Below are 144,179 nucleotides of genomic sequence, written 5' to 3'. Positions count from 1 at the left end.
GTAAATATCTCAATAAAGACTTCATTTCTTAAATATATAGAGAATTCAGTCAAATTTATAATACAACTTATTCCTCAATTGATAAATAGTCAAAGGATATGAACAGGCAGTTTTTAGATGATGAAATCAAAGCTCTGTAGTCATATGAAAAAATGCTCTAAATCACTATTAGAGAAATGCAAATTAAAGCAATTCTGAGGTACCACCTCACATTTATCAGATTGACTAACATGACAAAAAAGAAAAATGATAAATGTTGGAAGGAATATGGGAAAAGTGGGACACTATTACATTGCTGGTGGAATTGTAAAATGATCCAATCATTCTGGGGAACAATTAGAACCATACCCAAAAGATTATAAAGCTATACCTATCTTTTGATCCCAAAGTACCACTACTAGGTCTGTATCCCAACAAGATTTTTGTGTACTTATACAAAAATATTTATAGCATCTCTTTTTGTGGAGTCTAAGAACTGGACATAGAGGGGATGCCCACCAATTAGGGAATGGCTGAACAAGTTGTGCTATAAGATTGTAATGAAATATTACTGTGCTATAAGAAATGACAAGCAGAGTGCTTTCAGAAAAACCTGGAAAGACACATAAACTGATACAAAGCAAACAGAACCAGAACATTATACACAGTAACAGCAATATCAGAATGAAGAAATTGTGAATGACTTAGCTATTCTTAACAATAAAATGATCCAAGACACTTCCAAAGGACTCATGATGAAAAATGCTCTCTACATCAAGAGAAAGTACTGATATCTGAATACAAGCTGAACCATACTATTTTTCTTTTTCTTTGTTTCTTTTCTTCCTCCTTTCTTTTCAAGTCTTCTTGAACAAAATGACTAACATAGAAATGTTTTACATTTACATATACATATACATATGTATAACCTTCAACCTTCATCAGATTATTTACCATCTCAAGGAGCTGGAGGAGGAGTGAAGAAGGCATAGAATTTGGAATGTAAAACAAAAAAAAATGTCAAAATTGCTTTTACAGATAAGTGGGGAAAAATAAAATATTAAAAACAAAATTATATGAGAAGGAAAATCAAATATGATCCATTACATTAGCTTCAAAGATATGTAAATATCACACTAGAACATAACTGCATGATTGTGATGGGGAAGAAATTTTATTGCAAATAACTGTGACAAATGTTTAAATAGGGTTGAAATTGAGAACAATTAAATAGAGAATAAAGATGGAAAAAACTGGAGAACATATAGATTGTAATGGGCAAGTTTTACATCACTAGTATTAGATTGAATTTATTCATTCAGTAAATATTTGTGGATCACTTCATGTGCTGAGAAGACAGCATGATGCGCATTGTGTGAGAGGCATTAGACCAAGTAGATTGCTAGACATGGAGTCAGAAAGACATGAATTCAAGTCCTACCTCTAATCTGAATTTGCTCTCCATCAAGGACAAATCATTTAATCTCTCTGAGCCTCAGACTACCACCTAATACTAAAATACAGACTGGCTGCATCTAAGTAGAAGTAGTTTCCACAGTGATGAAACCACAGGTCTTGAACATACCAACATAGTAGAAAAGTGGGCAGCTAGGTGTTACAGTGGATAGAACATTAGTGCAGGAGTCAGGAGGACCTGAGTTCAAATCTCTCCTCAGACTTTTGACACTCACTAGCTGTGTGACCTTGGACAAGTCACGTAACCCCAATTGCCTCATCCTGGGTCATCTCCAGTCATCCTGATGAATATCTGGTCACTGAATTCAGATGGCTCTGGAGGAGAAGTGAGACTGGTGACCTGCACAGCCCTCCCTTACTCAAAACAAAGTCAAGTGCAAGTCATGTCATCATTTCTCTGATGGCATGATCTTCAGCAACCAAGGACGAACACACACTAGAGAAGCATACTTGGGATATTGCTGTGTAATTCCTATTAAAAATTATTGGAATATGACATCCAGAACTTGATTCAGATGAAATGTTTTCTCTACTCACCTTCTTCACTTTATGATAAGTCTTTCACCAATGTTCATCTAATTTTTCTTTCCAATGCTTTTTGTTATTTTCTAGGTAAATATTGCTCATAATTTCCCATCATCACCCTCTGTAACACATGAATTTGTATTCTAAATCATCATTGCTCTTGGCTACCATATGTTTCTGTTTGGAATGAGGATCATTCTCTTGGAGCAGGAATGTAGAAAAGGACAGGCCAATCATGACAAGGAACTGCCCCCCTTCTGCTTGATATGTTGTCCCCTTTGTTATGCCCATCACTCATCCTGAGTCTTCTAGTTGAAATGTCCAATAAATGATTTCTGCTTAAGTCATTTCCATTTACATACTTCTCTGTGGATTGAAGAAATGAGAGGGAAGTTGAACTTTCTTTAAAATCATCTACCAGACATATAGTCTACCAGAAATTCTAATACATAAATCTGACAAATCTGAGTTAATATTAAACTTACAGAAATGGACTGGGCAGCTAGATGATGCAGTGCTGGACCCAGAACTGAGTTCAAATCTGGCCTAGATACTTACTAGCTTTGTGACTCTGAACAAATCACTTAACCTTGTTTCCCTTAGTTTCTTCATCTGTAAAAGGAACTGAAGAAGGAAATGCCAAACCATTAGAGTATCCAGTGGAGTTAAGCTGGTTCACAAGAGGTCAAAATGAGGAAAGGAGAGTGTAAGTACTACAGAGGTGACCTGAGAGGATAAGAGATCACAGTGGAGATTAAGAGCAGGGTTTTGTATAGAAAATAAAAGGGAAAAAATAAAATTTTAGAGCTTGACTATGTCAATGAACAAAAATTTAAAAAAAATTTCTCAAAGAAAACTTTATTCAGTATATAATCTTTACTATAATCTACTGCTATTGAAATATTTCAATGGAATAATAGGATTATTTACCAAACACTCCCCCATACCTCTGTGACAAGCTTCTAGTACCCTCTGGAGGTGCTTCTACCACAGACTGGGAATATCTAATTTAGGTGACCTGGGAGATCTAGAAACAACAGGAGCCTTAGCCCCCTGGACCAGTCAAATACAGAAACGGTTTCCTTACCTTTACAGGGGAAAAAACCTAGCTTAACCTACATGGGAGGTGGGGAGCCTTGGTAAATAGAGCTCCTACAACAAATGTGTAGAATTGGTAGATAGATTGTTAGGAGTGCTTAAATTGGCCACAGTTTAGTGTCTTTAGACAAGTTGAGCTGTTTGCAGGGAGAAATTCAAACTCAAGTAATTCTCATGTATCACTGCATTTGCAGTCCTTGGGAAGTACCTTTGTTATGGTCCACTTTTAGTGTCTCACAGTTCCACTGTAGTACTTAGCACAGGGAAGTCTCTGTAATATCAAGTACATCCTAGGCATTTAAAACAGAATGAATGGTCAAGAGTCTTTCTGGAGGTTGTTATATAAAGCATATTATACACATTTTCCAATTAGATACAAGATACATGAAGTTGTTTATAGTTGGGGATACACAGTACCAACTGAGGGAAAGGGCTAGATCAAGGCCTTTTGCAAGGCATAGAAAAACAAACAAACAAATCTAATCTCTTTTGCCCTTCTTCACAGGGTGACATATGTAGTGTTTTTTTTCCTCTCTTAGGATGAAAAGATGGTCCCCAACACTTCTATTTAGGAACAAGAAACCAACACAAACAGACCTTATAATTTCAGGAGAATTTCTCCTAAGGTAAGTAGAGCAATATCATCACCTAGTGGCTATAGGAATTACTTGTGTGTGCTAACTACAAGGGAAAAAGAAAGAAAAAACTCTATTTGTTCTATGGATTATATATTTTTTTCCCTTTGGGGGATGGCAGGGAGTGATTTTGGGGAATAAGTGAGGATTTGTCAGAAAGGGAAAATGATGAAAGTTGGAAAAATAAAAAGGAGAAAAGAAATAAAATTATTAGAGCATCTTTTAAAATACATGAAGGAAGTTAAAAGGAAAACGTCAACAAATAGGACAACTTTGAAAATAATATGTTGAATTTATTATATAGTAATATTGTAGTTAATCAATATAATGTAATAAAGTTGTTAAAAGTTCAGCATATAGAATTTGTAGCTTTTTTAAAAAGTAAGCATTATGTCAGAGATTCATGGTTTCATATACAAATTTCTGTTTTACTTTATACATAGAAATGTGCTTTTTTTTTAGTGTTCCTTAATTTAGAGTTTTAAAACACTTCACAGGCTGGTGAAAAGAGAAATATGAAAACACTTGTAGTAGGGTTTGAAGCTTGCTTCAAATAGGCCTCTATCAGCCATCTCAGAGAACATGTACTAGGGCTTCCCCAGAAATTTCTAGAAGCTCAGGGGTGACAGAGTATTTTAGCCTGTACTGGTTGAGGACCAAGGCTAGATTTCTGTGGATCTTTGGTCATCTAGAATCAGGCCAAAAACAAAACAAAACAAACCCACAGCAGAAGAGGGTCAGCTTCAAACTTACCTAGCTAATCCACATGTCCTTTGCAGTACTTTTAAAACCCATGTAAAGGTTTTTAAAAAATCATCACTATGCTAGGTGCCAGGGACAACTTGTCTTATTTTATTTTAATCTTTAGCACCTAGCACAATACCTTACATATAAGAGATGTTTAAGAAATGGTTATTTGACAGAGGTGGCGAAGGTTCACCATCCTTTGTCCAGTGTTTCTTGAGTACTGGGGGTAGTTGGTAGTTCTGATCTCCAGCTAAGGAGAAAAAAAAATTAGCTAAGGCCTAGTCATTCCCTTGTGAAGAACAGTTGAATTTCTGCTCCTTCTCGCTCAGTGGCCAATGAGTGGATCACTTAGTCATATCAAAGTGGTGGCCCTTCAGGGTTGAGGCAAATGCGTCCTTGAAATTCCTAAAGTCTCTACAAAAACTCCCTTGGATGGCCCCCAGCAGGCCAATTCTCATGCATGCTGCAACACCCAAGACAAACTTATAGTGTTTCTTCTCAGATAGACATAATTTTACTATAGCCACCTTCTTGTAGAGGTCATTTGGCTCATTCATATGCTTTCATACTTCAAACTGAAATAACAAAGATTATGAAATTATGAAAGGGGAAATAAGCTATCCTAGTTCCTTCAATTGAAATTGTGCAAAGTATTTATGCTAAAGCAATTTTCTCCCCCAAATGCCTTTTATCAGCCTTCTTCTGAAATATTGTTGATTTCCCCTTGAAGGCTTGACCTGTTTAGAAATACATATCTACCAAGAAGAAATCAGAAAGTAAGCTTCTTGAGGGCAGGGGACATTTTGTTTTTATCTCTAACTCCAGTGACTAGAAACACAATAGGCATTAATAAATGCTTTGTCGAATATAATTGACTTGAACGAAGCAGATTAAACAAAGATTTTTGACTGGAATTAGCTACATTCTGTCCAGGAATGACAGCCACCTGTTCCTCATAGCTTCCTTGGCATTCAATTCGTTGTCTGGGAGAAAAGAATCTTAAAATTGTGCATCTTCTTGTAGATTTACAAAGATGTGAAAACATGCAGGTCTTTCAATTCTCAGGGAGCCATTTTTCCCCTTCCATTGGTAATAGAATTCTAAAATAGAGAACACTTCATAATTGTCAAATAGATGGCATATAGGATTTGCTAAAGGACCCCAGCTTCTTGGTACACACATGAGTTAATTGGTGGCTAAGCATGTGTGTTTTGGTGTGCTTTCTGTTGAAGGAACAATCTTCTAATTCCATGCCAAGGTCAGATGTTGTACCTAGACAAAAGATAATTCTATTATTACAGAGTCCTGTACAATGAAGTGTATCACAATATCACTTGTGTTTCCATAGCAACCTCAGATGACTTTAGGGAGAGTAAAAATAAGAGCTAAATGCATGGAAAGGAGAATGGTGAAAATAACAGGGCGAGAAGGTACCCTGGCACATATGGTAAGATAAAAGAAGATATGGCTTATACATGTTAACATATATTCTATTTTTAAAACCCAGACTGTATAATTTAAAATAAACACCAACAGGTGAGAGAAGAAAGAATAGGTAGCTTGTTTCAAAGTTGTTTTTTGTTGTGGCTGTTGTTGAAAGATAAGACCCTAATGACATGGGGAAATTTTCTAGCTTAGAGGTCAGACTTAAACTGAAAAAGAAGGGAAGGAACAAAATAGGTCAATTATTCATGAGACTTGCAGGGAAACATTGCTCAAGAATCAGAAAATATTGAACACAGAAGTTATCACATCATATTGGAAACCTTCCTAAACAAAATGAGTGAGAAGAGGTTCCCATACCCCTCAATTCGTTCTCTAGCAAAAGATGTTCAATTTGTGCTTCTAAATCATAAACATCCTGGGAGAAAAACCTTCAGGAACTACAAAATAAAAACTGAAAATGCCATTTTAAGCAGTGATATCCTTATATTAGGGATCGATATGCAGATACATGATTGGAAAACTGGAGGGTAGAGCATCAAATTCCTCACAAAGCCTTTATGGAGGGCAAAGAAAGTGCTTTGGAAAGGAACAAATGGTCACTTGTAGCCTACACTTTTAATTCAGCAAAAGAGCATAAAAAATATCACTACGAGTCAGAAGGATTTAGCTCCTTGCGGCCAGGGACAATCTGTCTTTTTTTTTTTTTTGATAATTACTTTAGCAGCTAGCATGATACCTTACACATAAGTGGTGTTTAGGAAATGTTTGTCAGTGAAATTGAATTATCAGTAGTTTCCTCCTCCCTCCTCTTCATAGAATATGTTGATGCCCAGCATCAGAATTTTATGCATGTATATATATATATATATATATATATATACATATATATACATATATAAGTATATAATATCCATATGATATATATGTGCTATGTATGTATACAGATGTGTATGGATATATGCACACATACAAAAGAAAAAGGGTCATAGGGCAACATGAAATTAAAACATTTTTGTTATTTTCTTAAAGTTAATATGCATGTTTATAACAAATGACATAAAATTGAAGATTTGGTTTTACATATTTTTATTTTGTTTATTTGAATGTGTTTGATATTTACTAAGTTTATTTTAAAAACCCCAACAAAACACGTTAGGCACCTTTTTTGAACTAGGATATTTATAGCATCTAGCCATTCCACATACTTACAGATTTTTAGCTGAAAGGAACTAGAAATTTAGTTCAACCTTATCAGCTTACCTATTAGAATGTAAGCCACCAAAAGCAGGGACTGACTTGCTTTTTATATTTGCCCAGTTCTGTGCCTGGCACGTAGTAAATATATAGTAAATGATTTTTCAATCATTCAAGTATGGCTCTTAAAGGTAGAGACATCTTGCTTCTGTTAATGATAATTTTGCAGAACAGCATATCTTTTAGAACTCAAGGAAATCTCAGAGGTCATCTAATTGAACTCTTTCATTTTGACAGTAAAGCTCAGAAAATTTAAGTAACTTATTCAAAGTCACTTAAAGTCCATCTAGTAAATAAGACACTTGAGATTCAAATTCAAACCCTGTGTCTCTCAAGTCCAGTTTTATTTCTACCAAATCATGCTACAAGTAAAACTTGATGGATAGGTGCAAGTATGTATGTTTGCATATGTGTCTTAGTGGTAGGAGATAGTTTGGGGAAGTTAACCATAGAGAGGTTAATATAGGAAGCTCAGGTAGAGGGGATCAATATGAAGAGTGAAAGAAAAAACTATTTCAAAGTACTGGAATTTTAACTTGGTTGAGGGTGGGCAGGGAAGTAGAGTATATACCAAACCTTTACTGGGTACCCATGAAGGCAGGATAGCGTAATAATAGTCTCCTTCAAAGATTTCAGACTATTAAACAATTTCAAACAGAGTAAGTTATTACTTGCTTTTTACTTACTTTACTTACTTTGATTTAAAATCTGGTATGACAAATTCAGCAGTTTAAAAATATACTTGTAAGTACTGGAAACTTATCTAGAAGTTTATTTTCTGGCAAATTCAGCATTCTAGGTTAGAATTGTGAAACTGAAATATAATTGGGACTCTGAAAAGCAAAAAAGTTCCCTGAATAGGTGAAGTTGCTGTCTTAGAGTCCATGAACTAAAGTTCAATCACATTATTTTATGTAAAGTGCTTTCTTACTCTTATTTATTTATATTTTAAAAACAATTAGTTGCTGTATTTCTAGCTCCATAGATTAGAAGCAAGATTGAGAGGTCCAAGGGGATGTAGAGGGGAGACAATGAAAGTTAAAAGTGGCAGTTGACAATAGATAGTGAGAGAGGAGGGAAAAAATTTAGAAAAAGTAGATACAAGAACTAAAAATATAGTCTGAGTTCATTCCTGTAGGGTAAACAACCTCACATAAGATATTTAGGTCTCATTCACACCTTACTCACACTTCTTGGTGATTAATTAAATGAAATATGTTACATTAAATAATTCATTACTCACAATGCTAGTTAAATTATGTGTTACTCTAACAGATTGCCTGATCACTATAACTCTTGTATTTACCCTGATGGCTTGAAAAACACTCCACTTTGTTGTGAACTGGTCCAACTATTCTGGAGAACAATTTGGAACTATGCCCAAAGAATTGCAAAACTGTATATGTCCTTTAACCCAGAAATACTACTACTAGGTCTGTATGCCAAAGAGAACAAAGGAAAAAGTAAGCAATAAAACAAACAAACAAAAAACCAAACCTATATGTACAAAAATATTTACAGTTACTCCCTTTTGTTTGTGGTAGCAACGAATTGGAAATTGAGGAGATGCCCATCAAGTGGGGAATGGCTGAACAAGTTGTGGTATGTGATGGAATACTATTGTGCTATGTGAAATGACAAGCAGGATGGTTTCAGAAAAACCTGGGAAGACTTATATGAACTGATGCAAAGTGAAGTGAGCAGAGGGAGGAGAACGTTAAGCATAGTAACAATGTTTAACAAATTTAGCTACTCTGATCAAGACAACAATCCAAGAGAATTCCAAAGGACTCATGAAACATGCTATACATTTCCAGAGAGAGCACTGATGAAGTCTGAGTACAGATTGAGATATAGTATTTTTTTTACTTTATTTTTCTTGCTTTTTTGCAACATGGATAATATAGAAATATATTTTGCATGACTTCACATGTCTAATTGATAGTACAATGTTTGCTTTCTCAATGGATGAGGGAGGGACTAGAGAGAGGAAGAGAATTCATTACTGAAAATTTTACAAAATGAATGTTAAAAAATATAAAATCCTCTATGGAAATGGGTAGAAGGGGGTAAGAAAAACACTGCTTTATTCTGCTATATCTAACTCCACACTGTATTTTGTAGACACAGAGACTGTCATTTTTCTTTGAGACTTACTTGACAGATGGCAGAATCTGAACACGGTCCATATATCTGATCTTCCTGTCTCACTTACAAAACAGTACAAAATTGGATCTGCCACACAATTTAAACTCGTCAGGGCAACAGTGATTCTATAAAGTTTAAATATCTGCTTGCCGATGTTTGTGCTATGTGTTCCAATACTTAGAATCAGCAACATAGTATGGAAAGGAGTAAAACACAAGAAAAAAGTGATTGTGATACTTAAAAGCAACTTGATGATCCTCTTCTTTTCATGGTTCTCTGTGGCTTGATTATGCTTTACTGCTTGATAGACTTTTTGGTTGCAAAATAAAATTATAACCAAGGGGACCACATAACCTGTGCATGTCCGAAAGATGTTGAAGTTAACTTGCCATTTCTCCAAGGGGTATTTGTCAAAACACAAAACATAAGACTTGTTGGTACCACAGCGTTCAATAGATGTTTCATCTTTCCAGATAATGATGGCATTGAACAATGTTTCTATGATCCAGATTGAGAGACTGATGGAAAAGGCAATTCTTCTTGTTCTTAGATAGGGAAATTTCAAAGGATAGACCACTGCCAAGTATCTATCAAGAGAGATGCAAGAGAGGAAGGCGGTGCTACTGTAGAAATTCACATACATCAGGAAAGCACTCACTTTGCACAGGGCGGGAGAGAATATCCAATTGTCTTCATTCCAAGTGTAATGTATCCAAAGGGGTAACGTTGATGAATAGAGAAGATCAGAGAGTGATAGACCAAAAAGGTAAACTCCTAATTCATTTTTCTTCTTCACTTGCAGACATGAGACACACAGAGATCCAACGTTGGCAGGAATGCTGATGACCATCACAAAGATATAAATGATGGGGAACAAATAGTGATCTACCTGGTGTTGTTCTTCAATACACTCAGTTTCATTCATGATTTGTTTTCGTGGCAATAGTGTCAGTTCTGCTGGGTGGTACACTGGTGGTGCCCCTCACTTGGAATCAGGAAGGCCTGAGGTCAAATCTAGCCTCAGATCCTTACTAGCTGCATGATCCCAGGCAAGTCATTGAATCTCTGTCTGACTCAGTTTCCTCATCTGTAAAATGAGGGCTAAGACTATTACCTAACTTCCAGGGTTGTTGTAAAAATAAAATGAGATAATATTTGTAAAGTACTTTACAAACCTTTAAGTGCTATATAAATGCTAGATACTATTGTTATTTTCTGAAAATCTATGAAAAAGTGGAACTGTGTTCATTATTAGCTTTATTTTTTAGCAGCTCACATATGAAGATCTCAACAGTTAGTATTATTTTGCAATGCCATTGAATACTTAGGACCTGAGATTTTTCCAGAGACTTTTCCACAAATGTCTATGGATTGGTGTCTGGCCATTAACTGAGACTGGCAGCTGGATTGAAGAAACTTGGTATTATGTAATCATAGTTCCAGAAAACTGACAAAAGAGATCAATAGTCCATCATATGGCCTTAAGGTAAGACCACACTTTGTTTTTCAATCTCCCTAAAAACTCGAGTTAGCTTGGTCATAATTGGAATAATCAGTATTTTGCTTCAGCAAAGGTTGAAGTTTCTTCTTAAATGCCTTTGATTCTGTAAGGAAAGATAAAACAGTTATGACCTATTTTATATTCAGGCTGTAGATTAAAAAGAAGTATTCCTCAATTGTTTTGTGGTTTTTAAAATATCCTTTTCATTAAATTTCCTGCAGATTTAAAAAATGCCTTGATATATAATCCTAAAGTTTTTAAAAAGCAAATCCTAAATCATAGACTTCAGGAGGTAAAAAACAAAACTAAATAGTTGTGTCTATCATAGAGAAACACATAAAAAAGAAGTTAGGTTTGTAATAATCATTTTCTACAAGCAGAATAAATTCCAGGACTTCTCCCCCCTGAAGATTAATAAAATATTAGAAAAGTGCTTCTGCCCCACATATACATACACACACAAACACACACAGGAAAGCAGTAATCAAATCATGTCCATTTATTGCACTCATCAGGACAGGAGAAACTCCTAGATTTGGGTTCTTTCCTGTTTGCTCTTGTATTGCCAAAAAGGAACCTGCCTTTTCAATCTGACTCAGGGAAATGACTAATGACAGGAATTTCAGGAGGGAGAGGGAAGGAATCCCCTCAATTTCCAATTCTTTGCTACCACAAAAAAAAAAAAGAAGTTGCTGTAAATATTTTTGTACATATAGGTTTGGTTTTCTGTTTGTTTGTTTTATCATTTACCTTTTCCTTTGTTCTCTTTGGCATACAGACCTAGTAGTGGTATTTCTGGGTTAAAGAGTACACACAGTTTTACAATTCTTTGGGCATAGTTCCAGATTGTTCTCCACAATAGTTGGACCAGTTCACAACAAAGTAGAGTATTTTTCAAGCCATCAAGGTAAATATGGGAGTTATGGTGATTAAATAATCTGTTAGAATAACAAAATTAAATTTTTATTTCTATTGAGTACTCTTATAATAAGCCCCACAGTTCTGAGTTGATTACAGTCACAGGTTATCAGAGACCAGTGGAAGAGAAAAGAGAGGATATTTAGGGCAGAAAATGCTTCTTCTATCACATTCTTTAAGAGGCTTCTTATGTTGTTTATGTAGTATTCTGGGCTGGGGGACATCTATCTGGCCACTGGACCCAGGTGGCTCTGGAGAAGAGAGTGAGGCTGGTGACTTTGCATAGCCCTGCCTCACTTAAATCCAATTCACTTACATGGCATGGCATCACTTCCCTGACGTCATGGTCCTCTTTGAGAACAAAGGAAAAACAACAACAGTGAGGACAGGAAAAAACATGGAGTCATAAGATTTCAAATGCGTAGTTTGTAGAACAATTTCCAGATCTACATATTGCCCAAGTAAAAATTGTCATCAGCACTGCTGAAAGGTCCGTAATTTAAAAAAAAACCAAACCAACCAAAAATCTTAGCAGTATGCTGAATGATTTAAATTATGTGAATTTAACACAATATATCAGATTCTTCAGCATACCATTAGTGTTCTTATTTTGCTGCTAAAATCCCCTTTTCACATACATATCACACACACACACACACACACACACACACACACACACACACACACACACACACACACACAGAAATTGCACTGATCAGAATACCAGCACAAAAGCTGGGTTTGTTTCTAGTACATAAACATAATAGGTAGAATTGTATACCAGAAGTTTTATTGATGAAAGCGTTGCCCTTTTCAGCTTAGTTTTTTCTTTCCTGTCCTTTGCAAACCAATCAGCTCCTTGGGCGCTTTCCCCCACCCCCAAGAATCTCTGAAATAAGTTTTGGAGAAAGAGAATCCTAATCAGAGATGTCACTGAATTTAAAAGCAATTTCTTAACCCTAAGTCAGATTATTATCTGGATCACCGACTTCAGATTGACCCAGATCTTGAAGGAAAAACCAAACCAAACTAGAATTAGTCTTAACCTTGGGGCTTTGTTAGTTAGTTCTTCCTGGCTGGCTACATGTATTAGTTCACAAAGAACCCTGATTCCCTGTCTCTTGCTGAACATTTCTTCCGACCTCAGAATAATTGAGTTTATTCTCTGACATTATCTCTTAATTTCAGCAATCTGCTCCCATCTACAGTTAGTTCTGCCATAACCAGACATATACAATCATAAAAATCATTACGCAATGCAAAATAGCACAGTAAAAGTCACAAGGTTTATGAGGAAAAATGGAGTTAGAAACACAATGCTAAAAAAATACCCTATCAGTGAAGATTTACACATACACACACACACACACACACACACACGCACATGCACAAAGATAGGAGTCTAATAAAAATGAAAGTATATTTTTAACATATTAAATGGTTAAGAAATGTTACAATAAACTAGCTACATCCAAAATCTGACTACTTTTCAACCTGCTCCCAGAATCCCATGGGGCCAAAGTTGGCAAAATTGATGGCTATAAGGGAAAGAGTGACCTTGGTGGGTGTAACCAGATGAGTAGCATAGAGAGGTGCCATGACCATGGCTGAAGTAGAGAATAGAGGGTGTGAATGGGGATCAGTATTCCTCTCTCCACAACTACTACTACATCAGAAGATGTACAGTAACTATGGCACTTTACTTTAAAAAAGATCTGAAAATCGATGTCAAAAAAGTAACAGCTTATGAGTTACTATGAAATGGTGGCTTTCTTCATTTTAGCTGTTTCTCTCAAAGGAAATTAACCATTAGCAAACCCCAAATTTTTATTATGCTCTAATTGTTTCCTAACATATCAATAGCTGGATATAGTTAGAATAAATTTGTGTCTTCAAAACAAGCATTATAGCAGAACCAACTTTACTACACTGTAGTGGCTATAAAACTTCTCCTTGACAGGGACAGGCCAACAACTCTTACTGACTAGAAGTCTTGGCTCACACGGCATTAGTTATCAAGATAAAAAAAAATTAGCTGTTCTAAAATGGAAAACAGGACAAATGAATTTGTAATTATAAAAAGGATCTTTTATTGTTGTTGTTCTGCTGTTTGCTAGTATTAAAGAAAATATATCTAATTTTTAGCCTTGTTCAGTTGTTAAAGTCTGGGATGTATTTTATTAGTTTATTCTCTACAACAACCTTAATATCAAGTATATGAACATATATCTGTATAACGAACCTTGCTAGGATGTAGGATTTTTAAAGATAAGATGACAAAGATTTTGTCTTTTGGCAAGATTTATAAAGTTCTGGTGGTGATAGATCTCACTATTCTCTGGCATGGATTACAGGGAAATGTAATCTTGATAAGACAAGATAAGATTTTATCAGGGGCCCACACAGTTGGGGTCCATGTACTCATAACGTCTATATTCTTTAGTAGGGGAGGAAATGTTTCCATGAGTCATCATCCCACAGCCTGGAAAAAACTGTAAGCAATAATAATAAGTGTAAATACATAATAAAAGTTGGCTTCTCTGTTAGGAAACTGTTAGAGATAATAGTTGTCCTAAGAATTGCTGTGGAATATATACTTCTCATAATTTATATATCTTTTCAGATAATTTCAGGGTAATTTTAACTGATGTGGTGGGAATTTTTTTTTAAGCAGTTTCAAATGAACATTTAAAAAATTTTCTACTTTACTTCCTTTTTACTAAAATTAAATGAGAATTTGAAAAATGAGAATCTGAATTTGGGTTAATCTGAGAATCTGAAATATGGGTTAGAATCTGAAAATGATGAGAATCTGGAAGTGTTAAAGAAATATTTTTTTTCGTAAATCAAAAAAATAAGAATCAGATCATAACTAGTTTTAAGATGATGGAATATGTGAAGGAACTGTGATTTCCCCAGGGAGAGAATTCCCATTGGTGGGAATGACTGAGTGGATAAATTTCAGGTACCTAAAGGTTAAATGACTTGCTCAGGATTGTACACTTATTATGAACTTCAAAATACAGGATATTCTCACAAAACATCACAGAAGTACTTGGTTCACTTTTCTTTATTTTAAAGTAAACTCCTCAACAATTACATACCTTCTAATCTTCAAAATATTTAGGCAAGGAATATAAAAAAGAATCATTACACAATTTTTCAAATGAAGAAAGAGTAAAAGTAGTAGATAGCTTAATCTAATATGCTTTTTTCTAGACTACATCATCTTAAACATAAACTTGCCAACAAATTACTAGAAAATATATCAAATGTAAAACATCAGGAAAAATACTATTTTTTTGGGATCTGGAGATTTCTTTCCTCACTACTTCTAAGGTGGAATTTTGATATCTGCTCACCACTACACAGAGTAAAGAAAACTCCTATTATTCCTCATCTGTGCCTTGCTATAACAGTGACTTGTTAGACTGTATGAGTATATAAATAACACAAAATCCTCTTTCTAAATGCTAGTCTTTTTTATATAGTCATATTAACAGAAACAGTTTTAATTATAATCTTTTTTTTAAAAACTGTCTTCTCTCTACTTACCGGAGTGTCTCGGGGTAGTAGCTCTTTCTACTGAGATACTTGATAAATCTGCTTACTTTAAAGAAGGGGGAAAAAGCAGCACTGTCTAACAGAAACAGGAAATTGCAGACATTTCACAATAAACCAATGAGGAAGCGGCATCTTGATATTTAAAAAAATTATCATAACTCAAGTTTGGGGGACAAAATACTTTCCCAGATAGGTTATAGGTTGATTTGATTTATTTATTATTCTGAAGGAAATTAAAGAAAATTCTCATTCTATCTTAAGAATTATTGTATGAAACAAAATTAAATTTTTATTTCTATTGAGTACTCCTATAATAAGAAGACCCACAGTTCTGAGCTGATCAAAACTGGCCCCTAAAGGATTGAATCATACACTGGCCTCATTAAATATCATGATCTGAACAAATCAACTATTTCAAATGAAAACTAGAAAATACAATGAGGCAGGAAAAAAAATGAATTTGAGGAAGGCATTTACCATTAATATGATGGCAATCCAAAGTGTCAGTCAGTCTATCAATAAACATTGATTAATCACCTCATGTGCAAGGCACTGTGCTACAGACACAAAGAAAGGCAGATGACAAACTCTGACCTCAAGAAGTTCATAGTCCATGAAAACAACTTTGTCCAAATTATATATGTGTGGTGTGTGCACATATATGTATAGATATGTGTGTATACACATATATGTAATGAACTGAAAATAACCAACAGAAGAAGACATTAGACAAAGTTTCTTGTGGGATTTTAGCTGAGTCTTGAAGGAAGCTATGGAAAATGAAAGTAAAATGAGAAAGGAGAGAATTCTAGGCATGGGAGACTTACCAGAGAATTTTTACAGTTACAAAATTCTGAGGCTGAAAGGAGATTAGAAAAGAGGTAAATCAGTTGTAAAAACTTTTGAAAAAATATGTTTAAGTCAGAGAAGTTGCTTTCAATCTCATTTTTAACTCTTATATGTGGCTTGTATCTGAATTGATGCACCAATGAGGAAGAAAACATGATTGTTTGAGGAATGGAATTCCCTTGGATGATTTTTATTTAAAAATTCAACTCAATAAGCATTTATTAAACAATTAGAAGTAATCACAACAATTATCAAACAAGTTCAAGGTATTGTACAAGATGCTAGGGATACAAAGATGAAAAACAACAGTTCCATTCCTCCAGAAATTCATGGCCTATTATAGGGGATAATGCAAATGCAAAAATAAGTATTATACAAGAAAGAAAGTGATAAGGATACCCAAGGGATATAAGAATTATGATGAAGGAGTGCTGCTCAGAGCAGCTTGAGTTTCTCTTTTGTGAAAGGGCACTGGATATTTTAAAAACCAAATGAGGAAGTATTGCCCCACCCCCAATATATCCAAGACTTTTCACCTTAATTATGTTGTTAGTAGGGAGATATGAGGTGAAAGAAAACTTTGCTACATCATAGGAGTTGATCTGTATTTTAACAACTATGACATGTGGGAGCATAGAGCTAGTGCTATATACCATTAGTGCAAACCTCTCATATTTGTGATTGTGGAACAGAATCCCAGAGAAGTCAGATGATTTACCCCAGGTCACCAAGGTAACATGTTTTGTAACTAAGGTATGAATCAATACCTCTAACTCAAAATGGAATGATTTTTCCATTGCACCATAATGCCTTCCAAGAGTTTACCTCTTTAATAGCATAAATGTTTAGACCTATGCATTATTTACATACCCAGTCCTACTGCCAAGGATCAGTAGAATACAAGTGATCATTTACTTGTTCATGATTCTTTTCCAAGAAATTTATTTTTGCTGTTTGTACATCCTCTTTTTTTCTCTGTGGTTTTAAACAAGGTTTATTTCATGATGACAACTCAATCTCTTACATTATTTAAATGTATTATGCTTCTGCTTTCAGGGAGAAGAAAATTTTGCATTCACCTCAGATATTTATGTATCTGTTCTAAAAAATAAGGATGTAGGTGGCATTCTGTTAAAACTCAAAAATCACACATTTCCCTTATTCAACAAGAGAAAAACAAAAGGAAGATAACCTAACTAAAAGTTTACCAGCTTTTTAGAACATATGATTTATTAGTGGGACAAGTCAACTGGGGCCCAGTCTGTTGAGAATGTGGAATCTGCTTTTTCACCTGGTGCCAACTCAGAAGGTGGGAAATTCATGAGAGGTAGTGTAATGTTTGTTTTTGTTTGTTTTTTGAGACAGTCTTGCCTAATCTAGAAGTGCTTTTGCTATACACAGGCCCATTCCCACTCCTAACTGCCATGGAAGCTTGACTCCCCCTCTTTAGGCAGCCTTGTGGCTCCACATTTCCATGGGCTTACTGCAGTGGTGCCTAACTTAGTGTGGACAGTCAATTGGTTTTTGGCATACTATAGCTAAGAGCTCTTGAACTGAAGGGATCCACAAGGCTCACTCTTCTGGGAGCAGGAATCACAGGTGTAAGCTGCCACACCTAGAATGATGGTGTATTATGGTGGTCTTGCCCTCCCCTTCAAAGTATGAAGACATAATCTGTTACTATTTCTTGCCTCCTCCCTATGGGCTGAAGAAAAGCCTTTTCATTGACTTCTGAACTGGCAGTAAGAGTGCATAGAAAATTACAGTAGAAGAATTAGATCTTTGTGGAAGAGTTAGATCTTTGTCTTGCTAGAAATGACTGTGGGACTCTGTGAGAGAGAAGCCTTCAATTCTCTCTTACCTCGTATCATAGAGTCATACATGCATGCTGCTACTGGTTGTCTTTGATGTGGCTCATTATTTTCTCTTAGGTGAATGAGTGTAGAAGAAGGGAAGCACTAGGTTATGACGTTAGTTTCAAAAGATTGAAAGAGCCACTAGAGGTCCAGAAATTGCAATCTTTACCAGAGTTGACTGGAAATGTAGGCTAGTGAGGAAAAGTCTGCTTGGTCCACTGTCCAACAGTAGATTAATTTGACAGCTGAGGCACCCTATCCTTGAGAGCAAGGGAGTGGCTTACCCTTCTACTATGTCACACTAGCTCTAGGTATCAAGGTCTATGGGGTAGAGTGTGCTACTGTTAGATGTGAGAGATGTTTTGTATGTTAGCATCATTTCTGGTAAAAAAAAATCTTTTGAAAAAGCTAATGGATATTAACTGGCTACCAGTGATGAGTGACTGAGGCAACATTAATGGATAAATTGATATTTGGGGAATACACCTGATGGAGGCTTAAAAGTAAGATTATTAGAGAAAAAACACCCTCACCCCTTTGAGTTATTAGTACTTCCCCTAAAAGCTAGATTCCCCTTTCTCTGGGAACCCCAACTGCTAGAGAGAGTCGTCATTGTTGTTCTTCCTTCCTCCTTGAAGAGGACCAGTGACATCAGAGGCTGATATTTTGACTTGTGCATGAATTGGATCCAAGTAAGGAAGAGCAAAGCAAAGTCTTCAGCCTCACTCTTTTCTCCAGAGTCATCAAAGTCTGCGGCAAAACAGGGATCAAGATGACTGGCGATGGCCTGGGTTGGGACAGCATTCCTCACAGCTCCTAAGTACTATATTAACTTTTAAAAATATTGCTTTCTTTTTCTTTATCTTGAATATATACCACATAAATGTGGCAGCATGTTTTCAACAACACAAACCACTACTAGCATTTTGACCACCATCTTTCCTTGGATGTGTTGGAAACAACCCAGGCCTATGAACCTAAAGAACCTTTGGGACATCAATGATTCCATCTCATTGCCCACAGCCATCATCCTGGAAAGCAACCTCTGTGATAATACAGCCTGGCAATTCCTGCTGCAGGGGAATAGCCACAGCTATAAAAGACCCAGAAAAGAACCTTCTTATTAACAAAGTCCTTAACACTGTCAAATGGCTCAACATCAGAAACTACTATGATTTTTATCAGTGGAGACAATATTAAAGAGGAAGCATTACCATCTGCTTTCTCAATACATCCTAAGGACACCGAGATTTTTTCTGTCTGACTTGCAACTAAAACTTTTCATATGTGTTGTGTGCTCCTTGAGAACAGGGACTATCTTTTCTATTTGTATTCTCAGTGCTTAGAACAGTGCTTTGCACTTAGTAAGTGCTTTATTTATTCATTGACATATTATTCCAGTGAGGTTTGGTGGTATTAGAATATTGAACACAGAAGACACTGAAAAGATGGAAAATGGGGAAAAAGTCAAACCAGAGGGATCCTGTGTCAGCTCAACTGGCCAGAGAACTGTGCTAATTGTACTTAGGTCTATGGTCAAATTATCCAGCTAGATCAGTTATTTATAATCATTCTAATGTGATAGACTGTACCTTTCACACTGGAATTGTCCTGTAAATAAAAAGGGAAAAGGGGAGGGAATAAGTGAATTAGCACAAATCTGTCTTTATTGTAAAAACAACTTCAAATTGTAACTCTATTATAGGTAAATTAGTTTAGAAGATCTATCTTAACAGTAGGAGAGCGCCACCTATACGTGTTGGTTAGTATTGTCTAGAGTACAGTACTGTTATGGCCATTCTGGGATTTGATTCCAGTGGTGTGAGATTTGAAGGGTACCAGGTAGGAGCTCTGATTAAAATAGCTCCCTAATAACCATCACAATACATGAAATTCCCTATTAGAAATTTGTTCCTTGGAGTTGCATAAGATTTCCGTTTTTAAGAGTGTTCTAATATTCTTGGCAAGGGTCACATCAGATAATATCTTAGGGGCGATTAATCAACAACCAGCTGTGAATAAACCTGGTGGGAACAGGATCAGGATAGGGGAGGGAATGGAGGTGGGGAAGGAAGAGGCCACCTCCACATATAAATACACACACAAATCAGGAAAGAGAAGAAGTAGGTGCAAATATTAACTTTGACTACAGGACAATTATGTCCAGAGGTTACCCTGGCCAGTACTGTTACCTTCTTAATAGAAGAAAAGCACCAATATTGTGGCAGCATGGTGGATACAAATCAACTGCCTTTGCTGCTGCCTTTGCTGCTTCCTTTGATGCTGTCTGTCCTTCGTTCTCAAAGAGGACCATGACAACAGGAAGATGATGACATGACTTGCAAGTGAGTTGTATTTAAGTGAGGGAGGGCTGTGCAAAGTCACCAGTCTCACTTTCTCCTCCAGAGCCATCTGGGTCCAGTGGTCAGAAATGAAACGAAACAACTAGAGATGGCCTAGAGTGCAGTGGGGGACTTGGCATTTTCAAGCTAAGGTCTTTAACAGATCTCAGTTTGACTGAGGTAATGCCCATTCGTGATTAAGGTTTAATAAAAAATGAGGCAAAGAATGACTTCTTTAAAAAGAGAAAAAAATAGATTTGGGAGGGGAAGACCTTCAGGGTTTCTGGCCAAAACACAAATTAAAACCTTTTCAGAAAATCATGATGCAACAACACTCCCTCCACTTTGGTCTTGGCTTGTAACCTTTTCAAATTGAAGAACTCACCATCAGTATGGTAGCTAACCTTAATGCCTTGTTCATCTTCATTGAAAGCATTTGACAACATGACTGAAAACATCATGCTAAAAAGCATGGGAGCAAGCACACACCTCTGTTTCACTCCTTTGGTGACTGGGAAGGCACAAGAGCATTCTCCACTATCCAGAACCCAGGCAAACATGCCATCATGAAATTGACATACGATCCTGATGAACTTCTCTGGGCAACCAATTTTGACATAATTTTCCATAAGCCCTCATGACTAACAGTGTCAAAGGCCTTGGTCAGATCTACAAATGTTGTGTACAGACCTCTGTTCTGTTCTTGGCATTTCTCCTGGAGTTATTGGGCAGCAAACACCATATCGACTGTTCTGTTTGCAGATGACTGTACACTCACTGGAGCCTCTGAAGCTGAGATACAACAATGTATGAATCAATTCTCTGTTTCCTGGGCTAATTCTGGCCTAATAATCAACACCAAGAAAATACGGGTGCTCCATCAGCCACCACACACCATCCATACATGGAACCATTGGTTATAGCAAATAGAGAAGTTTTGAATGCTGTGGATAAGTTCACTTGTCTTGGTAATGTACTTTCCAGGGATTGACATTGACAATGAGGTTGACACACGTATTGCCAGAGCTAGCTTAGTGTTTGGGAGGCTCTGAAGAAAAGTTTGGGAGAGAAGAGGTAGACTGACTACCAAACTGAAGATCTACAGAGCTGTTGTGCTGACCTCACTGTTGTATGCCTGGGAAACATGGACAGTCTACCAGCACCGTGCCAGGAAACTGAATCACTTCCATTTGAGCTGTGTTAGGAAGATTCTGAGGATCACCTGGCAGGATAAGGTACCAGACACTAGAGTTCTTGCTCAAGCTGAAATGCCAAGCATTCAAACTACGCTTCAGAGAGAGCAACTCCAATGGGTTGGTCACGTTGTTCAAATGCAAAAAGTACCCTTGTCAAAAGGCGATTTTATGGAGAACTCACATGGACCAGGCAATAACATGGTGGTCAGAAGTGATACAAGGATACTCTCAAGATCTCTGTCAAGAACTTTGGATTTGATTGTGTGACATGGGAGACACTGGTGCAGGAGCACTCAGCATGGCGTGCCCACATCAGAAAATGTACTGTGCTCTATGAGCAAAATAGAATTGAGATAGCACAAAGTAAAAGTAGGATGTACAAATTTGGAGTACTCAAACTTGTATCAGCCACAGTTGGACACATTGAAACTTCACTTTATCATGGTGATGTCATTTTGGTCCCCTTTGAGAAAGAAGGACTACAATCAACCAGCACTCTTCAGAGCTGGAGGGCATCATTAATTAACAAAAGGTGTGAGCCTTCCTACAAAACAAGCCTTCCCTAATTCTGTTAATGGGTGGGGGAAGATCTTTAATTCACATGACAACATATTAGGCCTAGGGCATGTTGGTCCAGAGGATCTTATTGCTAGGACTGTAACAATTTCCTGGGGAAGGGGAAACAGATGGCAGCAGCAGTGGTGGAAACTGGCATTGGCAGGACAGTACAGTGATGGAGCCTCTAAGTCTCAATGGAAGCAAGATAGTAGGGGTAAGTACCGAGTCATACACAATCTGATAATAGAGAACAAACAAATACCACCCAGACCTGGAGATGGTGGCTACAAAATAGTAGTATTGAAAGGCAGAGAGACAGTATCGTGGCTGAAGAACCCAGACCCAAAAGCTGGATGAAGGATGAGAACCCTGAAGCATAGGCATGGAGTCATGATGTGAAGGAGAAAATCTAGACTTAGACCCATGTGCTGTCAGCAATGTGGACTTTTAGGTTCTAGAGAAAGAGGTGGGGGTTGCCTCTCTAGTAACAAATACTTTTCTTGCTTCTTGTTGACCTATTTCAGTTGTGTTAGATTCTTTATGACTCCATTTGGGGTTTTCTTGGCAAAGATAGTGCAGTAATTTGCCATTTCCTTCTCTAGCTTATTTTACTGATGAGAAAACTGAAGCAAACAGGGTGAAATGACTTGACTAGGGTCACATAGCCAATAAATACCTGAGGGCACATTTGAACTCAGGAAGGTGAGTCTTCCTGACTTTAGGAAGCACTCTATCCACTGAGCCACCTAGCTATCTTTGCTTGAGATGGGCCTTAATCCTAGAGTAACTACATAAATCCTTACATAAGTTGGGCCTAACCAGAGGAACTGGTTGCTTGACCCCTTTGATTCTTTCTCCACTTATGATGGGATGGGGAAGACTCAGTCCCAAAGTAGTGATAAAAGCTTTAAAGTGACCATTTAGATCCTTAGGCAAGGGGAGACTCACTAAAGAAGAAATTATTCTTGATTTTTGTGGGTCAGGCTTGAATTAAGTAAGTCCTATAGTTTAGGCTGAGGATTGGGATGAAATGAGTCAGAAGGACTAGATTTTTTTTTTTTTTTTAGGTCTCAGGTAACTAGAAAGTAGTGTTAATATTTTGAGGCCTAGTACCTTAGAGCAGTCCAATCTCAGGAATATCTTTGCTGACTTTTAAGGCAGAATCTAGTCTGGCCCATGTGCTAGGGACCCTAGTGGATATGAAAAGATTTGGGATTTCTGGGAACCCTGAAAAAGTAAAGGTACAAGATGGAATTGCCTGGAAGTAATTCACAGACTCAAACCTTTTTCCAGTCAAGTGGCAAAGTTTATTTAGGGAACCCCACAATTAATGAGGATGAGACTGATGCTGAAAGGATCTGGGTGGAAAGTGGTAAGTAGGTAAGGAGTGGTAAGTAGTCTGGGGTACAACAGTGAATGAAAGGAATGCCAAGTAAACTGATTAGGTAATTTAGGTGGGATTAAGGAGTGGTAGACATATGCAAGTAATCTGGGGTAGGCCAGGTGTCTTGGGTGGATCAGTGAATTTGGACTGCTGGAATGTAGAGGAAAATTCAGGGACTGGGTTACTTCCAGAGATATGGTTTTTTTTTTCCTTTCAGGGTCCAGGTCCCATCACCCCATCAGATATTAATGTCATGCAACTGTCTATAGTCTTGGTTAGGGCATGTTATACTTTGTCATGTATAAGAAACTTGTTCTATGTTCTACTGTGGTTTAAGGCTTGCAAGAGGACTGAAGATCCCTGGAGACAGCAAGAAAAACCAAATTCAGATGTTTCCAGGAACTGAGTACTGGATGGGAGCAAACACAAATCATTTAGATGATTATAATACTCCAAGACAAAACTTGTGTTTTTATGAAGAAAACAGTATATAAATTAGAGCTAATATTAGAATACCATAATCTTACTCAGTGATTGCCTCCTCTTCTGCATGATTAAACCATTGTTCCCTGCTTTCTTTTCTATAATTTTTCTTGTACCTAGCAATATTTTACTTGAGCTAATTTTACAATATTAAGACTCTCAAGATTCAGAGTTAATTAGAGAATGTTTAAACTTGATGGGGTAGAAAAATAGTTACTAGCTTATATCAAAACATCCAAGTTTTGGTTCCTCCAAGACATTTTTTCAAAGAATCCCAAATATATTTGCAAAACCCATTTACCTCAGAATGTTTTATAATGGACATTTTCTTATAAATGATCCAAAGATTTAAAAGGAAGGAGTTTCTCAAAATCAGATATAGACCTGTTTAATCATTTTACTACAATTTACTGTAGATAGGTTTGTGGCTACTTCATTTGGTTAGATCACTGTGCCAAGATGATTTCTCATGAGATGAGGCAGATGGAGCAAGCGAGAATGCAGGATGTGAGGTAGGAGATAAGAGACAGAATGTGATCAGCCTGAAAAGTGATCAAAGAAGACTATGCATTGAAGCCCCCACCAAGGACTTAACCTCAAGCTTTCACAAAGCATCCTCAATTACCAGAACAACTCTCCCACTCCCCGTTTCCCGGTTACCTTTGTTTATCTGTATGGACTGCTCAGGAGTGTCCTCCCTTTCCTTTTTCCTGTTTTTCTTGTTTATCTGTACACCTCCAGACTACCTGTTATCCTAGGCATTCCAGAACCCGGCTCTTCCCTTCTCCTGCTCCCTTCACCCCATTCCATCCAGCTGATATAGACGTGGTCTCTAACCTGACTAACTACTCTATCTTTCTCACGTGGAAGCAGGCCCTTAGATGCCTTACCCCAATAAATACCTTTCTTTAATTTGCAGACTATCTGAGTGAATGTAAATTCTTTCAGGGCACTAGGACCCACTTGTCTATTCTTCATCAATTTCTGTGTGGACTTTGCTGTATTTGATATATACTATAGCGTTATGTAATATTTATATAGTATTCTAAAATTTATAAAATGTTGTCACATACATTATCTCATTAGATTGTTGAAAGGAAAATTCTTCATTTGGGTTTTCACCCTGATTAATGAGGCAAAATTTAGGACAAAGAGAACTAAAAGAATTTTACTATAAGTTTGTCAAGAGAGCAACATGTTGACGGGTTGATCACTGACAATCAAGAGGAGCAATGGTTTCAAGGTGGGAACAGCTTTTATAGGTAACTAAGACAATCCAGATAGGTCCATCTTAGCAGAAGAGATTGGGCCCTTGCAAGCTAGCAAGGAGACAATTTGTGAGTAGGGCAATGTGACAAAGAACAGGTACTACAACAGGTACTAGTGTCTTCTTCCCTTCCAGAACCTCCCCCAATACTGATCTATCAACAGGATTGGGAACAATGGGAAACTGAGCTACCATAACTTTCAGTGAGATTCTTCTAACTCACAGAGTCCCTAGCTTCCTTTAAGGTTTAGTTTAAGGATAATTTCCTACACAAGGACTTTTCTCTGACCCCCAATTGTTGGTGATTCTTCCCTGTCCCTCCAAATTACTTTTCATTTATTTTGAACAAAGCTTTTTCTATTTACTTAAGTTTTGTTCATGCCCTTCTCCCTCCCTCAACCCCAGCCTAGAAAGTAAATTTCTTGAGGGCAAGGATTATTTCCTTTCTGTCTTTGTATCTCAAGGACCTAGCTGAGTGCCTGATATATATTTGATACATATATTTGATACTTTCAGATTCCATCTCTTCCACTTTCTAGCTGTGTGACCTGGGCCAATTCAATTAATTTTTCTGGAAATCAATTGCTACAAAATGGAGGGATTAGATTTGTTGACTCCTAAGGCTATTTTAGCTGTAAATTTGTGCTCATGTGAATGAATGTTTATTTAGAAAATGAATGAATGTAAATCATTGTGCCCACTTTGTTTTAAATAAAGCTACTTGACTTTACCTTAAAACCCAAATCACTCTGGCTTTCATTGAATGTCTTCTAATAGCTTGAACCCAGCCTCCCTAGCTCATTGCTTAGGTTTTGAAGGCTTAGGAAGATTGTAAAGAGCAATAGTTTTGTTTGTACCATAAACTGTGAGAGACTCCCTCTTCCAGACTGATATCTTTGTAATAACAAAGTCATCTTTTGTATCAACTCTTACTCAAACTTAAATAATTGAATTGACAAACTCAGACAAACTAAGACCTCAAAAAGACCTAAACTTAGAAAGGACAAGGTCACCCACTGCATCCTGGGCCATGGCCAGTCATTTTGACCTTTGTCTTTACCACTGGATTTCAATGACTCTGGAGGAGAGAGTGAGGCTGAACTTTGTGTATGTCCCGTTAACGGGCAAGTCAAAACATCACTCTAATAACATCATTGGTAAACAGGAGCTCGGTGACAGGGATGCAAAGATGAAAAACAGCCCCTGCTTTGAAGGACCTTACATTCTACTCTCAGATAAGTTAAGCAAGGGGAGAGTGCTAACAATGACTAGGAAGAATAGGGAGATAGGAGGGGCATTTGAGCTGTCCCTTGAAGGAAGCAAATGATTCTAGATATGGTGACAACAGGCATAGGCAAAATTGTTAAGAGAGGGAAGGGTGAAATTTATCTTTAGGCCCATACATTTAATATGACTATTCTTTTGGTGATATTGTATAACTACATGTCATGGAATTCTATAATCCAAGGGCAGTGGAGAAGTACATCATGAATGTGAACAAGTTGTAACACACAAATAAGGAATTAGGAAGGAGAAGTAGTGTTTAGAATGTTATCAAAGACAAATGTTCAAAAAGTAAAATGGGTCAATCAGGTAGTGAGAATGAAGGATGATTGACAGGGAACTCCATCTTCTCTCTCAGTATCCTGGTGATGTCATGAGAACATGAGAAAGGCCCCTATTACATTAGGTAAAACCTATGTGATAAGCTGTTAACACCAGAGTTTGGTCTAAGAAAGATGATTCGAATTAGGTTGTATGTGTGTTTTATTTCTCTCAAGCTGGCAGCATGCATGTGGAGCTGTAGTTGGAACTGAGTTTGCTTTGGGGATTAGGTTTCACCGATTACAAAGACAAAAAGAAATGGCAAAACTGAGTGGGAATTGCCATGTTGTAGTCCAATCAGGTACTGTCACCACGGGTTTGATTTTCCCTGGCATCCTTGGTCCAACCAGGCATTGCCACAGTCCCTCAGGTTCAATTACCATTTCTCTGGGAGGGGCCACTTCACAGAGATCATGGGATACCTACACAGAACAACAAAGAGGGTCAGACTGAAAAGTCCCCAAGGTCCCAGAACTAGGAAGCTTGTGTTAGTTTTGTCCGGTAGAGCTGGCATGAACTCGCTGAAATTAGTTCTGTGGTTGCTGGCACAGCAGAGGGAGTTCTGGGTTCAGCAAGGAACACTGCAAAGGATCTCTGGTATGTCATACTCATGGGATGCTTAGTCTGCATCCTGACTGGCTGATTCTGATTCCCAGGTCAGTCTGGCCTCCTCAGGGATAGTAATGGAGCTCAAACAAATCAAGGTGGTTAGTAAAGTCAGTAATCATTCCATTTCCACAAAGCTGGTAGGACATCATAGATAAGAATTATACTAGCATGGATGGATTGCTATCTGTATTAACTGGATAAAGGTAGGATCTCAGATTGCTTGCCCCAGTAAGGTTCTATTTCTTGTCATGGACTGATGATGACTTGTTTGATGGCTTTCATGGTATAAGACTAATCCCCTCAAAATTTATGATCCAGCAGAGTTCCACAATAGGACCCTGCTATCTCAGGAACTAAGAAGAGGTACTCTGTATTCTCAGGGCTCACAAACTTGAAAGAAGGGATTGATCTAGGAGTGTCATGGTAAATGTTTAACAAGGAGTGTGGCGAGAGTGAGGGTGGCTATACACACACGCACTTTAAAATTTAATGTGCATTATTAACAGGTTCTCAAATCTAGACAATTAAAACAATCAATCAAGTCCTGATTTGTAGAAACTGATCATTTCTGAGGTATAAATGCACACAATGAAAGTTTAACGATGGAACTCTTAGAATGCACTCTAGGAAACTCCTGAATGGATCACCTTACAACTGCTATGGCATTATCCTTCGCATGATCTAGCCCTGCCAAATATAATTTTTGCACAAAAATTCAGAACAGTTACAGTGCACTGAATGACTTCCATGAGCTGAGGAAACCAGGTCTATGAAAGCAATAATCAACAATGCTATTGATGCACATAATCCAAGGTTGATACCCCTCTTTCACATGATCAGGTAGCCTTCCAACTTACCAAAGCTAACCCCTCCACTTGCTGAAGTGATCCCATTCCTTCTGGTCTCCTCCAACAGATTGCCTCCTCTACCATTTCCACTCTCACTTATTTTCAATCTCTTGTCTATTGGCTCATTTCCTACTACCTACAAACATGCCTATCCATGTCTCCCCTATCCTTAAAAAAAAAACCCTTTATTTTGAGCCTTTTATCCCTGTTAGCTATCCTGCTACATTTCTTTTGCCCTTTGTAGCTAATCTCCTTGAAAAGATTGTGTACAATAGGTGACTCTTCTTATCCTCTTACATTCTGACTTTTGACCTTATCACTCCACTGAAACTGATCTCTCCAAGGTTACTAGAGATCTCTTACTTGCCAGATTCAAAGACCTCTTCTTAATCCTCATTCTGTTTGACACCTCTGTAGACTTTGACAATATTGTTCACTCTCTCCTCCTTAATATTCTTCTTTCTAGATTTTCAAGATAGCACTCTCTCCTGGTTCTCCTTCTACCTATCTGACCACTTCTTTTCCATCTCCTTTGCTGGATTCTCTTTCAGATAACATCCTTTACCCATAGGTGTCCCTCAGGGTTCTGTCCTGGGTTCTCTTCTCTTCTCCCTCTAAACTACTTCACTTACTACTCTCATCAGGTCCCATGGATTTAATAACCAACTCTATGCTCATGATTCTCAGATCTACCTATCCTGCCATAATCTCTCCGCTGACCTCCAATCTCACATCTCCAACTGCCTCAAAGTATTTCAAACTGGATTTCCAGCAGAAATCTTAAATTTAACATGACCAAAACTCATTATCTTTTCACCTAAACTTACTTGCTCCAATTTCCCCATCGTCATTGAGGGCAATGTTATTTTCCCAGTCCTTGAGGCTTACAACTTAGGAATCGTTCTAGATTATTCATTATCTCTCACCTTCCCTACACCCCTTCTCTACCCATGCCACCCCAACCCAGCTGTTGTCAAGATCTGTTGATTTAGCCTTGGCAGCATCTCCAGAATATGTCCTCTTTTTTCTTCTGACACTGCCACCACACTGGTGTAAGCCCTCATCTCTTCATGCCTGGACTACTGCAATAGCCTGCTAGTGGGACTGACTACTTCAAGCCTCTCCTCATATAGAAAGGAAAAAGTCTTCATTTGGACTTTCACCCTGACTAAAGGGAATTGAAAGGACTTAACTACAAGTGTCAAGGTAGCAACACTGAAGATCAGCAATGGCTTCAAGGTGGGGACAGCTTTTATAGGTAATCTTAAGACAATTCAGAGAGACCAACTTCAGCAAAAAAAAAAAAAAAAAAAAAAGGTTGGATCCTTGCATTTCTGTTCTTCCCCAAGGTAGCAAGAACAAGATTATTTGCAGGTAGGGGTACATGACAAAAAACAGGTGATACAGGAAGCTGTAGACCTGATGTTCCCTTTCCCACTAGAGCCTCCCCCAGCACTGACTGATAAGCAGGGCTGGGAACAATGAGTCAAAATAACTTTCAATACTCGCTCCAATCTGTCCTCCGTTCAGTCACTAAAGTGATTTTCCTAAATCACAGCTCTGATCCTGTCACCCCCTACTCAATAAATTCTGTTGCCAAATGCAAAATTTTTTTTTTAGTGTTCAAAGCCCTTTATAACCTTCCTCTCTCCTATCTTTTCAGTCTTTTTACACCTTATTCTCCAACATGTACTATTTGATCCAGTGATACTGGCCTTGCTGTTTCACAAACAAGATGCTCCATCTCTCTGGGCCTTTTTTTCTGGCTTTCCTCCATGCCTGGAATGCTCTCCTCCTCAACTCCACTTATTTACTTTCCAGACTTCTTTTAAGTCTTAACTAAAATTACATCTTTTACAGGCAGCCTTTCCCAGTCCCTCTTAATTTTAGTGCCTTCCTTCTGTTAATTATTTTCTGTTTATCCTGTATATAGCATGCTTGTATATATTTGTTTGTATGCTATCTCCTCTATTAAATTGTGAGCTTCTTGTGGACAGGTACTGTCTTTTGCCATTTTGTGTATCCCCAGTGCTTAGCATAGTGGTTGGCATCCAGTAGGCTCTTAATAAATGTTTACTGACTGACTAGTTCAACAAAAGGAAGAGGTTTAATAAATGTTTACTGATTGATTGATTAATTGGATGATTATGATGACGGCTGCTAGTGGGGAGCTGACTCCAATGATGGTGTTTAAGGGCAGTTAATAGTCCCAGAGAGAAAGATTAGACCTAGGTAGGGGAGTGGTATTGTTAAAACTGTGACTTGAAAGAGTAATCAGAATCTTATATTAGGGTCAAAACAGGAGTTCCCTGGTGTCAACAGAGCCAGAGGTATAAGTGAGAATTATGCAGTCAGTGTAGGGAAATAAGCATTACAGTTAGAGTTGGAAGACCTAGGCTTCAATTCCAGATGTCTGAGACAGAGAAAATCATTTCATCTCCCAAGACCTCAGTTCTCATCTATAAAAAGAAGGATTTGGATTAGGTCAAAGGTGTTAAACTCATGCTCCCAGCTACATTCAGTTCTCAACACTAGTGCTGAGCCAGATTAAAATGTAATTGAGAAATATTAAACAAAATACAATAAAATACAGATGTTATCATTTGGGTTCCCAAGTCAATACATGGCCTTTGGGGGATCTTTATGATAGTGCTCCAGTTTCTATTTGAGTTTGACACTATGGTTAGATGATCTCTTCTCTCCAGTTCCCTTCACTACTACGTGTACTATGATTTTGTTAGAGTAGGAGAAGACAACATTTAAAACGAAGTTGGAAAGGGGAACTGGGGTGGTAAGCGGCAGGAAGGTAAAGGGGGAGAAAGTCAGTAGTACAGTCAGAATTGGAATGGAGACATGGTTGTCTTGGTCATCCTACATAAATGGAGAGGAATCAGGCAAACAGAGCCCAGAGTCTAAGGTACAAAACAAACATTATGTGTAAACATCGTGGGGTAAAAGAGCAAAGGGGCCTTTTATGTCATATTGTTTTGTGGTCATCATATAGTAATTAAGGTCTGCCTCACTTGTATCTGGAACCAAAATGGGCTTAAATATCAATAGTGTCAGGAGCTCTTGAGATAAAAGGAATTTAGAGGAACCTGGAAGATGAAGTCCAGTCATGCTTGGCCAACTTTTAAAATTGTGGCAAACTGTGCTTCTCATTATCTGGCTCAATATTCTATTGCTTGACACTGAACCTTTGATTTGTGAATCACCTATCTAAGCCTCTCACTAGTGTTCAGCTGGACTTTATGAGGCGGACTAGGTGCTACAGTAGTTAGGGCACTGGATTTGGAGTCAAGAAGATCTGAATTCAAATCCTGTCTCAAAAACTTATTGGCTATATGACCTTGGATAGTTATGTACAACCCAACCCCTCTTACCCTCGAAGCTTTGTTTCAGAGCTTATGTTCCACTAGTACAGTCTTTGAGACTCTAATATTTCTTACAACTTAGGAATCGATGGAGGATATTAAAGCAGGTTTTGTTAACAGGAGTTTCTAAATAAAGATTATTTTTCTTTAGCTTCCCTGGTTTCCTTTAAGACTCATCTGGAATCCCATTTTCCACAAGAGGACTTTCCTTTTGAGATTACTTCTGAGAGGCAAGTTACTCAGTATATGTCTTACATGCGTGTGGTTGTTTGCATGTTCTTTGTCCTCTTATAATGTGAGCTCAGAGGCCAGGAAACATGTTTTTATCTTTTTTTAAAAATTTTTAAAACACTATCTTTTTAATCCCAGAGCTCTCAGCACAGCAGCTGGTATGTAGTAAGTGTTTAAAAAATATCTGTTGACTGCCTGACAACTTGAGGATGTTTGTAATGACAAAAACATCATTGGAATGAAAACATGCTTGAACTTAGGGAAAACTCCCCTCATTCTGACTCATTTTAATTTTGAGAACTGCAAAACACAACTCATCACTGAATCTTACTTTTTCTATTAGAGTCTGACATCTCCTGAAGCAGCAAAAGGAAAAATGATAGGTAATCTGAACATTTTTTCTTTTATACATTTTCTCATTTGGGGGCAATGGAAATGCCTACTATCATTTTTGTAACTTTCTCAGAATTTATTTGAATATTAGTACTTGATGTACATGTTGTCTAATGTTCTAAAATACTTTGAATGCTCAAGAAATGTTCACAATATAGATTGAAAGTTTGTAATAATAATAGAACTATTTTTTTCTGACTTATCACATCTAAACAATTGCTATTTAAATGAACTATTAGGGGTATTAGGGGTAGCCTCTAGGGAAGAATTTATCTTTTTGTTGCCCAAGATGTTATGTTTGTTTATTCTTGCCATTTCAGCAACATGCTCCAAGTTAAGCATGCTGATTGCTCCTTTATTCATTCATTTACCCCCCCAAATATAGTGTTTATTATGTAGACAACATCAAAGATGATGTGTCAGATGGTGACATACACTGGTAAGAAGCTTTGGGTATTTGGTTTCAACTTCCTTATTTCTTGTAAGTTGTGAGGTACCGTTCATTTTCTCCTCATCATCTTTCTTCATCACTCCAACTACATTATCTTATGGATTGTCATGTACTATGTGAAGTTCTTGAAAATGATTTTTTATAAGAGAAACAGAAGGTATTAAGACAGTTAATTACTTAGACTATAGACTAGAAAAGAATACAGACCAGTAAGCTCTGGGTTTATATCATTTTGTTGCTGTTCAGTTATTTTCAGTCATGTACAACTCTATGTGACCCCATTTTGAGGTTTTCTTGGCAGACATCCTAGAGTGGTTTGCCATTTCCCTCTTTAGTCTATTTGACAGATGAGGGAATTGAGACAAATAAGGTTAAGTGACTTCCCTAGAGTCACACAGCTAGTAAGTGTCTGAGACCAGATTTGAACTCAAGAAGACGAGTCTTCCTCATTATAGGCCTAATACTCTATCAACTGTGCCACCTAGCTGAGTTAAATTTGTATCATGGGGGAAAGACAACCAAGGAAGGAGAAGAAGACCCCAGTAGATGTCCTTAGAAAGCTGGAAATGGACAGAAATTTAGGAATAGGATAAGTGCATAGATATAGTTAATCTTACACTGAAAAGGACTCATGGATTTCTTAGAGTGAAGGCATCTCTGGGTTTACTCAGCTAGAGATAGGTTCTCCTCGTTTGGGAACTTAGAATCCAAGCCTGTGGCATCAGGCAAATAACCAAAATAGGACACATAATATCAAGAAAGATTCAAAATAGAATAGTATAGACAAATGATAATATAAAGATAATGTAGTGATGATAATTGAACTTGTGGGAGCTAATACAGTCAGCAAGTGAATGTATAGAGAGATGATAAGAAGGCTCAGATAGCCTTGGGTTACACATAGTCAGGGGATGTGATATAGGTAAAAAATCTGAAAAGAAGACTTGCAAGAAGCATTCAGATGGGTAGGAGAAAAACCAAGAAAGAGCAGTGTCTCAAGAACCCAGAGAACAAAGAGTATCTAGAAAAAGAGAATGGTCAATAATCTCAAATACTTCAGGAATGTCAAAGATTGAGAAAAAGTCATTTGATTTGGTGATTAAAAGATAACTAGTAACTATGACAGTTTCAGCCGAATGATCATGTCAGAAGATAAATTACTAAGAACATAAAATGTTTTAAAACATCTTGTCAAATCTAAGATATTTGGGGAGCTTAAGTAAATGGGAACCTTCTGGGGGGGAACATAAGATGACATCCCAGATTTAGAATAAGAAGGGACCTTACAGAGTAGATAACTTAACCTTACATTTCTCAGACTAGGAAAGAGATTCAAAGAGGGAAACTGACCCACAGTTACACCTAAGCAGAGGTGGATTCAAACCCATGTCACTTGACTCCAGAGGCCTGTTTTTTATTTCTGTTTTTCCCCACTACCTTACTGACACTTCTTTTCTATTCATTTCCCTTGACTCACTTCAAATGCTTCATTCTAGATACAGATTCTTATTTCATCATCTCTGTTCAGATCCTTAGTCTGTCTCCTGAGCTCAGTTCCATTTTATGAACTGCCTATTAGATATTTTGAACTGAATATCCTGCAGACATCTCAGATTCAATATGTCTAAAACAAATTATTATCTCCCTTTTGAAATTTACTCTTATTTTGAATTTTCCTACTTATGTTGAGGGTACTACCATCCTTCTAGTCATCCTAGTTTGAAACCTTGACTCCTTACTCTCCCTTACCCCATAACATTGTTAGTTGTTAAATCTTATTGTTTCTAACCTACATCTTTTTCATCCATCCTCTTCATTCATACAGTTTCAATCTTAGTTCAGGTTTTCATCGTATCTTACCTAGATTCTTGTAATAGTTTGCTAATTGATCTTACATAACTGCCAAAATTATTTTTTCTGAAACACAGATCTGATCATATCATCTACTCCCCCCAAAACTCCCCCCTACACCCAACTCAACAAACTCTAGTGGCTCTCTATCACCTCCAGGACCAAATATAAACTACTCTGGCATTTAAAGGTCTCTTCACTTTTCTAGTTTTGTTATACGTTATTCTCCTCTTGTCACATACTCTAAGGTCTAGCAGTATTGGTTTTATTGTTACTTAAACAAACAACATTCCATCTCCATCTCTGTGCCTTTACATTGACTGTCTCTCATTTCTAGGATGTTCTCTCCTCATATCCACCTCTTGGAATCCCTAACTTCCTTCAAGATTCAGTTCAAGTGTCACCTTATGTACAAGGTCTTACCTGGTTCCTTAGCTGCTAGTGCTTTCCCTTCTCAGGTCACTTTGTATTTGCTTCCTATGTGTATCTATAACAAGGCATGAGCAGAACTGCCCTACCTGTTTCTGACCAATTACTGTGTGGGGTACAGAGACCCTTATCAATGAATCAAAGACTCAGAGATATTAGCAAAAAGAATAGTTTGTTTATTGACTTTCTCGAAAAAAGGCTCCCTCAGAGTGCCCCAAAGATGGCACCAACTGAAGAGAGAGCAGAGCTGTGTTTAGCTCAGCAGATTATTTAGGCCCTAACCTCAATCCTCCCTCCCTAGCCACCTTCCTCAGGGCTCATTGGTGTAAGCCCTGAGGGTACAATCTATTTTCGACAATCTACCCCAGCAACAGAGAACAAAAAACCAATAGTTCACACGTTAACCCTATAAAAAAGAAGCGGGGGAGGTGTTATTTCTCCCTGCTATGTATCTAAAACCAAGGGGTTGAAAGGCTGGGAAAATGCAGAGGGCAGTCTGGGAAAGTGAAGGGGGTAGTCTTGGGAGAGTACAGAATATGGTGAAACATTTCCTCTATAAGGTCAACCTGCTGCAAATGTTTCAATAAAAAAAGAAACAATTAACCCCTTGAAGAGGCTTCACTCCTGGGAGAGATCCTCAGAGATCATCTCTCACACTACCTACCTGTGCTAGTTTAGAGCTTGGATTCCTTGTAGGTGACAAAACCTCCAACGGATTCTGGCTGTGCCAAAGACTCTACGGCTTTGGAAAAGCTGACAAGCAATCCCCTTACTAGCCACTGAAAAGGAAGAGTCAATGACAGTGGATCCTTAAAAAAGGAGTGATACCACCCCTATTACTCTTCTTCCTTCAAAGCTCCAGGTGGCAAGTAGTGCTCCTATCTGGGAGTGGGGGGAATGATTGCCCTTCCTCTAAACCCAGTTGCATTGAAACTAACCTCATGAAGTAGCCAGAGCAAGTGTATAGTAGATGGATCGAATTTAGTCCTTGGGAACCCTGGCTACCTTTTCTTCTTTGTTTTTCCTTTATTGAGTATAGGTTACTAAACAATAAGCTTAAGATAGATATATCAGTTATGGAAGTCCTAGAAGTGTCAGGACCCCCATGCCAAGACCATTCCTCTCTTTTCACTCCTTTTTTTTAAGGAGATATATTTTTTTCAAATTATTAATTTATTTTGAACTTCAATACTCTCTCTTTTCTTCCTATGAGGAGAAACATTATTTTCCAGAGGTAAGGCCCAGCAAGCAAGCCGTGCCCAGAACTTGGCATAAAAACAGTCCTTTGTATTCACCCTTTGGATGAACTCAGCTGAAGCTAAATCAAAGAACTGATTCAAACAGCCCCACGTGGTTCTTGAATTTGGACACACACCTGCAGGAACTACATTCTAGTTCCAAAGCCCTGTTATGAACAGACTTTCTCTTCCTAGGCAAACTTGCCTCATTGTTGCTTTTATCTCACTGTTGTGATTATAGCTCCCTGCTTGATTCTTTGTCTAGCACAACTAAATGCATCAAGCCTTACCCTCAATGTCTTGGGTCTCTAGATCCCAGAGTTAATCCTAGCATAGGTGTCTAATTTCTCTTCAATAGTAAAGAAAGCTTTTTGCTTATAACCTCTGTGAGCTCTTTGGTACTTTCAGTCTTAACAGTTGGTGTATAACTCCCATGTCTCTTTAGTCATTTATTTTTCAGAGTTAAAAGAAGAAACCTTAGACACAACACAGGAAAGAGCAAGTGTTGGCTTCACTTTCCAGAAGACAAAGACCTAGAGGGAACTGCTTGGACAGTGTAGAACAAAGGTGAAATATAATATTGCCTATTAAACAGTCCTGCAAACTACTCCATGATAATGTTTAATATAAAATTTTGGAATAATCTCTTTGTTCTCTCTGAAGTAAAACTCAGAGAATGCCTTTGCCTATGTCAGCAAAAGCCAGCCAAGGCTGACTCTACACTCCTTAGGAGACCTTTAACCTAGGTCGTAATTTCTATTGAACTTTGTTTACCCTTTCCTATGTCAGTTATCTGTTTAGGGCAGGAAGCCTGCCACTTAACTAGTGGTGGGATTTCCTTCTTTATCACGGAGACATATGTTTACCCAGCTGGAATCCCAAGGCCTGACCAACATTACTTTGTTAATTGTCTTGTCTCACTAAATTTATGATTTGTTCAACTAGGAGAGTTCCTTTCTCACGGCAAAATGTATATAAGCCAGAAGATTTCTGCACTGGGTAGCCAGAACATTTCTGGCTCCATAATGCATTATGTAACTGTTTTCTTTATGGGGAATTAATTAATTAAATCATAAAATGTATGCATTTAGCCATGTTGCCTTTTCTTAACAAAGTTTTCAGGTCAACATCCATGTTCTGATGCTTAAGTCCCAATCTCCTGTCATAGCTGTAGTTAAAACTTTCTGTCAGCGGGAACTTGGGAGAAACTTGTGTTTAGCACTTCTTTTGTGTGAATCAAATAAATTATATTTTGTACCTGATTCATACTGAATATTGGGTAGCTTTCTACAGATCCCTTTGGGGACGCTAAGCATGTGCCAAACTTAACCTTTAGGAAACTTTTTCCTGAGGTTGGAGTGGGAATATAAGGGCCAAAGAATGTGGGGAAAAGGAGTCTGATCCTTCTGGGTGAGCAGGATCCCTCAGGACAAAAACCCAGTCCGGACAGTGTGTTTGGATCCTTTCTTAGTGGACAGGGAAAATGCCCCCTTGGGCCCAGCAGCCCCTCATTGTCACTGTGCCCTTGGATTTCCTCCACATTTCAATGTAAGCTCCTGGAGGGCTGGGTGTTGTCGTTTTTTCCTAGTAGCCCTAGTACATAGCACAGTATCTGGCACATAATAAATACTTATTGATTAATTGTTTGATTCCTGCTTCAATTCTGGAAGTGTCAAGTCAGCAGGTCAACTGATATTTATTCATCAACTACTCTGTGCCAAACACCATACTAAGTCCTGGGGATCCAAAGCAAGGCAAACAGACGAAACAAAACAAAGGGTGAAAAAAAGTGCCTCAAAAGTCCAGCTATTTCTGTCATAGTTCGTCCTCTCAGCCTTGTTGTACAACTGATTTAAAGCCCTTTCCATCCATCTACCTACTAATTTTTCTACCTAATTATCTTCATAATTCTGTGTCTATCTATCTATCTCCCTATTAATCCTTCTACTTAATTATCTTCAGAATTCTATCTTTGCCTATTAATCCTTCTACCTAATTATCTTTGTAATTCCGTCTCTCAATCCTAATACCTAATTATCTTCCTAATTCTGTCACCCCTCTATGTATCTAGGTACCTACGCATCTCCCTTTCCACCCTGCACGCCTGGGGCTCCGCATCTCCGGCCTCTCCCCACGATTACCCTCCACCAACAAGGCGTCAGCTTCGTCAGACAACGTCCCGGGTTCTAGCTTTCTTCTACCGCCTTCTTCTGGTCAGGTGATCCTGGAGGCGGAGTCACGTGACTAACGTAATGGCCGGGAGCTAGCGTGCTCGGATGTTGCCGGCTTTATCCCGGTGAGAGATGGAGGCTCGCCCGGTCCGGACCAGCCTCCGAGGGCCGGAGGGCCGGTTCCTTCTGCTGCTGCTGGTGGGGCTGCTTCCGCTGCCCAGTTACCCCGCGCGGGTGTCGACCTTGCGACTCCACAGCCGCGTGCAGCCCCGGGACCCCAGCGCCTCCTCCTACGTCCTGGATGATGTCCCTGGGCTCGGGCCGGTGTTGGACGGCATCGGCGGGCTGAGCGGCGGCGGGGTAAGCGGCCCGGGGGCCGCCGGGACCAGGCTGAGCTCGCTGGTCCGAGAGCTCTGGGCGGCGGCGGGGAGGGAGGGCGCGGGGGAGCGGCCGGCGGAGACTCGTGGTGGTCTTCCTCCCGCCCGCCCCGCTCTAGGTCTAGGTCCAGGTCGAGGTCCGTCATAGCCGGAGGCGTGCACGCATCCTTCGCTGCGGTCTCTGCGGAGAGGAGGACTCGGGTGCCGAGCTGGTCCCTCCCTGCTGTGCGTGTGCGACCCTTAGACGTGGGAGCCTCCCTGACCTCGCATTTCCCTCAGCCTGTAAAAGGCGATAATAGTCGCCCCGCCCCCCAGGGATGTGTCTGTGTGGGGAGAGGAGGTGCTCACTTTAAAAACGGTACAGATGTGAGCCCCAGGAAGCATTTATTCGCCCCGCGTGTCTTAGACGCTTGGGGATACCGAAAGGAAGGCTGCCTAGATAGTCCCTCCCCCGGGAGCTCGCGGACGTGGGGAGGAAGAAGAAGGCAGTCCGCACGGAAAAGCCACAGGCAATCCCTGCCCTCCTGGAGCTCACAGCCCAAGGGCCGGGGAGGGAGAAGGCAATGCCCAAGTAACTACAGGCAGACAAGCGAAATACGGAACGAAGTGGAGATTACCCAGGAGGGAAGGGAGATCTGAAAAGACTTCTTGGGAACTGAAGGAAACCGAGAAGCCAAAAGGCAGGGATGCACGGGGAGCGGTCAGTGAAGATGTGCAGGTGGGGGAATCCCAGTGGTACCTTTTCTTGGCCTTTCTTTGGATCCCAGGGTTTAGTGTAGTGCTTGGCACGGAGACTCACTTGACACGTTCAGGCCTGGAGCAGGGATCAAGCAAGCCTGTATTATGCCGGTCCTGTGCCTGACAGTATGCTGTGCGCTATGGCTACTGGTAGAAACGTACAGTTCCTTGTCTTCAGGAAGTTTGCACTCAAATGTGGGGGCAGTCAGCATGTACATCTGACAGTTAAGAGCTGCTGGGCCCAAAGGACCATTTTCCCTCCCCTCTAAGGAAGTATCCAGACACACTGTCCAGACTCCTAGAAGAATGGTGGGGTATAATGTCTAGGAATATTGCAAAGTAGTACGGAGGAGTGAGGTGGAAGGGTCAAGTTTTGAAAGGCTTTGAAAGCCAGAGGAGGATTGTATGCTTGATTTTAGGAAGAAGGAGCTGCTTGTGTTCTGAGTAATAATATGGATTTACAAGTGATGTCAGGTAACAAGTTTGAACAATAATTTTCAGAAGATATTCATTGCACATGTTCACTGTTAATGAGTAGACTGAATCAAAATAATTTTAGAAACCATACTACCTACTTTTCTTGAATTATTTAGTGCATATAAATCAAACTACAAGACAATTACTTGAAAGTATAATCATGAAATTCATCTGGATTAACAAAAGGTCAAGAATTTCTAGGGAAATAGTGCAAAAAAGTGGGAGGGCTTCAAAACAGTCACTATTAAGTTGATGATGGAGAGGTTGATCAGTGGAATAAATGACATGGAAGCAAAGGAGCACAGTAGCCTTGTTTATTGATAACCCAAAAGATCCAGAGACTGAGGCAAGAATTCACTAGATGAAAAAAACTGCTAGGAAAACCTGAAAGCAGTCTTATAGAAGTTAGGTGCAGCCTAACATTTCATGCTGTGTACCTAGATAAGCTCCAGTTAGATAGGGAGAGTTAAATTGTAAACAAATTAAAGAAGCATAGAAATAACTCATCAAATTAATAATGATGATAGTAATAATAGCTAATGTGTATATAGTATCAATTGAAGAATGGGGATATAAATACAGGCAAAAAGAAATGTACTTCCTGCCTTCAAGTAGCTTGTCTTCCAGTGGAGAAAGACAAGTAATATGCTGAGGAATACTGCTGTGATTACCAGAGAGATCTGCTTACTATTTATTTTACACAAATCTAGTGATTCATATGGGCATAATTATACTTCTGGAAGTGTTAAATACATTAAAGTCTTGGGCAAGAACTTGAAGACTTTAGAGGTACAAGGCTCTTGTTGCGGATTGAATGCAAAGGCTTTAGTAGACAGAGGTAGACTTGGGAAATGAGTAACTGGTTAAAAAAGATGGTATCCAAGAGTAGGATTTCGATTTCTGACCAATAGCTTAACGCATAAAAATAACAGACTTCTTTTTTGAGTTACGTACCGTAGCAAAGGCTAGTAAGAATGTATTTGCCTGATGTCTTGCAAATCTTTTCAAAAGGGCTTTTAAATCAAAGGGAAAGGACTTTGTTAAGGTAGCTACAGAAAATAAGTAGCAACAGAGATGCCAAAAAATTGTTAGGACACAGAACCTAACAGGATTTTAGCACTACATCTCTTGTCCTCATTTCTTTTCTCAGATGGACAAACATTTCTAATAAGCCAGTCGAACTAGAGAGCCTAAAGCCAGAAGGCAGATGTGACCTCCTAGAAAAATTACTAGACTAAGACCTTTCCCTAGAATGGAATTCAGGAAGAGAATGGTTTTCAAAAGGAAACAAGATCAGCAAAATGGAATGTGCTACTATTTTGTGTGTGTGTGTGTATGTGTGTGTGTGTGTGTGTGTATTCTTTGAAATAAAAGGTTATCTTGTCTTTTAACATTTAATATTTTCAGTGAAAGAAAATTCCACACTTTCTTCCTCCAACCTCTTCACCTCTGTTGAAGAAGACAGAACAAAGTCCTTATAACAAATAAACATAGTCATGGATATTTATTAGAAGCTCCATTTTAGAGAGGGGCTCAGACTAGACCCACCTATTATAATTGTTCAGTTGTGTTCAACTCGTGGTGATCCCATTGGGGGATTTCTTGGCAAAGATAATGGAGGGATGTGCCATTTCCTTCTCCAGCTCATTTTCTATTTGAGGAAAGTGAGGCATGTGGTAAAACTTCAGTATAGTTTTGATTTGTATTTTTATTATTATTAGTGCTTTGGAGAAATCTTTCACACTCATATCTCTTCTTTGGGACTATGTTTCAGCTTTGGGATTGTTGCAAATTCATTTTCTTTTGTGGTTTTTGTGGTTTGTGGTTATTCTTTGTTGTCATTCTGTATACTGTTTTCTTGGCTCTACTTGGCTCTGCTTCAGTTCATTTAAGTTTCCATGCTTCTCTGATTTCATTATATTTGGGTTTTTGTTATAGCACAGTAATATTCCATTACATTCATGCGCTACTGTTTGTTCAGTCTTTCTCCATCCAGTGGGCATCTGTTTTGTTTTCTGTTCTTTCTGTAATACAAAACTGCTGCAATAAGTGTTATTTATGGAGTTTTTTAATTCAGTCATTTCCTTGGAGTATACGCCTAGTAGTAGAATCTCTGTGTCAAAGTGTGTGGATATTTTATTTCCTCACTTTGTTTGCATGATTCAAAATTGCTTTTCAAAATGTTTGTGCTAATTCATAGTCCCACCAATAATGTATTAGTGTTCTTGTCTTAAAACCACTCCGACATTGATTGTTTTCTATTTTTTGTTATCTTAGCCAATTTGCTGGGAGTGAGGTATAACCTCAGAGTTGTTTTGATGTACACTTTCTCTTACTATTGGTGATATGGGGTATTCTTTTTTTTATTTTTAATTAATTTTATTTATTTTTAGTGTTCTACAATCACTACCATATAACTTAGATTTTTGTTGCCCTTCCCTTCCTTCTCCTTCTCCCCTCCCTCCTCGAGATGGCATACAATTTTATATAGGTTCTAAATATACATTCCTATTAAATACATTTTCACTATAGTCATGCTGTGTAGAAGAATTATAATGAATGGGAGAAATCATATAACAAACCAAAATGTAATACACACATAAAAAAATGATCTGCTACATTCTGCGATTGAATTCCATAATTCTTTCTCTGGATATGGAAGAGATTTTGCCTTAAAAGATCATTGGGAATTTTTTTAAATCCTTGCATTGCAGTGAAGTTCCAAGTCTACCAGAAAAAAACTCTTGCACACTGTGGTTGTTGCTGTGCACAAAGTTCTCATGGTTCTTCCTTTTCATCATTTCTTACAGCACAATAGTATGCCGTTACATTCATATACCATAATTTATTCAGCCATTACCCAGTTGATGGGCATCACCTTGATTTCCAGTTTTTGGCCACCACAAAGAGTGCTGCTATAAATATTTTTGTATGTGTGGGACCCTTTCACATTTTTATGATCTCTTGGGGATACAGTCCTAGAAGCGATATTCCTGGGTCAAAGGGTATTCATATTTTTGTAGCCCTTTGGGCATAGTTCCAAATTGCTCTCCAGAATGGTTGGATCAGCTCACAGCTCCACCAACAAGGAATTAGTGTTCCAACTCTCCCACATCCTCTCCAACATTTATTATCTTCCTGTTCTGTCATGTTTGCCAATCTGATATGTGTGATGTGGTACCTCAGAGTTATTTTGATTTGCATCTCTCTAATCAGTAGTGATTTAGAGCATTTTTTCATATGACTATAGATATCTTTAATTTCTTCCTCTGAAAACTGCCTGTTCATATCCTTTGACCATTTTTCAGTTGGGGAACCGAGTATTCTTTCATGTGATTGTTAATAGTTTTCAATTCTTCTTTTTGAGAATTTTTATTTCTTTGACCACTAGTCATGTTGAGAGTAGCATTGCATTTTAAGTATATATATTTGTGTGGGGAAAATCTAGGCACTAGAGTGGGGAAGCATGGTGGAAAGTATTTGCAGTAAGCATCACAGAAATAAGCACTATTATCATTGGTGTGGTACAGAGTAGCTGGACAGAATGATCTTTGGTAAACAAATAATAAGCCTAGACCACAGACATATTGTATCAGTGAAGGAAGATTTCACCTATCCAGGCACCTGCTAAGAGTTCTGTCTGTCCAAATATAGTGGCTAATAATTTTTTTTTTTACTCACCTTAATGAAATAAGCATTATTTAACAGAAAAGGGACCAACTAAGAGGACTTTTATCCTAGAGATGAATCTTACTAACCTGAAGTTATTGGTTGTTGAAGGGAACCCTGGACAGAAGGCACTACTGCATCTTAGAATTTGAGAAGAGGAGAGGAGAGCTATTGAATGTTTGCCATATATACACCCTCTTTTTGAGAAGGATGATTTCAAAAGATTCAAAGAAAAGACTTGGAGGATCTTCTGGCCCAAAATTCTAGAATGTGTATCAGTTTAGAAGGGACAGAGTGAAATTCTGAAGAAACAAAGAGATACAAATAGTTCTGGAAAAGCAAGAATTATGTGATGAACTCATCAATGATGTACAAGGATTTCATTAATCAATTTCAAATTTTAAAAAGACATTAAAAGAACAAAGCAAGGGCATGTAGAGCAGGACAGAAGTACCTGGGATTTTTCTGAGGAGCTAGTAGATTTATGCTTTCTGGATGTCTTCAAGTTAAGTGTAGAATATCTGATATCAGTTGAACTAGATGAAATAGTCTCACTTGATAATGCTTATAATATTCTAAAAAGACTTAAGAAAATAGTGCGTCACACCAGCAGTCTCCAAGAAACTTTATTTGCTAGAACAATAACTTTCTCATTGATGTTTATTTTTATTTAAATTTTTTTGAGCCTGGACTGAAGTTGATTAACTTCATTTTCTAGCTGACTAGTGTACATGCCACTCTAGACTCTTCCTCTTTGCTCTCCCAATTCTAATGTGGTCAGTGTGTCACTATTTTAAACTGAATCCATTTCTACTTCTAACATATGGTTAAATATGGGCAAGTTGGGTATCTGGTTAGGTGGCTTTAATTGTTTTTTAAAGTTTTAAATGCTTATTTTTTTCTTTGAAATCTCTCTTTTTAGGCAACCTCTCGACTTCTGGTCAATTACCCTGAGCCATATCGTTCTGAAATACTGGATTATTTATTTAAGGTAATGTTAAAAGAGACATTTAATGGTTGTGTTAAGAGCTGTTTGGGAACCTTAAATTTTGAAAGTGATGCTTTTTTTTTGCTACTTGGAATTGACTGTTATAAAAGTGGGTATAAATTTAAATTCTGCCTTGCTTTAAGTTTTGTCTTGTTTGCCATACCTATAAAATTTAAGTAATAACGTTTCTTAAAGTACTTTGAGCATGATACAATAAAGGACATTATTAATACTGTTAATTCTTTTCCCTAGCCAAACTTTGGTGCCTCCTTGCATATTCTAAAAGTAGAAATAGGTGGTGATGGACAAACAACAGGTAAGAAGAGTTTGGGGAAAAGGGACTTTTTTTCAGCACTGTAGTCTATGCTTAACTTTAAAGTATTGGAATGTAGACATTCCTACTTTTTGTCTTGGGGCAGCTAGGTGGCACAATCGTTTGAGTGCCAGGTTTGGAGTTAGGAAGAACCGGGTTCAAATTTAGTCTCAGACTCTTACTAGCTATGTGACCCTGGGCAAGTAATTTAACCTTTTTTGCCTCAGTTTTCTCATCTGTAAAATAATCTGGAGAAGGAAATAGCAAACCACTTCAGTATTTTTGCCAAGAAATCCCCAAATGGGGTCATGAAGGGTTGGATATGACTGAATAACAACAAAACTTTTTGTCTTAGTTGGGAAACCTTTATAATTTTCATTAATTTTGTTTGAAGCTGATTTTTCCATCTTAAGAACCACACATTGATCTTAGGTTAACTGAAGTTAAATAAATAGTGGGAAAGGACCTAAGGGGCTTTAGAGATGATATATAAAATGTAAAGTTTGGAATTTCACTGAGAAATTGAAAAAAGGGACAGCTGTGATAGAAAAATGCCAAGAAAGAAAAGGAAGTCACTTAAAATCACATTTCCCATAAAAATAAGTAATGTAGCATTTTAGAAAAAATAAAATAGTTGTAAAGGAATTGTACAAAATTTAAAACACCATATGCTTTTAGTATTATTATTTTGATTAGACGTATATGGCAATATAGCACTAATTTAATACTTTTGAGACCTCAGACTTCAGACTAAAAAAAAAATGTAGGGGACATTTTTACAGGCTGGATCCCATCATAATAAGTTCTATGGGAAATTCATTCCTTTTTTGTTGCATGGAAATTCAGTTTTATGAGCTTAAAATAAGTAGGTCATTAGTAGAGAGAAGTCTATAATTTTTTTTGATGCACATAATTTGTTTTTGTATTTGAGAAGAATAATAAAGTGCCAAAAAACTAATTGAACTATCAATCTCTTAAAAGGCATCAAAAGGAGGTTGTATGTATATTTTCCAGTCAACTCTTGAGCTATAAATAGAACCAATCTAGACTGAGAGCTAGAAGGAAACTTATCAGTCATCTACTTTAATCCCTTCATTTTACATATTTAGAACTGAGGCCTAAAAGATGTAAAGTGGCATGTGCAAGGTAAACACCATTGTTTTCACTGTACCACAATGGCACTGAGGTTAAGAACAGCGCCTCTTTCGGAACACCTCCTCCTGGCAAAACTTGATTTAGGGCCACCAACAATTCCCCCAGGTAGGGATCCAGGCCAGTGGGATCCAAGACAATGGTAGCCAGAATAGTTGACCCAGTAAAGATGTAGCAACCCATTTCCTCATAGTAGGAGAGGGCAAGTGGATGAAAGCCATCTCCTCTACAATGTAGATTAAACATTAAGTCTCAAGTGAAGAGAGGGAAAAGAGACCAGTTTTAACTGTTAAAAACTGAAATGCTTTGCATATGCCAAGAAATTCAAAGGTCACATAGTTCCTTCCCTTAGCAACCACAATATGATCATTTAGTATTGCCAAACTGAAAGCAATCCATATTGTATACATGAATTCAAAGTGACTCACATGCCTGCTACCCACTCTTGAGGCAGTTAGGTAGACATAAGACTTGTTATGCTCAGGTCACAAACCTACTCAGAACTATAGACTCCTTCCCAAAACTGAAATCTGCTCCCTATGGGAACAAAAAGTCTATACTGAAACAGAAAAGGAGGACGATAGATTAAGCCACTATTTGTCCCCATTTCCCACTTGCCATCCACCCTGACACTAGCCGTATGGTCAAAAGCCAAAACAAGTATGGCAGCAGACAATTCTTGGGGGTCTCTGGTGGTCATTAAACATGTTACTTATCAAAAGGAAATTAGTAGTGCACTGCATACATAATCTGATTCCAAAATTCATTGCTTCATTTTCAGTTAACAATGACAGGTTTATAGAATGAGAGCAAACATGGAAAGATAAGGTCTTTAATGGACTGGAGTCCATTAGAAGCAACATATGCGTACTACCTTTTGATTTATTTTTTTCTTTATATTCTTCTAGTCTTACTCAAACAATCACAGCTTGTAAGACCATTAGGAACTCTGAACCTCAGCCCATATAGGATGAAGAAGATTTTTTTTTCCACCACAAGTTGAAAATTGAAGCTAAAAGCTGAGAAAAATTAAAATTCATATAAAGAGAATGAAAATGAGATTAGGACTGTTCCCCAGTTGAAGTGAGAAAGGCTAAGAGTAACACTTTAGAGATTTCATTTCATGTGATAGAGTAGGTCCTATAATATAATCCTTATATACCATAAGTTTGTAATTTTTGTCTTTTTCATGACCATAGTATCATGCTAATATTCATATCCACATATTCACACTCATACACAAACACCCAGACAGAAAGACACTCATATTCCTAACCCCCCATCCCCACCCCAAGTATACATACACACACACACACACACACACACACACACACACACACACACACACACACACATACATATCTCATTCTGTTCCCTAAATCCTTCACTTCTTTGTAATGGGTAACATTAGAGATGTCAAACATGTGTGGGCCAGTGCAGTCTGCAACACTCCCTAGTACTTCAGGAACCAGGTTAAAATGTTATTCGGAAATATTTAACAAAATAAAAATACAATAGAACATAGTAAGTGTTAACATGTGATATGGTTTCATCATTGGTCCTCTGTAATCGTGAATGGTCATTGGATTTATCATAGTTCTTAAAGCTTTTAAAGATGTTTAGTTTTATAGTGGCATTGTTATTGTATAAATTATCCTACAGTTCTGCTCATTTCCTTCTTCATCAGCTTATAAGAATCCTCAAAATTGTTCATTTTTATAATATTGATGTTCTAAAAGTCTGGGTTTGAATTCATTAGGGATAGAAGAAAGGTAGGGGACATTTCAGGCAGAGCAAATTTCATGAGCATAGATGTGGAGGTAGGAGAGTGTAGGGCAAATTCTAAGGACAACAGACTTTAAGTACTTCTCATGTGCAGATTATTTAATTTCAAGGAAAAGATATTACATTTAATATTTAATTTATATCATAAATTTAATTAAGTGTAATAATGTTTTGAGCATTAAAATATCCTTCTATAAAGATATTCTCTAATTTCAGTTTTGAACCTGGAATGCTGTTTCTTAGAAATGTGTATTTGGATGAATCATACATAATTTGAAATTCTGTGAACTAAAACTTCCTTCCCTTTTTTCCCCTCTCTCTTGTTTAGATGGCACTGAGCCCTCTCATATGCACTATGCAGATGACAAGAACTTTTCCCGGGGCTATGAATGGTGGTTAATGAAGGAAGCTAAGAAGAGGAATCCCAATATTAAACTTGTTGGTAAGAATTTTAACTTTTGATTCTCCTTCAGAGCCTGTTCTGTGATCCAAATGAAGAAAAGTCTTATTACTTTATAATGTTATTATTCTTTATTCTCTGAAGGTGAGTTTGATTTTGGAAATCAACCAAATGTCATTTGGAATCATATCTAATAATAGCTTAACTCACTCACTTGAAATGGCCTCAGAAGACTTGAATTATTCCTGAAATGAAGTTTCTCAAAGCATGAACATTATTATCAATTTTTTGTTCTAGAAAAGTTTGTGATTATAAAGTCACATGGCATTTTTTTTTTAAAAGCACATTTCATAAACTCAGAGTAGTTGCAGAAAAAGAATTCTAGCAGTGCTGTGAACAATTACAGCTCAGAAGGCTCTACGACAGATTGGGCACAAAGAGTCTACATGAACTTTTGAGGATGTCTCTGAATTTGCTTATCTCATGTTTCTTTTGAGTTATTGCAATTCTGCTTTGCTCATAGAATATAGCACCTTCTTTGACTGGGCAGTCCATGCTGGATAGGCCTTTGCTAGCATCTCCAATGTCATGCAATTGATTCCAGAGTTCTTCAAAGAGACTTTGAGAGTGTCCTTGTATCGCTTTCTCTGACCACCATGTGAGCACCTTCCTTGCATGAGTTTTCCATAAAATAGTCTTTTAGGCAAACATAAATTTGGCCTTTGAACAACGTGGCCAGTCCAATTGGAATTGTGCTCTTTGCAGTAGAGTTTGAATGCGTGGCAGTTAGCTCAAGAAAGGACCTCAGTGTCTGGTACTTTATCCTGCCAGGTGATCTTCAGCATCTTCCTAAAACAATTCAGATGGAAGTGATTCAGTTTCTTGGAAAGGTGCTGGTAGGCTGTCTAGATTTCACAAGCATACAACAGTGAAGTCAGCACAGTGTTTCTCTCTGGACCTTCAGTTTGGTAGGCAGTCTAATATTTCTCTTCTTTCCCATACTTTCCTTTGGAGTCTCCCAAACATTAAGCTAGCTCTGGCAAAGCATGCATCAAACTCATCATCTATGTGTACATCCCTGGAAAGTATACTGTCAAGGTAAGTGAACTTTTCCACAGTATTAAGAATTTCTCCATTTCTTCCATATTGTATGGTTCCATGTAAGGATGGTGTGGTGCTGCCTAGTGTAGAACCTGTGTTTTCTTGGTGTTAATTATTAGGCCAAAATTAGCACAAGCAGCAGGGAATGGATCCATATTTTGTTGCATCTTAGCTTCAGAGGCTGCATTGAGTGCATAATCATCTGTGAACAAAAAATCATGCGCCAGCTCTCCCTCTACTTTAGTCTCTGAAGCTTTTTAGTTTTGACTTAGCCTTTTCAGGTTAAATAATGTATCATCACTATGGTAGCTGGCTTTGATGCCATGTTCTTCCTTGTTGAAGGCATCTGACAATGTTGCTGAAAACATCATTCTAGAGAAAAGCATGGGAGCAAGCACACAGCCTTGCTTCATTCCATTGGAATAGAATTGTTGCTTGCAAGAGACCATCGTCTATTATCCAGAACCTGCACATGCATGCCATCATAAAATTTATGTACAATATTGATGAAGTGTTCTGGGAACCAAATTTTGACATAATTTTCCATAAACCCTCATAACTGGCAGTATCAAAGGCATTGGTGAGATCTAAAAATGTTGGGTATAGACCTGTGTTCTGCTTCTGGTATTTCTTCTGAAGTTATTGGGCAGCAAACACCATATCAACTGTTCCTTGGTCCTTTGTGAAGCCACACTGACTCTCAGGTAAATGACCATCTTCCAGGTGAAGGATTAGCCTATTAAGGTGGACTCTGTCAACAATCTTGCTAGCAAGTAGTAGTTGGCTGGTTGGTTGGTTGGATAGTTCGTCCACCTCTAAGAAGGCAGCATTTAATTCTATCAGAAGCAAAGTACCAGCAAAGCTTAGAGAGATGCACGATTCCTGGCTCAATAAGAAGGCAGAAGAAATTCAGTTTTATGCTGATAGTAACAATCCAAAGCGCTTTTATGATTCCCTGAAAGCTATTTATAGACCGAAAACCTGTGGTGCATCACAACTACTCAGTGCTGATGGAATCACATTAATTAGTGATAAGGACATGATCCTAGAGAGATGGGCTGAACACTTCCATAGTGTTCTCAACAGACCATCATCAAACAATAGAGGCCACTGACTGTTAACCTTGGGTTGAAGTCTCCTCCTTAGCTGAACTTCCAACTGAAGAAGAGGTTTTGCGTGCCATTAGGCTCCTTTCATGTGGCAAAGCACCTGACTGGAAATTTTCCAGGTTATTTGGCAAGAGGAGGTTATCCCCCAGGAGTTCAAGGATGCCTCCATTGTTCATCTCTATAAAGGTAAAGGGAATAGGTTGTCCTGTGACAATCGCTGGAGGGAGGTTCTCTCTCTTAGTCATTGCTGGCAAAATTCTTGCTAGAGTCCTCCTTAATAGGCTGATCCTTCACCTGGAAGATGGGCATATACCTGAGAGCCAGTGTGGCTTCAGAAGGGCTGAGGAACAGTCGATATGGTGTTCGCTGCCCGACAACTCCAGGAGAAATGTCAGGAGCAGAACAGGGGTCCGTACAAAACATTTCTAGATCTGACCAAGGCCTTTGACACTTTTAGTCATGAGGGCTTATGGAAAATTGTCAAAATTTGGTTGCCCAGAGAAGTTCATCAGTATTGTATGTCAGTTTCACAATGGCATGTTTGCCTGGATAGTGGACAATGCTCTTGTGCCTTCCCAGTAACCAATGAAGTGAAACAGGGCTGTGTGCTTGCATGATGTTTTCAGCCATCTTGTCAAATGCTTTCAGTGAGATTGAACACGGAGTCAAGGTTAGCTACCTTACTGATGGTAAGTTCTTCAATTTGAAAAGGCTGCAAACCAAGACCAAAGTGGAGGGAGTGTTGGTGCATGATTTTCTGTTTGCAGATGATTGTGCACGCAACACACACACACACACACACACATACACACACATACACACACATATAGTATATCAATCTCTCTAGAGTAATCTAGTAATTATTTAATGATCTATTGGTGAGTTTATTCTGATTTATTGCCAACATTCAACTTGAGGTATAGAGTTAGATAAACTTGACCAAACTCTTAAAATATTCCCTTCATTCCTTTGAAGTATTGGGCATATTTCCTAAATGTGTTGTTGCTTTTTTTTTTTTTTCGATAAATTTAAATCAATTAACATTTAAGTGACCAGGCACTGTGCCAATCACTAGAAATACAAATAAGAAAAAGAAATGCAGTTACTTCCCTTAAAGACTTTACAGTCTAGTGATAGGGAGACAGTACACAAAAGGAACCTGAAAAGGGGGAGGAACTAAAACCAAGCAGAGCTGCTGATGGAAAATGGAGATTTTAGGATTACCTTCCAGGTGACAGGCTGTTGTTGTGTTTGTCATTTTCAGAGACCATGACATCAGAGAAATGATGACATGACTTGCACTTGACTTTGTTTTGAGTGAGGGAGAGCTGTGCAAGGTCACCAACCTCGCTTTCTCCTCCTGAGCCATCTGAATCCAGTGACCAGATATTCCTCAGGATGACTGGAGATGGCCCAGGATGCAATGGGAGACCTTGGCCTTTCTAGGCTAGGCCTTTTGAGTACTCTGATGAGGTAATGCCCTTTAACAGGAGAGTTACTTGGAAGGTTCTGAGTCTCTTGTGAAGGAAGCTTTGGGAGGAGTTTAGTGCCCCACCCTCCTGACTCAGATTAGAGTGGAGAGGCAGCTGAGGGAGTTGACAAGGTGTTGGGTATCAAAAAAATGTTTTGTTCTTCACTTAGAAAAAGACTTAGCTCTTAGGGTTATTATTGGAGAAAAACATGGAATTCCATCACCAGATGAGAATATATTCCCTGATTGTGTGTGTGTGTGTGTGTGTGTGTGTGCGTGTAATTAAGCATTACTTTTGATGTTTTTTAGATGTGATCTATTAACTTAGACTTTTGTGCTTTATCTCTTTCTTTAGGGTTGCCATGGTCATTTCCAGGTTGGATAGGTAATGGTCTAAACTGGCCCTATGCCACACCTGAAAATACTGCTTTTTATGTTGTGACTTGGATATTGGGTGCTAAACAGCATCATGATTTGGATATTGATTATATTGGGGTTAGTAACATTTAAAGTATCTTTGGTTTTTTTTAGGCTTGCATCTTTAGTTAACCTTTATATTTAGACCCTATTCACATTCTGTTGTGTAACTGGTCCTCCTTGTCATAAGTCTAATTTTTTCCTTTGACAGTTGTCAGTGATAAAAAATTGCCTTTATTTATTTATTTTTTTGGAAATACTATCCAGTTTCCACTCTGCTTTTACACATCAGTCAGTCAGAACTGGGGTTGGGAGACCTGAGAGCCATGCTCTCATCCTGTTTTTGCCACTAAGTAGCTATGAGACTTGACAAGTTGCTTAACTTCTAGGCCTTGACTTCCTCATCTGTGAAAGAGGAAGCATACGTTTGTTTGCTGGGGTGCCTTTAAAATTCTGTGACTATGGATTTTGTTCATATTCCCTGTTCCTATTCTTCCTGTGGCCATTGTTTGCTTTTTCAGAGCACTCTGGTGCCTTATAAACCTTAAATTTATGAAGTCTTTAAAGGGGAAAGTAAGAAAAGTGACATTAACATTATTTGAAACATGGGGAGGGGGATGGCATTTATTATGGTTCGTGTTTTACGTTCAACCTTATTTAAAAATTTATGTTTTGTTTTGTAGATTTGGAATGAGAGAGCATTTGACAGTCAATATATAAAGGTTTGTAACACCTTGAAAGGTTTTGTTTCTGTATTGTTGTTGGAAGAAAAAAAATTTTATGATTCCACTGAAATTGAAGCTGTGGCAACAATAAAACATTCATTTTGTTGCTTGTAACATTATTGCATAAAATCTCCTTTCATCTTGGTATTTTAGCATTTGTTTCATGCCATAATAACAAACTAATTCCAAAGATGACAAAATAATTTTTCAGCCATTTTATATCATTCCTGGTATAATTCAGTAAAGAATTTTTTTTAAGAAGAAATAAGTTTTTAGGAGGGAAGCAGAGATAGGAAATAGAGTTGGTCTAGACCTATGATAGCATTAATGTAGGAAGCTTCCTCTGAGGAAGCTTTCTCTATCCATGCATGTAAATTGGCTCCTGTTCTGCAACTTAAAGTCTTGGAAAGGTGCCTGGGGACACTGAGAGATTTAGTGCCTTGTCCTGGGTCACATAGCAGGAAGGAACTCATGTCTTTCTGACTCTCAGGTCACCTCTCACTACCCCTTTCCCAGAGGAATTATTTCCATTTGTAAAACCATCCTCAATATTGAGTTTTTGAACACTTGTAAGTTTTGGTTTATAGGAAACTTGTCACTTTAAAAGTAATTTTCATTTACAGCCAAAGACCCGTCAAAAAGACAAAAATGAAAACAAACTCATAATCTAGTCTAACTTTGAAATAATATAGGAAAAATAATATAGGAAAATATAGAAAAAATACATATGAATTGGATGACAATTGAGACATTTCTCTTTACCAAAGTTTAAATTGAATTAAACACTAAGTTACTACCCGAGAGATAGTAGCTTATTTATTTTTTTTTTTGCCATGTAGCTTTTTGTTTACTAGTGGAAAGAGAAACTTGGTTTTAAAAATCTGGTTTAGAATGAATAATAGGACTGTTAGGAAATTAGGAAACTTTGAAAAAAAAATCCTGAAACATCTCTACTGAGAATATGACATAAAACTTGAATTTTTTTCTTCCCATCCAGCGTTTCAGATTCCACTTTATTTTCCTTTGCAGTGTTCAGTGTGTTTGTTTTTGTGTTATAGTTCTTTTTGTGATCAATTCATAGATACTAATATCTCTTACAGAAACTAATGTCATTTTCATAATTGTTGGAAAATATATGGCGGTTTACAGTTTAGGATGAGATATGCTATGGTTATTTTTATTGTGTCCCTCTAATTTTTGGGGAAATCTAATTTTTTGAATTCTAGAATTTCTTCATTAAAAATAATAACAATTTAAAAAACTATCATTTATATAGTTGTTGAGGTTTGCAATCTATTTTACAAATATTTCCTTATTTTATCCTAAAAGGAAGCCTGAGAAGCAGGTGTTATTATTATCTCCATTTTACAGATAAAGAAACTGAGACATTTAATGGTTAAATGACTGTCTTGGGATCATGCAGCTAGAAAGTACTGAGGTGGAATTTAAACTTGGTTCTTCCTCATTTCAGGCCCAGTACTTTATTTATTGCCATATAAAGGAAGAAGTATATCTTTCTTGGGTTTATAGAACGTCATGGGCCAGAAGTGCACAGTATGATAAGTCATGAATTAAACTGTTATGCGCTGGTTGTAGAGAGTACTCATACCAATGAGATCTTGAGTCTTTTGGAATTACTGAAGTCATTGATTTGATCTTAAAAACTTCAATAGTTTTTTTTTCCTTTCATGCTAGCTTAATAATAGTGATCCAAATAAATTGCATTTGTGCTATGATAGAACTTCAGTTATATTTTTTAAAAATGTATGAGGCATATATATAAAGTTGATAGAACACCAGAGAGGATGACAGGAAGACCCAAGTTCTAATCTCTCTTCTGACATTTAGTAACTGTATGACCCCAGACACATCCACTTAACTTCTCTGGACCTCAGTTACTGATCCGGTAAAATGAACTAGATGACTGCTAAGGTCTTCTATCTCTAAATCTATGATCCTAGATGAAAGTCAGCATGGCATGATGGATAGAGAACTGGCCTCAACTCAATTCAAATCTTGATTTTGATACATCCTGGCTGAGTGACCCTGGGAAAACCATTTAATGCCTCAGTGCTCTGGGAAGCTCTTTAAGACTAAATTGCAGAGCAGGTCCCATGATCCTGCCTCAGGTTCTTTGGTCCTTGAACTCTTTTTGACTAATTGCAGTATTTTTTCTTTGGCTTAGAAGCTTCAGACTTTGGCTATAGCATTCTAGGTATCTTCATTTTGGGGTTTCTTTTAAGAGGTGGTGGATGGATTCTTTTTAGTTGCCATCTGATTTTAATAGATCTGGACAGTTTTCTTTTATGTTTTCCTAAAAGATGGTGTCGAAAAGGTTTTTTTTTTTTTTGTCATGGTTTTCAGAGATTCTGATGATTCTTAAATTAATTTTTCCAGGTCAGTTTCAGTTTCCTCTATTTTTTCCACTCTTGACTTTGCTCTAATATTTCTTGCTATCTTTTGTAATCATTGAGGTCAGTTGTGTCTGACTCTTCATGACCCCATTTAGGATTTTCTTGGTGAAGATACTGGAGTGGTTTGTCATTCCTTAACTACCTCACTTTATAGATGTGGAAACTGAGATAAACAGAGTTAAGTGACTCACATAGCTAATAAGTGTCTGAGGCCAGATTTGAACTTATGAAGATGAGTCTTCCTGACTCCAGGCCTCACACTCTAGCCACTTGACCACCTAGCTACCGTATAAATATTGGCTATTATTAATAAATTATGAATTATAATCAATTTCTAGTTAAGTTATCAATAATTAATAGCTAATTATTATTATTAATGTGCTAGCTTTTCTTTCCTAAACTACTTGAGAGTAGGTATCACAGTTTTTACTTTGTATTCCCCCCCAAATCCCTAATATCGCCTATGTATCACTATTCTTTTTTCTTGTCAAATATTTTATTTTTTTTTCAGTTATCTGTAAAAAGTTTTTAACATTAGTTTTTTCACTTTGAGTTCCAAATTCTCTCCTACCCCTTCATTGAGAAGGCAAAAAATTTGACATAGGTTATACCTGTCTGTCATTATTTTTGATTGCCAGTATAATTTTATTTGCTATTAACAACTGTTACTGCCTGATCTATATATGTTATTCTTTGTCTTTTTTTTTGGTAACAATAAGAACTGGTTTTCATCTTCAGTATGATACAAAATCGATTTTCTCTTAAGAATATTAATGTTTTTAGACCAGTCTTTTTCATCTTTGGACTTTTTTTGTGTGTGACATTGTATAGGTTAATTTTAAAGTAATTACATTAGTTACCTTTCAGGATAATGTTGCATTAAAATTTTGTGTATAACTTTGCGCGCACAAATGAGGGTTGTTTAATCCCTTCCCATCCTTTAGCCCTGTCTTGAACCATCTCTTATAATTTAGAAAAAAGTAACAGGGAAGAAAGTAGTTCAGCATAACTAGTTATTACAACAACTAAACCTGATAATCCATGCCATATGACACATCTGTAGTCCCCCACTTTTATAAAGGGAAGAAGTTACAGGTTCCCCAACTTTCCCTTGGGGTTAAGCTTGGAAATTAGAACTGCACAGTGTTCAGTTGTGATTTTGTTTTTACCCCAACTTTGTTGTAATCACTATGTATATTGTTTGACTGGTTTTTCTTTGTTCTTCATTCATATATGTCTTCCCATGACTTCTTTATATTCATTATTTTTTTTACCAGGTAGCCATACTCCATTACAGTCATATACTATAACCTGGTTGGCCTTTCCCTGCTCAATGAACACCTGCTTTTTTTTTTTTTAAAAGTCCTTTGCTATTACAAGAAGTGATGCTCTGAAAATTTTTGTATCTATGGAACCTTTTTACCTGTCTTTGATCTCCTTGGGATATATTACCTAGTGGTAGGGTCTCCAAAGTGAGAGTTTGAACCTATTAGTCATATTAGACTGTTATTCTTTTTTCTTAAATTAATAAATCATTAGCTATTTCTGAGAGACATTTAACAAAATTGAAAATCTATTCACTGTTTTTGCTTGTTTTGTTGCATGTGTGTTTTTTCCCTCTCTAAAGATATTAAGAAAATTGCTTTATCAATATGGCTTGGACAGAGTGAAGATCATAGCCAGCGATAACCTCTGGCAGCCCATTTCCTTTGCTATGTTAAAAGATCATGAACTCTTGGAAGCCATCGATGTTATCGGGTAGGAAATGCTTGAGATTAGTTGTTTTCTGTGTTTGCCCTATATATTATGATTTTATGTTTTCCACGTTAGACTACATCTTTACAGATCTTATCTGTTTCCTTTATTTAAGTATGCTTTTCATAAGACATCTGCACTAGATAGATTGATGCTTTTGTTTAAACATGTCAGTATTGTGTTTTGCTCTTTTCATCATAGCATAAGTATAGGTAAGAGATTTTTGAGAATTTGTAAATCCATGAAGAGATTTGAGTCTGATAGAAAGAAGTCTAGTGCATTAATATAGAAACAGATATGTATTAAGATATATGACAGGAGTCCATGATTAGGTGCTATCAAATTGTTATGAAAAAGTAATGTGAGAGGGAATTCTAGGCTTAGAGGAGAGCCTAGTACAAAGGTGCAGAGATTGGAGGTGGAAAATTGTTTGTGAAGGACAGCAAAAAAGACAAGTTTGGTTGGACTGTACAGTGTGTGGAGGGAAATGACAATGTTGAAAAGGTAGGTTGATACCAATATGAAGAGTTTTAAAAAGCTAAATAGAAGAGTTTATATTTGATCCTAGAGTTAATAGGGAAGACATTGGAATTTATTGAGAAAGGGATTGACATGGTTAGATCTGGACCTTTGGAAGTTGTCTAGAGCACAGGTATCAAACTCAAAAGTCCAATGAAATGTAGATAATGTTAATTTGTGGTTTTTTTTTTTTCAGTCAGTATGCAGTTCAGGATCTGTTTCTATTTGAGTTTGACACTACTGCTCTAGAGGATGTTGGAGAGAGAGGCCTGAGTCAGGGATGTCAAATATGATGCTGTTGCAATAGTCCAAGTGGGGAGTGATGAAGGCCTAAACTAGGGTGATGTTCAGGTGAATAGAGAGAAAGAAATGGCTATAAGAGATATTTTGACAGTAGAAATGACATGAATTGGTAGATCAGATATGTGAGAAGAAGGGGAATGAGGAGTCATGGATAATAATCCTGATGTCATCAACTTTGGAGACTGAAAGAAATAGTAGTACTCTTGACAGAAATAGGAATGTTTTTAAGAGGTGTGGATTTGGGGAGAAAGATAATGAGTTCTGTTTTAGTCATGTTGAGTTTGATGTGCCTAGACTACATCCACTTAGAATACTCTAAGAGGCAACTGGAGATGTGTGCCTGGAGATGAGAAGAGAGTATATAGGTCTGCATAGAGATGATACCATGGGGACTGATGAGGTCACCTAAGTAAATACATAAAAAGAAAGAATAGAAGAGACCTCAGGACCCATCCTTGGTGTACATCACAGTTCAGGGGATGATAAAAAAGAGGTAGCAAAGAAGACCGAGGAATAGTCAGACAGGTAGGAGGAGAAGCGAGGGAAATCAGTGTCACAAAAACCCAGAAAGGAGAGAGTGTCTAGGAGGAGAAGGTAGTCAGTGGTGCCATGCTACAGAGACATCAAGAAAGATGAGAATTTATAAAAAGGCCTTTAGATTTTACAATAAAAAGATCATTGGTAACTTTGGAGAGAGTCTTGGAAGCCAAATTATAGAGCATTGAGAGGAAGTAGAAGCAATGGGTATAGAAGCTACTTGCTGGATAGTTTGACTGAGAGGGGGAGTAGAGCTATAAAGAAAGAGTTTAAAGGGATGGTAGGCCAAGTGAGGGTTTTTTTCATAATGAGGATCCTTTGACATCTTTGTAGGCATCAGGGAAGGCATTTGTTGATAAAGACCACTTGAGGATTAGAGAAAGGAAGAGATGATGATTTTATGAGCTGTGTGCTGGAGAGCATGCAGTGGGGACAGGATGAGGGGCACACGTAAAAGACTGGCTTTTATGAGGACAAGAATCACCTCTACATCAGATTCTGGTAAAGGAGGGTAAGGTGAGACATGATGAAAAAGGCATTGTGAGATATAGAGAAGGGAGTTTATGGCAAATGGTCTCTATTTTTTTGGTTATGGAAGCGAGGCTTGAGAGAAGAGGTGATTCAAAACAGCCTCTGTGCAGCATGGGATAGAAAATAAATTAGAAAGGAATAAAAGGATTAATTGTCTTGCTGTGGTACATGCCCCACTGAGAGCAGATCATCTGTAGTAGATGGAATTAGTTTGGTTGCATATCTTCATGCTTGTTGATAGCTTGTGAGTACTAGCAGAAGACTTAGAATTGGTGCTTGAACTGAGTTTTGAAGAAAGAAGATAATTTTATGAGGGAGAAGAAAATAGCAAGAGCATTCCAGCTACGGGACACAGGCAGTGCAAAGAAACAAGGCATGGGAGATGGAGTGCTGAGTGTAACCAGAGAGTTTGTGACAAGAGTGGGGAACCAGTGTATGATGAGGCTGGAAAGGTGAGCTGGAGTAAGGTTGCAAAAGGCTTCTAAAAGCAAACTAAGTTTATATTCAATCCTAAATGTAATGCAGATGCCACTGGAATTTGAAAAGAAGAATGATATGGTCAGATCTGTTCTTGAGATCTTTCTGTGTAGAGGAAGGGTGGAACAGAGTATAAGGCCTTAGGCAGGGAATACTAGTAGGCCATTGCAGTAGTCCAGGCTGGAGTCAGTGAAGGTCTGAATTAAAATGGCAGCACTGTGAGTAGAAGAGGACAGATGAAGACAGGCAGTGGAAATTGAAATGGCAGATAGCAAAATAATGGAATATTCATTAGCTTACTTTGTGCTGGGTTATAAGTATCAAAAGCTCATAGTGAGCAGCTTAGAAATGAAGGAATTGAACATGGAGGTGATATTCACTAAAGGTGGTATGAAATAGATGCTGATAAATTGGAATAGAAATCATCTTCTCACTCACTTTTTCCTGTTGTATCTTTTACATTTATATGAGATGCTAAAAATAATTTTAGGCCTGAGAATGTGACCTACTTTCTGTGTTATTCCTGATGTTTGGGTTTGTCTTACTGCCTCAATTAAACTAGATTGCCACAACAGCATTATAATAAAAGTAAAGAGCCAGTTAAACTGGTATTATCTGTGTGACCTTGGACAAGTCATTAAGTCTCAAGAGGCTTAGTTTTCTCACCCACAAAAGAGTGGACATTGATCTTCTCTTTCTCAGAGGGATTTTGTGAAGTATGTGCTTTTTTAACCTTAAAGTGTGAAGAAAATGAATATATTATTTTTAGACAAGTTTTGGTTTGCTTTCCCAGGATGAAAATTTTCAATATGGCTACAGTTTGATAGGAAGATAACTCCTTTATCCTACTCAGGACATCTAGTGTCTGTCCCTCATACTGCTATTTGTGGAAAAAAATTCTCTGCCCATGATTTTTAGTCCCATAATGAGGGCGGTAATGATTCCTTACCTTATTGATATTAGTAATAATGACATTCATAATACTATTACTGGTAGGTGTTTATTAAGCAACCTCAGAAATTAACATTGCATTAAAATGACTAAGTCTATAAAATATCTTAAAATCTGTTTTCATTATGCAGTACTTTATTTCTTAGACAGCTATTGAACTGATGTATTTCCTGTTCTGTTTGCATAGTTACAGAATCCTTTATTTTGATTTAGAGGTAGAAGGACCTTTGCAGATATAATCCCTTCATTTTCTTGAGGAATAGCTAAAAAATCTACATCTTGCTCGTGAAACTTTAGGTTTTTTTAATTTTATTTTTATTCTAAACTTTACAAGTGTCAAATAAAATGAGCATTTCATGAAGCCTTGTTACTCAGCATATTTTTTTTAATCCAGTGCAAGAATATTACATCTCATAGTGCTCCTTTTGGGTGCTCCTTTTTAAAAATTCAAATTAGTTCTTCCCTTCTTTCTTTCTTTTTTCTTCCCTTCTTTCTTTTTCTCCCTTTCTTTCTTTCTTTCTCTTTCTTTTTCTCCCTTTCTTCTTTCTTTCTTTTTTTCCTTCCTTCCTTCCTTCCTTCCTTCCTTCCTTCCTTCCTTCCTTCCTTCCTTCCTTCCTTCCTTCCTTCCTTCCTTCCTTCCTTCCTGTCTGTCTATCTATCTATCTATCTATCTATCTATCTATCTATCTATCTATCTATCTATCTAATCAAGACTGAGTCTCCCTATCTCACACAGGCTTAGAAGTACAGCAGGCACTTACAGGCTGATTCCCTGATCCCCACTGTTGATTGGCAGGGAAACTTTGACCATTTCCTACCTTCTAGGCTAGTTCATCTCTCCTTAGGCAGTCTGATTTCTTCTCCCCCCACTGCCTACCCACCATATTGGTGCTGGACTCAGTTCAGACACCCTATATTGCCTTTTCCCTACTGGTGGTCATAACTCCCGACCTCAAGTGTTCTACCAGTCTGAGCCACCCTGACAGAAGGTGTGGCTTTGGCTTGAGTATTCCTGAGTAGAAGATCATCTCCTGTATCTCACTTCATACACTTTTTAATAACTAAGCTTTGAGAAGGTTGCTAACTTTTGAATGATCAGAGTTTTCTTATAGCATTCTCTTAGATCATTGTCTTTAGGCTTTACTTTTCATTCACTTTGCCATGCTGCCCCTTGAGTATAGCCATAATAGATACTTATTGCTGTTAGTTGATGGACAACTGGTATGGTATAATGGAAAGAAAAATAAATTTAGAGCCAAAAAGATCTGGGTTCAAAATGCCAGCTCTGATCCTTATAGCCTAAATAACTTCAGGCAATCTCTGAATCTCACTGGGTTTCAGTTTCCTCATCTGTAAACTGAGGGGATTGGACTAGATGACTTCTAGCCTTAAGTAGAATCCTACAGTCCTCTCAAGTTAAAATAACAGGTTAAGTGAAAATAACAGGTTAAGTGAATGTAAACACTGTAATGATCATTTGTTTTGTTCTCCTTCACTTTCACAAAGGTAAATGATGTATGGAATATGGTAGAGCGGAAAGGGGAACTAGACTGAGAGTAGACCCACAACTGAGTCCTGGCTCTTCTACTAATTCACGAAGTGGTGTCAAGGGGAGTCGTTTTCTTTCTCTAAGTTTAGTTCCCTTTTCTCTAAAGTATAGGGTTGGCTAGAATGTCTTTATGATTACTTCCAGAAATTACTTCCATTTTTCTATGTTTTTGTTGTTGTTGTTGTTCAGTTATTTTCAATTGTGTCCCACACTTTTCATGACCATATTTGGGGTTTTCTTGGCAAGGAGAGTGGAATGGTTTGCCATTTCCTTCTCCAGCTCATTTTACAGATGAGGAAACTGAGGCAAACAATTAAAGTGATTTGCCCATGGTCACATGGCTAGTACAAGTGTCTAAGGCCAGACTTGAACTCTGGAAGGTGAGTCTTCCTGACTCTTGGCTTGCCGCTCTATCCATTGTGCCACTTAACTGCCTGTTTTTCTCTGATTAGCGATAGGTTTCTATTCTGTTCTGCTTTGCCTGTGTTGACATATCTATTTTGCAGCCTAAGTGTTCAGTTGATTCTTTTTGTCTTCATTAGGGAATGTTAGCTCATTAAAGTAGAGCTTAAGCCTGACAATGTGATAAACTCTACTTGTTTACTCCTTTCTAGGGCTCATTTTCAAAGTTCTCTTTACCAGCCTAGAGCCTCTAATGAGGATGTTTAAGGAAAACAAAACATTTGCATGAGAAGAGAAATATCAACATAGATTGTATTAAAATTGTTCACAAACTGTAGCTAGCTGATAAACCTTTGCATGGTATACTTCCATATACATACAGACTCTTTACCTGTGAAAGAGATTCACAGCTTTAAAAAAGTAGCAGAAATGCTACAGAAAGCACTTGAACAGAAGGCATCTTCTTAGAGGAAGGAGTGTATAACCTGGAAAAGTAGAATGTGAAGTTTTTGTGGTTGCAAAGAAAGGGCATCGCTTCCAAATAAAACAGCTCTTGTTTTCTTCTAATTTTTCAAGTTGGAATAAAAAAAAGTCAGCAAATTATAAGACTTACTCATTTCCTGTTTCTGTCTAAAATATTAATAGAAATCAACTGGAAATTCTGTAAATGGCTGATCTAGATCCTTATTTATTTATTTTTTAAAGAAGGCTTTTGACCATTGTCTCTCACGTTAAGATGGGGATTGATGTTCCAAGTGAAATGAAATTTGTGTGTAGCAGAGGGCAGCTAGGTGGCAGAGTGGAGAGAGTGCTGGGACCAGAGTCAGGAAGACTCATTCATTTTCCTGAGTTCAAATCTGGCCTCAGATACTTACTAGAAGTGTGACCCTAGATAAGTCACTTTACCCTGTTAGCCTCAGATTCTTCATCTGTAAAATGAGCCAGAGAAGGAAATGGCAAACCAGCCTTAGCCAAGAAAACCCCAAATGAGGTCATGAAATTGAGTGAACAACAGCAAAGACCATTGTTTACTTATTTCACTTTATTGCCGTGCATTTATTAAGCACCTGCTTGGACTATGGGCTAGATCTTAAGAATGTAAAAATAAGATATTGCCTTTAAGGGGACTGGATTATTTCAGGAGGCTATAATTTGCACTGTAAATACAGGAAAGTTTGAGGAGAGGAGAGAACATTAACAATTGGGAGGCTCAGGAAAGGCTTTATGTAGGTCATGGTACCTGAGCTGAGCCTTGAAAGAACCTACAGATTCTGAGAGGCAGAGATGAAGGCATGCAGTCTAACTTATTCAAAAGACTGGAGATTGGAGACAGGATGTCAAATAGAATAGCTGGCAGGCTATTTTAACTAGGACAGAAGGTGTGTGAAGATAAAGGAGTAACATTTGTTTGGAAGAAAAGGTGGTAACCAAATTATGGAGGACATTAAATGATAACTTGAGGAGTTTTAATTTTTTCCTAGAGACAGTAGGAAGTCACTTCTATTTTTTAATAGGGGAAATAACATAGACCTATGTCTTTGAGAATATTAATTTGTTGTTGTTGTTGTGTTCGTCCTTGATTTTCGAAGAAGACCATGACATCAGAGAAATGATGATATGACTTGCAGTGGACTTTGTTTTGAGTGAGGGAGGGCTGGGCAACGTCACCAGTCTCACTTTCTCTTCCTGAGCTGATTGGATCCAGTGATCAGATATTCATCAGAATGACTGGAGATGGCCCAGGATGCAGTGGGGGACTTTGGCCTTTTCAGATATTCACTTAGAGGGAGGTAATGTCCATTGAGTGAACAGGCCTCTTTAAGAAGTAGTCAGGAAATGGCCCTTTTAATGAGCAAAAGAAAAAAAATAATTAAATGAAGCTGAGAGAGAAAGAGAAACTGTTACTGTTGATAATCACTCTAAGCCAGCCATTAAGTGGAACTTGGGTGTTGAAAATGAAAAGCATTTTCACTCCATGGACTCTGCCTGAAACTGAGGCCTAGAGTATCTAATGAACATTGTATGTTCACCCATAAGTGTCCAAGGACAAAAAGTGAAGAGTCCTTCAGAGGCCTTAGAGTCCAAACCCTTTATGTGCTTCGAAGGAAAGTGAATCCTAGAAAGCTCAGTGTAAGATCACTGTTAAGATCTGAGCATTAAAAATGTCCAGAATTTCAAGAGCTTTTGAACCAGACCCCCTACTGTGACCATAAGAGAAACAGAGGCCTAGGGAGCTTCAGGGATCTGTATGTGATGAAAGACAATTTCCTAGACCTCAAGAACATTTAGACTACAAACTCCCCTCCCAGGTATCTTCCTGGAACTGAGGCCTAGTGAGCCAAATGACTATTGTATGATCAACCAGAAGGGTCCAAGGAATAATTGTGACTAGTCCTTCAGAGGCTTTAGAGTCCAAGCACTTCATGTGCCTCTAAAGGAAATCGAGTCCTAGAGAGCTGGATAGACAAGTGTAAGATCACTTCCAGCCTCCTAGGATGAAAAATATCAAGCTTTAGAGGCAGACCCCCTGCTGTGACTGTAAGGGGTTGGGGTGGGAAATGAGGACAAGTGAGCTTGAGGAACCTGAATGTGATCATCTATAGGTTTCTAGGCCTAGAGCAAAGAGGACCTTAAGGGCATTTACACTAGAATCCCCTCCATGGACTGTGACAGGGTTCTGGATGAGGTAATACAGACTTATGGGGTATTCAGTGAGAGTATCTAGAATAAGGAATAAGGTGTATGTATAGTCTGTGTAGCTCAGTGTATCGGGAAGAATGAGAAAAGGTAGCCTAGAATGATGTGTCTTCTTAAAGGAGTCAACTTTCTTAGAGAACCAGAAGATGGAAAGTTTTGGGGGAGATCTAAGAAGGGAAATTTGTTAACAGTACAACAAGAATTCCTGAAGGCATGGTACATGGGAAGGGCAGAGGAAGATAAGGAATATGAAGGGGTAGGCCCACTGAAATATGGTGGGAGAAAGGAATTTTTTTTTGTATTGACTCAGTCATAGAGGGGGCAAGAAGAAGAGGGCACTTTTGCCAGCCATAAGATAGGAGGATCATCAGTTGATTGGCACCACCATCTTCTGAGACCTTGTAATAACTGAGCACAATGTTGTTATGGGCAAGTGCTGTTAGTAACAAATGACTTGTTATTCCAAGCACTCCAACTCATTTTCATTGCCAGCCATGAATATCTGAATTCCAGAATGGGAGGTAGAGAGAACATGAAATAACCATAGCTAGGAGACTCCCATGGCAAGTGAGTGCTGTGCTTTCCAGTTCTTGAGTCCTAGAAAGGACAGGGCCCCTGGTTCCCTGAGGCTTTGCATCTGATAAATGTAAGTCTTTGTTGGTGAAGATGCAAGTCTTTTTATTCACTTGAATCCTCAGGAAATGAAAGCTCACTGGTGTAGTCACTTTAGTTCATGGACTTAGGTTTTAAAAATATTTAAACTTTGCATTTGCTATAATTAAAATGGAAATTTCTATAGTGCCCTTTTACTTGCTTGAAGACTTTATAAAGTAACTTGAATCTTGAAAAAAAAATAGGTCATTCATGTTAATGATTAATACCATTTAGCTAGAATTCATGTTAATGATTAATATGGTTTAGCTAGAAAGGAAGTTATTTAAATGGAAGTGGGAGTGTTGTTATAATTTCATCTATAAATTAGTTTGTCTTTTCTAGGCGTAATGTGAACTGGAGGCTAATTACTTCTATCTTTGAAATACTGGAAAAATAGCAAGAAACACAACCATTAACTCTTGAAGAACACTGTACTAGGAGCTGGGAAAGAGAAGCCAGCTCATTTTTCCCTTTGAAAGAAATAATGGGCCTTCACTTAATAGTTACTTGTTTGGGATGTGCAGTGCAATGCTCTATGTAATAGTGGAAGTGCAGAGTTATACAAGACCTGGTGTCTGCCCTCCAGAATTGCCCCAAATCACAAATACTTAACTTTTAAGCATCCCACTTAACCCTTCTAGTATAGGAGATTTTAATCATTTTTGTGTTATGGACCCCATTGGCAGTCTGGTGAAGCCAATGAGCCCTGTCTCAGAAGATTATTTTTAAATGCCTAAAGTAAAATATTGAATTAAAAAGGGAACCAAATATATTGAAATAGCTATTAAAATATTGAAAAATCACAAATCCATGAAGCTCAGATTAAGAACTCTTGCTATAGACATTAGGTAGTTCTGGACCAAAAGCTGTTCACTTATCCACTGTCTCCTGTCTCCTGACTCACCTGTCCCCAGGCCTTGAACTTGACTTCTTTCTTGTCTTTGCCCATTAAAAGCTTTCCTTCTAGACTCTGCTTAGGTGTCTTATCCTTCCTGAGGCTTTTCCTGATCTACTTTCCCCATCTTTCCCTCCTCAGATTTTCCTAGAGTATTTTATTTTAACTTGTCTTTTGCTTAGATTACACTGTACTTGCATTATTCTTGTGTATGTGTACTACTCCTTCAGGAGTTGGGAAGGGTGGGGAAGTGAGGGTGAGGGGGCCTGCAGGAAGCTTCTTGAGGGCAGGTATTGTGTCATTTTTTTATCTTTCTATTACTGTATTGGCCTAGCTCCTTGCATGTAACAAGTGATTAATATTTGTTGAAGTAAATTGGTTTCATAAAAGCACAGTATTAAACGAAACAGAATTACAGGGAAATTAGATTCATAGATGCGATGGATCTCCAGTGCTTGTCCAAACAACATTGCTTTTGGGTTTTGTGACTTGGTGGCCTTTAATAATAGTATATTAATATTGTTATTATGAAATTATTTTGGTTAGAGTTAAGGTATACCTGAAGTATATTTTTACAAAGTTTTCACTAAATGCAAAATAAAAGTTTGGACTTTTATTGAAGAATAAGTTCTCAGTTGTCTGGGATATTTAGCTCTCCCGAATGACTCATTCCCTAAGGGTCTTGAGTATTTGAAATTTTACTATATTTTTAGTTAATTCATATTTTGTTTGTTAAGAGTTCTAGTATAGTTCTCTAAATAAGCATTGTTTGTACTTATTTACAACTTTTTCTCCAACTTCTCACCATTTGTTTTGAAATGGAAAACTAAGGACTGAATAGCTTTGCTACTTATATAAAAGTCTTTCCTCATTTTCTCCCACCTTTTTGTCCTAGGGCTCATTATCCTGGAACCCATACTGTATCTGATGCCCTGGCAACCCACAAAACACTCTGGTCTTCTGAAGATTATAGCACATTCAATAATGAAGTGGGTGGAGGCTGCTGGGCCCGAATCTTGAATCAGAATTATGTGAATGGCAACATGACTGCGTGAGCACATGTTTATAACAGTCCATTTAAATAGCAATACAGGGGTGTGCTGAAACTAGCTCCAAAGACTTGGGAGAGGTGATGGTTAAATTTCCATTGTGAGCATCTACACCTTGGGAACGGGCAAATGCTACAGATCAGGACTTGGTTTATTGTTTTGTTGACTGTGTAGAAATAAGAAAGTGACGGAGAAAATGGTAATAATTAAAGGTTAAACTTAGATGTGTTTTGGGCCTCCTTTTTTTTTTTTTACTGAAAAGCTGATTGCTAAACATTACCAGCACACTCTTAGGTATAAGTGATCTAAAATTTGGTATAAATTAGCAGCTCAAAAGAAGAAAATATAAGACCAAATATAAATTAACTCCTGTTAAGTAAAAAGTATCCGAAGCAAGGGAAGAATTTTTTTATTTACAGTTTTTGACAGTGCTTGACTTTCCTGTTTTTTTCCATCAGGAAGAGGAAAGCTTACCTAAGAGTTTTCAGAACTGTTGGGGTTGGGGAGTTTTAAGCTTCTACAAATTTAAATTGCGTCATAAAGTACTTTTGGTTTTTCTCATTTGCCAAACCAATCTTTCAGCACAATCGCTTGGAATTTGGTGGCTAGTTACTATCCGCAACTACCTTTTGGGAGAGATGGATTGATGACTGCTCAGGAACCCTGGAGTGGGCATTATGTTGTAGAGAGTCCTATCTGGATTTCAGGTAAGCATCAGATTCCTACCTGTAATCCTCCTTCAAAGGGATAAAATACAATGTATGACAATTTAACCAAAGGAATAGCTGTTATTGAAAGGATTTTATGTAATGCAGGCTGTCACATAGGCTTGCAGTCATGCTAGTTTCTTCAGTAGAGGGGCCTATTCCCTGCATCGGTGTAGATCCCAATTTTTCCATCCTTTCTCATCTTTATGCTTCTGTCTCCTGTTATTCTTCCATTAGAGAATCCAGCCAACTCCCTCAGGTTGAATAGATGCAGGCCACAAGCACCCAGCTTGGTTACTGTTACTATCATTTTGTTTGAATTGCTTTTTCTTAAGTATTGAGAAAAGTTAGAAATTTTATTTTAGGTTCATAAGTATGTACTTTTTATTGACTCTTCAGAGTTTATGTGTTAATTCAAAGTGGCTCACATTTCATAAAGGAGGAAAAACTTAATAAGCTAGCAATATTGACTTTGAAAATGGAGAATGACATGAAATTCTGTTAAGATATGGAATAATTGAACTTTAAGTTACAGATTAGATTAAGGTCTATGAATAATTAATAGGTTAGTTATATCCTGTTCTCTAATTAATTTGGGGGCTAGCCTATTGCTGAATATTATATTTGAAAAATCCTCTTTTTAGATGAACAGAACTAGGTTTTTTTAAAAAACAAATTCAGCATTCTACAAGTTACATTTTTGTAATTCATTATTCTCATATTAAATTACTATTTTAGTTGTGAAATATGGTATGATAACTTTGTGGGGGAAAATCATTCAACAGTTAAATTCAACAGACTTTTAAGTACCCACTCTGAGGCAAGAAGAATGAAAAATAACCTTTTTGCTTAGGAAACTTATATTCTATATACAACCCTTACACAGATAAATAAATGAAAGATAATTGTGGGGGAGAATCTTGACAACCATGCTGCTCAGTGAAAACTTTTCAGGGGATAGCTCCTGAGCTGAACCTTGAAGAAAGCAGAAAGTATAAGAGGCAGAAGTGAGAAGAAAGTGTTTTCAGGTATAGGGAACATTTTCTGCAAAGGTACAGAGGTGAGATATAGAACTAAAAGTTCAGGGAACAGAAAGTAGGTCCAGTTTGATAGATAAAATGGTCGAAGGAGAAAATTGAAATGTCTGGAAAAGTCAGCGTTTGGTTGAGGTTAGACTATGAAGGGCTTTAAATGCTAAGCTAAGGAATTTCCCTTTTATCTGGGAGATTTATTAATAGAAAGTCAATGAAGCTTTCTGGGCAGGGAAATGATATAGCCAAAACCGTGCTGTAAGAAGATTAGTTTAGTAGTTGTGTGGAAATAGATCAGAGAGGGAAGAGACTAGAAGCTAGAAGATCAATTAAGAAGGTGCTGGAATAGTTTCAGAGAATTTGACGGTGGCTTGTAGTGGCTAGTGGCAGTGCGAGTGGAGATAAGGGGAGGTAAGAGTAGATTTGACAAATCTTGGCACCTTATTGGATGGGAGAGGGATGTTCTATGAGAAGGGGGAAGGGTTGAAGATTACTCCAAGGATGTAAACTTGGTTGCTTTGAAGGATGTTGGGACCTTCAATAAAAATAGGAAATTTTGGAGAAGGAATATATTTAGGGAGAGAAATAATGAATTCCATTGCGAATTTGTGATGCTTAATGGGACTTCTGGCTGGAGATATATAGAGTAGTTAGGTTTAGAGATATATGTGTGTGTACACATATACATAAATGTATATACATACATGCAGGTATATATATACACATGTACCTATATGTATAAATAGATATACATATATGCACACACACATGTATATATGTATATGTGTGTACACACACACAGTCATTTGCAGATATCATTGAAACTTTTCAAGAGGAAACAAGCACTTGCTGTCCTATCATTCATCAGAAGAGACAAACAGCTGATACATTTCATCTCTAGCCTCATCTCTACCACCACTTTACCTTCTGTGCCAAATATAGGTTCTTTGTCTTTAAAATCGTAGGTCTTTTCAGTCTGCAACATCAAAAATAATTTCTAATCAGCTATCTTCTTATAGATGGACAAGTTTTACATTATATGCATGTGGACGTGTTCCAGCCATGGTTACTCTTTGCAGTGTACCACACTACCTCTCACTCTGTGCTAAATATATCTACTCTAATTGTCCAAACTCCACATTAGAGGCGTAAACATACCAGCTAGGTGTAATCGAAACAGTGCAGAATTTAAGTAGGAGTTAGAATACTTGCTTTTTAGTTAAAATTCACCATAATACAACGCTGATTGAATTTAGACTCAAAGGATAGGTTCTGAATGCACCTCTGTTACTACTGCCTGTGAAAAGTTGGGCAAATCATGTAACCTTTTCTGGCCTTAATTTCCCCATCTTTAAAACGAAGGGATTGGTTTAGCTGATCTTTTCTTGATTTAAATCAAGTCCATTTAGTAGCAGTGACCAGGTTACCACTTTGAGTTTAACTTGTAATTAAAAAGAGAATAATTATACCTTGTTATTAAGCACCTTCTCTGTAACTTTGTTAGGAACTAGGGATACAAAAATAGACTTTGAACCCCTCTCCCTAAGATCTTGGCCCTGCCGTGGGGTGTGTCAGGGAGTGGTGGAAAGGCTTGCTAGAGGCAACTCCAATCAGTTGATTTTTGATAGATGATTTCTACATAAGTAGAAAACTAATTAAATCAGAAGCAAAAAAATACAGTTAATGCAGAATGATGTTCATCTCTTTTCTGAAACAAACCTGTTGAGCTTCTGTTTTTTAATCACTTTCTGCCTTTCCACAGCTCATACCACTCAGTTTGCTCAACCAGGCTGGAGATATCTGAAAACAGTTGGCCACTTACTTAAAGGTGGAAGCTATGTAGCTCTTACTGATGGCTTGGGTAACCTCACTATTATCATTGAAACCATGGTAAGATTTTAAAAACTGATTTAATTAACTGGTTGCTATAGAGAGGATTAGTATTTACTGAAATAAAGTATTTTTGTTATGTAACTTTGTTTCCCACAGCAGCTGAAGAGTGCTTTCTTCATTTACCCTTCCTTTCTTAGACTTTTCCTTCAGTCAAGTTGATCTGACTGCTGTGCTCTAAATCCATACCTCCCTGCCCCATACTTTGCTTCATATCCTGACCACATGCCTAGAATGTTCTTCCTTTCTTCTAACTTAAATTCTACCTCTCCTTTTAATAACCAACTTCCATCCTCTCTGCTCCTATAGAATTTCCTATGTATATAGTAGACTCATGAGGTGGAATGTCTTGTATGAGCACAGCAAAGAAACAATGTCACTGGATCTCAGAGTATGTCATGGAAGGAAGTGTAAGAAGATGGGAAATGGAGGGAAGGGTCAAACAGAGGACTTAATGTTTGATGTTGGAGGTGATGGGGAGCCCCTGGAGTTTACTGAATAGGAGGGTAGATTAGTCAGACCTGAGGTTTAGGAAGATCCCTTTTGACAGTTGGGTGGTAGATGAACTATCGTGGGGAGAGACATGAGGCAGGGAAACCAACCAGTAGGCTACTACAATAGTCTGTGTGTGAGGTGATGAAGGCAATGTCAGCAGAGCGACAGGAGTATGTGGGAGAGACGGCCTTGGATTGGATATGAGGTGGTGCAAGGAATGAGAGACAACCTTAGTAATGTATTTTATGCTGCTTCTTTTACATGGATCATAGACTCTCCTCATCTCAGAGGTGTATACAGGAAACAAAACTCCATCCCTGACAAAGGATCCTTTATTAAATGGCAAGTCAGTTCATCATCTGACCTTTGTTGTGAAACTTCCATTGAGGGGGAGCTTAACTGCTTCTTGAGGGAGCCCATTCCACTTTAATTGTTATATCAAGATTCATTTTGTCTCTCTACCCTGCCCCCTGGGGTGGAGTAGGACAAATATAGTGACAATAAATTTGTTGTACTCAACAATGCTTCAGGCCTTTGAAAGCAGCTATATATTTCTCCAGGCCAAACATTCTCAGTTTTTTTTTTTTTCCCATTTTAGTCCTGTATGACATGACTTTTAGTACCTTCACCGTTCTCTTTGCCTTTCTTTGGACCCTCTAAGTTTCGGTGTCCTTACTAGAATATGGCATTGAGAAGTGAACAGAATATTCCTGGACATATCTCCCTCTTAATGCCGGTTAGGGGAACTGTCACTTCACACTGCTGATTTAATTTTGAGCTCATATACAGAGAGATTTAGTGACTATCAACTGCATCTTAACCAATCCCTCCCTCCCCTGCTTCCCCTCCCCACCCCCATATTTCCCAGATAAATTCCTGTCTGGTTATACCTTTCCTATTCTGTAATTATGTAGTTGATTTTTTTGGAATCCAGGTGCAGAATTTTTTATCTCTAATCAATATCTTTATATTATGTTTGGCTAATTGTTTTACCTGATGATCCTTTGTGGATCCTACTGCAGTTTATTCAGTTGATTAGTTTTCCATCCCAACCTTGTATCATCTGGAGGTGTGCCATCTATGGTATTATCCAATTTGCCAGTAAAAATGTTGAAGAGCACAGCAGGATCATTATTGGTAACATGCTGTAGCCTGCTTAGAGTCTGCCCTTCTTTCAGTTTACCCTTTAGGTTCTTGTTTTAATTCTTTTGAAATGTGTTCTGTATTTCTTGACTACATGGTATCCCTAAGAGAATGCTAGGATTGAGAAAGGCTTTCTCTAGGAGTGTGCATTTGGGGGAGATGACAGAATTAGTGGAGGCATTCTGGAAAGCAGTTTTCAATTATGAAAGAAAAGTTAATTAATTGTTCATGTCCTTTGACCAGAGGATCCATTACTATTATCTTATATATGGGGATGACATAGACACCAAGAACAGTACTTACATATAAAGAATTTTCATAGCATGATTTTTTGATAACAAAAAGCTAGAAAGAAAAATATCTTCTCATTGGTTGTGAAGTAGATGTATAAATTGCCATATATGAATATAATGAATTATTCCTGTGCCATATGAAAAATTCAGAAAAATTTGTTTACTCTTCTGTGAAGTGTAGCAGAGAGAAGAAAGCAGAGCCAAAAGAACAGTATACTTTACAGAGAAAATTTGAGGCTCTTTGCTGTGAGCTTCCCCTCTTTCCTACTCTGTATCTCAAAATACCTTGATGCTATTTCCCATTGTCTCCATCTTGACTAAAGTCATCAAAAGCAAAGCAAGTGAAGATCTTCCTCTGACCCAGAGCCTTCCATCTCTTGCAGTGTGTCCTCTGAGGGAAGGAGGCAAGAGGGTGAGAAATATCTTCCCACCGGGCCGACACTAGGCAGCTTCTGCCTCCTCCTTCCAGCCTGTCTCCTAGCACCTCCATGAAAATGGCCTCAGGCTGCTGCTGAGCCTGTTTCTTGAGGGAGGAGGAAGAAGAAAGCCTGGGGAGGGGGGCAGGCCTTCTGTCTCCTGCTAAGTAGTTTCCTGCCTAATCTTCAGCCTTCAGAAGGAGAAGGGCTTCTCTGGCCCTGCTGCTCACTCTCTCCTCCTCCAGATCACAGCCCCTAACCAGAGATACACCTTCAGGGTTCTGTCCTGCACCCTCTTTTCTTCTTCTGTGTTGCTCCATTTGGTGATTGCATCAGCTCCCATGGATTTAATAACCATCTCAAATCTTCCTGACCTCCAGTCTCACATTTCCAGCTGCCTTTCAGACATCTCACACTGGATTTCCAGTAGACATCTTAAACTCAATATGTCTAAAACAAAACTCATTATCTTTCCTCCTAAATCTTCCCTCTCTTGCTCTACCTTATTACTATAGGGGGCCATCCTCCTAGTCTACCAACCTCACAACTTAGGAGTCATCCTGGATTTCTCATAATCTCTATCCAAGTTGTTGTCAAGACTTGTTGATTTCATCTTGGCAGCATCTCCCGAATTGGCCTCCTTCTCTCCTCTGATACTGTCCCCACTCTAGTTGCAGGCCCTTGTTACCTCGCACCTGGATTATTGCAGTGGTCTGATGGGGGGAGAAGGTCTGTCTGCCTCATGTTTCTCCCTCCTCCAGTCCATTCATCTTCCATTCAGTCACTGAAATGATTTCCCTAAAACTCAGGTTTGATCATGTCTCTCCTCTACTTAGTAAATTCCAGGGGCTCTTGATTGCCACCAGGAGCAAATACATTTGGCATTTAAAACCCTTCATAATATAGGTCCCTCCTTCCTTTTCAGTCTTCTTACACCTTACTCCCCTCCATAATCTCTTCACTCCAGTGACACTGGCCTCCTGGCTGTTTCACCAACAAAGCAAGTGAGGAAAGGGGAGAAAAGCAGTTCAACAAAACCAACCAATGCATCAGCCAAGGCTGAGAGTACATGCAGTTTACTTGGTATACATGAGTGATTTACTCTTGAATATCTTTATGGCCATATACCTAACTGAAATGGTTAAGCTAGTGTCTGTTAAAAATGAAAATTCATCTATATTTCATATATATGTATATATATGTATGTATATGCACATATGTATATGTGTGTGTATGTAATTGGGACTTAACTGTTTTTTCATTGTTTCCATAAAATTGAGCTTTATTCTGAAGAAGCAGATATAAATCAATGGGAGATTAATTTGTTTTTCTAGTGAATTCATTTTGGACAGCTAATTTTGTGACATTGTAAGATTTGAAACAATTAATATTTAACTGTTTCTCCCCACTTCTTTTTCTTTTTAAAGTATAGCAGTAAAGACAGCTTGGTGTGGTAGAACTAGAACTGGAATTATAGTCGGCTAATCTGTATTTGTCATTAACTAACTGTGGGACCATAGGCAAACCATAGAGCTTCTGAGCCACAGTTTCCTCATCTGTAAAATGGAATTGCTAACAGTTGTAGTGCCTAACTTGCATAATAATTGTAAAGATCAAGTGGAATAATGTATGTCAAATATAAACCTTAAAGTGCCACACAATGTCAGTACTATTCTTTTTAAATTTTAAACAAGGGATGTCTAGTTAATTTAGATCTTATTTAGGATTGTTTGTTTGTTTTTCCTTCCAGACTCATGACCATTCAAAATGCATAAGACCACTTCTTCCTTTATTTACAGTATCTGAACAAACTGCAAGTTTCTATCTTAAGGGATCTTTTGTAAGTATACATATGTATATATACATGTAGTAACAGGTCAAATGTACCAAAGGTCATTCATTATCTATTGACTGACTAATATTAGCCATCTTGCAGAGAAGCTTAGTATAGACAAACTGTCTTTTTTGTAATTCCATAAGAATTACAGGGTCATGTACTTTGAAGTTTTTTTGGAATTGTCATGAATTTCTTAGGATGAACCCATTTGTAAAAGGGTATCCTGAGAACTTTGTACATAAGAAGAGACAGAATTACTGCAGTTTCTACACAGTCATGCATTTAAAAACTGAAAAAAAAAAACCTGTTTCTCAGACTCTGACTTTTTCCACAGGAGCTTAAGTGAAGTATATGTTACTCCTTAGAATTGAGCTTTTTTACGTGGGAATTTTAACAAGGTACTAAATAGATTCTTTTGAGCTTTTTGCCCCCAAATATGACCTGTTTTTCTAAATTCCCCATGTCTATGTTGCTATTAAAATGGAGAAGTATGAGGGAGGAGGTTAGAAAGGGAAGAGGGCTTATTATGTCATTGGATTTCATAAGCACAAACTTTTGTATAGCTAGCTTGCATGGCTCTTGGCATCAGCAAACCTTTGGTTAATCAGGTTAATTAAAAAGATACTTATACTAAATAGGATTATGCATGAAAATTCTGTGAATGAAATCTTTTTAACTTTGACTTTTTTAGAGATAGTTGGAATTTCATATTATTTCTGTAGAAAATGGAAAACCCCAGGCTCCTTATAAGTAGTAACATTCAAACAAAGGAGTTGTACCTTATACTTCCCCATGTTTCTTTCTGGTCTTAAAAGACAGAAAAAAAATTACTTATGCCACTGTCACAGATTCAAACTGAGTTAAATTAGCTCTTCTTTATTTGCAAAAGTCGTCAGAGACAGACATTGAAATCTGAGCACCCCAAACAAAGTCTAGCATTTCAGTGAAGGTCAGTTGTCTATATGATACTGATAAAAAATAGTTACATCAAATCCTACCTTTTACAACCACTGCTTTGACTCTACCGTTAGAGGTTTAGCATTGTCTTTTTCTGTAGTTCAGAAGGAGTCGAGTGGAGAAAAGAAAATCTTATATTTTCCTTCCAGACTTAAAGAGCTGGTAAATTTAGCATGTTTTGGCATTATTTACCTTTTGTCGTTGCTGATTTTGGAAATTCTAAGGTTGGCCTAGCTAAGGAGAACTCTTATCTTTTTTTGATGTTTTTCTCTTCCCAGAAAGAATTAAAAATGCTGCAGGTATGGTATACCAAATTCGGGAGCAGAGCTGGGAATAGCTCTGTCTTATTCAAACAACTACCTCCTCTGAAGGTAGGAATTAGTCATATTTTATAGAAAACAAAACTCTTTTCAAGGCAAAACAGGCCTTTGAGTCAGTAGCTTTGTGTTCTGTCCTTTCCAAGCTAACAAACCATTTTGTCATTTTGAATCCCATCTTCTTTCTCTGTTGATGAAATTTGACTCTCTTAGTTAGTCAGCACTGTCCTCTGCATGTAAAGTGTGCTTACAGTGTTTACTTTGACATAGTGTCTACCTGGAAACAAGCTTGTAAAGTGAATTGTCATAAAATAGATTGTTTTGCCGTGGTAGCAAAGTCTTAATCAGGGTTTGTGTTCTGAACCAGAGATTTGGCATGAAATCATAACTGTGACTAATGATTTATTACAAAAGCAAAGCTAGGAAAACTATAAACCTCTCTGCTTTAAAATAGTAAGATTTTGCTCTAGGTCCTATAAAATGGGCATAAATTATTTTTGTGCATTTATTATAAAAAGAGGCCCAGTGAACTCCAATGTACATATAACACATAAAAACACAACTATCATAAATCTGACCTAAAACTTATGTACTAAGTACGAAATATTTAAAGTAACAAATTCTGAGCAAACAATAGCATTTTATGATCTTTTCCACCTCAGTGGAGTCATAAAGATAGATATGGTTATAAAACAAGTAGAAGGGACAGATTCTGAAGGGGAGCAGGAAAGGAGAAGGAGGGTGGGGAAGGGAGAGGGAAGGGGGCAGGGAGCAGGAAGGAAGAGAGAGAAGGTTGGGAAGAAAGAGGGAGGAGTAGAGAAGGGAGGTGAAAGAAGGGAGGGAAAGACAGAACCTACAGAGAAGGAGGGAGAGGGGCATGAGTGAGGGACAGAGAACATCTGTACACACACACACACACACACACACACACACACACACACACACACACAGAAAGGGAGAGAAAAACACAAAATATTCTACGGAAAAAAAGAGCACCAGACTTGGCCTCAGAAGATCTTGGTTTGACCTTGGTCAAGTCACTTGCCCCTTATGAGTTTCGCTTTCTTCCTTAATTGTCAAATCAGGTGAATGATTATTTTTTTTTTAACTGCCATCTCCTTACAGAGTTGCTGTGAGTAAAGGGCTGTGTGATTTATTCTTTTTATTCAGTCACACCACTTCCTTCTCTCTCCTTGAGGCAGGATTCTGCTTTGTCTCGCCAGAAGGCTCTTCCCAGATCCTCTACAGTTTTCTATGGTAGCATGTTTGATTCTTCCAGCCACTCAGGAAGTTCTCGCTGAAGTCCTCCCAGAGGCTTTAGAAACCTTTTCTGATTTCAGACTGTCCACACAGGAGCCCCCTTTGGACTTAACCATTGTTTTCTCTTTTCCTTTCAGATTACTAATGGCACAGTTACATTACAACTGAGTCTGGATGAAGTGTATACTTTAACAACTGTCACTACAGGTCAGAAGGGCAGTTATCCTATTCCTCCAGAATCACAACCATTTCCATCTAGCTATAAAGATGATTTCGATATTCGTAAGTCTTTTTTAAAAAATATCTTAATATAACCTTTATTTTAAAAATCGAATCAGGTCCTGTACACCACTTTGTTTTCCTCATGAAGTCTATGTAAAATCTCAATCATAAATGGGTTAATCCTCTAGGTTTTTTTTTTAATCTCTTCATGAGAGTAAAGTTGACTTTAAGCCTTCCTTGAAGATTTCCAACCTTCTTAGTTTTGAATACATTTTACTAGATGATGCATGAATATTATGGTCAGGGGTTCTTATGGGACTTGGCTACTGTCATTGGCAATAAATCAGTTGAAAAGTATTTATGCCTGTGCCAGACACTGTGCTCAAGGTGCTAAGGATCCAATGAAAGATTAAAAACAGTCTCTGCCCTCAAGGAACCCACATTCTTTTGGGGAGACAATGTGTACAAGATCTCCAAAGAGCAGTTGATCTCAAAGGGGAGAGCAATACCATGCTGGAAGGCCTAGGGGAGTTTTCCTGTCCCAGGTGAGATTTAAGTAAAGCCAGGGAAACTAAGAGGCAAAGGTAAGAAAGGAAAACATTGCAGACTTAAGGGAATGGCTAATTCAGAGACACACAGATGGGAGGGACATGGAGCACTGAACGGGGAAAATGGCAAACAGGCCAGTGTAGCTGGAGTGTAGAGCATTGACGGGGAGTAAAGCCTAAGAAAGTGGGAAAGGGAGGAGAGGTCCAGGTTACACAAAGATTTAGATGCCAACAAAGGATTTTATATTTGATGCTGGAGTTAATAGCCACTGGAATGTATTAAGTATTACACTTTAGGAGGATAACTTGAGCATCTGAGTGGATGGTGTATTGCAGGAAGAAATTGAAGGCAAGGAGACCAATTAGAAGACAGCTGTAATATTCCAGACTAGACAAGGTAAGGGCTCCAACCCAAGTATTGGCCAAGTGAACAGAGAGAAAGGATGCATGGGAGAGTGCTGTGAAAGCAGAAAGGCTAGACCGTATAAGGTGAGGACATTGGTGTGGTGTAGGAAATGATGAGTTAGTGGATTTAGAAAAATAAGGAAAGACTTGGACTTGGGAAGAAAGGAAGGAAGAGGTTCTCCGCCGTCAGAGAAACAGAGGACAGTAAGTATTGTATGGTCTTAAATATGAATGTATGTGTCTGTGTATGAGTATGATAGTAGGTATCTATGTATATGTATGTGTATATGTATGTATACACATGTCTGTGTGTATAGGTCCAATATGTGTGTGTGTGTTTGTGTGTGTGTGTGTGCGCACTTAATCGTAGCCTTCTTAGGGGAGGGAGGTAGAAAGGCAGGAAAAAGAACACAGTAAAAAGTGCACAGCAGACAACAAAAGAAAACTTACAAGGAAGCAAAGAAAAGATACATGGCTCTTCTGAACATAATGTGTAATATTTGAAATGGAGATTTATTGCTGTGTATTTTGAATCCTCTCTTGCATTCTGCTGTACATGTGGCAATGCTTTTTTTTATCTTATTTTGTATTTAAATTTATAATGTTTCTTTTTCTTTTCTTATTGTGTATTTAAGTCTAAAATAAATAAATGAAAGACAAAAATAGAAAGGACAAGATTTTATGTGGGGTGAGTGAGAATGAAGAGTCCAGATGATACTCAAGTTGTGTACCTGAGTGCTGTTGTGAGGCCATTAGGAGAAATTCTACACCCTTTGGACTCCATGTCCAGGATGTCCTTAGTTGCAAAATTGTTTCCATCAAGATGTGTCGTGATGAATGCCCAGCTATGACATTCACAAATGCTCAGGAAAGCTTAGTGGCTGCTATTGAACAACTCACTTAGATGCAGCCTAGTTAGATTAACTTTCTAAAAAGTGGCTTTGAATATCTTTGGAAGAATTCATTAACCCAGATTTTCTATGTAGAAGATTAACTGGTTGTTGAAGTTCTGCTGTGCCAGAAACTGTTTTTATTCTCATCTCTGAAGCCATGAGGCTGTTCTGAGATATTAGATCTAAAACTGATGCTGTTATTAATTAGCTGTTAAAGTTATGAAAGTTAGAAATCAAAGGTAATCCCTGAAACCATCTTACAGTATTTCTGTGAGACCCAAATGAGGTCAGGAATGTGAAGACTTTGACAAATAAACATTTCCATATAAATGTTGTTAGAACTGCTGTTCTGTAGCCTTCAGCAAGTATGAAAGGCTGTCATGGATGGAGCATGAGACAAAAACTGCATTATATTCATTTTCAAAACTACCAAATTCCAACCCAAAGTTCTAGCTGTTTTATTTTCTTTATGAAACCTAAAATTTTTACAAAGAAAAGTACTATGAGAAGTACATTTAGAAGACATTAGAAACAAATTGTGGTGATTGTCTTCTAGTAAAGGAAAAGAATGTGTGATTTCAAAAAATAGGTTGATTGTTATATAATATTTACTATGTTTAATCCATTATGTGGAAGGTAATTATTAGATCTCTATTGATATGGAATTTTAAGCCATGGTTAATTTGTGTGTACATGCACACATGTGTAGACACACACATGCATGTACATATTTGTACACATGTATGTATGCATGATTTAGTTGAAAACATAGGCATGATTTAGTTGAAAACATAGGCATGTTTTAGTTGAAAGATTTTTTAAAAAGTTGCTCCGTGAGTGACTGGAAATATAAATCCAAAGTATTTACTATTGTAAACAAAATGCAAAATGATGATTTCTTATTTTCAAAATAGGTAATCCACCTTTTAGTGAAGCTCCAAATTTTGCTGATCAGACAGGAGTATTTGAGTACTTTACCAATACCCAACCCTCGGGGGACCATGCCTTCACCTTACGCCAAGTGGTCACTCAGCGACCTGTCACTTGGGCCTTTGATGCAGATCAGACTATCAGTATTATAGGAGATTACCACTGGTAAGTAAATTGGGACTCCAGGTCCATTTTGAGGCAGTTCCAGCATTCAATCTCGTATTATTATGTAGTGGTTGCTAAATATCTGTTTGATAGATTTGTATTTTCATCACTTTTGGCAAACTACATTTCCCTCTTTGGACTTCAGTTTCCTCATTTATAAAATGAGGAAGTGAAATTGGACAGTCTTTAAGATCTCAGAGTTCTCCCCTCCTTTGATCCTCTGATGACAAAATTGCAAATCCCTTCTTTTTGAGGAGAGCCCACTGTCATTCCTCCTTATTGTTCAGCTCCATGAGATAGGAGCATTTTGACTTGAATGTGAAAGTGAGCGAATCCTAGAATGAAATGTAACTTCTGATTCATTTGATAGTGGGCTTATATGTGCTCACAAGTTACACGTTTTAGATTCTGTAAATCACATTTTGTAGCTATTAGTCTCAGATTGCCATCTGCTGGATGAATTTTAGGATTGTATCAATAATTCCTGTTGTGGAATTAAGGTGAAATACTGTCCTTGTCCAGCAGGTGGCATTAGTAAGAGGCAAAACAGCTTTTCTAGTTGGATAAGTATTACAACTCGGAATTTTACCCATCACATTGAGTCAAGAGTTGTCTTCTCTGCCTATTTTAATATCAAATCAAAGACATGTAGTGTAAGGAGTGAAGAAATATAGGTTAAGACTTTTGACACCAGTATTGCTTCTCTGTGGTCACAGGTATTTCCAAGTGAATGGGATAGGATAGTTCTGTGTTGAATTTTGATATGTACATATTCTTTTCTCAGCCTTCCTGGGACTTTAAACTGTTTGAGGGAGAGGAGAGTATAATCTTTCACCTTTGTGTCCCTAGTGCCAAGCTCTGTGCCTTACACCAGCAGCAAGTCCATCAGTTAGTCAGCTAGCCAGTGAGCATTTATTAAGTACTTATTTTGTGCCAAGGACCATGCTAAGTACTGGGAATAATTAGACAGTTGGAGTAAGTTAGGAGTTATACCAACAAAAAAATTTGAGATTCTTTATTCAAAATAGTATAAGTTTCTGAAACAGTGAATTAAAAACTAATGTTTGCAAGTTGGCAAAGGAATTCAATTTGAGGCCACTAATTTGATCCAAAGATGTAAGCTCTTTTAATAAAGAGTTTATTGCATAATCCAACCCTTATTTTTTCTATTCAGATAAAAAACCCTATTTGGAATAATAACGTCACAACTGAAAGGAAATTCCAATTTAATAAACATTTATTAAACACCGGCTTTGTGTGGCAGCTAGGTGGTACAGTGGATTGAAGGCTTATTCTGAAGTCAGGAACACCAGCCACCTGTGCCTGTGGTCAGTCCTTGAGAGTAAGGGTGCCCACCTCAGAGGATTATTGTGGGAATCAAATGAAGTAATAAAGTATGTTCTAAAAGTTGGAATATAGTTTTAAACTGATTAAGCTTTAAAATTGCATTCCTACTTTTGGAACGCTGGATATGTAGTGTTCTGCTGTGTAAGTGCAGCAGATGGATGGACTAACTGCCTAGGCTAATCTTTGTATGACCTGCAGTTCATCACTGTATTTGAAGTATTCCCAGCAGAACCTTCTGGGGCTTGAGGTCCAGCTGCCATGGCTTTTAGAGAGTCTAGGATTGTGGAGAACCTGTGGCCACATGTGACATTCTTGGTCCTCAAGTGCAGCCCTTTGACTGAATCCAGACTTCACAGAACACAGAATCCCCTTAATAAAAGGATTTGTTCGGTAAAAGTTGGACTCAATCAAAAAAGACCACACCCAAGAACCTCTAGGCCTTAGGTTCCCCACCCCTGTAGGTTCACCTCTGCATTACAACAAAGCACCAGAGTAGGATTTCAATGTTACTGAAAGGATTGCATCTTTGTTTTAAAATCACAGCACATGAAACGTTTCCTGTTATAGATAGACATTGAAGGAAGGTATTTTATTCATGGATTGTGCTGCACAAATACGCACAGGCAGAAGGGGGCAGGATAAGATAAGGAAATTTGATTTCTGTGTAGAGTACATAAAGGGAAATAACATGAAATAAAGCTGGAGGGATGGATTGAAGCCAAATTGGTCCTTAAATGGCAGGCTAAGAAGCTTTTTACCTTCTCAGCAATATGGAACTACTGAAGATTTCTGACCATAGGAATTACATGGTCAGCTGCTACTTAGAGGATCTATAAAGGATGAATTGGAAAGAGAGAATGAAGACACTAAGACCAGTGAAGAGGTTATTATAGTAGTCCCAGGTAAGGGTTTAGGGAACATCTAATCCGGCTCTTTTATATGAGAGAGTGAAGGCCCAGAGACATTAGATAAATTGTTGAAGACCACTAGCTAAATTGGCAGAACTGGAACTAGAATCTCAGATTTCTTTACTCCAGTCAGGAGTTATTTCTTTTGTGCCATGATGATTTCTGACAACTAGGAGTTGCTTATCTTAAATGTATGCAAACCTGTAATAATATCTTAATTAATATCTTAAAATGTATGTAAGCCTGTAATAATACAATCATAGTTTTGGAAAAAATCATAGACCTATGGGGGTGGGGAACCTGCAGCCTCATGACTATGGCCTTGAAGCTGCAGGTTCCCCATCCCTGATTATAGTCCATCATTCCAGTCTGTGCACCTCTCTATGATAGCTCCTCAGTCCACTTCTAGTATTAAATGGGGAACTCAGGATCTTATAGCAGTCCATTCCATTTTCTTCACACATTTAATTTATTATTTGTAGTCTACAACATTACAAAATATATAGGAACATTTAGTCTGTTACTTTACACAGTAACTTTTCGAAGTAGAAATAGTAATTTCCTTATCTGGATGATGAAGAGGTTGAATTGTAAGGTCCCTTCCAGCTCTAACATTCCAAGATCTATGTCCTAATATCTCTGCATACAGAGAAATCCAAAAGCACAAATTACAGTTTAATCCTCCTCAATAACCTTCCTGCCTTGAGTTTCTAGAACTTCAGTCATTATTGTCATATTCTTCTTTCTAAAATACTACTTTCATCATATCACTTTCCTGCTCAAGAGCTTACAGTGACTTCATTGCCAACCATATCGACTCTTAAGTTCCTATTCTTGGCTTTCAGGACTGTCTGTGGGATGGTCCCTTGCCATATTTCCCTCAGCTTCCCAACTCTCTGCAAGTCGCATAGTTCTACCTCCTGCATAGGCCATTGCTCATTTATGTACGGCAGCTAGGTGATACAGTGGATAGAGCACCAGTGGAGGAGTCAGGAGGACCTGAGGTCAAATCTCACCTCAGACACTTGACACTCACTAGCTGTGTGACCTTGGGCAAGTCACTTAACCCCAGTTGCCTCTCCTGGGTCATCTCCAGTCATCCTGATGAATATCTGGTCACTGGATTCAGATGGCTGTGGAGGATAAGTGAGGTTGTTGACCTGCACAGCCCTCCCTCACTCAAAACAAAGTCAAGTGTAAGTCATGTCATTATTTCTCTGATGGCATGGTCTTCTTTGGCAATGAAGGACGAACACACCCACTCATTTATGTGCCTGTGCCTTTTCCCCTACCATTGTCCTTGCTTTGAATACCATTATTATTTCTCTCCCATTATGTAAATGCTTTTCCTGTCAAGATATGGGTTACATCCCACCTCTTCCATGAAGCCTTTCTCAGACTTAATCCCACACTGATTTCTTCCCACTTCAGCACTCTGTTCAATAGTTTCAGGGGACAAACTCTTTGGGGGAAGGCTGAGGTGCTGTGTTGTATTTATGCCTATCTCATTAGCACCCAACAGAGTGGTGAGCAAATAGTAGGTTCTCAGTAACTAATTATTTATTTGATTAAGTTAGGTTACAGTTTGTTGCAGGCCAAACAACATATTTATTCCAATGTAAATGTCACTCATTCAGTATCCTGAATACCTTAGGACAGCCCTCCAAAGTGCCACATGCCTCTGATGTGTAAGAATTTATACCAGAAGTCGGCATGTGGTATTACATACCTTTAATCTCTCCTACTGAGGAGCTCTCAGGCTTGGCAATTCTGAGTTGTAGTGGGCTAAAACCAATTGGGTGTATGCACTAAGTCCAGGACCAGGATGGTGAGCCTGAGGGAATGGGGACCATCAGGCTGCCAGAGGAGGTCAGAAATGGAATAGATCAGATTTCCTCTGCCAAATAGGATAAAATTTGGGCCTCTAGCCCCTCCACCACTGGCATGGTCAAGGTAGGGGACACAGGCTTTCTTTAAAGGAAAAAATAATTTTCTTGATCAGGAAGGATTGTTGATTTTGTTGCATCCTTCCCAGGAGTGTCAATGGCTGGTAAAGAAAAAAAGGCCAATTTTTTAAATTGTTGGATGGAGAAGGAAGTTTAGCGTGCTTTTTTGCAGTTCTGCTTAAGTAGATAAAACCTCATTTTCTAGAAAAGTACCACCAGTTGCAAGAGTTCTTCATTTTCAGCAGACTATCCCCCTCTCTTGTTTAGCTTTCATGGAGTACCTATAGAGTAATTTTAGCACTTTGAGTAACTTTAACTGAAGTCATGTAGAACTTTCCATCTTGTTAGCAATCATTGATTGTAATCAGATTGGCAGCCAGAAAATTGCCTTTCGTTGCATACATCTGAGCTCTGCAGCCTGAGTATCAAATTTACTTAGTTTATTGACTGATATATATTTTTTCTTTTGCTTTCGTCAGCACTACAGAGGAATTATGACTGTGGAAGAGTGAACTGCACTCTCTTCTATTTCATCCGTTATCTATAAAAATTCCTGATAAGTGCTGAATCCAGAATCACTTATTATGGGTTGTGATATGTGAGGCAGAAAAAAATTGTAAAGTCTCTCTCCATTTAAATAGAAAGATGAGTTTATTGTGCTGCCTATGTTACTTGTGGTCCTTTTAAACATTTTCTGAGTAGCAGGAATGAAGTAGGGAATGTGGAGTACTTGGTTGATTAAATATGATTTCTTCCCAGTAGGTTTACAGGTTAGATAGCAAATAGAAATTTTTTTATCCTAATGCATACACTTTTAATTGTGAAAACTAAGATTGTTTTTGTCGCAGAGTTGTGGAAAGCCATAGTTGAATAGAGCTGAAAGGGACCCTAGAGTTTATCTAGTCTAGTCTCCTTATTTTACAGATGTAGAAGCTGAGACATTAGCTTTTCTGGAAAGTACTCTTTTCCCCTGATTATTTATTGTAATGTTGAGGTGATTTTTTAATTGCAGTTTCAGTTTGAAGGTGCTGCTCTAATTTAATTGTCTTCTAAATAGAATAGTCATTTCCAGTGTGTGAATGATAATTCCAGTGCCAGCACCCACATACCCATGATGCCTGGAATACGATGAGAGCTTACTAAATACTTGTCTATTGACCAAAAGAGATTCTGAGAGCTAAAGAAAACCCCCACTTCATTCTGGTTCCCTACTTTCATTCTTGTCCAGCTTACTCAGAATTTCATTACAAAAATATCACTTGCTTGCCCCTAACCTCACAGTTTGGAAGAGTTGTTAGTCATTAAATAGTATATGAATTAATTTCAGAGGAAATATAATTTAGTTTTTGATTGTTCACACAGAATTGAATAAAGCGATTGCAGCCTTGTAGTTTTTCCCCTGGATAGTATAAAATAAACCTAGTTCATTGTGAAAGCTATAGTTATTCCAGATTGCTTAAAAATGTATTATCTTTTTGGGGATAAGTTTCATTGATGTCTTTTTAAAAAAAATACCATTTGACAGCATTTCTTACCCCCTTCTCTGATCCCTCTGACCCACCTCCCACCTTAAAGCTGAACTTTTCTTTGTAAAGAAGAAAAACAATGAAAGAAAAGTACCCCAAACATTGATCTTGTCTGACAACATAACCAATATTTAGCCCAGTTGTCCCCCCAACACTCTGCTCAAAGGTAGAGGTTATATTTCATCACCTGATTTCCAAGGCCGTTATTGTTTGTTTTTATAAAATTATCTTGAGTTTGTCTTCCTTTTGGTTGTTATCATTTAAATATATATTCTGGGAGAATTAGTGATTAGATTCATTTTTATATTGTTTATAAGGAGGAAGGGGACAGGAAGTTAATGAGTATTTATGTAGTGCCTACTATGTGCCAGGTACTATAACTAAGTGCTTTATGATTATTGTCTCATTTGATCCTCAAAACAACCTTGCAAAGTAGATGGTATTATCATCCACATTTTACAGCTGAGGAAACTGAGGCAAACAAGTTAAGTGACTTGCCAAGAATCTTACAGATAGTGAGTGTTTGAGGCCAGATTTGAACTCTGATCTTCCTGGCACCAGGTCCAGCATGTTATCAGCTGCACCAACTAGCTATTCATTTAGGGTGTGAGAGCATGTTAGTTGCCAATCAAAGCTTTGTTTCATGGCCCTAACCCAGACCTGTACAACTTGTCAGTAGGTAGGGGCCAAAATTAAAATAAGCTAAACTTCTTCAAGGCCTCAGGTTTTTAGTGACTCACTTTCCAAGTAAAGGTATAGTTAATGATTAAACTATTTTGCAAATGAATCACATTTTTTAAAAAGGGAAATTTCAATGAATATCAGTTAATTACACTTAATACTTAAGATTTTTATTTATCATGAAATTATTCCTCTCAGACTAGAGACAGACTGACGATGGTTGCCGCAGGTCATGTGACAAACAGGCGAGAGTGCACAGTGTGGCAACCCATCTGCCAAGTTACATGATGGGCACAGTAGTGACTAGAGGAAGGCGGGGTAAGCAGGGCACAGACAAAGCACTTGTTACATCTTTATTTTGCACCTTCTATGTTTTTTGCGGGCCACCCAAAATCCTTTGGTGGGCTGCAAGTGGCTTGTAGGCTGTACGTTGTGCAGGCCTGCCTTATCCAAAAAATTCTTTACCAGTGGTTAGTCTTGTGTTGGGGATCCTATCCAGAGCAGACTCAACTTTTTACCCAGGACCTATGTACTTTACCCTTTTCAGAATGTTAGAACTTAGTAGAGCTAGAATCCAGGGTCTCCTCTTTATCACAATGAGGCTTCAGAATAGGACTTCATGGAGGACCTGCAAGGCTGTCTTCTAGTAGTTTTGTACCTTTGTTCTGGACTTAAGTTTAAAGGCAAATACTTCTCTTTAGGGACCCTTTAATAATAGAGACAATAAATTAATTTGATTTGCTTCATATGAGAAATTGTAAAAACTAAAAGTAGAGGAATCTTGTTCCCTAGCCCTCTTGAGGTAGGTAGGTAGGATGAGGTAGGTAGTGGATGGGTAGAGTGTCAGACATTAACTCAAGAAGACCTGAGGTCAGATCCTGCCTCAGATATTTATTTGGATCTTGGACAAATCACTTAACTTCTGCTGCCTTGGTTTCCTCATCAGTAAAATGAGAATAATAAAAGAACCTGTCTTGCAGGTTGTCAGGGTGAGATGAGATCATCATAAAGCATTTTGAAGATCTTAAGGTGCTATACAATTGTAGTTATCCTTTCTACATTGTGCATGTTAGGGGGAGTGACACACCTGCCATCTGGAAAATCCACACAAAAGTTTTTGGCCCTCCCTTTGTATCAGAGAAGAGGTGTGAATTTTTTATTTTTCTTTTATGAGGTGTTTATACTACTTTACTGTAAAATTTGGGCTAAGTATTTGGTCATAGGCTCTACGTTGTCTACTGGCCTTCATATGTCATCTGTAGCTTCCTCAAAACTTCCCCCAAATTCTCATTTAATTTCTTATGCTGACCCTCCATATACTGAAACTGTGATAGGGAAAGTTATGATTGGAAGGGATAACTATGTCTGTTAACTATTACTATTAGTAGTACAATTAACTACTAGATGGCATTAACTCTTAGAAAAATGCCACTTCTCCTACTCAGTATAAAGACAGAAGCAAATGCTTACATAATACATTTAATTTCTACTTAAAAAATATAATTTTGGTGCGAACTAATAGACAATTTTGTTCCCTAGGAAGAATCTTGTAATACGTTGTGATGTCTACATAGAGACACCAGATACCGGTGGTGTGTTCATTGCTGGAAGAGTAAATAAGGGCGGGACAGTCATTCAGAGTGCCAGGGGAATTTTCTTCTGGGTTTTTGCAGATGGAACTTACCAAGTTACAAAAGATCTTGGTAAGTAAATGTTTGTATGTCCCTTGATAAACAACTGTTTATTGACTGTTGTTGCCGAGTTGTTTTAGACATTTCTGACTCTTCATGACCTTGTTTGGGGTTTTCTTGGCAAAGATCTTGGCGTGGTTTGCCATTTCTTCTCCAGCTCATTTTTCAGATGAGGAAACTGAGGCAAACATGGTTAAGTGGCTTGCTCTGCCACACAGCTAGTAATGTCTGAGGATAGATTTGAACTCAGGTTTTTCTGACTCCAGACTGAATTTAGCATAGTGTCTGGCACATGGTAAGTGTTTTATAAATGTTTATTCCACTCTTTTTTTTAATACTTATGTTCCCCTTCAAGAATTTCAGTCTAGATAAACTGATCTTGCAGTTCCTCTCTTATAGTGTCCATTCATTCTCCCATCTCTTTGCCTTTATAGTGGCTGTTCTCAGTAGCTAAAATGACCTGACCTCCTCTGCCCCATAAAACTACTTGTTCCCTTCAAAACATTTAGAGAGAGCAAGGGGTAAAAACAGATGGTCAACCCCAGTGCTGTACTGTTACCCTGTACACTTCTATTAATTGTATTATTATTGTTACTAATAATATCTGATAGTTCTAAGAGATCTGATTGAAAGCCTCTGATTCATTAGGTAGACCCCTTCCCCCTTGGAGAAGACTTGTAGGATATGGACATATGTTACATAGTCACCAAGTCAGATAATCAATAAGGATTTTTTTAAAGCACCTATTAGGTTCTTGGTATTTTGCTAGTCCCATAGGTTGAGAAGGTGTGTTTAGATTGTTATTTGCACTATGAGGAAATATTCACCTTAATGAAATTAAGTGTCCTTTGAAATGTTTAAGTAATAGGCGTATTTGATGGAATTCATGTGTAGCCAAAATTCACACTCCTTTCCTGCCCCCATCCTCCCCTGGTGCTACTCATGCCCCCCCACTACCTCCTCCTCGCCCCTAGTCTCCTGCTCCTAGGCTGAATAATGGCCCAAGGTGGTCTTGTGACCATTGTGACTATTTAAGCGCTGACTGTTGGAATTAACCCCTTCATTAAAACCCCAAAGGGATGCCTCCTCCTTGAGCAGATTGAAGCTCAAGTGAAGATATCAAAGCAATAAGCACAGAAATCAAGTCTAACTAAATAATTAAGACTTTTGAACAGAAGACATTTTTCATTCTTTTCAGAAGACATTAGTTTCTCTTTAGAACAAAAGAAAGCATTAGAATCAGGGATAGAGAGACAGAAGAGAAAGTAATGGAAGAAAAAATTTTAAAACACCAAATAAGAGTAGGACATATGAAACGGAATACCAAACTTGAAAAGTGGATGTGAAGAGATAATTTGAGAAATACAGTTCTTCCAGGAAGAAGAAGAAAATCAAGTGAAAGAAAGCCCAAATGCCATACCAAAAGAATAGTGGCCAAATACAGATTAAGAATATTCATAAAGGACCTCTCATATTTAGCTGACAACACATACTAGTCAGACTTCAGAACTACCAAAGGGATAATTTAGAAACCTAGATAAAATGATAACAGTGTTCAGAAAATGATGGATAAAAGGCAGAAACGAAAGGGCATTCGCACTTCTTGACCACAAACTGCATTGTCGTGCAGCAACCAACTAAATATTTTGGTATTGGTTAAAATAGAATTGAAAAATGGGACAGACCAGACAAGGGAGAACCAGATTAACACAATCAATAAATTAGCTAACCTGATGAAGAAAAATAGAATGGAAAATCAAATTAGCTAACATCAAATTGTCAAATTGACAATAAGCAGAGAGGAAATAAAGTGTAACATATACAGTTATACCCCAGAAAATTGAAAGTTCAAATGAAATTGATAAATATCTACAAAAATATAGAAAATCCATAAATTGTATTTTCAATATATATCAGGACCCTCCATATCACTTCTAAAACAGTAACCAACTAGAAGCCAGTGCTGTTGAATAAGGAGCTTTACTTATTCATCTTGCATACCTAACACAATGCTTAATGTTGAGTTGGTTCTCAATAACTATTTCTTGAGTAGTGGGTAAATTTGATTTTTCTCCCAGCTAGACTGTCAGTAACTTGAAGGCATTGAAAGTATTTGTTAATATCTCTATATCAAGTTATAAATCTATAAATGAAGCTAGTTAATCATTTCATGAAGGATCATTCCTAAAGGCAAGGATTAAATGTCTTATTAAGATCCCACCCTGACTCTTATTTCTGTGATTTGTCAGAAAAAAACGTCAGAAAAAAAATAATCCAAATAAACCATCCATATGCTCTATTTTCTTTTGCAGCTGGAAGGTTGATAATGAAGAAAGGACTTGCTGATGTCAAGTCTGGAAAATGGTACACCCTCACTCTGAAAATTGAAGTAAGTAATGATGTTCCAAGTGCTCACAGCTAAACCATTCTTTTGTGACAATAATAATAATAATAGCTAACATTTATATAGCACCTATTATATGCCAGGCAATTTTGCTAAGTACTTTACAATTATTATCTTATTTGTTCCTCACAGAAACCCTAGGAGATAGGTGCTGTTATTATCCCCATTTTACAAACAAGGAATCTGAGGCAGAAATTAAATGACTTGGCCAGGGTCCACAGCTAGTATTTGAACTCAAGCTGGATTTGAACTCAGGTCTTCCTGACTCCAGTGCTTTGTGCACTGCACTACCTAACAGTCAGTAGCATCTCTTTATTACTTTGATTCATTCCTTATATTTGCCAGCAAAGGGTAACATTGGTAGAAATAACAGGAAGCTGAGTAGCTAGGTTGGTACTGGATGACTGCTGTACATTAGTAAACCCCGACCCCAGGATGTCAGGGAATAGCTTTGGGCCTGTATGTGAATAATTTCACAGATAATGCTATTTTTTAGCAGAAATTTTTTTTTTTTGCATATGTTGACTAGAAGTAACTGGGGGTTTATTTTCCCAGTTTACGCTAATTATAGCAGTGAACTTCCAAGTCATTAGTTTCTGTAGCAAAGATCTTGTGTTAAAACTAGTTTTCATGGGGAGTTTACCTTGAGTATCATGAGTAGTCTTTCAGGAAGCATGGAAAGGAGTTTAGAATAGGGGATATGCTACCATGACGTTAACAGTGTCTCCTCCTCCTCCTGCTACTACAATAGCACTTATTGTATGTCCCAGGTATAGTGCTAAACACTTTGTAGCTATTTTATTTGATGCTCACAACAACCCCAAGAGGTAAGGTTATTATCCCCATTTTATAGATGAAGAAACTGAGACAAACAGAGGTTATGTGACCTGCCCAGGGTCACCTTGCTAGTAAGTATTTGAGGCTGGATTTGAACTGGGTCCAAAGAGGCTTTTTACCAGTAGGATAACCCAATGATGATTCTTTGACCATGGCAACCCATGAGAAAAAAAAGGAAATTACAAAGTGACTCACAGTCTTCTATTTTAACAATAAGATTGTGTTCATTTTAAAAGCAATTTTGTTTTTTGATCTATTGTATACACCAAAAGTCTAAGAAAATTATTTCCTGTGATAATAGTGAAAGTGGCAAAAAAGGGAGTGAAGGGTCTTGAGAATTACAGGCTTTAGACTCAATAAAATCTTACTTCTCTGTTGATACTCTAAATGTGAGCTCCTTGTCCATTTACAGGCAAGTGGATTTAGTGTTTTAAAAACTGAATCACATCAATCTTAACATTCTAACTAGGAAGTTTAGATGAAAGGAGGCAGTTACATAGCTAGAAAGAAGTATGGCTCATAGGTTCTCCTTGGAGAGAGAAATTTTTAAAAAATTGATGAAGTTGGTTTTAATACATCTGCAGGGGCAATAAGAAAACTCATTCTGTGGACATCTTGATCATCTTCTTTTGTGGTGTTCATGATAAGTATTTGCAAAAATACTGCCATGAAATTGATTATAGCTTATGTACAATAATAATCATAATCTTAGTCATATATAATAATAGTGGGCATTCATATAGCACTGAAAAGTTTTTGCAAAGCACTTTATAAGTATTATGTCACTTAATCTTCACAACAACCCTGGGAAATAGGTGGTATTATTACCCTCATTTTACAGATGAAGAAACTGAGTCAGGCAGAGGTTAAGAGAATTTGCTCAGGCTCACACAGCTAGTGAGTGTCATAGACAGACTCTGAACTTGAGTCTTCTCGATTCCAGGTCCAACACCATCCACTGTGCTATCTAGCTTCCTGTTGGATGTGCTGAAAGGATTGAGAAAATTATATAAATTTGAAGGGTCAATAACATCCTCCGAATTAAATCAATATATATCTGAGAATAGGTGAAGATGGTAAGAAATCTATTTGAAAATAGGAGTCAGGAATAATTAATGAGAGAGGCTAAGACATGTAGGCTATTCAGAACCTTCTTGATTTCATATATTGTGATACCATGAAAACTGTCTTTAAGAAGGGAATTAGTAGACATTTGACTTAGTGATCATCTTTCTTTTTTTGTGGAGGAGTAGAGATTTATGATTTTATTGGTATAGGGAACTGGGGAGCAAACATAATAGCATTTGTGCTACAACTCACAAGCTTCTTAGGCTACTGAAAGATTAAGTAATTTACCCAGGATCGCACAGCTGGTATGTATCAGTAGCAGGTTGTGAACCTAGATCTTCCTGCCTGCAAGGTCAGTTTTCTGTCTAATGTCCTGTGACTGCTCCCTAAAACTAAAATAATATCACAAAAATGAAATTATTTATATTTTAAATGACAGGAAACAACCTGTTATTGATGTGGGAGCCATCTCCAGAGTCAGCTGTCTTTGTATGCTAAGGCCATTGACTTGTTAGAGAAGAAAAATGATAAAAATGTAGCATGCAGTTCAAACAGGTCAATCCTGACCCATTGAAATAAGTTAGTGATAATGAAGAATTTGTCATAGTATAATACATATGTACATAACATAATAATTTCATATGGAATTTTAACAGTTTCCCCAAATAGAATATCTGGATAAGCTTACCATCTACAGGGAAGTGTTCTTTAATTAGATCTCTGAACTTATTGTACTTTATATACTGGCAGACAGCTTTGGTGAGCATATGTCTCCTTGTCTTATACCTCATTTAATGTTTGTGATCAGAGGTCCATGAGATCAAAAGAGTCTAAAAAGTGCCGTAGTTAGGAAAGACTTGACTTGCTCAGGGGAGAAAGATTGTAGACATAACTATTCTAGAAAATAAGCTTTTATAGAGAAGAATGACAGAAGATTACGAGTAATATTGCCTCATAAAGCAGAAATATTATTTAGTAAAACCAAAACAAAGAAAGTTGGAAAGAGATGCAAGCAGAATAATCATGAGAGCATTTAAAGATTAGATGGGAAGAAAGAATAAAATAGAACAGTGCAAAAGATTTGCAGATTTTAAAAAAAATAAACTTTTTTCATCATAAAGGTCAAATACAGACATTACAGTAATATTACGTTCTCAGATGTGCTTGAAGAGGAGGTAAGTGAATAAAGACAGGAAAAGCAGCCAAAATTGCAAGATCAATTGTACCTAGAGAAGATTCTCTACACATTTGTGAAGATATGGAGGGATGAATTCACAAAGCATCCAGAGGAGAAGATAGAATCTAGCTTTAGAAAGAAAAATCTCATCTATCATTAATACTGAAAAAGGTTGGACAACCGGTTAGAAAGAGATTACAGAGGACCTTTTGCTGGCACTGGGTACAGCTGGTGCTGATGGGAACTCTGCTGCCCTTAAGCAGTTCTCAGTTGCAGTTCCAGGGCAGAAAGGAGCATTTGTGATAGGTCACAAGGGAGCAGGGAACCTGGTCACAGTTCTAGGGCCAAGAGGAGCACTACTACTTGCAGCTGCAGGGAATCTGGGTGCAGACTAGGAACACAGTGACCACACCTCTTCACAGATAATACTATCTTGGAAGCACAGAAAACTTGTAGACCCCCTTACAACTAGGTCTGAAAACAGCAGCACAAAAAAGGCTGAAGCTAGGCATAGTGCTTTCTCCATCCATAGGTGAGTAGACACCAACTTTAAAGACACCAACCTAAAGTTCAAAGTGAAGAAATGGTTGGGAAAATGAGAAAACACCCTCTCCCCCTCAAAAAGAAGTTGGCCATATAAAGCTATAACAGTGCCAGGGAAGACCAAAACATAGACATAGGAGAAGGAAATTGAAAAGAGCTAACAAACAAAGCCTTAAAGAAAAATGCTGATTAGACCCAAAGCAAACAAGAATTCCTGGAAGAGTTAATGAAAAAGATAAAAGTAGTAGAGGAAAAACTGGGAAAAGAAATGAGAGTGATAGAAGAAAAGTATGAAGAGAGAATTAACAGCTTGGTAAGAGGCACAGAAAATACTGGAGAAAATAATACCTTAAAAAACAGAATTGGCCTAAATGATAAGAAAAGAACTCCTTAAAAAGCAGAATTGGCCAAATGAAAAAAGTTTGTATAAAAACTCATTGAAGAAAGTAGTTCCTTAAAAATTAGAATTGGGCAAATGGAAACTATTGACTCCATGAGACTTCAAGAAACAATAAAACAAAGTCAAAAGTATGAGCTATCTCGTTGGAAAAACAAATGACCTGGAAAACACATTAAGGAGAGATAATTTAAGAATTATTGGGCCACCTGAAAGACATGATCAAAGAAAGCCTAGATATGTTCTTTCAAGAAATTATAAAGGAAAACTATCCCATAATATCTTAGATCAGATAGTAAAATAGAAATTGAAAGAATCAATCCATTGCCACCTGAAAAACATCCCAGCATTAAAACTCCCAAGAATATTATAGTGAAATTCCAGGACTCCTTGGTCAAGAAAAAAATATTTTAAGTAGTCAGAAAGAAACAGTTTATATATCCTGGAGCCATAATCAGGATCACATGAGATTTAGAGGCTTCCATATTAAAGGAAGAGAGGATTTGGAATTGCTGAAAAGCCGTGCAGAACTAAATGTAGTTGTGCAGGGGAAAAAATGGGTATATGATGAAACAGAAAACTTGGATGTGTTCCTGATGAAAAGACCAGAGCTGAATAGAAAATTTGACTTTAAAATAGAAGCTTCAAGAGAAGCAGGAAAAGGTAAAAATGGAAGAGTAATTATAAGGGACTTAACAAAGTTAAACTTTTTGCATTCCTTTGTGGGAAGATGGTAAATGTAACTCCTAAGAACTTTATATTAATTAGAAGGAGTCCACATAGACAGAAGTCATGGGCGTGAATTAGTTATGTTGGGATAATCTCCACCCCAAAAAATGTTAGAAACAGGGATGCCCTGGGAGAAGGAGGAAGAGAGGGGTAAAATGGAGAAAATTTTCTCACACAAAACAGGTGTGCAAGGAAGAGCTTTTATAGTGGAAGGAAAAATAGGGTGGTGGAGGTGTGCAATGCTTGAACCTCACTCTCATCAGAATTGGTTCAAAGAGGGGAGAATATATATACACTCACTTTGCTATAGAAATAGATAGGAAAGGGAATAAGATATATGGGGTAGGGGAAGAGTGGTGGTTAAAGGGAGGGCAGATTAAGGGATGCAGTGGTTAGAAGCAAAACTGGCTTTTGAAGAGGGATAGGATAAAAAGAAAGAGAAGAATAAACAGAAGAAAATAGAATGGAAGGAAATCTACAGTTAGTAATCATAACTGTGATTGTGAATGGTAAATGCTAACCCATAAAATGGAAGCGGGTAGCGGAATTCAGCAGTATGTGTACACAGGAGGCACATTTGAAACAAAAAACACACAGAGTTAAAATAAGGGGCTTGAGCAAAATTTATTATGCATTAGGTGAAGTAAAAAAGTCAGGGACAGCAATCATGATCTCAAGACAAAGCAAAAGCAGAAATCAACCAAATTAAAAGATAATCGGGAAACTGTATTTTGCTAAAAGATACCATCGAAAATGATAAAAAATTTTTACGGCAAGTTCCTCTGATAAAGACCTCATTTCTCAAATATAGGGTGAATTGATTCAGATTTATACAATTAAGAGCCATTTCCCAGTTGATAAATGATCAAAGAATATGAATAGGTAGTTTTCAGAAGAAGAAATAAAAGCTATCTATAGTCATATAAAAAATGCTTGAAATCACTATTGACTAGAAAAAGGAAAATTAAAACAACTCTGAGGTAATCACCTCACCCTTTATCAGAAACGACAAATGCTGGAGGGGATGTGGGAAAATAGGTACATTAATGAACTATTGATGGAGTTGTGAACTAGTTCAACCATTATGGAGAACAATCTAGAACTATACCCAGAAGACTATAAAACTGCATACCTAGCAATGCCCCCACTAGATCTTATCCCAAAGAGATAAAATAAAAAGGAAAAGGACTTATATGTACAAAAATATTCATAGAAGCCGTTTTTCTTGTGGCAAAGAATTGGAAATTGAGAGGTTACCTATTAGCCAAATAGTTGAAGAAGTTGTGGCATGTGATTGTGATGAAGTAGAATTGTACTAAGAAATGATGGTAGGAGTGGTTTCAGAAAAACATGGCAAGACCTATATGAACTGATGCAAACTGAAATGAGAAGAATCTTGACATTATTGTGCACAGTAGCAGCAATATTGTAATGGTGATCAACAATGTTGTATGTTGGTCAGCTTGGCTACTCTCATCAAAACACTGATTCCAGAATTCCAAAAGACAAATGATGAAAAAATACTATTTACCTCCAGAGAATTAAGCTCTGAGTACAAATTGAAGTATACATTTCTTGCTTTTTTTTTTTTGAGATTTGTGTGTATGTGTGTGTGTGTTTGTGTGATGTCTAATATGGAAATGTTTTGCACGATTTCACATGTATAATTGATACTTTCTTTGTTTTCTCAGTGGGTGAGGGAGAATTGGGAGGAAGAGAATCTTAAACTCAACATTTTAAAATAATGTTAAAAATAAATAACTTTAAAAATATATATGTTCAGTTCAAGACCTGAAAGTATTGATTGAATGTTTGCTATTTGCTGAAATGCAAGAGAAGATGACATATCTTCATGCTAAAATGAATTTTATAGTGATGTATATACATTTGCATTGCAGCCTCACAATAACCCCTTGTTGGGGGGGAGTATTATGACCTATTAGAATGTAAACCTCTTGAGGACAGGGGCTATTTTCATTCCCCTCCCTCCCAAAATACTTGGCACATTGTAAGTGTTCAGTAAATGCTTTTTCATTAAAAAAAAAAAAAATCATGCTGTTCAGAATGTGAGAGCTGGTGATTCTATTGTCTTCTCTACCCTGATCAGACCTCATCTGGAGTACTATGTTTAGGTCTGGGTCCTATATTTGAGAAAGAATATTGCCATTCTTGAATGTATCCAGAGGAGGCTTACTAAAATAATAGAATCTTAAAATCATATATAGGCAAGTTGGTTGATCTTGAGGTTATTTAACCTGGAGAATAGGAAAAATGTAAGAGAGGTGATAACTTCAGATACTTGAAAGTAGCTGTCTTTTTGAAAAAGGATTGTATTTATTTTGCTTGGCTCCAAAGGCCAGACTAGGAACAGTGAGTGGAAGTTAAGAGAGATTTTCATTCAGTGTAAAGGAAAATGACTTAATGATCAGAACTGTCCAAAGTTGGAATGAGCTACTTTGGTCCTCAAGGACGTGAATGACTTCTCTATGACTGGAGGGCTGACTTCAAATGAAGGCTGGCTAAACGTGTTATAGGAGATAGGATTTCAGAAGATCCCTCACAACGCAGAAGTTCATTCCATGAAATCAACTGATGATGTGTTTCTTCACCTGACTAACCCCAACTTAATATTTAGAATAATGGCCTTCCCCTAAAGGCTTTCATTCAGCACATCAAATGGTGGTGAGTCTTAGTTTTTGGTGATAAAAGGCTGATTGATAGCCTGTAGATATTCCACTGGTCCTGAATTGGAATTGTTCGCAGTGACTAGAAGCTTATCTATTAATTTTCAGTGTACAAGAGCATACAAAAACAGATTAACATGTAAACACAAAACTATGAATTGATTTTGAGTGTTTTTCTTAATTTACTGAGTAATTGGAGAGCATTATATTTTGTTACTAAATTTTATTCATTTTAACTATTGTTAACTATTTTAAAATTGAAATATTGGAGTAGTTCTTTTGATCAAATACTATATATGTGAGAGATCAGTCAGTCAGTATTTATTAAGCATCTACTTACTGTGTGCTAGGGCACATAGAGCTGGCAGAAGAAAGTTATCTGATACTTTTTTCTTTTAATTAGTAATAAATTTTAATTAATATTAACAGAAAATTAATTAAATTATATTTTGTTATATAGAAATTCAGTGGTAAGCATAACAACTAGCTAGGTTAGCTACTAATATTAAATTTTTACATAGCATTAAGGAGAAAAAATTTATCCTATACATACATATTAACTTTTTTTTTTTGGACAGGGCTCTTCTGTTGGTGCCGTACTAGGTAATACACTTCTTTGGAAAGGTACGCCGCCCTCATATCCCCACAATGGCTGGGCGGCAATTGGAACACGCGGCTTTGAGTTTGCACAGTTTGACAACTTTCATATAGAGGGTGCAAAGGAGACTTCTTGAAACTCTCAAATAATGACTCCCCTCTCCTCCAGACTTCTTTTGAGTGTGGAATCGAAGTCAGTTCCTTGGGGCTTTTTGAGACTGAAAACACTGAGGGAGTTTGTTTTTATGCTTGATGCTACTGTAGTTTTTATTTACTTTTTTCTTATAGTTATTCTGATTTTTTAACATCCTTTCATAGGTTATATATTGCTTCCTTTTCTTAACAATTTTTCCATTGAGATCTCACAGTGATTATATTCTGATATTGAGGGAATTGGACCCTTGTATTTGGTTTGTAATTAGTTATGTAGTATGTATACTGAAAGCTTTCTCCATGTTGTGTAATACTAATAAACATAACTTTAAAGGCTTATTTATTATTGACATACTTACATGTGTCACATGTCATGATGAAAGAAATACTGTCTTAATCTTCAAAAAATCTTTTGTTTTCACCAAATAGTCTTATGCAATGCCCAGGGGAGCTTCAATTACAGAGTTTTATGGATTACCATGGGTGTTTCATCCTTACATTCTAAATGGACTTTTAAAAAATGGTGATGTAAGCAATTACAGGACTATTTCTAAAATGCCTTATTAGCAAACTACCTCCTAATCTTTCTTCAGGCAGTAATAGAGAAATGAATAGATAATTTGGGACTTTGATTATATGATATTGTGCTTAATTACCTTTTTTTTTTTCAAAAGTTATTTTCCTCACCATGGGTGAAGTCAATATTTTTGCTTGTGGAAAGAGGAAGGGAATTCTGATGTGACCTATCACGCAAAATGAAATTGTTGAATGACTTTTTGAATTATCATACCAGCTGCAATTTAACAACTCTTCAATACATCGATCAGTTTATATTTGATGAGTGCTGCATATGCTTTTTATATGATATAATTTGCTTCTAAAAATTGCCTTATTAGTAAACTACCTCCTAAACTTAATTCAGTCAGTAATAGAGGAATGAATAGATAATTTGGGACCTTGATTATATAATATTGTTCTTAATTGCCTTTTTAAAAAAGTTATTTTCCTCATTGTTGATGGTGTTTTTCTAAAGGTCATCATATCTACTGACAACTTTCAAGTCTTACTGATATTAAAAGTTAAAAGTGGATATCAACACTGTATTCTGTTTCAAAGGCATCAGTGATAGATTGTCTGGCAGGTTACTTTGTTCTACATATGTAGCCTGTTTAAGAGGAAGTACCCTACATTCTTGTTATTTGTGTAATGTGCATTTTATAATATATTTAATAACTGTTAATGAGTGGTGGTGTTATTCATTCATTTTCCCATCATGTCTGACTCTTGACTGCATTTAGGGGTTTTCTTGGCAAAGATACTGGAGTGGTTTTCCATTTCCTTCTCCAGCTCATTTTACAGATGAAGAGCTCTACTTCAGAGAGCGCAGCTCCAATGGGTTGGACACATTGTTCAAATGCAAAACATACGCTTGCCAAAAAGACTTTTATGGAGAACTCACACAGGGCAAGTGTTCACATGGCAGTCAGAAGAAGCGATACAAAGACACTCTCAAGGTCTCTCTTAACTTTGGAATTGATTGTGCAGCATGGGAGATGCTGGCACAGGATTGCTCAGCATGGTGTGCCTATATCAGAGAAGGCGATATGTGCTCTATGAGCAAAGCAGAATTGAAATAACTCAAAGGAAATGCAAGATGTACAGATTTAGAGAATCCACCTCAAATGTTCACATGGATTATGTGTGCTCAACCTGTGGTAGAACCTTCTGAGCTTGTGTTGGTCTGATCAGCCAGCCAGGCATACCGAAACTTGACTCTTAGCATAGTGATGTCATTTTGGTCCTCTTTGAGATTGAAGGACCACAATCAACCAACCAACAGATGAGGATACTGAGGCAAAGAGAATTAAGTGGCTTGCTCAGGGTCACACAGCTCAGAAGTGTCTGAGGCCAGATTGAACTCAGGAAGATGAGTCTTCCTCATTCTAGGCCTGGCACTTTATTGTACCACCAACACTGTTAAAGACAGAATAAAGGCATAAGGTGGAGGTTGTCAGATACAGTAATAGCTACTTTTTTGCTCATAGATCACTAAGTTAGACGAGAATACTTCTCTCCTTAAATTTTCCTAGAGCACTTTGGTACACTTTTTGTTTTTAACTTCTTGTCTTGTCTGTGGACCTCTTCCCTTGTCTTGTCTGTGGAGCTCTTCCTTTGTCTTGTCTGTGGACCTCTTTCCCTATCCATGAGCCTCCCCTTTCTCCCAATAGGATGTAAGCTCCTTGAGAGTCTTGTCAATTTTTTTTTAATTTTTGTATTTCATTTGCCTAACATGGTGTTTTGTGCACAGTAGTTCCTTAATTAATGTTTATTGAATTGAATCCCACATAGACTGTTATGCCTATGTAGAAAACTCAAGGATTTATATTGTTAGTACTAACTATATTTTTCTCTAAAAGCAGCATTCATGCTTTATGAATTTTAGCCCATGCAGAATTAGAAGAATTTCTTTGTCGTTCCTTTCCCCCCATCTTGAATAAAAGGACCAATAGGCTTTGTTTATTACCCTTAGAAAATGCATATGTGCTGCCATTTCTGGGAAGGTCAGAGGAAATTTGGAGGGGTTTCTTGTTACTGTTACTTTCATTCTCCTAGAAATTCTGAAACTTACCTGGAAGAGGGGGGAAAACCCACACTCAGGTGAATAATTAGATGCAGTTGATTCCTAAATTTGCATTTCCAACCTTTGTCCCTCTTCTGTGTTTCCCATCCAGCATTATCAATCACTCATTGAACATCTCCAACTAGATTTAGTAATGGCATCTTAAATTTGCCATACTGAAAACAGAGTTCATTCTCTTTCCCCACAAATGTACTTCTCTTCCTAACATTTTTTTTACTGATGAGAGCAATAACTGTCCTTTCAGTTACACAGTTTCTCAACTTGCAATCATCCCTCTTCCTGACCCGTCAGGTCTAATTGGAAGCCAAGGCAGACCAATTCTGACTTCTCAGTCTATCTTGCATCCATCCCCTTCTCTTTAATCACATAGCTCTCATCCTAATTCAGGCATTTATCACCTCTTGCCTTGACTATTTTGATAGCCTCTCTGCCTCATACCTCCCATCTCCAATCCATCCTCCACACTTCTGACAAACTCATAATTCTTATGACCAATCTCTTGCTAAAGAATCTCTGTTGGATTTTTAAAGCCATTCACAGTTGGGCTCCAGCCCTCATAGGCTTATTGCACATTAATTTCCTACCTTCACATTGTTTTCTAGTGAAACACCTTTTTGCTGCCTTCCCATACATGACATTGCATCTGTCATTTCTGTGTCTTTAGGTAATCTGTCTCTTACGCCTGGAATGCATTTATTCCTCATTTATACCTCATAAAATCCTTAGCTTCCAGCAAAGTCCTACAGGAGTTCTGTCCTGACCCTTCCAGCTACTAGTGCCACCCTTGCCATCACATTCCTACACCTCCACTCTAAAACAACATTTTGTATGTTTTCTATTTAGGTTTCTATGTATATTTGTATTTCCTTTCTAATATAATGTAAATTCTGAAGGTGAATAATGACTTGTTTTTCTCTTTTTATCACCTGTGCCTGACACAATACCTCAAATATAAAAGGTATACAATAAATGTTTATGATTGTTGATTATCTTAATTCATGTAACAGTTAAAATTAAGGTAGATTGAGGCACAAAGTTCCAAGCATAATTATATTATTAATAAAGCATGAATTTACTGATAAATAGGATCTTGGCTTCCCCAGCAAGGCTATGACCCTGAATAAGAGAGAATGTTCTATACTATAGTTGTGGAGAGTACAGAAAATATGGGGAGCCAGCATTATAGATGGAAGAAAACTGAACAGAAACTGGGAGTGAGAGTTAGTGACAACCACCTGCTTCCATCTGTGATTAAGAGATATTCATTATTTGAGTCCCACTGCATCTGCAAAGACAGAGATCGTGAACCAGACTTCTTTGGATAACAAATCAGACATCCTTGAAGGTGTTTTGGTGGTGTAAAGATATTAGATTGGACTCTGGTGTCCACCTTTCTCCTTCAAGGATACCAAATTTCCTTGACACAATAATCGAACAGTGATTGACAAGATTTCTGGATTTCTAAACTCATTACAAAACAGCTGAATTTCTGAACTGATTTCAGAGACAAAGAATTGTTTCTTAGGCAGTTATAGGACAAAAATCAATTAACTGAAAAAAAAAAGGATCAACTTTTTAAAAAGACAGAATCAATCTGATTATTTCACCAGGAAGACAGTTCACTGATTTTTGCACTGGTGGAACAGGTTCTACTAAAGTTTTTTATGTTTTTAAAATGCTACTAAACATTTTCAGTGAACTGTTGTATTATAATAAATAAGCTTATTATAAAGTGATGTTATTCATATTTGTACTTTCTCTTCAAGGATTTAATAATATGTTAGTTCATAAGTAGCTGCCAAAAAAACTATTTAGTCGAATGAAATAGGAATCATAAAAAGGATTTCATATTTGCAAAAAAATTTATAAAATGCATTTATTAATGTAGTCTTGTGGAAATGCATCTCAGTGTTCTTGAGCAGAAGTATGATCTGTTAGTTAGTGTCTTTGCATGTGCGTGTGTGTGTATGTAATATGTATTTGTGTAAAATGAATTGTCAGTAGGATATCTGATAGATTTTCTTCCCAGGGATGTGAAGGATACAAAAACTGTTCTTATATATCTAAAACAAATGCCTGGTGACTTACCATGTTTACAGTGGTATTTAGGTAGAAATTGTTTTTGAAATAAATGTTTATTTTTTGAAAGTTCCTCTTTTGTACATTTCAGTAATATTTTACTTTATATAATTTATTTTCCTTTTTGGTTAAACTAGAATCAGAGGATGGAACTACTGCTTCCATATGGCTGCCAGTACATAGCTATATCTCTGCCTTATACTTAAAGTGAACCAGAAAAGGCATCTAGAAATTTCATACAGGTGCAGTTCAGTAGGCCACAAGTGAAAAGATTGTCTTGTTTAAGACTGGCAGCTTTATTAAAAAAAATATTTTTTAAAGCCTACCCCTGGGAAAAAGTACTTTAAGTCTTGGATAGATCCTGAAAAAAAGAGAGTGAACTAGGCCCAGAATTGAATAGGACAGAGTCAGATGGGTTGCATTTTGGATATTGAACAGTGTTCTTTAGGTTTCCAACCTTCCCTTAAAACAAAGCCCCAACTTTTTAACACAAGTATTCTTCTTGTGGTGTTATAATATTATGAATCATGATATACCAAAGTCTCTTGAGAATTAAAATTGTTGGTCCCCTGAAATTCAGTAGAAAGACCAGTAGTGTAGGTAAATAGGCTTTAGTGTATTAAGAGCAAAGAATTATATAACAACATTAGTGTCTGATATGACCAAAGAGATAGATGGTTATTAAATGAGTCTGGCCTGTTAGTAAGAAAAAGGTGGAAGAGATAGTGTGTTTCATTGTTACTCACATGATGTCCAAGTCTTTGAAGGAAAATTCCCAGCATGTTGGGGGCCCCCCATTGGAAGATTTGTAAGAAGCCATGGACAAGTCACACAGAATGAGAAGGCATGTGTGGTCTGTGCTCTGTATCATTTACAGGGTACCAACATTGAAGAGAACACGTTCTTAGAGATATTAAAGCTTTGCAGTACTATTAGATTAAAGTGAAAATTGAGTTCAGCAAACATGCCCACTATATGTACTGCACTGCCACATAGACAGAAACATGAAGAGCAAAGCTCCTGCCATCAAAGAATTTATGATTTTGTAGGGGAAAGGAGGAAGGAGGCCCATATAAAAAGAGCTATAATATAAGGTAGAAAGTTGTACACAGGGAGGAAGTCTGACTGACATAATATGTTAAGGTCAAGGGGGAGCAGACAATCTTTTTTTAATTTTAATGTTTTATTTTTAACACAGTTTATAACAGATAAAGCAATTCAAACTTTTGGTCAGGTGATACTTCTTTTTAAAGCATTTACAATATGGACCACAAAAGAATTTTTTTTTAAGCATTAACCAACTGATACACAAATAATATTTGTGTTGCTAACTTCACAAGCTCTTGACCTAATTGTCTTCACAGTATTACTAAGAATTAAAGGACCCTAACTTGTTGTTGGTCTAAAGTCCTATGCCTAACAGCTTAATTTTAGACTTAACCTCTGATGTTCCCCTACCAACAATCTATAATTGAATAGATCTGGTATTAAGCTTACAAACCTTTTGACTATAGGAAATTGCCACCAAGAGTAGGGACATTGCAGGGATACAACATCTCCCCAACTTCATGTCATTTCCAGGCAGGATTAGATTATCCACTTGCATTCAGTCAGGCTTAAAGTCTTCCAGGTGTCAGTGGGGAAATTGAATCAGGAGAGCCCTACCTCAGCCCAGGCTGAACAGCCGCTCTCCCACCCTTCCCATGAGATCATCTTATGCAGTTCATACCAGCATCTCACCAGCTTACTGGCATCATGGATTGGAGGCTTAGATAGCCTTTCTTGGTACCCATACCTGGAGTTAGACTCAGAAGAATAGTCACTTAATAGTCCCATAGCATCTAAAAATGGCAAGTTCTAATAACCAGGTTTCAAATATGATTATAATTTCACTTTGGCTAAGGAACATCTTTTGAGGTAAGTCTTAAGTGGCTTACATGCCTTTCTATACATGTTCTAGTTCCTGATTAGATAGCAATCATAAAATCAAATTTATCATTAAAGCCTTAACTTTTCCATCAATGCCAAATTTTGCCTGAGGTTACTTTCCTCTAGGGAATTTAGACTGAAACTCTTTTCCCCAAACTAAAGATGTCTTTGATTTATTCTCAGTAATTAATTCAGTCAGTTGTTTTAATACTAATTGCTTTTACCTCACTTTGTAACATGTCCAATTTTTCTCCCCATCACTCCCCTTCCCCTGCTTCCTAATACCTTGCATTCTGATTATTCCTTCCCTCAATGTACCCTCCCTTTTATCACACCCCACCCTTCCCTTATCCCCATCTTCTCTTTTTTCTTGTAGGGCAAGATAAATTTCTATACCCCATTCCCTGTAGTTCTTATTTCCCGATTATATGCAATAAAAATTCTCAGCATTCGTTTCTAATACTTTGAATTCCAACTTCTCTCCTTCCCCCTTCCCTCCCCAGCCCCACTGAGAAGGCAAGCAATTCAATACAGACTAAATGTGTGTTCTTTTGCAAAAGACTTCCATAATAATCATGTTGTGTAATACTAATTATATTGCCCTCTGTCCTACTCTATCCCCCCTTAATTTTTTTCCCTACAATTGACCTTGTCCCTTCTCAAAAGTGTTTTTTTCTAGTGACTCTCTTCTTCCATTTGCCCACCCTTCTAACATTCCCCTCACCCCACTTGTCACCTCCTCTCCTACTTTCCTGTGGTGTGATATAAATTTTCATATCAAATTTAGTGAGCATGTTACACCCTCCTTCAGCCACATGTGGAGAGAGTAGCTTTATTTTTCCCCTCTCCCCTTCTCCCTTATCTCCTCCATTGAATAAGATTTTTCTTATCTCTTTTATGAGTTATAACTTGCTCCATTTCATTACTCCCTTTCTCTTCCCGGAATTTTCCTCCTTCACCTCTTAATTTTTATTTTATTTTTAATTTTGTGTGTGGATGTGTGGATATCATCTTTTCTGATATAACACACCTTGTACTCTCTATCTATCTATCTGTGTGTGTGTGTGTGTGTATATGTATGTACCCATCTCCATCTACCCAAATACTGAGAAAAGATTCAAGAGTTAAAAATATTTTCTTTCCATGTAGTAATGTAAACAGTTTAGCTTTAGAGAGTCTTTTATGATTTTTCTTTCCTGTTTACCTTTTCATGCTTCTCTTGATTCTTCTCTTGGGAAGTCAAATTTTTAAATACAGATCTGGTCTTTTCCTCAACATGAATGATTGAAAGTTGTCTATATCATTGAATGACCATTTTTTCCCTTGAAGTATTATACTCAGATTTGCTGGGTAAGTGATTCTTGGTTTCAATCCCAGTTCCTTTGACCTCTGAAATATCCCATTCCAAGCCCTTTGATCCCTTAATGTTGAAGCTGCCAGATCCTGTGTTATCCTGATTGCATTTCCACAGTACTCAAATTGTTTCTTTCTAGCTGCTTGCAGTATTTTCTCCTTGATCTGGGAACTCTGAAATTTGGCCATAATATTCCTAGGAGTTTCTCTGTTTGGGTCTCTTTCAGGAGAATTGTGAGAATTTCAGGAGAATTGGTGAATTCTTTCAATATTTATTTTGCCCTCTGATTCTATAATGTCAGGGCAGTTTTCCTTTATAATTTCATGGAAGATAATGTCTCAGCTCTTTTTTTGATCATGGCTTTCAGGTAGTCTAATAATTTTTAAATTGTTTCTCCTGGATCTATTTTCCAGGTCAGTTGTTTTTCCAATGAGGTGTTTCACATTATCTTCTATTTTTTCAAATTTTTGGTTTTGTTTACTAACTGCTTGGTTTTACTCAAAGTCATTCGTTTCCCTGAACTCAATTCTCTCTTTCAACGAATTATTTTGTTCAGTGAGCTTTTGAACCTTCTCCTCCATTTGGCTAATTCTGCTTTTTAAAACCTCCTTCTCCTTGTTGGCTTTTTGGACCTCTTTTTCCAGTTGAGTTAGCCTCTTTTTAAAGCTGTTATTTTCCTCAGCATTTTTTTTGGTTCTCCTTTAGTAAGCTGCTTACTTGTTTTTTAAGGTTTTCTATTGCCTGAGCCCAGTTTAAGTTCCCTTTGGAGACAGAGGCCTTGACTTCCTCTGACATTATGCCTTGTTCTTCCTCATCCAAAAGGATGGGAGGAGACACCTGTTCCCCAAGAAAGTAACCTTCTATGGTCTTATTTTCTTTCCCTTTTTTGGGCATTTTCCCAGCCAGTTACTTGACTTCTGACTTTCCTCTCCAGAACCACCTGGCCTCCAGTTCCACCAAGCCAGCACTGGGGGCTGAGATTCAGATGAACTGCTCCCTAGCCTCAGGGGTTTTAGGTGGGGGCAGGGCTGCTATTCAGTGTGAGATTAAGATCAGCTGCTCAGGTGGGGGCAGGGCTGCCATCCAGGGCTCAGTTCCCTCAGAGGGTTTATGAGGAGACCTTCAACAATGGATGCAGGCTACTGCCTGCTTTGGGAGCCCCTGTCTACTGCTGCCTCCTGAGGGGGCCTGAGTTATGGGGGCACCCCACTCCCTTCTCGTCCAGCCAGAAAGGCCCTCTCACTGACCTTTGGAGCCTGTGGGTTGAGGGATCTGCGCTGCAGCTGGAGGTTCCGTCTCTGAAACCTGCTTGGATCTGCTCCTTTCAGTACCACATGGCCAATGCAGGGCTGAACTCTGATCAACTTCTGGTGCAAGACAGACCTTTCCTGTCAGTCTTTCAGGTCACTCTGGGATAGAAATCTCCTCCACTCCATTGTTCTGTGGCTTCTGCTGCTCTAGAATTTGTTGACAGTTCTTCTTTACAGGTATTTTATGGGCTGTGGGGTAAGAGCTAGCATATGTGTATCTTTGTACTCTACCATCTTGGCTCTTCCCCAAGCAGACAATCTTTGTAGGACAAGTACAGGATTTCAGTAGGAATAGGAGGGTATTGAGTATTTCTGGCATATGTAAATGCCCAGAAGCAGCATAGATTTGAAATTTAAAAAAAATTATTCAGACATTAAAACCAAAGAACAAAGCATAGATCAATAGAATTCATGTAATGCTGAGGGAAAATCTCAGATACAGCAATCCTAGAAATGTGATTATCAAGCTTCAGAGCTCCCAGGAAGAAGGAGGAGGAGGAGAAAAGGATTTTAAGAGACTAGGAAAAGACATCACATACTTTGGAATTGCAGTCACTATAAGAAAGGAAAGAAAATGTTAAAACATGATACAGTGAAGGGAAATTATTTTTAACTGACAGTAAGATTCTGTAAAGTTTAATATAACCCCACAGAGTAAAGCAGACTTTTTACAAAATGGGTCACTTCTAAACATTCTTATTGAGGAACCCAGAGCTTTGCAGAGACTTTAAAGGGAAAAACAACATGTAAAGCAAATTTTAAGAAAGGGAAACAACTCAAAAAAGTTAATTGATTATGCACTTGCATTCTGAAAAGGGAAGAGAAAACCACTGTCCTTTTGTAATCGCACAAAGATGAAGGAAACTAGAAGATGAAGCAAACTATGGGCTTGGGCATTTTTTAAAAAGGGAGTTCCAGAAAGATCAGAGGGGAGCAGGAAAGAAGTTAATATTTCTTATTATTGAAGTACTGCAAGGGATTAGTCAAATATTGGTTTGAGGAATGTTAAACTCATGAATCTCATTCTTTTCTGAACCAAACAAGGCAAGGTGAAAATGTTATATGATAGAAACAGGGAAGCAAATGAGATGTACTGGAATGAAGAAAAGAATATTGAGAAAGAGGGCAAAATCAGGGAAGGGAAAATCTTGATAGGAAGTGCAGCAAAAGAAGTAATTTAAAAGAAATTGAGGGAGGGGTTGGAAACCAAGCATAACTGGGAAGAGGATGACCTCACCTATAAAACAAGAAGAGGCAGAATGGATTTGAAAACAAAGCTCAACAATTTTTAAAATAAGAAACATAAATTATATTGAGCTAAAATGAGGGGTTGGATTAGAATTTTTTATACTACAGCAGAATCCAAAAATAGGGGAAAGCATTTTTGGCATGACAGATGACAGTGAAAGTATATTTGGCCATTTGAGACAAGCAGGGGAACTGCTTAAAAGCAAAATAGAAAATTTATAAATATATGTTGACCAAATGACATAGCACCTAATCACTTAAAGGGAAAAATAGCAAAGGTCTATGATTATTTGGGACTTCAAAAACTTTCAGATTTAGACATCTAGCAGAAAAATTAAAAAGAAATTAAGAATCTAATTATTAGAGAAAGTAGGTTTGTGCTGTTTGTGCCCATGGAGTCAAGAAAACAGGTTTAAGTTCTGCCTCTGACATTCAGGCTATTTGAACCTGAACAACTCACTTCGCCTCTTAATGCTCCAGGCAACTCTCCAAAACTATTTAGAGTTCCAAAGAATAGGTCTTTTATCTTCATCTATGGTTGCTTCATTAGTGGTTGTTTCCTCACTGAGAGTTCTCTACACAAATGAAATCATAGATTTGGAGCAAGGGGAAGTATATATACTAGGAAATGTATATATACTAAGTAGGTTACTGAATGAGAACCTTAAGTAATACAACTTTTCCAGTATTGACATTATTTTTACAAAAATTGACCACAGGTTACATCATAAAGGACTCTGACTGAGAAAAGAAGAAACATTAAATGAATCCTTTTTAGGCTATATATGCACTGAATATAATCAAGGGAAATATGAACAAAACACTCAGACTTAAATGCATGCCAAATAGAATCTGAAATAATGACAATGCCAAAAAATGAATGATAGAATGACAATTACATTAAAAATTTTTTTACAATGAGATATACCAAAATTCTTGAGATGTAACGAACAGTCCTTAGGGGGAGAATTTTTATCTCTAAATAGCTGTCAATAAAAGAAAGGAAAAAAAAATCAATGAATTATGCATGCAACTAAAAAATGAAAATGAAAAATGAAAAACTAGCCCCCAACAAACTCAAAAGTAGAAATCCTGGATACAAGAGATATTGAAAATATAAAAGTAGAGTTGAGAATTGGTCCAACTGTTCTGAAAAAAAATTACAAATATGTGAGAAGTTAGTAAACTATAACCTTGGTTCAAGAATCCCACTATTGGCCATATCCTCCAAAGATGTCAATGACAGAAAGAAAGGCTCTTCATATAACAAAATAGTCATTCATACCAGCGCTCTTTCTAGTAAGGGCAGCTAGGTGGTGCAGTGGATAGAGCACCAGTGCAGGAGTCAGGAGATTTGAACCTGAGTTCAAATCTCACCTCAGACACTTGACACTTACTAGCTATGTGACCTTTGGCAAGTCACTTAACCCCAACTGCGTCATCCTCGGTCATCTCCAGTCATCCTGATGAATATCTGGTCACTGGATTCAGATGGCTCTGGAGGAGAAGTGAGTCTGGTGACCTGCACAGCCCTCCCTCACTCAAAATAAGGTCAAGTGCAAGTCATGTCATTATTTCTCTGATGACATGGTCTTCTTCAGCAACAAAAGGCAAACACACACACACACACACACACACAACATCTTTTTAGTAAGCAAAAACTAGGAACAAAGTAGGTGTCTGTAGGTTGGAGAGTGGCTGAACACCTTTCAGCATATGTTTGTCATGGGATATTGTGCTATAAAAAACAAATATGAGCAATTCATAGAAATATGATGAAATCTATGAAATGATACTGAGTGCAAAAAGCAGTACCAAGAAAATACAGTAATATAAATGAATGTGTTAAAGCACAGCTGAACTCATATTAATCACAAAGAACAATCTTAGTTCCAGAGTCCTCTTCTTCATAGAGAGGAGGTTGACTATGGGAAAATATAATAACAATTATAGCTAGTATTAATGTTTGCAAAACATTATAAATGATCTCATTTGATCCTCACAATAACCATGGGAGGTTATTATCCTCATTTAACACAGGAAGAAACTAAGGATCACGAAGCTAGTAAGTCTGAAGCTGGATTTGAAATCAGTCTTTCTTAGTCCAGTTTCAGTGCTCTATCTACTGCACTACACATAAGCTGTCAGATATGACTACTTTGGCAGAGAAGTAAAAAACAACGATGACTCAGAAGGCACTGATTCAGAACTGAAATCACACCAGAATTGTTCATATGCCCCTCCCTTGGTCCCTTTCCTTTTTCCCTTCTTGGTGTCAAGGTGGGCAGAATTGCTTATTTGAGGGGATGGAGTGGCAAGATGTATTTTTTTATCTTGTTGTCATGTGTCCATGAACATGTTTCACTTCTGTTTCTTTTTTATTTATCCTTTTTTGATTTTGGTTGAATGAATATGCTAAGAAAGGAGTGTCTAGGTGACCAGTGAATTTAGGAGATCTCTCAAAGCTATCAGAGACTCCACTGGCCACTAGAGTTAGTAGTCTCAGGAACTGGTAGCAACTATGGGAATGGCTTGTCCTACTCACGAGTAGATTGATGTTCATTAACTGAGACACCTCACCCTACTATGAGACAACTTGGCTGAGGAAGGGAGCACTCATCTCTCTCTCATGCCATCCCCATATTTGAATTTGGTAGGGACTCTATGAGTAAGAAAAAAACTCTAGAACCAGAAGTTTTGAGGTAATCCTAGATCCCATATGTTCTCTACATATGGGCTTTATTATATTTGTCGTTTAAGTATGAGCCCATTCTGAGGGATATTGTGTGTGAAAGAAGAGATAGTTTATCCCTTGTTTGGGGGGGGGAGAGGATGTTTTATACCATCTGCTTTAATTTTGAGCACACTCTCCACAGGGACCACTCTGATTTGGGAAATATTCTTGTAGCTTTTGTACTTGTTATTCCTTCTCAGTAAATATTCTTTTTATGAAAGCTGATTGATGTCAACTGGTTGATTGATATTAGATAGAAGACCCCACAGGGATTTATGAGACATAATACTAGAAGCCACAGACCACTCACTGTTGAGAACCCCAAGGGAAGAATTAATCAGCTACCATATGAAAACTCAACCTGCAACTACTAGTGGAGAATGAGTCTAGAGGGGGTGCTACAAACATAAATACTTTTTCTAGGAATTTGACAGTAAAAAGGTGGAGACATGGAAGATCTTGAGGGAATGGCAAGATCACACATGATTGATTATTTGTCTTTGTGCTGATTGTTAGTGGTGAGGGGAGATCCGGACATGTTTGTAGCCATTAAGGAAGATAACTGTGGGAAAATATGAGGTGAAAGATTAAAGGGGGATGGGGGAATGATTAATGGTGCATAGTTTCCCCTTTTAGTATAATAACAGCAACAGTAAACATGAAGATGATAGAAATTTACATAATGGTTTAAAAGCTTGTGAAGTATGTATGTGTACATACATACATGCATGTAAATATACATGCATATATATGGCATAGCTCACAGTTTCATTGAATTTTGCAAGCCCCTCTGTCATAACAAGGCAGTGATGGAGGGGGAGGGTATTGATCACAGCTGCTTCATTAATACTGGACCTACTTGAACTTGTCCTCTACTCTTCCCCAGTAGTGTATTGGACACCTTCTGGCCTGAAAGGTTCACCTTATGATGTCATCTCTTTGATCATTTTAATGCTGTCTGTGGGGTTTTCTTGGCAAAAATATTGGAGTGGTTTGTCATTTCCTTCTCCAATGTATAACCTTTTGTCAGAATCTCCACTATGGAAGAATGTAGAGAAAATCATCAGACACATAGGTATGACCTAAATAACATCACTTATGAATATGATATGACAGTGATCCATAGATTTAGGGGATTAGATTTGGGAGACAGAGTGCCTGATGAACTCTAAACAGAGGTTTATTATATTGTATAGGAGGTAGCAGCAAAAAAATTTCCAAAATAAAAAGAAGAGCAAGAAGGCAAAATGACTGTCTGATCCTCATCAGACAGTCATTTTGCCTTCTTGCTCTTCTTTTATAAATAGCTGAAAGGAGAAGAAAAGTGAAAGGTAAAAGAGAAAGGAAAGAAAGACACCACTGAAAGCTGAATCCCAAAGACTAGCAAGGAGAAATAAGAAAGTTTTCTTAAATGAAAAATTTAAAGAAATGGAAGAAAACAATATATTGAAAAAGATGGGATCTCTTATAGAAAATTAGAGATATCAAAGTAATGGGCATTGTAAAAGACAAAATATGGTAACAGAAGCAGAAGAGATTCAGAAGAGGAAGCAAGAATACACAAAAGAACTATAAAAGAAAAATCTTCACATCACCAATAACCACAATGGTATGGTTGCTGATTTAGAACCAGACATCCTGGAGAAGGAAACATTGTTAACAATAAAGCTAATGGAGCTGACAGAATTTCAGTTGAGCTATTTAAAATCCTGCACTCAAAGTGTTGCACTCAGTATGTCAACAAATTTGGTAAACACAACAGTAGCCACTGAATTGGAAAAGATCAGTCTACCTCCCAGGCCTAAAGAAGGGCAAAGCCAAAGAATGTTTAAATTACTGAACAATTATGCTCATTTCACAGGCCAGCAAAGTTTTGCTTAAGATTCTGCAAGCTAAGCTTCAGCAATATGTGAACTGAGTATTACCAAAAGAGCAGACTGGTTTTCAAGGAGACAGAGGAACTAGAGACCAAATTGTCAACTTTCACTGGATTTTGGAGAAGGCAAGGGAGTTCCAGAAAACAAACAAACAAACATCTACTTCTGCTTCTGTGACTACACTAAAGCCTTTGACTGTGTGGATCACAACAAAGTGTGGCAAATCTTCAAAGAGATGAAAGTACCACATCATCCTACTTGTCTCCTGAAGAACCTGTATGTGGATCAAGAAGCAATAGTTAGAACTGAACATGGAACAACTGATTAGTTTAAGATTGGAAAAGGAGTATGACAAAGCTGTATATTGTCACCTTATTCAACATATGCAGAGTACATCACATGAAATGTCAGATGAGTGGAAAGATGGAATTTAGGTTGCTAAGAGAATTATCAGCAATTTCTGATATGGAGATGATTAAGAGCCTCTTGAGAGTGAAAGGAGAGTGTAAGAGCTGGCTTGAAGCTTAATATCAAAAAAGAAAAAGAAAAGAAAAAAGATAATCTTGGCAGCTGGTCTCATTACTTCTTTGCAGATAGAAGGAAAAGAAATGAAAGCAGTGTCAGATTTCATATTCCTGGCCACATAATAAGAAGGCAGGACTCACTGGAAAAGACCCTGATATTGGGAAAGATTGAAGGTAAAAAGACAAGAGAATGGCAGAGGATGAGATGGATAGCTAGTATCATGGAAACAATGAACTTGAACTGGAACAGACTTTGAGAGATAGTGAAGGATAGAAAGGCCTGGCATGCTATGGCTCTTGGGGCAGCAAAAACAACATATACATATGTATGTGTGTGTAAGTATGGATACACATATATCATCTCATTTGTTCCTCACAGCAGTCTTTTTGTTAAGCACTATGAGTATAATTTTCCTTGTTTTGCAGACAAGGAAACTGAGACTCAGGGAGTCCTTATAGAGAGAGGTATCCACAACGTCTACCACATTGCCTGGCACATAAAAGAGACAGGAACAGTGACCTAGACCTGTGCTTTCACTGATAGAAGGAGCTCCCAGATAAAGGAAGTACTTTAGCAATGTGGATTGGTAACCGATAGGCTTAGACAGCTGGCAAGAGGTTAAATAACTTAACTAAATAACTAAGAGGTTAAATAACTTAACCAGGGTGACACAGCCAGTATGTGTCAGAGGTAAGATTTGGTCAGGTCTTCCTGGCTTTGACACCATCTCTCTTTCTACTACACCACTCTGCTGTCTGCTAGTACATGTTTGAGAAACACTGTTGAATGGAATGTAATTATAAAACTATTTAGAATCCAGATCGACACCTCTTCATTACCTTCTCAACTAGTACCTTTCTTCATTGTTTTTCTTTGTTTCTCTCCTTTGTCACTCATTCATGCAGATCAGAGAAGCAGTGAGTAGTTGTGAAGCAAATACCTGTGATGATATTGCTTGTATCTGCATTTGTTTTTTTGGAGTCAGCACAGATGTCTCCGTGTTCTGTGAAGGAGCACCAATGTGACAAGTATGAAATCAAAGTCAGTATTTAGAACTGACAATAATGAAAAAACTTATACATTTTTCTTGGAGGTCAAACATTCCTCCTTCATTTATAAAACAAAAGCCAGGGCTTTCTTCCCCTTTCCTCTGTTTTGACAAAACATAAATACTAGGCTAGAGAAGAAGGTTCTTTAAAAGGAAGCAGAGTATACTTTACCACATCTTGTTGAACAGGGTCTGGTGAGTCAAGTTCCCTCAAAGATTGCCATGGCAACAACAGCAGAGAGTCTACATACTGTTGAGGAATGTGCCTGTCCTTCACAGGGAATTACATAAACATGAGACTTTTCTGTTAACCTTCCTGCCTCTGATGGTCTTTCCCAAAGCAAAAATCAAAGTGTGATGGGGCCAGTCAGAAGACTGATGGTGAGAAGTTCCACTTTCTTGAATTATAGGTTCAAAAAAAAGGAATGGTTTAATGTTAATGATGCTCAGGCTTATAAACAGGCTTTGGAAATAATTGCCAACGAGTTTCCAAGATGTTTTGATTAATGACGCAAAATGATCATTTCCATCTGGATGTTTTATTGACATCTCAAATGTAACATATCCAAAATGAAGCTTATCTTCTTCCTTGTTAAATCCTCAAATTCTCCAAACTTCCCCCCACCTTTTCCTTCTGATGAGGGTATCACCATCTTCCCAGGCGTAACCTTTGAGTCCTTCTTGACTCTTCCCTCTTCTTTCTTCCCTCTCTTGCCCCCTGCCTTGTTTCCAGTCAGTTGCCAGGTCCTGTTAATTCTTCCTCGATATTTTTTCCCATCTATTCATTCTCTCTACTCACATGGCTGCCACCCTAGGGTAGATCCTCATTACTGCTCCACTAGGCTATCTCTACTTCTGATCTCTCATTCTTCACAAAACTACCAAATGAATTGTTCCAAGATTCAGAACTGACCATAGTTTTTCTCTGCTCAAAAAGAAGTTGTCTTTTATCATTCCCACTTGGCAGTGTTTTCTTCAACTCTGTTCTGAGCAGTATGTCCATAGTGGTTTTGATACATACTTGGCTTCTTCCTTCCATGGTCTTGGATTTTTTAGATATTGGCCTTGTTTCAAGCACTGAATCAAACATTTCTTAAGCACTGATTATGTTCTTACTGGGGCAGCTCAGTGACTCAGTGGATAGTGTACTAGGCCTGAAATCAGAAAGACCTCGGTTCAAATTTGGTCTCACAACCTTACTAGCTGTATGTAAAAGCAGGCACTCTGATACATTCAAGATGGCCTGCTATCACAGGTTCTTAGATCTACTTTCTAAAAGGAAAACAGCTTGTGAGGGGTCAACAATCTACTTTAATCAAGCACATATATCATTCACTTAGTTCAGGTGAAAAGTCAGCACCCTGAACTTCAGAGAAAATACAAAGAAATAATAATCAACAGACAGGGCTTCTAATTATTTGACCATAAGTAAGATATACTTCACAGATCACCAGACAGATCCAACTGTCTGACCATTACATACATACATAGTTACCAGAAAGAGAAGCACCAATATCTGGGTTTTCAAAGCTGGGGGTCTCCTTAGCACTGCCTAAAATTCTGGTCTGGCCAAACAAACACTTCCAATAAGTAAGCCTCAAAGTGAAACCTTACCTCAGAGTATTTATACATTTTTCAGAATCAAAGGTATCTAAGGTAGGCTTTGAACTCAGGTATTCCTTACTACAGGTTCAAAGCTCTATTCATTGTGTTACCTAGTTGTCTTTAAATCTGATTCTACCCTATCTTTCCAGGTTGATTACATAGTATTTTCCCTTATGGACTCCAATACAGAAAAAATGACTTACTTTTTCCTCCCCATTTGGGACAGCCCATTTTTAGCCACTGTGCCTTTGCACAGACTGTGTCTCTCATGGAATACTGTCCCTCCTCACCTCTGCCTGTTGGTACCCTTGCCCTTTTCAAAACTCAAATCAAGTTCCACCTCCTTCTAGAGACCTGTTTTATCCTGAGTTGTTAATAATTGCTAATAATAGGTACATTCATATAGTGCTTTAAGATTTGCAAAACACTTTACAAGCATTTTCCTGTCTGATCCTCGTACAACTACCCTGGGAGGCAGTCATTATTATCCCCATTGACACATGAGGAAACTTGAGGCAGATAGTGGTTAGTTGACTTGCTCAGAGTCACACAGCCAGCAAGTTCCTGAGGTTGGATTTGAACTCAGGTCTTCCTGATTCCAGATCTAATGTTAGTCATGTCCCTCCATAGTCCACCAAATTACTTTGTTATTTATTTTGCATTTGTCCCATATTTACTTGTTTGTGAACAAGTTGCATCTCTCCTGTAGATTATAAGCTCCTTGAGGGCAGAGGAAGTTTCATTTTTGTGATGTGTGCCCAGTTTCTGATACATAGTAGGCATTTCATAAATGCTTCTTGATCAACTAGTTAGTTGAAGCTACCTCTTTACTCTTCACTGAGAGCATTTTGGCAGCCATTAGCAAAGTGTCAATTATTGAATTTGAGTAATTGCATAATCAGATATAATTTTTATTAGGAAGGAATTGTTAATTATATTTTCTGGGTGAAAAAATGCAGCCTAAATGAAAAACTCACAGCTAATCTGAGAAAAGATATTTAGAATTTAATGAAAGTCTCTATCAATAAGTAAAACCCAGTTTTACCATTAGCACATTAAGTGCATTTTGGAGAGATGTGAGTGCAAGCTGGTAATCTGATTTTAAGTGCCTTTCTACTAATATGCATTTCCCAAAGGAAGGATTTTGGCATGTTTGCACCACTAAACCAAGCTGAAAATGTTGTTGCTATACTTTCATTTTCATATTCCAGGAATACTTCCTTTATTCAGCATCATTGGTGGAGCTTTCCCAAGAGAATGAATTTTCCAGGTAACTGAAGCTTATCCCCTTTAAGCACCAAAACATTTCATTTTAACTGTTTTCACTAGGAATCTTTAAAACAGATTATTTCTTTTCTTGCCTTCTTAAAGAGGATATTAAACATAATTTAGTTTTTTGTTTATTTCTCAAGGCCATTGTTTTAAGTATTGAGCCATTACATAATGATTCCCACCAGTGAGGTGTAGAAGAGTGTCCCTTAAACTAAATGGTTCTAGATTGCTGTGCTTTTTGAGAGGTTTTTATTTGTTTGTCAGTGTCAGGCTGTAAACTGTCACTTCTTCACTGTGTAAGTGCTTCTAGCTACCAGGCTAACCTGATCTAAATGACTGTTCTTAATCTATTGTAGGCTAAGAAACTAAATAAGCAAGAAGTGTATATAAAACAAAAGTAAATAGGCTCTGAGTGAAGGTCTGTATGTGAGTGTTATATGGATATATCTGAAAATGATCTTTCCCACCTCAAATTTCTTTTAGCACTTTGTGGAGACATTTGCTTTTCTTCCATCATATTTTGCCCTTATTTTATATTGTTTACTTGCTTAGTACTGATTTGAAAAACTACTGTAGGACCCACAAGGGTTAGGGTAATGTGCCTCTCCCTTCTGTCTTCTGGTAGTTTGGGCTAGGTCCAGTCTGGGGGCTCCTTGAATCTAATGGGAGGGCTTAGGCTCTCTTTTCTCACTTTCTTTAGCTCCAGTGTCCCAGGGATAAATGGTGAAAAGGTGTTCTCAGTGCATGGGAAGCCAGGTGGTGTAGAGCATAGAGCTCTGGGACAAGAGTCAGGAAGACCTGAGTTCAAATGTGACCTCTGAACTTACTACCTGTATGACTCTGGGCAAGTCACTTAACCCTATTTGCCTCAGTTTCCTCATCTGTAAAATGTGCTGGAGAAGGACATGGCAAACCATTCCAGTATCTTTGCTAAGAAAACTCCACATGGGGTCATGAAGAGTCAGAAACAACTGAATAACAACAATGATACACAAATACAAAACATATTCACAGTTCATCTAAATAAAAAAACTAAAAGGAGGATTCAATAGCAACTTATAACTACTGTTAACAATCTTCTGGAGGGCTGATGCTGAAATCTTATCAGAGCATAAAACAGTTTATAGGGTTGATAATTAGACATTTCACCTTTCTTCTGCACTGTCTAAATAATTCTCAGTGTATGTAGCCATACCAGTGTATGTAAAGCAGCCAGGCTTGAGCCACTCTTATAAGAACTCTGGAATAAGTAATTGCCAGAAACTCTTCCCCTGCTGCCATTCAGCTCCAGCCCAGTAGGACCCAGAACCTCTGGCTCCCTTGAACTCACAAAGTTGACTTCAGACTTGGGCATATGCATCTCAGGATAGATTATCCATTTGCCTAAGGTCAGGAAAGAATAAATATAGAATCCAGGGGCTCAGGCTCAAGCTCATTTAGTTGAGGGACCCTATCCTACTTGACACATGGTTGGAAGTTGCCAATTACCCATGCCTTGGACTATTGCAGAAGAAAGGAAGGTATTCTTTTAGCTGATAAAACCCCTTATCCAAATACTGTTGCTTTAAAATTGGAGAGGAACCTCTCATTTATCCTGCATGTAGCCCCATAAAGACTGCTTCTTCTGTAGATCAGGTATTGTGAAGTTTAGTCCACAGGATTTCAAGTCTATTACTCCACCTTCATTTCTCTTATGTTCTGCTTTTGTTATCTTCTTGTCTGCTGTTAGAAAGTGTTGAAATAAAAACCCCTGTGAACTGCCGTATTGATAATGTATTTTTGCTTATTGTTAATATAATTTTGCTTCTTAATGAGAAAATCTTCCCCACCTACCCATTAAGGGGAATTTGATTAGAGAAGATTTGTTGAATGGCCCACACCTTTTGTTAATTTCTAATGAGGCACTGGTTCTCAAGGGTTGTGATGCCTCTGGCTCTGAAAAGTGTATAAGTACTCTGAGATGTGGTTTTTCTTTGGGGCTTAGTTTTTGGAGAAGGTTTGTATGTCAGACTAGACTCTGGGAAGCCGCTAAGCAGCCCCCTGGCTTTAAAACCTATATGTTGGTGCTTCTCTCTCTGGTAACTATGTATGTATGGTCAGGCAGTTGCAACTGTCTGTTGATTTGTGATGTAAGTATTGCTTACTGTTAGACAGTTTGGAAGCACTGTCTGTTCGTCTTGATTTGTCTGTAGGTGCTGACTTTTTCATCTGAACTAAGTGCATGATACACGTGTTTGATTAAAGTGATTTCTGACCCCTCAAAAGTTGCTTTCCCTTTAGAAAAACATATCTAAGAACCTGTAATAGTAGACCCTCCTCTCTTGCTTTTACAACTGCTGACATGGAAAGAACCCCAGGTTCAAAAGGAGGAACTGTAATGAACCAGAGTCTGATCACAGCTTACAAAGATCATAACTGAGTTTATTGCTTGAGAAGAAGAAGCTTACAACCTGGAGCAATGAGACAGTGTTCTCATTTGCTCAAAGAGCAGTGGGAAAGAGCACGGTATTTACACGTTTGAGGTTATTTAAGACTTTTTGGGGTATTTATGGCTAAGTCAGGGTTAAAGGAGAAACATAATAAATTGGGAAGTCATGGGTTAGTGGAGGTCTGGAGAGAAGATATCTGTAAATACAATAAATCAGAAATTAGGATGTTAGTTGCTCTTTAGAGTTTAGTTAAGTCAGAAATCAAGATGTTTGCTGGGCAAGGTTGGTTTCAGCAGTTGTGGAGCTCAACTGAAGTTTACTTTGCAAAGGATCGCTGGTGAATCAAGCAGCCCTGGGCATGGGAAGTCCTCCTGATTGACTAGTTGTTATGCTGCTCCATTGGCTGGTTCCCCTGTGAAAAAGGGAAGCGCTAACATATTTAATCGGTTAGTACCATATTACCAAAACTGTTTCCTGCATTGTTACTTTGTTGTTTTCAACTTCATCCTTTTTGCGTGTGCGTGTGTGTGTGTGTGTGTGGGATTTAATTAATTTTGTTGCTTTCATTTTCCTTGGTATCTTTCTTTTGTTTCAGTTGTTTGGGGTGTTTGTGAATCAAATACTCTGCTTCTTTTTGGTTAGTGTTGAAAGGGAAATTCTTCATTTGGGCTTTCACTCTGATTAATGAGGCAAAACTCAGGACAAAGAGAATTAATAGGATTTTGTTGTAAGTATGTCAAGGTAGCAAAACTTTGAGTAACTGATCACTGAAGATGAGCGATGACTTCAAGATGGCGATAGCTTTTATAGGTAACTTTAGGATAATTCAGATAGGTTCATAGGTGGGGTCCTTGAATCTCAATGCCTTCCCCCAAAATTCAGACTTCTTCTCTGGAACAAAGAGAGGGCCAAAAAATTTTATGGAGATTTTCCAGATTGTGGGGAAGTGGAGGGGCATGAGGAGTGAGGTTGGGAGGGGTGAGTGCTGCGCCCCTAAGCTCCAAGATGTGGAAGGGATAACTGTACTTAAAAGTGGTTGGGGAGAGGTGTGTCTGACTAGTTCCATTTTCTTAGAGGCATATGAGAACACTAGGGGAACATTTGAGGTGACTGGTTTAGGCAAAATTAAGGATAGGGTAAGAGAGCCCAAGGCTAAGGTTTGATAATTTCTTATGAAGATTATCAGCTGAATTTTCTTTGGTTCTTCCTGCTGTACCTTTGGGGCTTCTTCTTTTGATTTTTGGCATCTTTAACATCAGAACAAATGCTGCTTCATGATTTAGGGTTCAAGAAACTTTGTAATATCATTTTAAGTAATATTCCTAAAAGACAGAATATGAAAACACAGTAGTGGGACTTATTTTACATACACACACATGTTTGTATATATCACTGTTTCATTGAGGTACAATCAGGAAAAAGTAAACATAGCCAAAACAAAACTGTTGGATTTGAAGTCAGAAGATAAAGGTTTGAGTCTCATCTCTGTCACTTAGTGCTCATGTGACCCAGATCAACTGCAAGTGTTTGGGAGCAGTGTTAGTGTTGGATGCTCATTCTGTTTTTCTTTTTTAGCATCTCAGACATCAGAGCATGCCCAGGAATTGTAGGTGGATGAGTTGTTTGGGGAGTGGACAGATCACTAGTGTCTATGTTTAGTTGGAGCAAGATTTTCCACCAAAGAGAGACTAAAGCATGCTATTTTCTCTTTCTTTCATTCTTTTTCTTTCATTTGAGTCTTCTTGTACATAATGAGTAATATGGAAATGTTTTACATGATTGTATATGTGTAACCTATATCTGATTGCTTAACATTCCAAAGAGGTAGGACCAGAAGGAGGAAGGAATAGGATTTGGAACTTAAAACTTAAAAAAGAAACCCAAATGTTAAAAAAAATTGTTTTAATATATAGAGAAAAAATAAAACAAATTTTTAAAAACATCCTCTTAACTTTTAAGTCACATTAATCAGAATCTTCACAGAAGTTTGGCTCAAGCAACGCATTCGAGGGCATAGTAACCCATGTTGACACAGTACCTCATAATTTTACAACTTGCTTTGAATATATTCATCTCGTTTGACCTACACAACAAACACTGTGAGATAGTTGCCATTATTATTTCCATCTTATAGAAAAGGAAGCTGAGTCTCAGAAGAGGTTAAGTGGTCTCTCCAGGATTATGGAAGGGTTGAGGAGGGACTGAATCCAAGTCCAGTATATTATACTATATTGCTCATGGTGTGCAACTGAAGAACCAGGGCTTTACATAATGGCACTGACCTCTTTGATTTTTGTCTGTATAATAGGAGTTCTTGTTTCTAGATCCCTCTTAATATCTGTCATTCAGACCTACTAAAAATATACCCTGTAATATGTTAGGCAATATGAGACACAAGGATGGTAATCATCATAATGCTAATAGTAACAAAATAACATTTACATTAGCACTTACCACATAAGCACTGTGTTAAATGCTTTATGATTATCTCACTTGATCTTCACAATAACCCTACAAGGTAGGTGTTATTATTATCCCTACTTTACATATTAGGAAACTGAGGGAAATAGAGGTTAAATGACTTGCCCAGTGTCACTTGATAGGAATTTGTAATCTGTTGGGAAGACATAGCATATGAAACAAAAACTCTGATCAAATATTTAGCAGGGTTCTGGTTTTTAGCTTTCCTCCAATGACCCAGCCTACATCTTGCTTAGATCCCATGGAATCCTTCCCAATAGCCTCTGGCAGATATCAGTCAGCAAGCATTTATTAAGCATCTACAACGTGTCAGACACCCTAAGTACTGGGGATGCAAAAAAAATATACAAAAATAGAAGTCCCTATTCTCAAAGAACTCACAGTCTAATGGGAGGGACAATATGTAAACAGGGTCAGGAAAGTGATGCAGTGAATAGAGTTCAGGGCCTAGAGTCAGGAAGATTCATCTTCCTGAATTCAAATCCAACCTCAAGTACTAGCTGAGTGACTTTGAACAGGTCCCTTAACCCTGTTTGCCTCAGTTTCCTCATCTGTAAAATGTGCCAGAGAAGAAAATGGCAAAGCACTCCAGTATCTTTGTCAAGAAAACCCCAAATGGTTGGGATCATGAAGAGATGGATATGTCTGAAATGAATGAACAATAATAACAATACGTGAATAACTCTTTATTATGTAACTGGGGTCCCAAAGCACATTGATACGGGACTCTTTCCTCACTGATAGAGATCAATGCCCTATACCTGCATGAGGGATAAGAAAGGTTTGCTTTCTCCTTGCTAGGGAATCTCTTTGTCTCCTCTCTCTCTTTGACTTCTTCAGTCCCTTTTGGTGCTGTGAGAGAAAAGATGGAAGATGCTAATTACATTTTGGGTTGCTGAAAGGAAAGATTCTGGGAAGAAGCTGATGTGAGAAGTGCTGACAATCGATCGTGTCCCATCCCCAGCATGCTACATGCTAGACTTTGGGGAACATCTTGGGTGAGAACTAGGACTCTCTTGGTTGAGTTATCTTGCTTTTCAATGGGAGAATGTCTTTACTCTGTATTGTCAGGTAAGTATTCTTCTACGTATCCTTCCTCTGATTTCTATTTTGCTCTCTTCTTGGATGAATGGGTTTCTTTACTACTTATTATATTGTGGAACAGGTATTAGGTAGGAGAGAGTCAAGCCTTGGATATAAAACCCTCAACTAATGAAACAGCAATCAGAAGTTGGATTGAACTTGAAAACCACAGTTCCTAGACTAATAATATTGAAAGGTATAGATAGGGATAATTCTAGTTGACTATCTCCTCTCTCTTGAAGAGATCAGAGTGGCCAAGCCCCCAACCTTCTGCTCCCATTCCTGACAGGAAATAAATTCTTCTGTGAAGAAGGGTAAGGGGAAAGGAATCTCGATATGTCAATTCTGCCTCACTTTGAGCCACACAACAACACTGCCATGCCACATGGTGGGGAATGGGAGAGACAGCCCCTTGCAACATATAAATAAGGCATATACAGTACAGGGTACATTGGAGATGGACTCAGAAGGAAGGCACTAAGATTAAGGAGACTGAGAAAAACTTCTTGGTGAGACTTTAAGGAAGTCAAGAGGTAGAGGTGAGGAGGATTAGAGTTCCAACCATGAGGGACATTGAGTGAAAATGGCTAGAGCCTGGAAAGGGAGTGTCATGGGAAAGGGATAACAAGAAGACCAATGTCACTGAATTTCAGTGTTCCTGGAGGAGGTAAAGAAGAGTGGAAAGGCAGCAGGGGTGGGAGGCAGGTTATGAAGGTTTTAAAAGCCAATAAGATCAAATTAAATAGAAGTATGTATAGAACGATTTTACATATATGTGTATGTATGTATGTATGTGTGTACACACATACACAATATTTGTGTCTAAAGGTATCCATCTCTAGGGCAAGGAGAGGGGGGAGGGAAGAATAAAAGGGAAAAAAGAAAGCTTTATTATATATTTAAAAGGAACAACAAGTTGTATATAATAGATTTGCCATTTCATGGGCAATCTTTTAAAAATTTTACTGTGTTATGGAAATGCTTATTTTATTTCATAAATTAAAAATAAAATGAAATAAAAAAATCTTGTATTTTACCTTACTAGAGGTAAGAAGGAATAACTGGATTTCATTGAATAGAAAAGGGCCACATGGTCAGAACTGTACTTTAGGAAGATCAGTTTGACAGCTGACAGGAGAATGGACTGAAAGGTAGAGAGAGTTGAGGCAGGGAGACCAATGAGCGGGTTATTGCAATCTTCTGGAAGTGATATGATCAAGGTCTGTATCAAGATGGTGGAATCATCAGGAGAGAGAAGGGAGCACATAAGAGAGATGTTGACAACGGGTTGGATATTTGTGGTGAATATGAGTGAGGAACAGAGGACCACACCTAGTTTGTGACCCTTAGTGATTGTGGTGGTGGTACTGTGGGTCATGGCAACTCATTATTTCAGTGGTCCTCCTGCATGTAATGTCACCATACCCTAAAGATCATTAGGTCTTATTTTCTGCCCCATTGCTGTGCACATTAGATCACTATTCATTGACATCTGCCAGGTCAGGGACTTTCCATTCACCCTCCTGTTGTACCTGTCAGGGTCCAAGACCATCTCTCATTTTTTACTCCTTTCTTTTTACTATTAAGAGACATCCTGTTTTCCAGTTAAGGCCCAGCAAGCAAGCTTTGCTCTGAACTTGGCATTACAAGAATTCTTTGAGCTCATCCTCTGTGTGAATGCTGCTGCAGCTCAATTATAGCACTGATGGTCCTGAGTTTGGGCAAGCACAAACACATGAAGCTCTGTTATGAATAGACTTCTTTTTGTTGGCCAACCTTGCCTCACTCTTGCTGTTATGCCTCAACACTTTTGCTACACTATACTGTTTGATTCTTTGTCTAGCCATAAATATATAAGTCAAGGCCTAGTCCCCACTGCCTTGGGTCTCCTACTTGAGGAAGCCTTGACACATGTGTCTAATTTCCTTCCCCCAGTGTTATAAAGAAAGCTTTTCGCTATTTGGTATTTGAGCTCTTTAGTATTTCTGGAGTTAACACTGGTTGCAAATCTGCTGTGACTCTTTGGTCATTTGCTACCAGAGTTGACATACTCTAAGACCCATTGGGCCTTTCCATTGCCCTATAACTGAACCTTACTAAATGTGTTTCATCTCAGTTAGAATGTGAGTTCCTTGAGAACTGAGACTGCTTTAATATTTTATTTGTATTCTCAGTACAATAAGTAAAGTGCCTGGCATTTAATAAGCTCCCAACAATTGCTTTTTCATTCATTTACTCAAGGTTGTTTGGATTTTCAGGCAATGGAGAGACCATCATATCTTCCAACGTGTTTCAAAGAAGGTTTTTTGGTTATTCATTGACAGAATTTTAAGGGCAAAATCAGTTAAATTGAGGAGGGGAGGAAGCAAAGTCCATGTAGGGTGGGATCATGGGATACTGGGGTCACTACTAGGAACACAGCTACTCTAGGGAGTAGGGGGAAACAGGGTGGTACTTGCTCAGGCAGGAACTCACCTAGGGTTTGGAAGTAGAAAGTCTAGCATCTGGTAACTTCCTGTTTTAACCAATTAGTCTTTCTACATAGGCCTTCATCTGTAAAATGAGTAGTTTGGACTTTAATACATTATAGGCCCCTTCCAGCTCTAAATCTATGGTCCCATGTAGTATTCTGATTCTTTGATGAATGTTACACTCTCTACCAACCTGCCTCAGGGCCAGCCCGTAGAGCTAGAGTAATAAAATAAATATTTTTATTCCCACTATAGAGATGAGGAAACAGAGACTTTCCCATGGTCACAACTAGAGTTACAGCTTAGTTTTGAATGCTGATCTCTCCCAATTGCAAATGCAGTAACATGTCCACATCATACTGTCTCTCTGAGGGAAAAAATGACAAACTCAGGAAAAGATAAGCGAGCTGAATCAAATGACCCTAGAACAATATAGAAGGTGTCACAAGGAAGTATATGATTAATTGCCAGGTGAATGATACACACAGTACAAGCTGAAGTTTAGCAAAGGATAAGATCTTGCTATCCCCTCAGGTTACCTTGTTAATGACCACAGTAGCTAATAGGCAATGTAGTTTTTATGTTTGCGAATAAATAAAAATAAAATATTTTTCTCTCCAATCACAAATATTTTCACTCCAATTTGTCACACAGAGATGCACCTGATTCTTTCAGGACAATACATATACACATACAAAATACCAAAAAACATACCACTCAGCCAATATATTCTGATTTAGGGTCTCATTCTTAAGGACACATCAATTAAACGAAACAAAAGGCAAGTCGCTGCTTATCCAACGGCATGCCTTTCCAAAGGGATGCATTTTCCCTTGTACAGAGCTCTTTAGCCCTAAACAGAAGCAGATAAACAAAAATACTCTTCCAGCTCATTGAGTGTGACTGACACAATATTTGAAAATACCATTCGGCTAAGTCAGGCGAGAGGGCTTGTTCATACTTCAGGCTATAAAACAAAACAAAGTCTCATTACTGCAATTCTGATCTGCAATCAGAAAAATCTATGGAGGCATCAGAAAGATTGGGTTGCTAAAGCATAATAGAAATTTGACATGAACTGTTAGGGCTAATCTTTCTCCTCCCCACACCCAACCCCCTGGCCACATCATAACCACTGTTTTAAGAGATGGCCACTAGATGGCAGTATTATTATGTTTAAACAAAAGTGCTAAGGTCTGAAAAAGATGAAAAGTTAACAGCACAGGTTATGATAATTGGAAGTAGAAACTCAAAAGGTTTTCTGAGTAGAAAACTACTTTCTAAATAGATGAAGAGCAGTGTCTTCATCTTCCTCATTATGGTAATCTATATGGGGTCTAAAACAGATTAAATTAAAGCAGGTATAAATGAAGGTAAATTAAATTGGCTTAAGTTCCAACTTTGGCTAATAGCACTTTTTACCAGCTAATCTTAATAATAGTTAGATATGACTGATGATACATCTGATTTTGTTTGTTAGATGTATTTAACAAAGTTTTACCCACATACCTGTAAGGTCAATCATTGGTGGTTTTTAAGGTTGCTTATTTAATGATAGATGATAATTATAAATGATTAAAAAAATGTTAAAGGCTGCTAGATGGCACAGTAGATAGAGTGCTGGGACTGGGGTCATGAAGACTCATATTCTGATTTCAAATCTGGCCTCAGACACTTACTAATTGTGTGATCCTGGGCAAGTCTCTTAATGTATCTTGCCTATAAAATGAGGTGGAGAAGGAAATGGTCATTTTCTACCAAGGAAACCCTGAATGGGGTCATGAAGAGTTAGACATAACCTAACAACAACAAGAACAATAAAAACTCAATGATATAATATAGCAATATTCTGTTTATCTTCTATAATTAAAAATTAGCCGAATTTGCCCACTCACCCATGAATTATACCATATTTTTTATGTGTATATATTATATGCTTAAAAAACCCAGTACTTTCATTGGTGTGAACACTCCTACTTATGCACCTAAAATGCTGCCACACCTTATCAAAAGACTTTTTTGAATGGGTGTAGTTAAAAGAAATCACCTCCTGCCTGACACATAGTAATTGATTAAGAACTGCTCTGGACTTGAATTTACTTGGTGTCTAATTAACCTTCTAGCCATGAGCTCCTCCAGTTTTAGCCCCAGCAGTTCTTGGGTGGTCAGTCATCAGGTCCCTCATGTGGAGAGCCTTTCCATACACACACACACACACACACACACACACACACACACACACACACACACACACACACACACACACACACATATATATATGTATGTATGACACATGTATGTGTATATGTTATATTTATTATTTCTTTAGTAAGGAATAAATAAGGTTCTTAAGTGCTATTTTTTTGATCATTTGAGAAAAATTCTTCCAAATATAGCTGAGATCAACAGAAAAGAGCAAAAGAGATGAACAGTCCTGGCCCCTTTCCCAATCCCAGGATTATCATGAATGAGGCCAGGCCTGCCCACTAGGTCCCAGGACTACTACCATAGCTATCAACTAACTATTGATACCATCTGTCAGCTTTAGGATATATCTAGACAGTCAAGACACAGAGACAGACAATCTGGTTAATTCAGGCCAGCCCAAGGTTCTATGTTCCTGATCCACAATTTACCAGATAATTCTTCAAAATCTTCTCTTTGGTATGCCTGCTTTCAGTCTTTGTTAGGGAGAGCAGAGGTTCATACACAAGAATGTCTGCTTTATTTGCATGTGTGAAAGGTAAAGAGTAACAAGTAGGGGAAGGAGAGAGAATCTAGTTCGTCTTTGTGTATAATTATAAATTCTATCAGCTTTTTTTACTGTGTAGTCTAAAAGTTAAGTAATGGCCACCTTTAAAAGTCAAAGAATAGACAGTTCATTCTAGTAGCCTTTGAATACCTATCCTTGCTATGGTGGGTGTGATTTGGAAAGTAATACTGACTCATACTAAGACCAATAGGTGATATCCCTAAGGCTTTTGTTTGAGATTCCCAAGTTTTAAAGGGACATGCTATGGTCTGCCTGTTTTTGGAACAAAGATTACAAATGACACTTAGGATTTGAATGATAGGTTTAGAGTTGGAAGGGGCCCTGGAGGTAACATTGAGTGGTGTCAACTCAAATATAAAATGATGCCGTGGACTATATGTTGACTTAGAAAACCATCACATGTCAAGATATCTATGTTCTTATTTTGTTAAATGCCTCTCAATTACATTTTAATCTGTTTGGGGTTGTATTTAGGAGTGGTACAGGCAGCATATTTGATACTTTTGATCTAATTCATACCCTTCATTTTAGGGATGAGGAAACTGAGACCCATAGAGGTTGTGACTTATCCAAGGTCACATAAATATTTAGTAGTAGAGGCAGGATTTGAAAAGAAGTTCTCTGACTTCAAATGTGGCATGTTGAGCTAAGCCTTTGTGTCCTATGCTTTGTGACACCATTTGGGGTTTTCTTGGCAAAAATACTGGAGTGGTTTGCCATTTCCTTCTCCAGCTCATTTTACAGATGAGGAAATTAAGGCAAACAGGGTTAAATGACTTGCTCAGGGTCATACAGCTAGTATGGGGCAGCTAGGTGGTACAGTGGATAGAGCACCAGTGCAGGAGTCAGGAGGACCTGACTTCAAATCTCACCTCAGACACTTGACACTCACTAGCTGTGTGACCTTGGGCAAGTCATTTAACCCCAACTGCCTCATCCTGGGTCATCTCCAGTCATCCTGATGAATATCTGGTCACTGGATTCAGATGGCTCTGGAAGAGAAGTAAGGTTGGTGATCTGCACAGCCCTCCTTCACTCAAAACAAAGTCAAGTGCAAGTCATGTCATTATTTCTCTGATGGCATGGTCTTCTTTGGCAACGAAGGATGAACACACACATAGCTAGTATGAGTCTCAGGCTAGATTTGAACTCAGGAAGATGAGTCTTCCTAATTGCAAGCCAAGTGCTTTCTATCCACCTAGCTACCTAAGGCAAATACTTACAAGGAGGTCAGAAGAAGCAATATAAGGATACTCCCAAGGTCTTTCTGAAGAACTTTGGAAATGATTGTGAGACAAGGGAGACACTGGCACAGGACTACCCAACATGGTGTGCCCATAACAAAAAAGATGCTCAGCTCTATGATCAAAGCAGAGTTGTAGTAGCTCAAAAGAAACACAAGAGGTGAAAATTTAGAAGAATCTCTACTCCAAAAGTTCATTTGGACTATTTGTGCCTGACCTGTGGTAGAATCTTTTGAACTTACATTGATCTGATCAGCCAACAGTCAGCCACACTGTACCTTGATCCTGGTATAATGAGGTCATTTTAGTTTCCATCAAACATGAAGGACAACCACCTTAAATTTCTGGGTGCTTCATCTATGGGGCATTCACTAGGTGCAACATGTTCAAAAGAGAGAAGGGTCATGGTGCGGCGGGGACTCAAAACCATGAACATTTATCAGAAGAATTGAAGATTTTCCCTTGGATAAGAGACTTGTAGACATGGTAACTATCTTTAATGCTTTGAAGGAGAGTCTTTTAGAAGAAGGATTAGACTTGTTTTGCTTGGCCTTAGAGAGGAGAATTAGAACCAATGGATGGAAGTTACAAAGAAGCAGATTGCAATTCTATACACGGAAGAAATTTCTAGGAATGGGCAGCCTTGTGAGGCAAAGGATGGGAATGTGAAAAAGCAAGTACCCCTTCACTGGGGATTCAAGCAAAGGATGAATGATTTGTCAGAAATGTTGTAGTTAGGCAGGATTTGAATATATGAAAGTCTCTAGGACTTCTTAAAATGCAAGGATTCTATAATTCCTTAGCAAAAAGAGAAATGAAAACGTAACCATAAGAGTACATCCAGCCTGAGCAGCTAGGGGGTACAGGAAGACTCATCTTCCTGAGCTCCAATCTGGCCTCAGACACTTACTAATTGTGTGATCCTGGGCACGTCACTTAACTTGCTTGCCTCAGTTTCCTCATCTATAAAATGAGCTGGAGAAGGAAATGACAAACCACAGTAGTCGCTCTGTCAAGAAAAGCCTAAATGCAGTCATGAAGAGTCAGACATGACTGCAAAGACTTAACAAATGCCTAATATTGATTCTTTGCAATTCACTAACTTGTTTTTCATTAGACTGTGCTGTTGTCTTCTGTGATAGCATGTGCTCTTGTGTTGTGCCTTTCCTTCCTTCATCCCACTCTAGTCCATCATTTGCTTTCATTCACATGTTGTGGCAGTTTAAACAACTCAAGACTTTGTCTGATGCTTTTATCCTCCTCCTAGTTTCTGCCCTTAGCAAGAACTAGGCCAAAACCAATACTTTTAAGCAGCGATGGGTTGAAATCTGATATCCAAACCCTAATGAATTTTTTCCATTTTGCATATTGTAATTTGAGAGTGCACCCCTGGTCTAAGATAGCTGGGTAAACTAAGAATGCAGAACTGGAAAGCTGTAAAGTTTTGGGGCCTCCTTTGGTTTGTGTGGAGGGCTGTGTTTATTTACAGACACCTTTAGAGTCTGTAAATTATGAGGTAGAGCCTCAATAAGCAAAGATAACACCAGGATATGACTCCTAATTCTTACAGGCTTGGCAGCTTGGTGGAGCATGTGCTGCTTCTGCTGTTTCACTCTTTAAGTGAACTTTTTTGCTTTATGTAGTGAAGGAATTTACTTGAGAAAGAAGTACCTGCTTCTTAGGAGATAAGGAGAGTTACTTGTTGGGATAAAGTCTCCCATAAAAGAATAGGCGACAAGACTCCATAGATGAGGAACTGTAATCTTTTTGATTGGGGAAAGGGGAAAGAGGAATTAAATTGACGAAGATTTAGAGAATTCCCTTCACTCCCCAATAACATGAAATGGACTTAAGCCAAGTCCTATAAAAATAGTAACCAAGAAAAATAGTAGAAGGGAAGATCATGGGGTGGGGAGTCAGAAAACCTGGGGTTCCATTACAATTTCTGTTACTCAGTTTGACAAATCATATTTCAGAGCCTCATTGTCTTTACTTATAAAATATCTGCCCCTTGACTTCTCAGAGTGAAGAGCCCTGGGGATCCTGGGATCTATTTGAGGAACTACCACATTACTTTGCCAAGGCCTCTTCTGCCCCTTTCCAACGCTAGCTTTCTTCTAAGTATTGGCTTCTCCCAATAGAATGTGATTCCCTGAAGGTAGAGACTGATGTATCTGCTTGGTTTGTATCCTTAGTGCTTATCACAGTGCCTGGCATTTAGTAAATACTTAATAAAAGCTTTTTTCATTTATTCATGAAGCTCAATTGAGAATGTTTTGAAACTTTTAAATTGTTGAAAGATAAAATATTATATTATAAAATAAAAAACACAGTACTTTAACTTGCCCTATCATGAAATATCATAGTTACTTGATATTGAGGTAACCACTGAAGACTGCTGATTTAGACACTTTGATTAAAGTTATTTTTCTTAAAATATCCATATGTCCAACAGGAAAAGAAATATTTTAAGGGGTTACTGAATAGTTTGGGGTAAACTCTTCTATAGAACTCTATAAAGGAAGCTGGATGGCTCAGTGGATAGAGTGCTGAACCTGAAGCCAGCAAGAGAGTGGAGTTCAAATATGGCCTCAGATGCTTACCAGCTGAGTGACCCTAGGCAAGTCACTTAACCTCTGTCTGCCTGAGTTTCCCAAATTGTAAAAATGGGGGTAATAATGACACCTACCTCCAAGAGTTGTTGTGAAGATTAAATGAGATAATATTTGTAAAGTAGTACTTAGCTCAGTGCCTGGAACACATCAGAGTCTTAATAAATGCTTATTTCTTTCCTTACTCCTCTCTCTCTCTCTCTCTCTCTGTCTCTCTCTTCTACTTACATAAGTTCAAATTAATTCAGAGACCCCCTTTGCTATCTTTATTCTTCAGGAACTCTCTGTAGGCATATAACTGCCTCCTCCCACCCCCATTCAATCCTAGAAGGAGGGAGATGGAACAGGAATCCGAGAGAAGGGGCCTGCCCACCGCATCCACTCTCAGCACTGACCTGGGCTGTGGTATTTTACATATCCCTTGTGCGAGGTGGGATAGACTGACCGGAACCCCCTCTTACCCCAAAGTATATTGCTCCGAATGAACAAAACCAATCCAGATGAAACTCTTTCTCCTCATTTCTGCCCCCCCTTTCTGCCTCTGCCCACTGTTTTGGACCACTCTAGAGTCTATCATCCTTACACCCTTAGAAAGAATTAACAGAATTTGTCCTTCAGGTAGAATGTGGACTGGTTCACAATTCCAGTGCCCTCTCCTCTTCCCCATGCCCCCTCCCTGATCCTTTCCACAAAGAAAGGGCTTCCTTCCAGCCTCAGAATACCCCCTGTCTTCTCTGTGGGCTTCCAGCTTCTGTCTTTATATCTCTCCTCTTTCTGTCTTTCCCTATGTTTGCCTCCAGGCCAGAGCAGGAGGACAGGGTTGACTCACCTGGAGGGCATCATTTGTGAGCCCATGCCTGCCCTTCCTTTCCCATATCCTCAGAACCCTTAATAAACTGACCCAAAACCCCAAAAGATCATCATAGTGGATAAAGAACTGAACCTGGAGTCAGGAAGACCTGTGTTCAAATCCTGCCTTTGGTACTTATTAGCTGGGCAAAGTACTCTGTCTGGGCTTCAGTTTCCTCATCTGTGAAATGGAGGGGATTAGACTAGAATAGCTCTATAATCTTTCCAGCTCTAGAATAATGATTCTATTAAAGAATGCTTTACAAACTGTATTTCATGAGACTTTAAACTTCTTAAATACAGGGATTCTTCATTCTTGTCTTTATATCACCTGCACCTACCACAGTGCCTTGCATTTAGCAGATTCATAATAAATATTTGTGGAATTGAATAAACACATTAAATATTATGAATGTGACAACATGTAAGACTTTGGGCTTAAGAAAGATACAATATAGGCTCAGGTCTCAAATTGCTCACACTTTAATGCAGAGAAGAAAGGCAAAGACGCAAATAGCCATGAGACAAGAAAGTGTGTTAAGTATAGAGGTTCAGACAAAAGTGTTAAGTTGAATTTGAGAAAAAAACCCCACCATTTTCATCTGATAGGTTAAGGAAGGCTTCATAGAGGAAATAGTATGTGATTTGAACCTTGAAAGTCAGTCAATAAGCATTTATTAAGTATCTACTCTGCATCAGATACTGTGTTCAGCATGGGACAGTTCCTGACCTCAAGGAGTTCATGGTCATTTAATGGGAGAGACAACATAAAACCAACAAAGCACAAGCAAGTTATATTTAGGATAAATTAGAGATAATCAATGGGCAGAAAGCTCCAGGATTAAAGGGGTTTGGGAACAGCTTCCTATAGAAGGTAAAATTTTAGTTGAAACTTTAAGGAAGCCAGGAGGTGGAGGTCAGGAGAGGGGGAGAGTATTCCAGACATGGGGCACAGCCAGTGAAAATGTTTCAGTCATGAGATGGAGTATGTTGTATGAGGAAAAGAAAGAAGGGAGGGAATTCAAGTCTTCTTTTTCATTTTATTATTATTTTTGTTACATTTTGAGTTCCAAGTTTTCTCCCTCCCTTCTTCCCAAGCCCTTATTAGAGAAGGCCAATATTTTACACACACACACACACACACACACACACACACACACACACACACACACATACACACACACACACTACATACTCCATATATCTGTTTTTCTCTGGAGATGGATAGTATTTTCCTTCATAAGTCCTTCATGGTTGATTTGAAAGTTCCTCAGAACTGCTTAGTTGCTCACAATTATTCTTCAAACAATATTGCTCTTACTGTATACAATATTCTCTTGATTCTACTCATTTCACTCTGCATTATTTCATGCAAACCTTGCCCTGGTTTTCTAAAATCAATCTGCTCATCATTTCATATGAAATAATAGTATTCCATCACAGTCAGATACCGCAACTTGTTTAGCCATTCACCAGTTGATGAACATCCCTTCAATTTCCAGTTCTTTGTCATCACAAAGAGAACCACTATAAATTCCTTTTGCCATTATCTCCCTGGGAAACAGTCCTAATAGTAGTATTTTTGGCCAAAGGCTATACGTAGTTTTTTAACTCTTTAGGCATAATTTGAAGTTGCTCTCCAAAATGGCTGGATAAGTTCGCAATTCCACCAACAGTGTATGAGTGTCCCATTTTTTCCACATTCCCCTCCAAAATTTTTCATTTTCTCTTTCTATCATTTTACCCAAATTGACAGGCATGAGATGATAGCTCAAAGTTGTCTGAATTTGCATTCCTCTAATAAATAATGATTTAGAGCATTTTTATATGACTATATATATATAGTTTTAATTTCTTTTTCCAAAAACTGCCTGCTCATGTCTTCTGATCATTTTTTCAATAGGAGAATGACTCATGTTCTTATAAATTTGATTCAATTTTTTTATATATTTAGATATGAGGCCTTAATTCAAGAAACTGTATATAAAGTTTTATCCACAATTTTTTGCTTTCCTTTAAGTCTTGGCTACTTTTGTTTTATTTGTATTAATCCTTTGTTATTTAATGTAATCAAATTGAACCATTATAGATCTCACATTGCTTTCTATCTCTTCTTTATTCACAAATTGTTCTGCTATCCATAATTCTGGTAGGTAATACATCCCATATTATTCTAATTCTTCTAATTTTCTTATGATATCTCCCTCTTTATCTAGGTCATGTCTCCATTTTGACCTTATCTTGGTAAATGGTGTAAGATATTGGTTTATACTTAATTTCTCCCAGACTCCTTTCCAGTTTTCCCAGTATTATTTTTTTTTAACAAATAGTAAAGTCTTATCCTGAAAGCTTAGATCTTTACATTTATTAAGCACAAGCTTACTATAATAATTTACTACTGGATATTGTATACTTACTCTACTCCACCAATCTACCATTATATTTCTTAGCCAGCACCTGATAATTTTGATAATTACTACCTTATAATACAGTTTAGCATCTGGTACTGCTCAACCTCCTTTTACATTTTTTCATTAATTCCTTTGATATTCTTGACCTTTTGTTTTTCCAAATGAATTTTGTCCTTATTTTTTCTAGCTCAGTAAAATAATTATTAGTTAATTTAATTGGAATGACACTGAATAATTTGTCAATTGTGTTTATCTCATTCTGTTTAATTTCTGTTTCAGTGCTGATTTTAAAATATAAGTATTTGTGAGTACAAATATATAATTTATAAATATTTAAATGTTTCATTACTCTCTTGCCTGTGCTTCTGACTCTCTGAATTTCAGGACCAGATAAGAGCATATACCTTCTTTTTCCCCTTCCTATTGTTCTGCTCCTGTTTGCCTACTGTTTTTTCATGTTAGAATGTAAACTCCTTTAGGGCAGGAACTCTCTTTCTTTTTGCTTGTATTTGTATCTGAAGAACTTAGCTTAGTGCCTTGCACATAGTAACCGCTTAATATATGCTTGTTGCCTATTGGGTGCATGGGATCAAAATTTTTTCTTTTCCTGTTGGGGCGTGCAATCAAAAAGTTTGGGAGATAACTGCATTAGATTATGATGGGAAGGAAGGACAATACATAGAATCTGTCCCATTTATCTTGGACTGACAGTACAATGGACTCAAAATTGACCAGGAGGAGATGGGCAGGAGGAATTACCTTTGGAAGTTGTGGGATCTACGTTGTGAATTTAATGACCCAAAACTTCTTTCTGAGAGACCAAATGTACATGAGCACATCATCATTATCCTCATCCATCCTCATCATTCTCATCATCATCACCACCACCATCATCATCATTGTTAATTGATTAATTAACTAATCAATTAATCAATCAATTAATTAATTGATTGTTGATAATCTTAACCTTCCTTCTCATTATTTGGAATGGTATCCCAGAATAACAGAAAAACTCTAGAGTCAGCCTGAATCTCTTTCCATTGTGTATGACTATTAGCCCACCCTCCCAGGGCACAGCTTTATTAGTATCTATGTTTGATAACCCCTAGATACTCAGCTTCCTTGTAAAAACATTCATTGGGTTAGCCCAGTTTCATATGGTGTAGGATGTAAAGATTGTCTTCAGTGTCTTGACCTTCACTTTCTCTGCTCCTATCAAAGCAAACCTTCTCCTATGGTTCTGGTGTTCTTATGTTACTCTTCCGTCATTTGGAAAACTGCACTGAAGAACTCGTTCACATTATGTATCAAGGTCTTAATATACTTTCTTCCTAGGAGTCTAAGCAGTTGAAAAGCAGACTGAGAGAGGTTGTGATTATCAATGGGATTAGAATGTACCCAGTAATTAAGGAAATGGGTATGGATGTGTGTGTATGTGTGTGTGTGTGTGTGTGTGTGTGTGTGTGTGTGTGTATCACACACAGAAGTATGGATCACATAATAATAATAGTTATAATAGCTGGCATCTATATAGCACCTACTATGTGTCCAGATACTAGGTCAGTGCTTTATAAATATCTCATTTGATTCTCACAATAACCTTAGGAGATAAGAGCAAACAGAGGGGTGATGGTATCATAAGATTATAGATCTAGAACAGTAAGAGATCTTAGAAGTCATCTGGTCCAACCTGTTCATTTTACAAACAAGGAAACTGAGGTTTAGAGAGGTTAAATGACTTACCCAAAGTTACATAAATTCCAGAGGTGGAATTTGAACTTGGACCTTCTGTTTCTAAATTCATTGCTCTCCTCACAGTACCACAGTGAATAATCTTTTGCTAGGGTGAGGAATGTGAGATTTGAGGAAAGCAGAGATAATCTGGAAGAGAAAATTTGTCATTCAGTTGTGTCTGACTCTTCATGAGTCCATTTGGAGTTTTCTTGGCAAAGATACTGGGGTGGTTTGCCATTTCCTTTTCCTACTCATCTTACAGATGCAGAAACTGAGGCAAACAGGGTTAAGTGACTTGCACGGGGCCACACAGCTAGTTAGTATCTGAGGCCAGATTTGAACTCAAGAACTTGAGTCTTCCTGACTCCAGGCCCAGTACTCTATCCACTGCACCACCCAACTGCCTAGGCTAGGCTATAGTAGGTGCTATATAAATGTTAGCTATTATTATTAGCTCTAAATCTATGCTTCTATTATCCTATGACTCATCCACCCCTACAGAATTTCAGTCCTGTATAGCAGTCAATGCTTAACTCAAAGTTACCAAATGCAAGCTCAGAAGTAGTTTTGAGTAATTTACTCAGCACATTTCAAATTCACCTAAGGGTAAATAAAGGCAGCCTTGATGCTACATAGATAAGGAATGGAAGAAAATGTACTGAGACCAAAGGAATGTTGTTCTAGAAATCATAGTATATGTGTGAAATTATATAATTCATTTTCAAGGGTAGCTCATCCACTGGACCTTCAGAGACATCCCTTCATCTTTCCTCTCACCATACTCTAATTTTCTACTTTCTTGCAGCAGTTAATGGACCACCTACTTCAACCTACTGCAACTGCATTGTCATGAACACAAGGTTGTTATTTAGAAAAAACCCAACCATCTTTAGTATCAGAACAAATTAGATAAATAAAATACTGCCTTCTATTCAAACGTGGCCTTTACGGTATTTTATTAAAGTGATAAATCAAATGGCACCAAGCCTGTGTTTGAGCGAGACTTTTATTGAGTTATTCCACACTTGCCATTATCCAACTTTCAAATCCCTCCTCCCACATTTATGATTCTGAAACATTACATCAGTGTTGTCCCCATGGCACTTTAATCTAATACAGCCTTTTAGGGATAAGCATTTACAACACTGGGTCAGGTTATGATCGTTTTATGAAGTCATTGTTTTATAGGGACTCATTACATTTGTTAAAGAGGTTATAGCCCTTCTCCTGCATTGTGGTCTTTACGTTCCATCCAAGCACTCCAACTCTTTCTTGGGTTTCTGGACTTCTGAATGGCAAGGTTCACTATAGTTGTTCTGACTTGGTCCAACCTTTTGTTAATCCTAGGCCACATTTATAACATAGTCCCTTAAAACGCTACTCACCATCATGGTGACTTCCCAGACCCAAGCACTCCTCCCTAGCCAATAGTCTCCCATTTATATTACCTTCTCCTAGTAGAATACACTTTTCCTGAGGGTAGGAACCATCTTTCTTTTCTATATTTGTATGTTACTGGCACAGTACTGTGGAACAAGATAAATACTTTATTAAGTATTATCTCTTCCACTTGGTGGGGATGTGGGGTGAGATGATACCTTGGGGGTGGGGTGGGGAAGTGAGGGTTTAGGGTTAGGAGTGTGGTGCCCCATGATCTGGGAAATCTGCATAAAAGATTTTGTCTCTTCCTTCGTAATAGATAAGTCTGATATTATACAACACTATACATATATTTTATGCATTTTTGCATTTCAAAATTTTTTTGGCCTTTTCTTGTTGTCTGAGGCTTCCACAAAACTCCCCCCAAATTTCCATCTAATTTCTTATGCTGACCTACAATATATTCAAAACATGACACAGAAAGTCACAATGTGGAAGGGATAACTGTAAATGCTTTTTCATTCATTCATTCTTTGGCAATCTGTTTACAGTTACAAATGCTGTTTGCTAAGATCTTTAATAAAATCCTTGGTCCTTCAAAGCTAAGGCCCTACCTTCTTGAGATATGAAGTCATGTTTATAGAATGCAGAAAAAAATAAACAAATGTGTAAATATCAACAGATCACTTGATAAATCAATAAATATCACTTGCTGTATTTCCATAGGGATTTGGTATAAAATATTGAAACAGGCAGTTTCATGGGAAAACACTTTTGTGTGCTATGTGTCCTGAGATGATGCTAATACTACCTACATTCGTAGACTGCTTTTGAGGAACATTGTTCACTTTACCTTGCATTCAACCCTACTGGATTTGCATGCAACAAAACTTTTATAGCAATGTTTCTTCATACATCTATGGATAGAAGGTCTGAATGGCAAAGGTTGATCTTTCCAACAGGGATACCTGTTTCTTACCATCTGTAAAAGTTCTTCAGTGGCAATTATCTGTTTTTTAACTGCCCATTTATCCTAAAGTCCTTGGATTTGGGGAATATGGAGAGTCTCTTAAAACAAACAATAACAACAAATATCCAGCACAAATATAAACAACCCAAACTTTGTCAGTCAGGTGCTGTTTAAAATTCAAGAGAGTGTATTTCATATACCATAAGACTCTAGAAAGTCAATAAACATCAAGCAAATGTCAGGTTATTTATATATTTATCGGATCCATGGAACATTTTTTTTTTGAGGAGGCCTAGTGACATTTGGTCATCACATTCTTTGAAGACATAACACAGAAGAATGGAGCTATAAATACATCAAAATGTTTCAAACATTCGCCTCAGCACAATAAATCTTCTGACATCAGAGAAGAGTGGAAGGTGCTTTGCTCTCAGGCATTTTCTTTGCCAAATGATTCTTTCAACTCTGATGTCCCAGGTAGGTAGAAAGGCATGTTCATTTGATTGGTATTGGTGGGAGCGGAGCTGAGCTGTGTGTGTGTGTGTGTGTGTGTGTGTGTGTGTGTGTGTGTGTGTGTGTGTGTGGTGTGTGTGTGTGGTGTGTGTGTGCATGGGTTGGGAAGGGGATGTGACGGGATGTTCCAAACTGTGGGATTATTAACTCTCAGTTGGACTGAGCTGCCCAAATCTTATCAAGCACCACCTGCAGGTGAAAGCTTTGGTTATGTTCAGGTTTGCAAATTCATATCCTAGGGAAACACTGAAAAAGGATAGTCATTTGTGTCAATGTTAAAGCCATCTAATTTTGTGAGCATCTAGGTGGTGCAGTGGATGGAGTGTTTGGCCTTAATAAAAGGCTGGGGAGGTGCAACACGTTGTTGTGCATAGGATGTTAATAGCTCCACACTAGTGGACAGAGTGCCGGGCCTGGAGTCAAGAAGACTCATCTTCCTGAGTTCAAATCTGGCCTCAGACACTTATCAGATGTGTGACCCTGGACAAGTCACTTAACCCCTTTGCCTCAGTTTCCTCATCTGTATAAAATGAGAAGGAAATGGCAAGCCACTCCGGTATCTTTGCCAAGAAAACTCAAATGAAGTCATGAAGAGTTGGACATGATTGAACATGAGGACAGGAGGCTGAATCCTTATCTGTCTACAGCTTCATTGGAAAACTTTCTGAGGTGCCTCAGACGTTTTCAGCCTAGAATCAGCGCTGACTCAGAGTAAAAATTGTAATCACATTAGAGTTCTACTACTGGTTGAGTGAAAAAAAATTGAAGATGTTCAGATTGGCTTACTTGGTCAATGACTGTGCCAGATGATTTCCCCTCACCCTGTCCTTTATTCATTTCTCATCATAATTATGTGAATCTTTTCCTAATATATCTACCTTAAGTCTTTTAGCCCAATAAGCCCATCCAAAATTTTAGGGATTAAATCATTCTCTCTCCCCCCACACACACACTTCCTCTCCCTCTGTCTGCCTTTCCTTTGGACCAATGATATCTTGTTATCATTGATTTTCCTTGGATTTGAGAATTACAGTTAATTATTTGTTGGGGGAGGGGGAGAGGGAAGCTAGGAAGAGCTGGGGATTGCTAAGCCTGGAGTTGAAAAGACCTGAGTTCAAATCCAATCTTGGATACTTACTAGCTGTGTGATTCTGGGCAAGTCACTTAAATTCTGTTTGCCTCAGTGTCTTTAACTAGAAAATGGGGATAATAATAGCACATGCTTCCAAGGGTTGTTGGTTCTTGTGAGGGTCAAATGATATAATATTTGTAAAGCACTTAGTTTATAAAGCACAATGCCTGGCACATAGTAGGCACTTAATAAATGCTTACTTATTCCCTTCCTTATTTCATTTAAAAATACATTCCACAACTTCAGCTGTGTTAATGATATGCTATTTAAATACTACCACATAAAATACTATTATTGTTATATATGGTATAGTATATAGATTATATATAATATAATAAATTATATTAGAATATAAGATACAATCATGTTAAAATTAAAAGGCTTTCTCTCAGATATT

At 37.7% G+C, this 144,179-nt stretch overlaps 2 protein-coding genes and 1 long non-coding RNA gene across 5 annotated transcripts; 2 read left to right on the top strand and 1 right to left on the bottom strand.

Moving 5' to 3' along the window:
* Positions 1-3,984: 3,984 nt before the first annotated feature.
* GPR65 (G protein-coupled receptor 65) lies at positions 3,985-15,352 on the bottom strand. 2 transcript variants are annotated; one of them, XM_072623373.1, is made up of 3 exons: positions 15,283-15,352; positions 9,318-10,912; positions 3,985-5,732 (listed from the first exon to the last, which is right to left on the bottom strand). In XM_072623373.1, exons 2-3 carry the CDS (start codon positions 10,231-10,233, stop codon positions 5,587-5,589), a joined length of 1,062 nt encoding a protein of 353 aa, XP_072479474.1. In that variant the 5' UTR covers positions 10,234-10,912; positions 15,283-15,352; the 3' UTR covers positions 3,985-5,586. The 2 variants fall into 2 exon arrangements, with proteins under 2 accessions (XP_072479474.1, XP_072479475.1); XM_072623374.1 differs by lacking the exon at positions 3,985-5,732 and having other exon boundaries at positions 9,013-10,912.
* LOC140513588 (uncharacterized) lies at positions 5,835-10,232 on the top strand. Its single transcript, XR_011970242.1, has 3 exons — positions 5,835-5,907; positions 8,705-8,762; positions 10,111-10,232. It is a non-coding gene; the product is annotated as an uncharacterized lncRNA (long non-coding RNA).
* Positions 15,353-38,333: 22,981 nt separating the features above from the next.
* Positions 38,334-101,318, top strand: GALC (galactosylceramidase). Of its 2 annotated transcripts, none has more exons than XM_072623371.1 (17): positions 38,334-38,786; positions 44,610-44,678; positions 44,928-44,991; positions 48,254-48,367; positions 52,362-52,501; positions 53,107-53,145; positions 57,190-57,320; positions 67,728-67,883; positions 68,464-68,588; positions 71,382-71,509; positions 75,607-75,696; positions 76,929-77,021; positions 78,365-78,509; positions 81,210-81,390; positions 89,338-89,501; positions 91,802-91,878; positions 99,907-101,318. In XM_072623371.1, the coding sequence occupies exons 1-17, from the start codon at positions 38,559-38,561 to the stop codon at positions 100,060-100,062; spliced, it is 2,100 nt and encodes a 699-aa protein (XP_072479472.1). In that variant the 5' UTR covers positions 38,334-38,558; the 3' UTR covers positions 100,063-101,318. The 2 variants fall into 2 exon arrangements, with proteins under 2 accessions (XP_072479472.1, XP_072479473.1); XM_072623372.1 differs by lacking the exon at positions 38,334-38,786 and adding an exon at positions 39,281-39,521.
* The last annotated feature ends 42,861 nt before the right edge of the window (positions 101,319-144,179 follow it).

Source organism: Notamacropus eugenii, chromosome 7 (genome assembly GCF_028372415.1).
Source record: "Notamacropus eugenii isolate mMacEug1 chromosome 7, mMacEug1.pri_v2, whole genome shotgun sequence".
Lineage (NCBI taxonomy): Eukaryota > Metazoa > Chordata > Mammalia > Diprotodontia > Macropodidae > Notamacropus > Notamacropus eugenii.
Note: the sequence above shows the minus strand (reverse complement) of the source record. Positions and strands in the feature narration are given on the sequence as shown.

Excerpts from the sequence above, each read along its gene's own strand:
- GPR65 (XM_072623373.1), bottom strand. The coding sequence starts at position 10,233 with ATGAATGAAACTGAGTGTATTGAAGAACAACACCAGGTAGATCACTAT. Across the intron at positions 5,733-9,317 it reads CAGATTCTGCCATCTGTCAA|GTACAACATCTGACCTTGGC; the intron begins GTAAGTCTCAAA and ends TCTTTTGTCTAG.
- GALC (XM_072623371.1), top strand. The coding sequence starts at position 38,559 with ATGGAGGCTCGCCCGGTCCGGACCAGCCTCCGAGGGCCGGAGGGCCGG. Across the intron at positions 44,679-44,927 it reads TACTGGATTATTTATTTAAG|CCAAACTTTGGTGCCTCCTT; the intron begins GTAATGTTAAAA and ends TCTTTTCCCTAG. Across the intron at positions 48,368-52,361 it reads TCCCAATATTAAACTTGTTG|GGTTGCCATGGTCATTTCCA; the intron begins GTAAGAATTTTA and ends CTCTTTCTTTAG.